The following is a 144179-nucleotide window of genomic DNA, read 5'->3' as shown; positions in this document are numbered from 1 at the left end:
AGGTTATTTTGGCTTGGCCAGTGCTTGTGAACTAATGAGAGTTGAGAGGGATTTCTTTGTGAGAGTTCTCCCAACCCTAAGTTATAAAACCTGGTTTCAGCCAAGAATCTGGTTCTTAAATGGGTTATACCTTTCCCTTCCTTCTCAGTTTTAAAGGCATGTTTGCATAGAGTTTTTAAAATGGTGATATACTGGCTTTGCCTCAGAAATATAGTCCCTCCAGGACTCAAACACAACCACGATTTGGGGGCTTAAAGGCAACCCTACCATCATGGCATCACCCACGGTCTTTGGACACTTTCTCATCACCTGAGATGTAGCCACCTGCCACCTCGGTGTAGTAAGACGAGATAAACAGGAACAGTCATGGAACTGTGGTCTCATTAAAAATATGTACATACATGACTCCCGAACACAGTAAGGCCCTCCAAGAACATAAACATCTCTCGTATCATGTTTTTTTTTTTTTTTTTTTTTAACAAATCCTCTACCTCAGGGGTTGGAACCAAGCAAGAAGCAACAACAAAAAAATAGGCACCTATAAAAGCAGCCTCGGGGTGATGAGCGATTAGTCAGTAGGTAAAACCACGGTGCAGCCAAAACCTGCACTAGTTTGAGGCTCTTTCTTTGGGGCCCGTCTGTACTGTTTTTACAGCAGTCTTGCATACTTACAGAGTGAGAGCATGCTGCTTGTTGCTACAAACAGCTCCCATAAATGTTGGAGCCAAGTGTGTCTAAACATTACAACATATTAAACACCTTTAAGCATGATCCATAACCTTGTAATTGGTACCAAAATAACAAGACTTGTGTTTTAAATGGGAATTTGACTCTGTGATGGCTGTTGTCAATCTGTGACCTAGCACGCAGCTGGGAGAGTGGGTCACGAGAAGGGAGTGGGTGTGGCTGAGGCACCTTGAACTCCTGGGCTCTAAAGGCCTTCTGGCAGATGCCTCTCTTTGCTTGGCGAGGAGACTGAGGCCCCCTGGGCACTGGGACTCATGCAGGGATTCCTGACTCCCTGTCCATGCTCTTTCCTTTAAAAAAAACCACATTTCCAAAAACAGCCGTCTCTTCTCGGTATGGGTCAGCATGGCCTTCGCGTGGACATGCCACCAGTTCGGTTGGAAGCATATCTCTGCTTGCACAGGAATAGGACCGAGGAGGCTTGGCTTTGGTTTTTGATGGGCAGCCTCCCCCACCCCACCCGCGCCCGCCCAACTTTGGTCTTTCCAAATAAGTCTTTCTGAATCTGTTGCGGGGCCCCAAATCCTCACCAACAGAGTTGTTTCTTTAGTTGTGATCTCTACAAGCCTTGACAAAGACGGAATAGGCTATCAAGGGTGAGGGCGAGGGTTAGAAAGAACTCAGCTCTTCGAACTAGACATGAGAGGTTTACCTGGATGCTTGCTGGACATAGGATTTTGAGCACGTCGCTAACCCCACCCACCGTCCACATTCACCCAAAGGTTCGTGCAGGGTCCACTGTGCACCCATTTCCTTATCTGTAAGTGAGACGGAACCCTCGCTCTTGGAACTTGCGAGGGTTCCATGAACTAATATTTAGAGATATCCACGTAGGCTTCTCCACACGGCAGACATTTAACTCTTAGGTAAATATCAAGGGATGTAGAAAGAGAAGTGTTATTGAGTCTGTAATTACCACACATAGAATTTAAATCTGCCGCCGATGGCGATGACAGCTCCGTTTCTGAATTCACCACCAAGATAAGCCCTGGGACCCTTGGCTCGCGTCTCCTCATGGCTGCTGTACGTCAGAACATATGATGGCCTGATGCTGCTCTTTATTTGAAGGAATCAGGTTCTGATTTACCAGCATCTCATGAATGAGACTTGGTTATTGAAAGCCTTGATGCTTTTGTTTTGCTGCGTCTTTTAATCTTCATCCAGCCTCGTGATTGAAAAATGCTTGCAGGACCCTTGTTTTTCTGGCCAGCAAAAACCTAAGAAAATGATTATCATGTGGGGGAACATACGAGAAAAAAAAAAAAAAAAAAGCTGTGTTTTCTTCCACACCTGTTTTCATTAAGTAAGGGGAAGGAAATGAAAGAGTTTTTAATGCTTATCCAGTAAGTGCCAGAAGCATTGCATATGCTGTCCCATTTTATCTTTGTTCTCAAAGAAGCAGATACGCTCGTCGCTGCTGGGGATGTCTGCTCCCAGATTTTACCTTTAACAAAATAAGAGCTTTCTCTTAGAATTAAACTTTGAAGGACTAAATGCAGGACTCAGGTAGGCATGTGAAAAGTCACCAGACAAAGAGAATGGGGTGTGAGCCGGGACAGCAGGCACTCGTATTAATGTTACTGACCTTCTTCCGAAAGAACAGTGACCTCGGATGAAGGGGCAGAGCGGCCAGGGCCGAGCAGAGAAAAGAGGGATGCGGAGATAAACTAGAGCCGTCAGAGGAGAAGAGGGAGCTTGGCCAACAAGTCGGAGGTGACTTGACCCTCTGCCGGGCTTCCCGCTCTGTGGGGATGTACCCGCGGCCCCGTTAGCCGGATTCTGTCAAACATCCAACCTTTCCGATTTCATGCTCAACACACAAACCCCTGGTTGTAATTTGACTTCTGAGTAGGCTTGCCTACAGGAAAAGAAAGGTGCTGATCATGCAACTGTAAGGACTCGGGTCCGAATCTTATTTATCTCGGTGACAGAATAATGTGGCTTTCTGAGTTTCTGTATTAGTCTCGTGACGAATTAGTAGAAAGAGATCCCTTCACATAATCTGGTTTCCGAATCTACCGTACTATCGTCACAGTTTTTCTGTATTCTAAAGTAAAAATGTTGGAGGTCCCTTCGTGGCTCAGTGGTTAACAAGCCCGACTAGGATCCAAGAGGATGCGGGTTTGATCCCTGGCCTCACTCAGTGGGTGAAGGATCCGGCATTGCCGTGAGCTGTGGTGCAGGTCGCAGACGCAGCTCGGATCCAGCGTGGCTGTGGCTCTGGCTGTGGCCAGCCGCTATAGCTCTGATTCAACCCCTAGCCTGGGAACCTCCATATGCTGCAGGTATGGCCTAAAATAGCAACAACAACAAAATTATAATATATTAAATAAAGCATTTATAGAATCGACTTAACAGATTAGACGTAGCAAAAAAAACTAATGAATTAATCAAGGACATGTCAAAAGAAAGTATTCAAAGTGAAAGAGAAAAGGAAATTTAAAGTATTATAGTACTGTTAGAAGTTATTATGTTTCTGAAGTGATATAATACCAACTTAAGACAGACTGGATTGGAGTTCCTGCTGTGGTTCAACAGGTTAAGAACCCTCTCTGAGGACGGGGGTTCGATCCCTGCCCTCGCTCAGTGGGTTAAGGATCTGGCATTGCCGCAAGCTGTGGCGTAGGTCACAGATCCGTCTCAGATCTGGTGTTGTCACGGCTGTGGTGTAGACCTGCAGCTACCGCTGTGATTTGACCCCTAGTCTGGGAACTTCCATATGCTGCAGGTGAGGCCATAAAAAGAAACAAGAAACAAAAAAGACAGACTAGATTAAGCTGAAGATGGATGCTATAGTCTCTAAAATAATGAGAGAAATCAAAATAAAGAAGTAGCCACAAGAGGCCCGAAAGAAAGAAAAGCAGAACAAAGACTGACTGGGACAAAGAGAAAACATAGCACAAGATGATGAGACTAAACCCAACTATAAATCTGCAAATACATTAAATATAAATGAACCGAATACGCTAACTAAAAGCCATGAGTTGTCAGACTATTTTTTTTTTTAAAAAAGAAGAAACTATATGGTCTTTCCGCAGGACGTCATTTATATGTAAAGACACAGACACAGTGAAAATGAAAGGATGGACAAATGTATACCCTGAGCACATTCATCGAAAGAACGCTATTGCAGCTGCTGCACTAATATCGAATAGCAGAGGCAAGGCCAGAAATAGCAGGGACTGGTTCATAATGAAAAGGGGGGCATCTCATCGGCAGGACCTAAGACACATGAAGTTACTATGCTCTGACATACTTACAAAATGCGTGGGTCCAGAAAACGATGCAGTAGGAAAGACAGGTTTCTAGTCATCATGGGGGTTGCAACATGCTTCTCTCTGTGCCAGACAGACGTGTGGCAGTTGGGGGGCAGAAGGGTTGGACCTTAGTGAGATTTGCAGGCCGACTCCCCCACATTTCCCCTAAATAGAGTGTCTGTTTACTCGCAAGCAACTACTTGCTGGAGATGGTTTTCTGGTTCGAAGAGGCAGCAAATAAGCACTGTTTGTTCCCATCCGTCTCTTCTGGGCATGATGACAAGACAGACGGTGGAAACTGCTCTCAGGATAATGCCCACTTTGACGGTGGCCCAGGAATCTGTGTAGATGACGCTGCATTTAGGGAGAAAAAGTGTTTCCTATTTTCTGTAGGCCGTATGTTCTATAAAAACATAGTTTGTGTTGGAAGGTGTGTGTAGAGCTTTGGTCTCATCGTTAGGAAAACCGTGGAAGAAAGGGGAAGGCTTACCTGGACCTCACGGGAGAGGAGAGGCTTTGAATAGGATGGGACTTGGAGGGTTCACGTTTGTATGTTTTGGGGACTCCTAACTGAGCGGCTGGAGGAAGCAACCTGTGATGGGAGGCCCTGCCGAGCACCCCAGCCTGTAGGGGAGCCCACCACTGAGGGTGAGCGGGACCAATGCTTTGCCCTGGAGGCGGAAGCCGAGGTGATCGAAGCGCAGGTCAGCCCCCAGGGACGGCAGGTGCAGCTTTCTGGGAGAGGAGCAGAGATTTGAAGTGAGACGAAAAGAAGGCGCCTTTATCGAAGGGAGGGAGGCTGCGGGGACAAGAGCAAGAGCAGGAGCAGAGCCCCTTCCCAAAGGCCCGGCAGAGACTTTCCCTTCACCACGCATCCATCCATCTGTCCTCTCCTCGTACGTCGTCTTATTTGGGGCTCTGGGCACAACCATATTTCACGGCCCACTTTGAGTTATTTTTCCTCTGTGGGCTAGGAATGGTCATCCCCCAGTGGAGAATAACATCTGTTGTAAACACAAAGACATGTAGGGCTGGGCTGGAGGAACTGAGAGACACAGGAGGAAGGGGCGGTGTCACTCCACGTTCCCCAGGGCCCTGCAGCCGGCACGGCGGCGGCGGCAGCAGCGCAGGTCGCCTGAAGGAGGAGCACCCGCTCGGCGTTTCAGGTGACAGCTGGCAGCCCGGGGAGTGTGGTCCAAGAGGCAGAAAGAGCCAGAACCTAGAGAAGCAGCTGCCGGGAGGAAGGAGCGAGAGACCGTCTGAAGACAAATTCCCCTTCCCCCCACATGGAGGAAGGTAAGCCTCGTACTTGGGTTACACATGGATTATGTCAGATAATATATACGCTGCACATAGTAAGCGCTGGATACATGGTAGCTATTAAAATAATAATAATAAATCTAAACGAAGTCCACCTGGAACTATTTATCTGTGGAGGAATCTGGAGAGAGGTATGGCAGATCAGGAGGCCTCTGGGAATGAAGTAATATTATTTAAAACATCAACAAATACTGAAAACATAGAAGCATTGAATGCGAGAGCTGGGAAGTCGCAGGAGTTATTTTAGGTCAGAACTCTCATCTTACAAATGTATAAACTGAGTCCCTAAGAAGTCAAGTGACTACTCAGAATCACTCAACAATTGTGGCAACAGAGCTGGACACTGGCTTCCAACTGACTGGGCTCAAAACCAAACCAAACCAAACCAAAACAAAGCAAAACAAACAAAAAAAAACGCATTCCAAGAAATCTTCCTTGTCTAATGTCCGTACATAAATTCAAGAAAATTCCAAATAATGGCTATCCTAGATTTATTTTAGTGGGGCAGTTACTGGCAGACATCGTCCCAGAAAAAGTGGAACCCCTCGGTGGGAAAGAAAGGGTGTTAGGGTGTCTGTGATAGACAGACATCCTGTCTTGAGGGAATGAACATTCTTCCCCAGGAAATACTGTCATAAAAGAAAGTCCAACTTTGTGGGTGTCCTGGAAATCCAGTTTGCTGTTTTCCAGGCTTGTACACGCCGGAGATCTTACTGAGATGGTACCGAAGCTCCCTAACCCGTCCCCCCCTGAACACAGGTGGGGCCTCCGGGAACAGGGCTGGGAAAGAGGAGCGACCGGCGCCGTGTGCCTCGGGCGGGTGGCGGCGGGGTGGGGAGGGAGCTCACCTCCACGCAGAGCAGCTGGGCCTGCAGCTTCACCAGGACCCTCCATCCTCCGCCTGGATGCTTTCAACGAGGACTTTTTGTCGTCCTGGGAAACAGCTGTCGATGAGAGCAATGCTGTCACTCTGGGGAAGCGATTGACCTCACGTTTCCGAAACAAAACTAGACCGTGTTCCTAGACCTTCCGCGGAAGATCCAGATGTTATGCCGTGATTGTCATGTCCGCGTTTGAAGGTCGCCCAAGGTCGCCGTTACGTCTGTGGTCCGGTGGCTCACTGGCTTGGCCCTCTGGGTCTGGTTCATTGAGTCAGCTCTCCGTATAAGCGGCACAGCTGGTTGAACAGGCTCTCTCGTTGATGCGAGTGCTGGTGAGCCTCTTCCTGAAGGCGCGACCAGACCAGCCTGTCTCCTCGAGCCGCTTACCCTGCCCTCCGTGGTTCCCTTAGAGGTCATGCAGGCCTGAGCTCACGCAGCCCTTTCTCCCCTGAGCCTCCCCGAGAGCCGCCAGACGCAAGGCCTGCCTCCCCCATGTCCTCGCTTTCTGTCAACCGTCTTGCCGCGTCAGGCCCTTTAACAGGGATCCCTGTTTTGGGTGCTGCCCAGAAACTACCAACTGGTGCCAAGGGTTTTCTCCTCCCTGTATGAAGGGCCCGAATCCCAGCAGTGACTGGGTCTGAAGCGGCTCGGGTGTGCAGCTGAGGGAGCAAAGGAAGACTAGAGAACAACTGGATGGACTAGAGAAGACTGTAACGCTAAAAACTTGAGACACGTAGCAATGTCAAAATGCCACTCGCATGGCTTTCAACGGCAAAGCCCTCATTCAGAAGTTCACAGGTCCCACAGCTCCTGGAGGAGGGCCCATCACGACTTGTTCTGACGGAGGCAGAAGCCCGAAGGCCCTGTGAGAAGGTGCCACGGTCCCCACATCCGTGACAGCATCGTGCCTGCGCCTCTCTTCTTCTGTGTTAGCCAGACAGAGGCATGTCCACGGGCGTCTGCTCGCGTGTTGTCGTGGCTGCGGAAGCACGGACAGGCTCGCTGGCTCCCCTCTTAGATGGTCCCTGACTCCTTCACACCCAAGATTTTCCAGAATCCAGAGAAATCCCCTCAGACTTTCTGTGTCCCTTTGCCTTCTTAAGTCACAGTCCAGGAGTGTCTCCCTCCACTGCCCAAGGGCCAGTCCCACCTTCTCCTCCCGCGACTCCCGCCAGCCAGCTGCTCTCCGTAGGGTCAGAGTTGGGATGGTATCCGTTCTGTTGACGAGGTCTCTTTTGGATCCTTGTTTCCCCAAGGTGGAAATTGCGTGTGGCGATTCGCATTGTGTTAGCAGCGGCCAGGTGGTGACACACAGGTCTCTGTCCTTCCGAAGGAAGTGACTGCTGTTCTCATGGTGCCTGAGATGCCACCAGCGCCAGCAGCATTGACAATGCTCAGTGCAAAGCAAAGTGACATGTAACAGAACCCAGTCCCACCCCAAAGCCTGTGGATATCGGTGAGCCGGCCAGCAGAGCTGTGGACAGAGTCCTGGAGCTGCAGTGGGGCTTCTGGTTCTCGCTCACACACCTTCCGTGGGCAGAGGGGGAGCCGAGGCCCAGAGGAGAGCCCCTCCCCAAGGACATAGAGTGAGTTACCAGCAGACACGGAACTAGAGGGCACATTACCCAGTTACTGGCATAGCAATGCTTCACCCACATCCCGCTCTCAGTAATCAAAATAGAGGAGTTCCCTGGTGGCTCAAGGGGTTAAGGATCTGGCTCTGTCACTACTGTGGCGTAGGTTCAATCCCTGGCCCCAGAACTCCTGCATGCCACGGATGTGGCCAAACAAAAAATCAGAATATAATGTGTCATCCTTTGGCGTGAATCTAGTGTATCTTCTACTGTAAGCAAATGTGAAATCAGTGTAAAAAGGACGTGAGGCTACAAACGAATAAACAAGAAGGGGCCAGAACGGCTCTAACCGCATGTACACATGGAGGGATGTCACTGTTTATTGTAATCTTTGGTTTATTTGTTTGTTTCTTTTTTTTTCTTTTTAAGCCCACACCCCCAGCATCTGGAAGTTCCGAGGCGAGGGGTGGAATCGGAGCCGCAGCTGCCGGCCTACACCACAGATACGGCCACACAAAATCTGAGCCGCAAATTTGAGCCGCACCTGCGACCTACGCTGCAGTGTGCAGCAACGCTGAATCCTTAACCCACTGAGCGAGGCTGGGGATTGAACCCGCATCCTCACGGGCCCTATGGCTGGTTCTTAACCCCCGAGCCACACCAGGAACTTCAGGGATGTCACTTGTAGAAGAGTCCCGGCACTGAGGGAGTTATGTGAGCTGGGGAGAGAGCCGTGAGCCACTCTCAGGCATTTTTACGGCTGTGAGAGCCATCCCGTGACAGACGTCTTAAGTTTGGATTGAGATCTGGTGCTACCAAGAAATTCCCGACCTGGCAGATTTTACTGTGGCGCCAGGTTGCCAGGATTTTGAGGGTCTGGTGTGTGGAGGGGGGTCTGGGCGATACCCTTCTTCCCTCCCTGTCTCATTTGTTTCATTCAGCAAATACACGTCGAGGCTGTATCCCGGGTGCCAGGCCTTGAAAATGAAACACGCGGTCAGAGAGTCTGGAATCCCCGCCCCCAGCACACTCATGAGAGTCTGCGAGAGGGTTTGAGGTAGGCCACAGCGCCTTCGAAAAAGTGGATTCCTCATCGAAACCCCTGTGGAATTCCAGCTGCAGCTCCTTCACCCAAGACGCACACTCGAGTGTCGGCCGAGGAGTCGAAACTTGCAGGTGTCCAGAGAAGGGCTTCCGTGACCTTGGAGTCTTCTGAAACCTGTCACTCGAAGGTTTCCCGAGGTCCCGGGTCAAGGGACGGTGACCTATGAGATGAGAGGACAGGGCGCAGGGAAGGAGGCCGGGCCGGGGCTGAGAGAGGGGCTCCTGGGAGCCGCGGGGGTCGAGAAGCCGTCGTCCCGAGTGAGTGGCTCGCGCTGGCTGGACATCAGGGGAAATTCGGGATGAGAAGGAGCTGCTGATGAGAACATTCTGAGCAGAAAGATCAGTGAGAAGCAGGGCAGAGCAATTTTGGTCGCAGGCTGAAGAAACCCTGAGTCCACTGGCCTTGGACAGACGTTGACGGCCGCCTAACTAGGCCCAAAGGCTGTTCTGGTCTTTTCTGAAAGGATCTCATTTGGGGCCACAAGATAGGGACCCTGTGTTGGGTGTGAGAGACCAGAGGTTCCGGAGATGTAAGTCCCTTGCAAAGGGCCGCATAATTGGCGACTTGTGCCTCGTGCTGTGTTCTGAACTAAGTATAAACCTGCACGCTCTGCAGTGTTTATTCACCATCGGGTTGGAGCGATCCCCTGAAGAGCCAGTTCCTTAGTGGGTGAGCCGTTTCACGTGAAAACACATTTTCAATAACCCTAAATGCATGCCTTTCCATATATCTCAGTGTATTTTTTTTGAGCCTGTTCAATTTGGCTTTAAAAGGACATTATGAATTTGATGGAAGTGGTGTGGGAATTCATTCATGCAGCAGAGGTTTAAGGGAAAAAATCTCACTGTTCATACTTTGGACAACAGCACCGTGGCTGCACGCTGGTACTTTAAAAGCTTCTCCCACTCAGATCATTTGTCACCAGAAGGTGCTCGGGACTGACCTTGGTCATGCCACCCAAGTGCATACGTTACAGTCTTAACCCCTAAAGTGCCGGGGTTTGGAGAGAGGGCCTTTTCCAAAGTAATTAAGGTTAAATAAGGTCAGAAGTGTAGGGCCCTGATCTGACAGGGTCAGTGTCTTTATTAGAAGAGGAAGCCCAGCCTGACTTCACACACACACACACACACACACACACACACACGAAGGGAAGGCCATTTGAGGACATAGCACCAAGGTGGCCGGCGCCAAGCCGAGGAGAGAATGTTCATTTGAAACTGACCTGCGTGGCCCCTCGATCCCCGACTTCCAGCCTCTAGAACTATGAGGAGATGCACCTCAGATACCTAGGCCCCCCGGCCTAAGGGACTTTGTTATGGCAGCCCGCGCTAAGACAGAAGGCGCTTAAATAAATAGGAACGTCCAGGAGTTCCCATTGTGCTTCCGCGGGTTAAGAACCCTACTAGTATCCATGAGGATGTAGGTTCGATCCCTGGCCTCGCTCGGATCTGGTGTTGCTGTGGCTGAGGTGTAGGCCGGCAGCTGCAGCTCCGATTCGACCGTTTGCCTGGGAACTTCCATATGCCGCAGGTATGGCTGTAAAAAGGAAAAAACCCCAAGAGTTTCCAGTTTAAGGATAGTCAGTAGCTGATCATGGTGATTCAAAAACCTATGCCTGCTTCATAAGGGCTTTAAGTCCAAATACGCCATGTAGTGTTGCTAACACACTTATTTCTAACATATAATAATATTAATGTGTATTTCTATTTACTTTCTTGTTATGAACAGAGCATAAGAAAACTGCCTTTTCACATGCAGCAAATACAGAACCTTTTTTAAAAAGGACTCATTTGTGTAACTAAATGATCAGCTTCCATCGGTTGATTTTGGAGTCAGGGTTCTTCTGGGGGGAATGCTTTCATTTTGTGGTTTCCGCATCACTTATCTGGACCACATCTCTTGAGCGTCATCTTAAGAGCTCCTCGTGACATAAATCACACCAGATGGGTGGTGAGACATGGCGGAAGGTAATAGGCTGATTTGAACCATTCTTCTTTCCGACAGTTCAGAGCTGATACCTGCCTGGTGACGGTTGTAACTCACAGAGCCCTGGTCTGCGTGGACCTTGTGATGCGCTAGAGGGCACATCAGGACTCGCACAGAGCAGAGAACCTAAGAGAGGGGAGCATGGCTGGGGTGCCGTGGATAAAGGAGCCTCAGCTTCTATCCCCAGGGCCCCCCACAGGGTGGCGGGAGCATCTTCAAGGCGTGGCAATAGTTTTCCACAGGGAGGGCGTTTCAGGAAGGCTGAGTTGTGGTGTCTGTTGTGACCCGTCTTGGAAATCACACCCTGCCACGGTCACCTGTGCTGCAGGTCACATGGGGTGTGTCTGAATCACAGGAGAGTCAGGAAGCAAGTGTCATTAGGGGGGCCGTGGAGCCACGTCCTGTCTGGGGCCCTGCAGGAGCTTTCCTACTCGGCCTCGCTGCTGCCCTGGAGGAGGGTCTCTTTTCAGGCTACAGCAGGTGGAGGGAAGGCTCGGTTTCCTGAGGCTTCTCACCAACACAGTTGTCTCTTGTGCCTGAATTTTTTCTCTTGCTTCCTCACAGTAGCTCTGAATTCCCCAAGGTGTAAGTTTGCAGTGCTGGCTGTTAGGCATAATTACCCGAGGAGCGAGTGCCTGTGTGTGTGTGTATTATTCCAGCAGCCAATTTGGCTCCACCTGAAATTCATGCTCCACCTGCATCCCCTTCCCACAGATTCTGATGTGATCTGGAGAAGATCCAGCCATCAGTAAAAAAAAAAAAAAAAAAAAAAAAAAAATCCTTGAATGATTCTAATGTGTGGCCTAAAAAGCCACTTCTTATGTTATGCAAACACAAAAGTCAGAGAGACTGGCCAGGTAAAGCCCACACATCTTAACTCAGTCACTTTAGACCTATGTCTACACCTGTGTATTCACCATCCAGATCACAATACAATGCATTTACAGCACAGAAGGCTCCCGTGTGCCCCGTGCGTCAGTAACCCCTCTCAAAGTCACGCCTCTTCTGACCAAAGGATAGTTCTGCTTGTTCTTTTAAAAACTTTTTTTCCAGTTTCATCGTGTTTTTTTTGGCTGTGGCATGCAGTGGCTTGATGTGGGAGCTCGGTTCCCAGACCAGGGATTGAACCTAGACGGCAGCAGTGAAAGCGCCAAATCCTATCCACTAGATCTGCAGCAGCTCCCCCAGTTTTAGTAGCTGCTAATGTTTTTCCCCCTTCCCCTGAGTTTCCCTCCCCCTTCCCTCTCCCTGGTAACCATTCATTTGTTCTCTATGTCAGTTGGTCTGCTGCTTTTTCTCTGTATTCACTTCTTCGTTGGACTCTTTAGATCCACATATCAGGGATGTCATACAATATTTGTCTTCCTCGGTTTGACTTACTGCACTTAGCATCAGGCCCTCCAAATCCATCCTTGTTGCTGCAAATGGCAAAGTTTCCTTCTTTTTTCAGCTGAGTAGTATTCTGTTGTGTGTATATACCATATCTTTTTTTATCCATTCTTCTGACAGGGACACTCAGGTTGCTTCTGTATCTTCGCTATTGTAAATAATACTGTTACGAACAGTGGGGTGCATGTCTTTTCGAATTCATGTTTTCATTTTTTTTTTTCCAGATATGTACCCAGGAGTAGAAGTGCAGGATCCTATGGTTGTTTGGTTTTGAGTTTCTTGAGGACTCTCCATACTGTTTTCCACAGTGGCTGCACCAGTTTACATCCCAGCCACAGCGCGGAGGGTTCCCTTTTCTCTGCAGCCCCACCAATACTTGTTATTTGTGGTCCTTTTGATGACAGCCCGGAGGTGGGAGGCGATCTCGCCTTGTGGTTGGGATTTGCCGTGCCGAGCATCCTTCCGCCGGCCTGTTGGCCATCTGCATTTCCTCTTTGGAAGAATGTCTGCTCAGGTCTCCTGCCCATTTTTGAGCTGGGTTGTTTGGGTTTTTTTTTTTTTTTTTTTTTTAATGTTCAGTTATGCGAGCTGTTTATGTGTGTGGATATCCACCCCTTATCAGTCATACCATTTGCCAGTGTCTTCTCCCATATTCTGCAGGTTGTCTTCTGGATCTGTCGTGGTTTCCTCTGCTTGTTCTGGAACATCACTTAAATGTAACGATGGAGTGTTGCCTCTTTTGTGCTCCTTTCTTTTCTTTTTTTATACTCCGAGGCTGTGAGAGACTCCACGCTGCGGCTTGTGCTCGTGTCAGTGGTTCTTCTTAGTGCTGTGTGCGAGCCCGCTGTTTGCATCAGCCTATACTTTGCCCATCAGGCTCTTTCCAGTTGGGAGCTAACAAGGTTAGTATGTGCGGTTTTGTCACGTCTTTGGGGACAGAGGCACTCATTTGTCACGGAGTAGAACGGTTCCTGGATGGAAGTGCAGGCATGGAAGTTCTCGAACATGAGTTAGGTCTTGCTGAGCCTCTTTCCACGGTGGCCACCCCCATTCGCACCTCGCCCACTGTGCGTGAGAGTCCTCCTTCTGCGAGTCCTCATCGGTGCTTGAGGCGCTCAGTCCTCTCAGGTTTATCCATTCAGGTGAGCGTGTGGCAAGATCCCAACGTGGTACCTGTGTGTGCTTCCCTGAGGAATGGGGTGAAGAGCACATTTTCGTATATTGATTGTTACCTGGGTACTCTCTTCTGTGAAGTGCACAGTTAAATCCTGCTCACGTTTAACTAACTGGATTTTCTTTTTAAACTAGTTGTAAGAGTTTCTCATTTATTTTGGATACAGGTCCTTAGGGGGTTAGGTGCATTGCAAATATTTTCTCCCAGTCTGTGGCTTGCCTTTTACTCTCTTAATAGTGTATTTTAATGAATGAAAGTACTTAAATTTAATCAAGTCCGATTTATCAATTCGTAAATAATTTTCATTTGCTTTTAGAACATTTTTATGGTTTAAAAAAATATCCTGTTTAAGACATCTCTGCCTTCTCCAAGAACATGAAAGTAGTTCCATATTTTTTTCTAGAATGTTCTATTGCATCCTTTGCTAGTAGCAGTGAAGGCAGAACCAGCTACTCCCTTAACTTGGAGGAAGGGGGAAAATAAAAATAAAGAAGAAAGTGTAAGAATAAGGACTAACACTCCCAAAGAGCAGCTTACTCTGATCTTATGGATCAGAGTTGAGACTCTTACTGTCTGCGTCTTACTCATCGCTGCACCCCGTCCAACGCCAAGCTGCATACCTCCTGCATACCAGACACAGAAAGAAAAAAAGTTGAGTTCAATTTCGTATTTTTTTTTTTTTGGTCTTTTTTTGCCATTTCTAGGGCCGCTCCCGCAGCATATGGAGGTTCCCAGGATAGGGGTCTAATCAGAGCTACAGCTGCTGGCCTACATCACAGCCACAGCAACGCAGGATCCGAGCCACGTCTGCAAAATACATCACAGCTTGTGGCAACGCTGGATCCTTAACCCACTGAGCAAGGCCAGGGATTGAACCTGCAACCTCCTGGTTCCTAGTCGGATTTGTTAACCACTGAGCCACGTTGAGAACTCCATTGAGGTCAATTTCTACTCAAGTTCAGCCTCTGCCCTCCATGCAGAGAAATAAAAGACAGAGCGAGTCTCACCGAAGATGCGTGGGAAATGGGAGAAGACTTGGACCTCACGGCCTGTGCCTGCGGTCTTCCCAGCACCCCAGGGGGAGCAGACCAGACTCACCTGGGTCTTACCCCTGTCAGCGGCAGGGCCAGGACCTGATCCCAGGCCTCCTGCATAGTTCACAGACCCTGCCCACGACTCACAGCCTCCAGGAAAATCTAAAGGCTACTTTTAGAGAACCCCCAAGTTTCCGCCCCGGTGACACTGCTTTACTCTTGAGTGGATGCGTAAGCACAAGAGTCACGTGGTTCTTACTCGTTTCCTCTGTTGAATTCCCAAGAACCCAGCAGCTCGAAATTAAAAGAACATCAACCTGGCAGCAGGAGGGATGGGGCCGAGAGGATGAGGAAAACTGACGAGAAGCGACACTACCTTCACCTCGGGGCTTGCGGGTCAAGGGCTGGCTTGGAAAAGGGCCTTTGATTCCTCCCAGGCAGCCCACGTTAGGTCACGCTTGCTCCGCCTGCTGCCACTTCCTCCAGGCTCACACCATGCGTATCAGTAAAGCACCTGCGCTATCTTTTCTTCAGGCAGAGGCTTGATTCAGACCAGAGGTTCCAAGTGGGAAGCCTGTGGGCAGGATGAAGCCACAAATGGGAGGAGCGTAGGGTGTCCGTGGATGGTATGTGGGTTTAACAGTTATGCCCATTAAAAAGAAAAGGTTTACACTGAACAAAACAGGAAGAAAGACACCAGCACTCCCAGGTTCTCTTGAAAACTGAACACAGACGGCAGTGGTGGGTGCTGGTTTGCTTTGTGACCTGGCAGCGACAGGCGTGAGCGGGGCCAGCCGCCTCCTCTCCTTCACCCACTCACTTCACTCCCGTCTCCTCGGTGGGCGGTGGACGTGGGGATCCTTTGCTTAAACGGTGACACTAACGCGGTGATGCTATTTTCTGCTTACGAATAGAACATGCCCTGAAATTTAAAAAGCTTTAAAATTATCTTTCTGCACTTCCATATGCAGAAATATATTTATAAGACACACACACATACCCCCTACTGCTTCGATCCTTTCGGCCCCTCTTGATCTGCCGACCGCAACCCTGATCCGGGAGCGGTTCAGCTTCCAGTCCATTGCCATTGGCAAGCTAGGCGCCACGTGCCTCGCTGACATCTTCTTGCTACTCCTTCTGATCAGTGGATGCCTCCAAGGGGTCTTAAACCATGTGGGCATCACCATGTCTCGGCTGGCGCTGGTGGCTTCATGAGGGCAGCTCTCCACCACCTCTCGCTGAATCTGGGTTTTGGCTCTGACGTCACCACCCGTTTCCCGAGGGACTCCAGAGGGACCTCGGTGGCCTCCAGGCCCCTCTCTGGGCAGCGAGCTCCACCACGAAGGAGGTACACCTTGGGTCAAACAGCTGCCACTGAAATCAAGATCAGAATCTTCTACTACAATTTAAAACAAAAACATTCCTTTACCGTAACCTCTAAAACAAAAACATTCCTTTACCATAAGATCTGAGAGGTTCCGAAATTTCACTATTTGAAAACAACCAAATGCGTTTTTCTTTTAAGGGAAAGCCACAGTGACCTAGAGTTTTATCTTCGTTCTCACCCTGGAGGGAATTGCATTATTTGAACGTTTTTACTTTTTGAGCTCATTCCAGGGTTGGGAAGAACCAGACTCGATTCTGCAGCTGTATTTCATGAAGTGTCATTATCCTTCTGCCAGGGCAGCTAATGGATGGCTGGGAGCAGAGATACAATTTGGAGGCAATTAATTCTGCTTCGAGTCCCAATTCACCGAGGCTGAAGAGCCCTTGAATCCCGCTCAAGTCTGAGAGTCCAGTGGCCTGTGGGCGTCAGCTTGGGCCACTCCTCTTTGGGGCTCTTTCTGCAAGGATCCTGCCTTCCGTTCCTCCTCCTCTTGGTCCCGTGCTTGGCGGCAGTTACGTGGGTGATGGGGCCCCCCTGGGGCTGGTCCTTGCTCCTCTCGTTTCGGCCACAGCAGGACTCATGCTGCCATCTGCTTGCGAGGCTGCAACAAAAACACAACAAGAAGCCTGGTTTTGTCCCCTCAGAGATGCTGCCTGGTCCCCTCTGCACTGGACGTGGACCCTGCGAGCTAAAGAGGCTTCACACGAGCTCTCCAGAATCATCCCAACCCGGAGGCAGAGCCGGAGGCATCGCGCAGACATCACTGTTGGTGTCGCCAAGGCTCTGCACCGGAGAAACCGAACCCACCTGCCAGCCCCAGATCCAGGGCTCTGGTTAAATCGGTCCTGTTACCGGATGTCTGTTCTCTAAGGCTCAGCTCCTCTCTGAGTTCATTGCCAGATGCTGTGCTGGAGGCATCAGGGACACACACGGGCCCCTTAGAGATGGGAAGCCTGAAACGTACCCAGTGACAGTGACCACGCGTGGCGGGTTGGGGTGGGCGGAGGTCAAGTGCAGCAAGGTGGGAATCCAGAGAAGGGTGTGGTTAAGCGGTTCGGGGAAGAGGGGTCACGTCTGTGAAGTGTTAGCACTCTGGGTAGGCGAGCGTCTTGAACCATTGAAGCACTGTCAGAGATAAACCCAGTTACTGTCACAGATGAAGCCTGAATGGCTGGAGTCACATACTCAAAAGGGAAAGAGAAGTGGGAGTCCTGGGAGTTCCTGTCATGGCGAAGCGGAAACGAATCCAACTAGGAACCAGGAGGTTGCGGGTTTGATCCCTGGCCCCCTCAGTGGGTGAAGGATCCGGTGTTGCCGTGAGCTGTGGTGTAGGTCGGAGACGTGGCTTGGATCCCATCTTGCTGTGGCTGTGGCGTAGGCCAGCGGCTGTAGCTCTGATTGGACCTCTAGCCTGGGAATCTCCATATGCTTCGGTTCGGCCCTAAAAACAAAAGACAAAAAAAAGACAAAAAAAAAAAAGTGGGAATCCGAGGTTCTATTGAAGCCATAACCCAAACTCTTGCTGCTATATCACATTTCTTCTCAGCATTTATGGAGCACCTGCTGCATACTGGGTGCTCCTCAGAGGATAGTGCACCTGTCACCTTACTTGAGCCTCAAAGCACCCTTTGGAGACAGATGCTATTAGTCCAGATTTCTAGTAAGAGGAGGCTACTCACATTACTTAAACTCGCCTGAAGTCACCTCGTAAGGAGGTCAGAGGGCAAGACTTGAACCTGACTTTGTGGTGCTCCAAAACCTTTGCCCTCTATTGCTAATTCTTCCATCTCTCTCTCTCTTTTTTTTTTTTTTTCCTTTAATTTTCAAACAGAACGTTCTCAAGCTTGATTGGTCTGATGATGCGTTGCCACCTCTGCACTTAGTGTTTTTCTCCCTGATGCACTCAGACTTTTCCTTCAAACAGCTCCTCTCTGGCCCTGCCCAGCCCCTCGGTCCCTCGCCTCCTGTGACATAAGCATTCTGGGTCAGGGAGCAGGGATGCTGTGACCTCTGCACATCAGCCCCGCGAGCACCCTGCCTCCTGTGTCCCACATCCCCCCAGGGACAGATCCCTGACTTTCAAAGGCAGCTCTTCCCGCTCCATATCCTCTCTCAAGTTCAAAAAACTCCTTCAAACTACACCTCTGGTTCCAGCCTCTTTCTGACCTTGGCGCCCAGATACAGAACTTCCTACGGAGCAGCCTCCTCATTGAAACAGGAGGACTGTATGGTGAGAGTATAAAGAATTAGCTGGTCTAATGATCCTCTGCCGAGATTACGGAAAGGTGACAAGGATACACGCACTCATCCTGAGTCCAGGAGGAAGCTTCTGAGCCTTTTCTCTAAAGCCAGAAAAGACATTTGTTGAAGGAGACTTTTTTCATACACAATCCACAGCCTCTGCACAGTGGTCATTTTCCTTTTATTATTATGTTTTGAGAATCTGCATTATCAAAACTCTCTTCTTTCTAATCTCTTTTTCTTTGTCTTGCCTGACCTAGTATGTGGTGGAGTGGCCGGGGTGGCAACAGCCAGGTCAGGGGATGTGAGTCAGTTTAGGAATAGTCAGACTGGCCCTGCTCCTCAGCCAGGGTGAGCGGCTTGTCCCAGGGACTTTCTCAGTTTTAGAACCAAAGGTCCTACATCCTGGGACACCCCCCAGTGTCAGCCAAATCAGGACGGTTGGTCACCCTATCTTACTGGGATGAGAATAAAAAAGGGTGCGGATATAAAATGAATGTGAAAAACTAAGATTGCCTCGAGTTTCTTTCTTTGGAACTAGGGAGACTTTCTAGAGGTCTGAATCCCCTGGCAGGTGGGTTAAAGACACAGATCCCTGCCTCCACCCCACCCCCACCCCCACCTTCTGGCTCAGAATGTCGGGTGGAGCAGAGTCTGGGTTCCTGGCAGGTCCCCAGGTGATGCTGGCGCTGCTGGCCAGGGACCAGCCCTTGAGAACCTCCAGGGTGTGGACCTTCCCTCCAGAAAGCGCAGGATTCCTGCCACTGTGATGCCACCGGAACCATCTTGGCACTAAGCCTGACCTTGTCCATGCCTGCTGAATGCCCACTGAAGCATTTGATTCTTGCCAAAGTCCTCATTGTTGGGAGAGAGGGAGTGAGCGCTAGCCCAGCAGCGTGGCCGCGTTGATTAACGAGCCCCCTGCAGCCTTTGCACCTTCGGGAGACCCTGGCCTGCAGCTCTGGCCCTCAGAGCCCCGCATGGGGAAGGAAATAAGGGGTCTCTTTAGAAAGCCCGAGGGTGAAGGCCGGAGGGGCCGGGCGAGGCTACAGATCACTGGAGAAAGACCAACCTGACCCTCTCCAAACCCACAACAAAACCTTTTCTTGAGTGATTAGCCCCGGAGAAAGGTGATTTGTTAAAGCCCCGGGTTCGCCGCTTTTGTGTCCCGGGCCTAGGACATCTGGCAGGAGCCAGAGCGCCCTCTGATAGCCGGGCCTGAGCCCCATTCTCCTCCACTGGACTGTGCATCATTGAAACACTGGCTGCTCATTCTCATGCTAATCCGTGAACCCGGAGAGCAGATGTGAAACATTTGGTTCTGTTCTTGCTCAGTTGTAAAGAACTAATGCAACTTGTTTTCAAGGGAAGGGCAGAGTTGGGCTGCGAGAGGGTGAAGGTGAAGGGGGGGAGAGAAGAGGAATGGATGGGGTGAATTCCAGAAAGAAAAGCTTCTTCGAACGCCGCTCCTCTCTTGGTGGGCAGAGCACCACCGTGTAGGTGAACTCCGGCCATATCGAGGTGGGACGGGAAACGTGAATTCACAGGAAAGAGAGCGACCGGTCATCGTGCACAGGGGACAGGGTTCACAGGGAGCAGCGACAGAAAGGCGAAGAAGGTGCTCTCCAGTGAGCGCCCGAGGGTCTGTCTCTCTCTGTCTTGTGTGAAAGTTTTCTGGGGTGTGGAACTTTATCCCAGCCCCTAAAACTTTGCCTGACGAACCGAGGGCGCCCTTCGTAGTTGGAATGCTGTTTGAAACTTGAGATAAGTTCAAGTGGAACTGGTGGTTGCTGAAAGAGATCCATCTATCGTACTGTATGTATTTCCTCTTTCCCCTATTGCTAGAAAAATACGTACAGATTTACAGAGAGAGGAACAGAGAAATAACTTCCAGAGCTGTCAGGCCTTTGGTACTGTTATTCCTAGGCGGTTCATTTGACTAAAGTGCCCGTATTATTGATTACATTGTAAATCCGTTAATGACAGCATTGATCCAGTGGAGTATCTAGATTTGTTTCTTACACTGTCATCAGGAAAACTCTTGAGGAGAAAGACTTATGACACATTTGCTGGTGGCGGACTGTCCCTCTCGCCCAGGATTTGTGGCCTGTTTAATGCACGCCACCAGCACGGGCTGACACCCGCACCGTGTGCCACCTCGGAATTGTTTACAGCTCCCACCCGCATCTCCTCTCTGTGCCACCAGCTAGCGTCACTCGCGCCCACAAGAGCCTCTGCATGCTAAGTGGCCGGAGTGCCACCACGCACTCCTGCACCTCCCGAGCGGTCTCTGAACTCAGAGTCCTTCAGATGTCCCTAAGGGTGACGAAAGCCTGGAATGCCGGATGCGCAGGATGTGCTGGGCCCTCCACTAGGCATCGTCCATCTGTAGGTGCAGGCGGGCAGGGGTCCTAGCACATGGGAGCAAGAGTGTCAGGCGAGGAGGTCCCGTCGTGGCTCTGCAGTTAATGACTCGCGTCCATGAGGACTCAGGTTCGATCCCTGGCCTCGCTTAGTGGGTTAAGGATCCAGCGTTGCTGTCAGCTGTGATGTAGGTCGAAGACACAGCCGGATCCTGTGTTGCTGTGGCTGCAGTGTAGGCCGGTGGTTATAGCTCCAATTGGACCCCTATCCTGGGAACCTCCATGTGCCACGGGTGTGGCCCTAAAAGGCCAAAAAAAAAAAAAAGAAAAAAGAATTTCAGGTCAGTGACCAGCAGAAAACTCTGGGGCATGTGGCCCAAACAAGTGTGTCTGTGCCAGTCTTGGGGTGCAGGGGTCTCCCGTATAACTCAAGCTGCAGGCCCTCTGCCCTCCTCTGGCGATGCTGTCTGCCTTTGCGGTTCAGGTGTTCTGGGGACCACCTTTGACTGCTGACACTGAGGCATGCCTGCTTCCACGTTGCCACTGTTACCCGGAGTTCTTGGCAGCCTGTCTCCTGGCGCCTGGTCCTCAGTTCTCTTCCTGTAGGTGCTCCATGGCAGAACAGGCTCAGGGACACTTGGTCATGAAGTGCCTTCGGATTTTGCCTCCCAGCCTTCTGGGAGGACACATCTCCAGGAGAGCAAGTTGGGATTCTGGTAACACAGTTGCTTTTAGTTTCCCCACCAGAGAAACCCCCAGAAGGAGATATGTTGACACTACTGTTGAGCCACCACCTTGTGACAGTCTTGTCGCTGGGTTGTCCCTTCTTCTCTCCTAACCTCTTTTCCAGAGCTGTGAACTAGACGCACACACAGATACACACACACCCCCCTTCCAAACTTCTTAAACGTATACGCAAATCTCTAGCCCTGCCCCTGGGTGAGGTCCAGCTATTTCTCGTAGGGCGATCAGACTCATCCGATTCAGAGGCTGTCATGACTCACCTGTTCAGGTGACCCCAAGCAGCCATATATAGAAAAGGAGGCCCCCTCCTTCCTGACCTCAAGGATGATCTCAAAAAGTGGGGTCACCACCTTTACCGGCTGGTGTAGGTGACTCAGCCAAGATTTAAGAAGCGTTGTCACTTCCTGCTGGTCTCATTTTTCACCTCTGCCCGTGTTTCTTCCCACCTCGAAGCTCTTGCCCGTGCTGTTCATTCTTTAAGGGGAAGGTCTCTCCTTTCCTTCCTCCAACCCTGGCCCTAAGTGATGGAGTCCGGGTTAAGCCCAGGTAGTTCAGTGCCAGAACTCAGCGCTATGTAGATGTTAGTTACTCTTTATAGACTTGCTCAGTTCCTCGTCTGTAACGTGGGGTATTACATTTGATGTGGTTTATCCAAGTTCATTTCTATAATGGACGTATGGTCAGAAATCCATCTAGGGATTTTTTAATAATAACTTACCGAATTAGGAGTGTCTGCACTTAGTGATTGAGTTTTAGATATGACTTTGCCATGATTGAAGAGTGTGAAGGTATAGTTTATACCCATTTTCCTTCTGTTGGCAACCCCTCATTATGTCGGTGGGGTGATGTAAATTGAATGAAGTTCAACCCCAGCAGCTCAAAACTGTATGACTAATGACCTTGCACTTCTGTTATCATCGCCACTTGGTCCAGGTGTGCTGGAGACACACCTGGCAGGCTTAGTTCTGCAGAAGGACAGGCTGGCTGGGGGCAGATGCTTGCTGCCCTAGGAAGTCATGTGTGTGTTGATCAAATTGATAGGGCGTATTTGTACAAGGGTTTTGGGGCACGCAGCTGGATCCCCAGACCACTGCAAGTGCCGGGTATAGAAAAGCCACAGCCAGATCATCCTACTGATGCCTGCTAAGCTTTCTGCGCCCAGCCCAGCGTCTAAGATCCTGTAGGAGAGCTGTAATGTTTGGCATTAATGCAGATAAAGCATCTAGCATGTAGCTGATATTTTGGACTTGCCATCCTCTGTAATTATATGAGCCAATTAGTTTAATTAAATAAATAAATCCATATCCTATATATGTGTATGTGTGTGTGTGTGTGTGTGTGTGTGTATACACATACATAAACATATCTATGCAGAGAGAGAGAGGTAGAGATACATGTATGTGTCTGTGTATTGGGTGGGGGTAAAAGATGCACTTTTTACTCTAGGTCAAGGTCAAAAATAGTTTTAAAAGCGTTGCCTTAGGTCTTATCATGACCAGTAATTGTGCCATCTCCCCAAGCCCCCATCACCTATCTCATTTTTCTAGTCACTCATCTTCAAGGCATTGGTTTTACTCTTTCTCACTGTCTGACGCCCACTCACTCCTACCCTCTCCTCCCATTCAGCTTATTCTGTGGTTTTCCTACCGCCCTTCCCTGCACGCCCATTTCTTCTTGGACTTCATAGTATTTGGCACATCCCCCCTTGGTGGGTCCCTAATCTTGATGCATTTCATCCCGCACCCAGAAAACTCTGCTGAATGTGGCTGCAGAAAATACAGCTGCGCTGGTGTGTTGCCCTTTTAAGTTGATGACCACGAGTGCCGCCTGGGCTGCTGTGCTGTGTCTCCCCATAAATGCGCCCTCCTGCTCTTGGAGGGCACACCGTCACTCCTGTGTGTTTGTGTCCTTTTCTTTTCTTGCTTTTTTCTCTCTCTCTTTCTTTCTTTCTTTCTTTCTTTCTTTCTTTCTTTCTTTCTTTCTTTCTTTCTGTCTCTCTCTCTCTCTCTCTCTCTCTGTCTCCTCTTTCTTTCTTTTTGCTTTTTAGGGCCGCACCTGCAACACTTGGGGGTTCCCAGGCTAGGGGTCAATCGGAGCTACAGCTGCCGGCCTACACCGCAGCTCATTGAGCGAGGCCAGGAATCGAACCTGCAACCTCACAGTTCTAGTTAGATTTTTTTGCCGCTGCACCACAACAGGAACTCCTATGTTTGTTTTCAATCTCAGGCAAACTCACATTGCCTCACAATGAGGCAAAGTTACCTGATTTCATTTTGTTATATAGCTAAAGATTCCATGATAAAGTGTATGTTGTATTTTTCTGGGACTTTTAGGAAAACTCTCACAAAAGACACTAATTAACTGGGTTTGGGGCATTTGGTTGTGAACCAATCGCCATGGCCAAACTCTGGCTCTTATGCCCCCTCCCCTAAATCAGGCTGGATCCATGCGTCCCATGTCATGTGAACTAAGAATGAGGGAGTCCTCACTCCCCAAGGAGATGTCGGGTCCCTTCCTCCTGTGTAAAATGAGACAGGGAGCTCCAGCCTCAGAGGTACGGTTCATAACCCAGTGCCCTCCCCCCAACAGCAAATAGGTGTCAGCTTGACATAAACTGCAGGCAGGAAAGCTTTGGGATGCAGACAAGTTCTCCTTAGATGCAAAGCTACACGTTATGTACGTGGATGGCTGATTCCCATTGCTGTATACCTGAAACTAACATGACACTGTGACCCATCTACATGCCAACACAATTCATTAAAAAAGCTATAGCCTTGAAAAGGTCCCTCACTGAACAACAGAAAAATGCATAGATAAAACACAATCTCTCTTCTTGCTCCAGGATTTAGAACAACGAAATGCATCTAAGGAAAGAAGAAAAAAGGAAAGAACTTACAAGTAAAAACCAACGAATTGGAAAATAGAAAGTGGTAGTGTTATCTCTTTCAGGTGGTTTTTTTTTTTTTTTGAACAAAATAAATAAATGCATATAACTCTGGCAAGTTTAATAGAAAAGGGGGAAGGGGGAGGACAAAACGCAGTGTACTAAATAGGAAGGAGCATTATGACAGAAACAGATACAATAATTTTAAAAATAGCATGGAATACTACACACAATTTGAATGCTTTTATGAATAGAATGATTTTAGCCCGTTTTAGTGTTTGTTAGGCAGACAGGACACAAATGAAACGGGGTGCATTGTCACAGAAAGAATTGCAACAGTTACGGGTAGCAAAGCCGAGAAGTTCCCCTTTCCCGTATCTTTTGGACTCTTCCTCAAAATGAGCACCGTCAGGCGTTGTGTGTTCTTTCCTTTCCCTCACTGGTGCGTTTCCAGATGTCTGTATTTACGTCTTTGGTGTTTTATGGGAAAATCTACATGGGACATAATACTGTCCACACCGCTCTGGAACTTACCACTTAAGCAGATGAGTTGCTGATAAATCTGGTGTTGACATGTCCATCTCTGTCATCCAGTTTTACAGCTTTAGGGTAAGGCAGCCTTTTAAATGACTTCGCCACTGCTCTCTTGATGGACGTTTAGGATATTAGCAACTTTGCCATTATAAACAGTATGGAAATTCAACATCTCTGCCTCTTTGGCCACAAGCGCAAGTATTTTTTGACATAAATTCCTGGAAGGATTTATCATTTCTATTTCGATACATGGTGGCAACTTGTCTTCCTAAAAGTCAACACCAATATACTTTTCACATAACCCTTTTAGATTTTTTTTTTAATGTTTTGCTCATTCTTGACAATGCTCCCTACCATGAGTGGTTTTACTCTGACAATTGAGTGGGGCCACCTGCTAATTCATCTTAAGCTTTCACCGCTCTCCAGTGGTAATTCTATCATTATTGATCAGAAGAGTCCACAGATAAAGCTGCCCCCTCAATTTTCATCTCCCCATACTTGGGAATACTGGTAAAATTTCTCAGGCCTATATCCCTTCACAAGAATGGTTTCCAGGGATTGAAACAGGCACAGGAGCAGAATCAAGGCTTATCCCCCAGCTCTGCTCAAATTGAATTTGTTTCCCTTTTCTTTTCCTCTTCCTTTGTCTGTCTGTCTGTCTGTCTCTTTCTTTCTTTCGCCACAGCAAGGCCAGATCCTTAACCCACTGAGCGAGGCCAGGGATCGAACCCGCAACCTCATGGTTCCTAGTCGGATTTGTTTCTGCTGTGCCATGACAGGAACTCCTTTCTCTCTGTCTATCTGTCTGTCTTTCTCCCTCTCCCCTTCTCCCTCCCTCTTTCTTCCTCCCCTCCTCCCTCCCTCTGTCTCTCTCCCCCCCTCCATCTCTCTTTCTTTCCTCTTTTTCCGTCTGATGACTTTTGGAATGGGAGAAAGGTTACTTGTTTCTTCATTTTCACCCATTTGTCAAGAATTGGGAAAGAGATTTCCTGTGAGGAAATTTCAGTTGTAAGGCAGAAGTCGCGCTGACCCTCTTCCACAAATGCAGTGCTCGCTTGGTCCTCACCAATGATGTTCGTTTTACTTGTTGGGAGGTGTTTTTGCTGTTAGTGCTCTGTTGCTATTTGACCTATGGATACTGTTTCTTCTTTTAATGCAGTTAAGTATTGATCTTTCCTGGTGGTTCACATCAGGTTAAGTGTCATGACTGATGTTTGACTCTTGTGCAACCTGCAGAAACAGCAGTTTCGCATTTGGCAGGTCTTATAAGAATCTCTGTTTTTCTGCTTATGCTTTTCTAGGTAGTTTGCTCACTGATAGGGGTTACCAGGCGGGGTGGGCTGGCCCCGTGTGAGCCAGAGCCTCTGAGGGTTTCCCACTGCTGGGCCACACAGCAAGCAGTGTGGGTGGGAGAGGCAGAAGGAGGCTGGTTGAGCGTTGCTTCCCATTTCATCACCCTGAGGAATTAGCCGTCTGATTTGCACCCACCTGTTGACTATGGCATTGGGATGACACAAGGCCCTGCTTCTCTCCGCAAGGGTGTCTCCTTCAGCATTTTGAGTAGCGCTTGGCTCCTTACATGTACTCTCTTCTTCTGTCTTGCATTCGTGCATTCTGCAGCATTTCCAGTCTCCTTGATACACGTATGACACTTCTTCCTTTTTTCCCCCATAAAGGTGTGACCATGTTCCCTTTACCGTATTGATCTGAATTCTCGTGAATGATTTTAAGGAATAATGACTGATTCATGAAAATGGTAGAAAAATCTGAATATAGCAACCATGATTTTTGAAAGCTGTCAGTGACTACCCTTCCCCCTTAGGGCTCCAGATCTGAATAACTTTATAGATCATTTCTATGTTACGTTCTCATAATGCGTAACCCATAAGTTATTTATAGTCTTGCAGAACGTGGAGAAGATAGAGAATTTTCATCATCTTAGAAAGCCAGCTTAATCATAATACAAATTTGACAAAATTGAACACAACAAAAGTTGGCCTTTTGAATAAACATAGATACAAGCATCCCAAATAAAATCTTAGCAAAACACGTACAAGAGCAAAATAAAACAATAATAACAGTACCACGTTACCAAGGAGGTGAGTACACTTTAACATTAACACAAATTGATGTAGCGTAATATTAGGTCACAGAAAACAAACCAAAAAGAACAGGTACCTCGGGGTCTGTAAAAGGCATTAAACAAAAATCTCATATAGAATTAAAGTATACTTTTTTTTTTTTTTGCCTCACCCACAGTATGTAGACATTCCCAGGCCAGGTTCAAACCTGCACCCCAGCAGTGACCGTAACAGTGATCCTTAACCTGCTCTGCCACAAGGGAACTCCCTTAAAGTGCTTTTTATATTATATATGAATGAAGCTAATTCTTTAATAATAATAAGGATCCATAGTGGAAAAAGGAACAACAAATGTCATGCTTAAAGTTCAAAATACAGAACTATTCTGTAAATAGCATAAACAGAAAAAGAACATCTGACATTTTATTATGATTTTGCATTTGTTTTTATAGTTCTAGCCAATGTGGCAAGAAAGATGAACGCGTTAGACTTTTTGGAAAGAGCATTTAAAATTTTTGTCGACTAGAAATTAAATGATTGTCTACTGAAAAATACTGCAACCAGTAGGAGGGTCCGTTAAGGGTGCCCATTATTGAATATATCTGGAAAAGTAATCACTTGCTTTTCGATCAGAGCAAAGTCATCGAGAACGATCCATTTATGAAATAATCATCTAACTCACTAAGGAATAGCCATGATAATTTTATGAAGACAAAAGTTTTTTTCCTGTGTCATACAGTATAACTCAAACAGAATAATTGTGATGCTGTAGAATAAGACATACCATGTTCATGAAAGGGAGTTATATTACATATGGAGGAGAAGACATATGTGAATTTCCTCTCAAGCAATTGGTAAATGGAAGTAAAATCCAGTAAAAACATAAACAGCGAATGGGGGGAGGAGATTGCCCTAATAAACTTAAATTTTCTAAGAAAATAAAGATGTGTGACTAGTCAAGACATTTTGAAATGGTAGTTTAGGGTTTGGAGTCTTGAAATGATAGTACATAATAAATATATGTGGATACTGTGTGGTTCTGACGAAAGTGACAGCTCAGTAGAGCAAAATAAAATGTCTCGAACAGATTCAAGTATCCTCAAGCTAAATATGAGAGAAAAGCGTCATTCCGATCAGCAAGGAAAGGAGAGTTATTAGGAGATTCGTTCATTCGCTTGCGGGCTGTGATGTTGGGTGGCTACCTTACGATAAATAGAGGTACTGATTAGGTGGGAAACTTAGACTAGCCTTTCTTGATAACTTTCCCTGGTCTTGCTCATGGTCTCCTAGGAAACTGAGTACACTAGATTGAATTTCCCTGTTTATAGAGGAAAAAAGAGAGCTAATCATATACGAAGAAGGAACTATTTTTTAAGTAACTGTCTAGCCGTGTCTAAAAATGTTAATTTTTTTCCTAGTCAACAGGTCTATAAAAATGACACCTACAAAGTCTAGGATTTGAATTATTCCAAGTCCTTGTAAAGGGTGAGACTTCTGTCAGAGGCTAGGCTGTAAAAGTCTCAGAGGTGAGCTTTGGCTTTCAGTGTTTAATTAATAAGATAAGCATTGTCTTTGCAGCCCCAGCTACTACTATGCCAGCAGGTAAAGGGCAAAATGCTGAAGAGAGGGGTGATCAGATGGATAAAGTGCATTGACTCCAGAAAAGTAACATTAGCAGAACCAGTCTCTCCCTCCCTCTCTCTCTCTCCCTCATCCTTGTTTCTTGAAAGACTGCAAGAATTTTGGAGGTGATCTAGGTTTCAGGAAAATCAGCCTCGGGTCCTTCCTAGGAAATAGCAAAGATAAGAATGACCCTGAGGTCCAAGAGAAAGACATTTACAAATATGACTGGAAAATCCTATTTTTATTGGTCCTATAGATGTGAACAAGATGCAACAAGGAACTGCAGATTGAATTGGAAACAAGTCTTTTTCCATAGTCTGAGATTGAGTTCCACTGAACTATGGTGGAAAACCTTTGAGTTATGTTGTATCATTAGGGAGATGCCCAGCCTTCATGGTGAAGAAAATTGGCTTTGGAGGCAGACAGAGGTACCTTAGAGCTGGTCTTGCAGCTTAGGAGCTGTGAAACTTAGGGCATGTTTCCTTGTCTTCTTTGAGCCTCAGTTTCCCCATCTGTCAAATGGGGGTCAGAAAACCCATTCTCAGGGAGCCATATGAGAACTAAGTGAAATTACATTCACAAGGCATTTAAACAGTAAGAGCTCATACTTGTTAGCCATTATTATTCATTGTATTGACACGTATTTGTTGTGATTGGAATTGCGCCCTCCCCCAGAGTATGTTCAAGTCCTTTCTTAGCACCTGCGAACGTGACCTTATGGGAAATAGGATATTTGCAGATATAATCAATATTTAAGTTAAAATGAAGTCATACTGATATTTTCCCAAGACATACATAAAAAGATGCTCACCATCACTAAGGAGTAGAGACATGCAATCAAAACTACAGTGAGATATCACTCACACCTGTCAAAATCATTACCATCATGGAGACCACAAATAAAAACTGTTGGCAAAGATGTGGAGAAAAAGGAACCTTCCTACACTGTCAGTGGGAATGTAAATTGGTGCAGCCACCATGGAGAACAGTACGGAGGTTCCTCGAAAAACTAAAAATAGAACCACCGTTTGATCCAGCATTTCCACTCCTGGGTATGTATCTGAAGAAAACAAAACATCAAGGTTGCCAGCAGCCACCAGAAGCTAGAAAGAGGCGAAGAATCCTTCCCCAGAGCCTTCGGAGGGAGTATGGCTTGGCTGAGCCCTTGATCTCAGACTTTCAGCCTCCAGAACTATTAGAAAATGACTTTCTGTTGTTTAAAGCCACCCAGTTTGTGGTAATTTGTATGGCAGCCCAAGACAAACAATACAATGCATGGTCATTAATCCTGCATCATTAGTTACTTAATAATATGACTGGAAAATCCATATTCTGTGTAGAAAATAATAATGAGAACTAAAAATGTGCATTTATTTTACTGTTGTGCTACTACATGTGTTTTCATTAGAAATCAAACTGATGAGATCTCTCTGTTCCAGAAGTCCCGGTACTGCTTGAAAAGAGCTAGTTGATGAGGAGAGAGGGAAGGTGGACATGAATTCCTTGGGTTGGCATCTTTTGGATCCTCATGTGGGAGAACAAAGGCCAAAGCAGAAGGTATGTTTGCAAAGAACCCTGTTAGAACCTGAGCTGGAGCAGACAACCCATGAGGGACAGAGAATAAAACATTTCCTCTTGGTAGCCACAGCCTGCTACTTCCTTTTCAGCATGTGTACCATGTTTTGGGGTGTGATTTTGCAGTTAACACAATATTTTCCATATATAACAATTTTATTGATTTTTCCACCATCTCCATGTGTTTTATGTGCTTTATGAACCAGCTTTGCTGAAGCAAAGTTTGCTTAAGAGGAATGTTGCGTGATCTGAGAAGCATCTCCAACGAGTATCCTAATTCTAGTTAGTATTCCTGCTCAGATGGAGTAGTCATAGTTTTTTTTTCCCCTAGTTTTTTAAATCAATCACTCACAGGGCCAACAAGACAAGTCCCAGGAAGACCATCAACTCAAATCTCTTGCTATAAATATGAAGTTATTTGTGTTTAAGTGTCTGTATGTTTACATACAATGGCACATGCCTCATCTAGGTGTTCCAGAGAACCACAAAAAGGAGACTCTTTGAACAAAGAGAGTGGAAGAGATCTCCTGTCTGGAATTCAAAGTACAAAATCTTAAAAGCCTTGCGAATATTTAACAACTTGATCAAATAGGAGCTCTTTAGACCAAAAGGAATCAGACCATCCCTGCTGTAGAAGTGCAGGTATGTAACTCTGACCAAGTCGACGTGCATAAGAAACATCAGCAGTCCTTCATCTTGCACTCAGCCGCTCAATACTGTCTGAAAACTCTGTGTGATCGTGTGGAAACAACAATCAGAATTAAAAGAAAAACGAAAGCTGTTTTGCTGAAAGAAGTAGCTTCCATAGGTGTGTCAAGGCATGTCTTACCGTTCTGACGAGGAACTGAGCCTCGGCACAAAATAATAATGGGCACGAAAATCTCAAGCTGGAAGTCAGGTGTGCACCACACAGCTTTCTCATGCTTTTGAAACCTGGACGGGATTTCCATTGTGAGCACCTGTTTTTTCTAAGTGGCAGGAAGGTCATGTCACAGCACTCTGAGTACCCTCAGGGTCTCCCCTGGCCTCCCCCTGCCCCCACACCCTCCTTGCTCCCTCTGCTGCCACTCAGCATCTCAGAGATGCCAAAATATCACAGGGAATCTGGGCTTCGGCCACTGTTACTCATCCACTGAGCATCTGCTGAGCTGCCCTTGGTCCCACATTGGTCGCCAGCCCATGCCTTGCACGGCTGTGTCATGCCTCGATCCCGACCCCCGGCTCCTCCAGATTCTCCATCCCTCTCCAGACCCCGCTCCCTCTCAGTCGTTTCTTCTTGCAGGACTCTGGAGTTTCCACACTAGGGAGTGGTTGCTGGTGCTTCCTGCTGAGGAATCCCCAGCCCTTCTCCGAGATGGGGGAGCCGTGGGCTTGCCCCGTTCTAGGGACCGAGACACAAGTCTCCTTTGCTCTGGTGTGCTTGGGGGGGGGGTCTATGTTCTTCCTCCAGGTCGCCTTGGGAGCGGGGCTGATGGGACACTGGCTCCTGCTCAGGAAACACCAGCAGTCAATCTCCTCCTCCCCCTCTGACTCACTCCTTCTCCTCGAGCACAAGGCGTGTTCTCATACCTCCTCCTCCAGAGGTGGGGCACCAGGGAAACTCACCCCAACTCACCCTTATTATTCAGCTCTATGATTTAGGCCCACAGCCTTCTAAAGTTCACCCGAAAGCTTATCTTCCTTTTTATTTCCGACCGTAAGAAGTAAACATCTTTACATAAAAGGACTACCAATACTATAAACAAAGAAAAAGCGGTGGACTCAGTGTCCTACTCTCAGAAAAGAAACTGAGAAGAGGGAGTTCCCGGCGTGGCTCAGTGGTTAACGAATCCGACTAGGAACCACGAGGTTGCGGGTTCGATCCCTGGCCTCACTCAGTCGTTAAGGATCCGGCATTGCTGTGAGCTGTGGTGTGGGTTGCAGATGCGCTCAGATCTGGTGTTGCTGTGGCTGTGGTGTGGCTGGACCACAGTGGTATGGCTGGACCAGCTGTCACTCCAGTTAGGCCCCTGGCCTGGGAACCTCCATATGCGTGGGTGTGGCCCTAAAAAGACAAGATAAAAAAAAAAAAAAAGAAAGAAAGAAAGAAACTGAGATGAGCACAAATGCAAAAGAACCGGTAACCCTCCCTGAACCAACTTTTAGCTCCATGTTACTTCTTTCAATATGCCCTGTTTTTCACTCAGATCTCTTATTTCTTCTGAGAGCCTGAATGGTCAGTCTCCTGAAAATGCCCCTTGAGCCTTTTGTGTGCTGGTTCACTTCTTCATCAGGAATATTTCAAAACCTACCGCTTTCTTTCATGTGTCACTGAATCCGAAAGAACTGACTCAGGACAGAAGCAAGGAGCATGAGAAAATCTCTGAGTAATTATCAACCTTTCCAATTGTTTTTGACCAAATCAATAATTCGTGAAAATTACCATTGGTCAAGGCCGTAGTCAAAACCCTATCCCTTGGGGGAGGTGGGTCCCTGGAGAAATAATAGGACACAGAAAAGCCCACATGCTTTGGTGAAATGACCCCACCTGGTCTCAAAGTAAACCAAGCCCTCACCATGTGCAGCTGAGGCCCTCTATGTTCAGAAAACATTCGTCCCCCGAGGTTCCGGACAACAGCAAAGCCTTTATAAAGCATGGGATTGCATTTCTTGAGGCATGTTCCTGAGAACAATGAATGTTAGCGGATCGCGCCAGGGCCGCGGGAGTCCGTGGTCCAAAAAGCTTGGAAAGCATTGGATGAAGCAAAATTTAACTGGTTTCTTCGCTGAAAAGTCATTTCAGAGACTATACCATGCTCATGTTTCTCAGGAATGCTCAGGAGAGGTACCATCTTTCAGATTTCTTCTCCCCTGGAATATGTTGCTATGGGACACTTCCCAGGACTCGGGCTATTGCGAGGGGAACTCTGGCCTCTTCCGGCAGCAGAAATGGCAAGAAAAGATTCGAGCCTTCACTCGGGCTAAGACCTACTAGGAGCAACCGCAGCACCCAGCACAAGGCCCGGCCTTCAGTGAACAGTCAATGAATAGAAAAATTCCTTTCTGGTCACCTCCAGGCAATGGGATTTGAAAGTTGGGAGTGCAAATTTTGTTTTATTTTCTTCTTTATACTTTACTGTATGCCAGCTGTTTGAAGTAAGCCTGAGTTACCGATTCCGTGGCAGGTAGGAGGAAGTCACTTTGTAAACCAGTCCTTTCTGGACAGTGCAGCCCTCCGCCGGTGGGTAGGAGGGACGAGAAGCAGTGTCTTGTGCAGCAGAACCAATGGGACAGGAGGGCGGAGGCAGGGCTCCCTGGAGGATGCTGGTGGAGAATGGGCAGCGGGCACCCACTGAGGAGAGAGAAGGGCCCAGAAGCTGGAAGTCACTGAACACCAACCTGGCCTGTTTCACACAAGAATGAGACCAGCTGCTATGGCAGCAAAGAGCTCTCCTGGAAGAACCAGCTCACTTTTAAGGGCGGCCGCGTGCCTTCGCCTGGAAGGACAAAGCGGGGGGAGACCAGAGGAAACTTGAGTTCGTGGTCCATTGTGCTTGTTGGCACTTGGGGGCCATTTTCCCCCTTCGAAGGGCCATAATCATGATTAGCAACCACTGGTTTCCGGATCGCTGGAAGGAAGCAGTTCTTAAAGGGCTGTGGACCATGGCCGTAGCGATGCTGTCGTGAGACAGTCCTAAGTCCTCTTTCCACATTCCAGACATAACGCCTTCTCTCTAACCCTGCTCTTCGTCGGGGCTCTCTGCCGACCGTCTCCTCGAGAGGGGGCCTTGGGTGGGCTTCGTCCCACCAGAACAGCGGGCTGGCTGCTGCTCTCCGGCCTCCTCTGGGTGACTTTACTTCTAGGTCCTGACAAGCTGTTCTTTGGTCCTTCCTTTAGACGTAGGGGTGGTCACGGCGGCCGTGCCCTCAGCCCAGGGTCATTGCCTGACTTTGGCCTCGGGGCTCCCATCCCTGCGTAAATAAACGTTCTGTAAATAAACCCTCCAAGAACCGTCCTCATTTGAAGGTGCTGTTCCCTGTGGAGATTCTGACAGGTTCACCTGTCTCACCAAGAAACGGCGGCCCCTTCCCTGCCGTCCGGTATGGGAACCATTAGCTCGCGTGGGTGTGGAGCATTTGAAATGCGGCTCGTCCCTGTAAAGCAGAGCTGAACGTGTAAAGCACACCCTGGGGTGTGAAGACTCAGCATAAAAAGGAAGAACATAAATGACCTCAGTAATTTTTATACTGACTACATGTTAAAAATCACATTTTTATGTATATTGGATATATTACTAAAATTAATTTCACCTGTTTCTTTCTACCGATTTTTAAGGTGGCTACTAGACATTTTAAGTCACCTATGAGGCTTGTATTCAGGGCTTGTATTTCATTTCTAACGTGCAGAGCTGCCCTAGAGCCAGATACGGCCTGAATGATCCAAGAACCCTTGTCTCTCACAGGTGGTGGGTGTTTAATGCCCACAGAGAGGAAATGCCTGCGCCGGGGCTGTGAAAGTCAGAAAGCCAGTATCCTGCCACGCTGGAGCCCGGAGGGAGCTCGGGGGAGCACCTTGTCCAGATGAGAAAACGCAAGTATGTTTGCGAACGTTAATGGGATCGCATGTGCTTTCAGGATAACTTTAAGACGGTCTTTTTTTGTTTGCTTGTTTTACTTCTACAAATCAGAGTGAAATACCTAGAGACAAACTTTAAAGTATATTCAAGTTCGTATTAAACCTCAACTGGATCAACCATATCCAATCCTAGGACACAAGGAGGCATGAGAGCTTTGGCAGGACTTGCTGTTCATCCTTGCAGAAGCCCATGCATTGCTTTATGGCGCCGCATCCATCCTAACGAGGTCTTCCCCAGTGTGCAGGATACGTTGGGGTGGGTTCTTCATAAGCAAAAAACCACGGCCAGAAGAGTATTCATCCAGCCTCACACATAGGCCAGTTCCACCTAGGCACAGGGTCAGCACCAACAGGTCCCCCTTGGCAGGTTCAGAAGGACGTCCCTGACCCATCCCGTGTCAAATGGGGCGAGGAAGGCAGGCGGCGAGGTCTGGACACTGGACAGCAGGAATTCCTTGTGTTTCCTGCAGCCCTGACACTGCGGCCGCTGCTGCCGGCCCTGGTCAGCACCCACAGTGCGCCCAGAAAGCCGCCTGCTCAGCTCGCAAGGGTGGGGGTGAAGAAGTCAGGCTGCCACCCACATTGCGGGGCGCCCTGCTGAGACTAGGAAGCCAAGAAATCAGCAACAAATCGGATTGGAATTAGAAACCGCCTCATGCAGGTTCCACGCGCCACCTCCCTCCATTAAACAGCAAGGCGATTTGTATCCCTTCCTGCCCTGCTCTCCCCGAGCGCAAGAAGAGGATGTTGGGTCAGAGAAGGCCGGAGAAAGAGGAAACCGCTGCTTAGGAAAGGACATTTAACTCCATCGCCGAGGCGCGCGCGCGCACGCGCGCACACACACACACACACACACACACATACACACACGTGTACACGTAGAGGCATTCAAAAATCTTCATCAAAAACTGGGCATATGGATTTGGATTCGGAACTGGGGTTTTTTTTTTTTTTTTTTTTTAATCTTAATTTCTCCCCTTATTCATTGATTGGCTCCTTTCCTAAGAGGCTGCTAGCTTTCCAGGTCTTGGGGAACTCTGATCACCCTAAACTAATAATACAAGGGGGGAACAATTAAGAGCAAAAACACCAAACACTGCTGAGGGGAGAGAGGCTTTGCTCCGGAGCCCGCAGTGGACAGCAGAGTAGGTGGGAGGCAGAGCGGCTGCAGAGGAATTCCGTCCGCCCCAGACAAATGGGGGCGTGGCGCGCGGCGCGGTCGCGGGAACAGCCGCCAACCAAACTTCCGAAGGTTTGGGGAGGTGGCGGGGGGGGGGGGGGCGGGGCGGGCGAAGGCTGTAGTGGCCCAGGCCACAGGGAAGCAGAGCGCAGGGGACCCGGAGGGGTCAGGGCTGCGAAGAGCAGAGGCGGAGAGGATGGGAGCCCCTGATGGAGCGCGGCTGGCTGGGTGGAAGTCAGGCCCCCGGGATCCGGCCGCCCAGGCTGTCAGTCAGAGGTCCCGGGAGCGCTGCAGCCCTGCTCGGCTCCAAGGGGGCCAGGCTGCGGGCTGGGGAGGGAGGCGGTGGGCGGGGTGTGGAAGGGGCGTCGCCGCGGTCGCCCCCGCCCTCTCCGATGTCATTGGGCGGCCGCCGCGGGGTCCGCGCCACCTTTTCTCCGTTGCACCCCGCCCTCCCCAACGCGCTCCTCCGGGGGCTGGTCCGGCCCAGGCCGTTGACGTCACCGCCAAGTTTGCTGCCCTCGGAACCCCACGTGTGGCGGCGACGACGGCCTGGGAGGCAGCGGGGCAGCAGCGAGCGCAGTGGCCGCGGCCGCTGACAGGTCCCGCGCAGCCCGGCTCCAGCTCGTCGCTCCCAGGTGGGGCCCGAGAGCCGCCGAGCGGCCAGGCGCGCACGGAGAGGGCGCTGGCTCCCGCCCGGGCAGAGGAACTCGGGGACCAAGCCCCAGAACCGAGAGGGACCGAGGCGGGCCGGAGACCGAGGAAGCCGCGACTGGGAGGCACTGTGCCCGCCGCGGTCTGGAGCGCACGGAGCTCATCGGCCCGGGAGCCGAGCATCCTCTCAACCGGACCGAGCGAGGGATGCACGGTCGCTGAGCCGGGACCCCTGCCGAGAGGCTGCTCTGGCCCGGGGCTGAGACGCACGCCTTGGCCCCCACCACCAAGACCCTTATTCCGTCGACTCTCGGGGAACTGGGGCGCCGAGCGCGGCCCCAGCCTCAGGACTTGGGCGAGTCTAAGACGATGGTTTCTTAAGCACAGCACCGCGTCCCCCTTCCCGCCCCCTCGACCGGTGGCTGGGATCCCGCGAGGGGCTCGGGGAGCCCCGGCCGCCGCCGCCGCCTGGGCAGCGCGCACGGCCGCAGGGGCGCAGGGCGATGTGGCCTCCGTGCAGCGCGCAGGCCCTCTCGGAGGATGTCATGGCACCTGGCGGAGCCCCAGCCTAGGATGGCCCGCTCGCTGCCCGACGTCGCCTCCGGCTAGGATGGCCCCTCCGGACCCGGCCGGCGCCCACCCCACCTTGCCCGAGCCGCTGTCCCGCCGCATCTTCCGGAAGTTCTTGCTGATGCTCTGCTCCCTGCTCACGTCCCTGTACGTCTTCTACTGCCTGGCCGAGCGCTGCCAGACCCTTTCTCGGCCCGTCGTGGGGCTGTCGGGAGGCGGCGAGGAGGCTGGGCTCCGGGTCGCAGCGTCCCGGCTGGAGGCCTGGGAGAGCTGGCGGCGTGGCCTGCGGCCGCGCGGAAAAAACGCCTCCTGCAAGTGCAGCCGTGGCGGAAGCACCGGCCGCCCGCACCGCACGGCGACGGCGAGGAGGCGGCCTGGGAAGAGGAGCCCCCGGGCCTGGCGGGGAGTCCCGGCGGCTCCGGGGCCGGGAGCAGCGTGGCCGAGCCCCCGCCGGGGACCCTAGCCCTGCTCCTGGACGAAGGCAGTAAGCAGCTGCCGCAGGCCATCATCATCGGCGTGAAGAAGGGCGGCACGCGGGCGCTGCTCGAGTTCCTGCGCGTGCACCCCGACGTGCGCGCCGTGGGCGCCGAGCCCCACTTCTTCGACCGCAGCTACGACAAGGGCCTCGCCTGGTACCGGTGAGCTGCGTAGGACCCGGCGGGGACAGCCAGGGCGCGGGGTGCGGGCCGGAGGAGCGCGTGGGACCCCCAGCCCACCTCCCTCCCTGTTTCGTGCGGAGGTCAAAGGGTCGTCCGTCATCGGCCTTAGAATGAGGGGTCTCCTCCTTCCCGGCAAGTGGGTGTTGGCGGAGGGAGGGAAAGGCTGGCCTTCGAGATTTTTTTCTTTAGTCCTTGGGATTCCCTTCTCCCCAAAGAGCCAATCTCGTCGTTTTCTCCGCTCTGGGAAAGTTATCAGCGCCGGTTAGCTTGGGGGGGCGGGAAGGAGGTCCCTCTCAAGATAGAACCCTGTTCACCAGTTACTTAGACATGTAACCTAGTGATTCCTTTGCCGGGGGAGCCTGTTTTAGTTTCTTCATCGGGCGGGCAGTTCCTGTGGTTAACGCGGGCTTTGCCACCGCACATTTTCTTATTATTTTCCTTAACTCTTTGCCATATAATTGTCCGAGGGGGTAAGTAGTGTAGGTCCTTGAACTGTCAGGAGCTAGACTCCAGGCTTTGGGGGGGTCGTTGCCAGAGCACGGTTTAAAGAAGGCTGTGTTGGTATTAACTTTGGGGGGGGCAGGCAAGGAATGACTTGTGTAAAATGCTTTCCCTGTTTGTAGGGAAGAGTACTTTGTCTCTGGCCTGGTAGAAACTTTTCTAAAGATCTTCACACAAATTCTCTTTTACCAATGAGGTAGCCAAATTTTTTTAAAAAGAAAAGTGGAAAAACTAGGGGCCCTGGTTACCTTGTGACAAACCCTCCTAATGCAGTGTAGGAAACAAGGCTGATTCCGACCTTCATCTTAAACTTGCCAGTCTTCTCAAATTCAGGCCACTTTTAATAGTAGAATAAGCCAGACTCTAATAAATCTTAGTGTCACCTGGATTTTGTTTGCCATAAAACATTGGCCTTTTTTCTTCCCTCCGAGTCCAAGGAAAAGTTGCCTGGCCAGAATTTTCTATTTTGTAAAGTTTCATCTTGTTCATTAAATATGCGTTCCCCTTGTTCCTTTAGCTGAAACCATATTACAAAAGTTACAACACCACTTAAATATATTTCAAAAGCCCCACTCAATTAACCATTCATCCCCCAAACAGAAATGGACACGATTTGACAAGTTTATTTACATGAGGATCAAGCACCGAGATGGATGTCAGGAGCCAGCTTTGCAGTAACCCAACGCATGAGAAAACATTGGGTCCTAAGCGACCAACTCAAACATGAGCCATGTTTCAAACAGTAACTTTCCATTTGTTGGAAAGAAAAACAAACAGCCTCCCCTTACTATAGAATATATATCATTTAAAATCATCAGCCACTTAAAAAAATCCCCTTGTGTTTCTGTCATTTATGTTGTATCCTCTGGGAAGTTCTTATAAAAATGACCTGTTGAATCTGGAAACAACAGGTCCTTCTTCTTAGCACAAAGGAGCTCTGTTTTTTCCATCAAGGACACAAGAAAGAAGTGATTAAAGACCCCTAAAACTCTTATCTATAGCAGTTTGCAGTGAATTCGGCCTGGTGCAGTGCTCTACATGAACACATTTCAAATCAGCTGCCAGAAAGATCTAAGACAATGTGGGACTCTGAGGTGCTGTTAAATCTGGTGAAATATTTGGTACGAAAACCCTTTATTTTCTTTTTGCCCTCGAGACTTTATTTCCACGGGGTAGGGGGGTTTCTTCCCGTTCCAGAGCTGAGTATTTGAGGGCGCCGTTTATCTGCAAGGCTGGGTCTTATTTTCCGTGGCCCTCTCGGAGCTTGTGTAAGAGAGGGACAGTTTCAAGGTAACGAGAAACACAAGTATTGAAAAACAGAAGAATAAGTCGTAAACTTTTAGGCTACTCTCTGGGTTGGAAACGGGATGCATGCTGTAAAGTAAATATCTCCTTGGCTTGTTTACTTCACTGGAGGGTTTTGTAAAGCAATTTATGGCGGTTACTAAAATAACTACACAGTAGACTTCACGGTTTGGTGAATTTAATTTTCTAAGTGTTGGAGCAACGTCTTTGTTTTACCATTTGCAATGGTCTTTTATTGGATGCATAAATTTAACTCAATTACATAGGAAACTCTTATTAAGCAGAGTCCAACCTATGGGCCCAGATTATGTGATCCTTTAATGAAATTTTGCCACAGTTCTCTTTCATCTTGGCTCTGAACTTAGAGCTTGATGTTTGGGAAAAAGACCGAGGACCTAACTACGGAAAAACATCACTATTAAAGGCATTTCAGCTGCTTGTGTTTAGTTAGCATTTTAGATAAAGAGATTCGGTTAGACCTTCTTGAGTCAGCCCAAAATTGTAACAGAATTTCTCACACACACACTTATGACCACGCCACACACACACACACACACACACACACACACACACACACGAACAGAAAGGAAATCCTCTCATTTGAACCTGAAGTGAATTATGGAGGAGGAAAAAAAAAAATCTGTGCAGTATTTATCAGATTCTTCTTGACTTGGGAGAATCCTTAATGTCTAGCCTTGTTTTTCTGCCCAGTGTCAGCCTCTCGCTTTGCCGTGATAGTTTGTTGTGGCAGTGCCCCCTACCGTCCTGACAGCAGGACAGATCTGTCGCTGTTAGGAAGTTGGAAGAAAATTCCTTGGACATTGAGAGTTAGAAGCACCCGTCGCTGGGTTGTTTCCATAAATTTCTCTGGGGGAAAAATGGCAATAAAAACACTTTATACACCACATCTCAGGAAGGGGGTACTCAGCTCTTTCTCCGTTTGAACACATGTGCCGTAAAGGCCAAGAAGACAAATGTATTCAAAATCTCTAAAACGGAAATTATTCTTCTTGATTTAAAATGTCCTACCGTTTCTTTGAAGTACGTGAAACAAAGGAAAATTTTAATTTTCAGGAAATGTATCGATGAAGATGTGGGACGCCTCGGGGGGGGGGGTCTGGCTGCGAAACTGCCCCGAGGGGTTTACAACGAAACCTTCCACACTCCTTACTGCAGCCGCCGCGCTAGCAGGACGACACCTGTCTGCAGCTTGAGTGTCATTGGTGTCAGGGGACAGCAGTCCTTCAGCAGGAACGGTCTCATGGGGGTCCCTCCCGAAACGTGGGGAGCGGTTCCATTCGCCTCTGACGTTTGAGGTCATTTCTGGACGTCAAGACCACAGGCCTCTGCCGTGGCCCCAGAGCAGGTGAGCTTGGGATTCGCTCGGGCCCCTCGCCGCCGCTGCTGTGTCTGCACCGCTGGAAGGTGTGGTTCCTTTCCTCCTAAGACAAAAGATGCCCACTGATAAAGTATCTAAAGATACGCCGTGCGCTCGTATACACTGTGTATTCGCGTACGTGTGTGTACACATGTGTATGTTCATACATGCTTGGAGCCTGTGACACCAGTTGCAGTTGAGGGGCGAGAGGATAAGCGTTCCGTGTCTAATCTGTGCCAGCAGGGCTCTTTCCTGTTTGACCTCCTTTTCTTTAGTGAGACTGGGCAATTTCCGCAGAAAGGCCTATCGCCAACCTTATCTCGCGCCGTAGCACTCACGTAGATCAAACAAAGGTGGATTCTAGGAGCTGGTTCTGTCCGTGGCTTCGTCCAAACAGCACGTCCCCTGGCCTTTGCTGACCACCGCCTTCTCCACCGCGTCCAGGGAGGGGCAGGCTGGGCAGAGGCGCGCCCGGTTCCTGTGGGGGAGGCCGGCATCCCCAGCAGCTGGGCGCAGCTGCAAGGCACCTCCGGGCCCGCTTTCCCACCCTCCTGAGCCACCAGCTCTTCTGCCTGAAGGGCTGGAAGTGAAACGTGAGCCGAGCTAGTCTGACCACCCGTGCAAGCTCCTATGGATGGACGTCCCAGGAGGTGCTGTGTCCTCCGAGGGGAGCGAAGACCTTGGCAGGGCTGCAAGGTCGGGGGAGAGCAGAGAGAGACCGCTTTGAGCTGGGGTCTCAGAGGTGTGTCTCTGTGGGAAAGAGGGCGAAACTGCTTTCATGCATGTGCTCCCAGAAGCGCTCTGTGACCGGACACCCCATCTAGCAAGAGGTGCAGAGACCCCCTTGGAGAAGCCACCTGCTGCCATTCCGTTTGCCGGAGTTCATCTGCCCAGTAGACCCCGCCCCCACGGGCAGGTCGAACAGTCTCTTTCCTGCGTGTGCACGTGCGTGTGCGCACGAGGTTCATGCATGAACCCACCCTCAAGAGCAGGCGGTGAAAATGATAGAACTGACCACAGTACAGTTATTTAGGGGTTGGGGGACTTCTGAGCAGTATCAGACACCCAGCTGGAAGAAGCATTGGGACTGCTGAGTCCAGGCATTAAAAATAACACAGCTACCCTTGGTATGGCCTGGAATTGGAACACCTCGTGTGACTGATTATTCCCTTACCGTGAGGAGCCTTCTCACGGGCTGATGGATTGTATGCGACATGCACAGCCATCTAAGAGCGAAAGTCCTCCGTGATATTGTAATCGCCGGGCCTCCCCTTAAAAAAAAAACCTCTCTGGCCAAAATATTTTGTCTCATAGAAAGAAGTCTGTCGATGGGCCAGGAGAGAGTTGGTGCCAAATCTGTATTCTGGAGGGTCCCGGGAACAAGAGAAGCCCGCGCAGTTATTACAATAGGGTTGACCTTACAGATTCCAGAGGCTCCCGTCACAGGAGACGAGGGTCGCGGAGCAAGCAGACCAGCTTGATCTAAACAGCCGAGGCCCGATCTCTACAAGGCTGCGTACGAACCATCTCACGTCTCGGTTCCCATTGGCCAGAATGCTTGCCTGGGTCTGGAGCTTTGTAGACACAGTGCTTTTCCGCAGAGGCACATCCCCCTGCGCCAGATCACGGGAGCTGGGCTGGGAGAAGCATCGTTTCTTTGTCTCCTGCCCCGTGACGTCAGACTCAACCCTCTCAGAAAGTTTGCTTCGGAGTCCCGTCGTGGCGCAGCAGAAGTGAGTCTGACCAGCATCCACGAGGATGCAGGTTCGATCCCTGGCCTCGCTCAGTGGGTTAAGGATCCGACGTTGCCGTGAGCTATGATGTAGGTCGCAGATGCAGCTCTGATCTGGCATTGCCGTGGCTGTGGTGTAAGCCGGCAGCTGTAGCTCTGATTCGACCCCTAGCCTGGGAACCTCCATGTGCTGTGGGTGCGGCCCTAAAAAAGACGGAAGGAAGGAAGGAGAAAGACAGACCGACTAAAGTTCATTTCTACTTAAGTGATGACTTATACTTTTGGAAATGAGGTTTCATATTTAACATATGCCTTTCATATGTAATCAGAAGAAGCTGCACCTAAGTACTATTTTAGCTCCCTGGTCTTGCTTTTTTAAGAATATCTTTAATATGTTGCCAGCACTTTAAGATCTTTGTTAATTTGAAACAGTTTAAAAAAATCCTCCGTGGAGAGAGGCGGGGGGGGGGATATTGATGGAGTTAATAAAATAACTTCTGTGAAATACACTTATGTGAAACCAGAGCGTAGGAACTGAGGAAACAGGAATTCAGAGAATCGAAGCATCTTCCGAGCTACTTGCCTCCAAGGATGCGACTCAATTTTTTATATCGTGTTTATGTGGTCATGACCGTTATGCCTCTAGCACTGACCTTGAATCTATGATCCCTTGAAAGCTGTATTCCAGAAGCTCAGTTGCCCTGTTTCAGAAGCTGTCAGATATCTGTAAACATAAGCAAGAAGAGGGAAATGTGTGTGAAGAAGGAAGTCTGGTACTTGCCCTTAGGCTTGAGATATTCTTGCAGAGGTTAAAAAAATCGTCTTCCCCGCTCTTGATGGCAGCCGCTCTGACTGGGACGTGTGGCGCCACCTAGTGGGAGGGAGCGTCGGCCAGAAACCCCGAGGGCTGAACCTGGAAAACCTCCTCGAGATCCGAGCGTGTTTGGTGTCACTTTTTTAAAAAAGGGAGGGAAAATCGTGTGGAGTAGCACTTACAGCGAGTGTGATCTGCTTCGCGTGGCTGAGCCCACTCTTGCAGGCAGGAAGGCTGTCCTTTGGAGAGAAATAAAAAAGACTTGCCTTGACAATAAACCTGAAAAACAAGATAGAAGCGATTAGGGGATTTATGTTAGAGATGTGCATGGCTGGAAGGAATGCCACATGCCCCAGATGAGTTTTGTTAGTGTGTCTTGCCTCTGTTTCTGAAAGCCAGCTTCACATGAAAATACTTCCAGATGATTCCGTTGCAGCGCCGGTTCACGCAGCCCTGTTTCTTGCCCGTGTTACAGACCGTCTGGAGGAGGCCCAGGGTCTTCACAGGCAGCACACGCAGAAGCCTGTTTCACCCTCAGCGCCCTGCGATGCACTTTGGAAGACCCGTCCATGTCTTACAGGTTCACAGGAAGCCGCTTTCAGATTTCAGGGGGCGACGGCCTTCTGTGACTACTGCCACACTCGAGTGTGGGCAGTGCATCACCAACAAGGACCTACTGTCGGGCACGGCAAATCTCAAGAGCTTGGAGTAACCTCTAAGGGAAAAGGACCTGAAAAAATATGTATGTCTAACTGAATCACTTTGCTGTACACCTGAAACGAACACAGCGCTGTCAATCAAGTCCAGTTTTTTTTTTTTTTTAAATAAAAAAGGAAGTCGGGGGAAAATAGGAACATTACAGTGGAGGAAGCTGGCAGACCCCACCCGAAGGAAGGTCCCTCTTTGTGGTGTTGAAATCATGTCCCCCCCACCCCCGCCCGGGGCTTCATGGTGGGGGACCCCCCCCCACATCCTTGCCCCCAGTCTAATCACATTAGACCAGCGAGATGGATGGGCACCCACCAAACACCTGACCGGCCTTCTCCACAAATGTCAAGGTTATGAATCACGAAGGAAGGCTGATAAACTGTCACCGCTGGCAGGCGACAGAAACGACTAATTACTGATGAGTAAACACAGCCTGGTCCCCGCGGCTGGGTCCTGGAGTAGAAAAGGGGCGTCCGTGGAGAACCGAGGAAATGTTCCTACTGTGAGTGGCTTAGTCGAGGCGTCGTACCAGGCTTCATTTCTTGGTTTTGATCCCTGCTCCTGGGTTATGGAAGATGAAGACCTGGGGGCAGCTGTCCGGGTGAAGGAGCCTCTGAGAATTTTTTGCACTATTTTGCTTACAGTTCTGTCTCCGCCAATGCTTCAAAACCAGGGGGAAAAGAGCAACATTAACAAAGAAGGCTGAGGCCTCCAGGGAAAATCTGAAACACTCCCCCGGCCAGCCCTGCCCCCGCTTCCCTCCCAGGGCCCTGCCCCGGCCTGCCAGCTCCCCTCCACGCCAGCACCTGCTGCTGCAGACGTGCTCATCTCTCCCTTGGCTTCTGTCGTAGTAAAATTGACTCAGGGCTTCCCTCCTCCTCTCTTGTCCCTGAAGCACGGACAGAGACCGGTTTGTCTCCCTTTCTGCTCTTTATGGCTGGCAAGTGTCAAGAAGATATCAAAACACACCCAGCCCTGACCCCAGCCTTCTTGAACCGGAGCACAGAAACTCTGCTGTCAGGGACAGGCTTGGGAGAACCCAGAGAACTTAAGTAGGGGTCAGAGGAAGATCCCCTGTGGGCGTGTGGCTTTGTTGCCTCAAACCCAGGAGGAGCAGTTGTCGGGGTGATGGGACCGAGGTGGGGCTGTGCCTGCGCACGCGCCTGGCTGCCACGATGCCGGCACAGTGCAGACTTCCCACTCTGCTCCAACATTCTAGCTGCTTGCTTGACCTTGAGCTTCACCTTTGGTTTAGACTTCCGAGACCAGCCTTGGGAGCCAGGCACACTTGGAGCCATGCCAGGGTTGAAGGATGAGGGAGGGAGGGAGGAAGCACAGCCTCCAGAGCCTGGCGGGCAGGACCTTGGTGCCCCGTGCCTCTTCTGCTGGAACCATAAGCCCGGGATGCCGCCTTGTCAGACTCCAAGTTCCTGAGCGGGCGGCACGCTGGCATTTTCTGCTTCTGCTTTTAAACACACGCTGTTGTGCACCTGCGGCTCTGGTTTAATAGAGGAATGAAAATCTGCCTCGAAGCATTTCCTTGGATATTTTGAACCATTGTAAAAATAAAAATTACATTTTTCCCCGAGCAATACAAACCCAAGAAGTTAACAGTATTTCCTCTTAATCTTCGCTTCACTTACTTTTATTGGGCCTGTTTTATAAACCTGTGTGGTCCACAGGACGGAATCCTAAATGCTTATGTAGATATAAATAAGCTTTGTGATTTAATGCCATTCTGGGCTTGTGTGTCATTTTTCTATCTTAGTTGGGATACACTTTCCTTTCTTCATGCACGTTGAACCTTTTTAAAAATAGCGAGATGTCTGAACCCTGCCATGTACATTGGTGAAATCTGCCCTTTTGATCTCTATTTCATTGATTTCCACCCCAATTTTTTAATTTCCTTCCTTCTACAAACTCTGGGCTTCGACTGTTCTTTCTCTGATTCCCCTGATCAGGAGTCGGGGTACCTTGTTGGTTTGCGGTTTTCTTTTTTCCGTGACGTAGGCATTTGTCACTGTGAGCCTGCCTCCCAGAGCTGCTTTGGCTGCATCGCATCCGTTGGGTGGGTTCTGTTTCTGTTTTCATTGTCTCAAGCTATTTTTGGATCTCCCTTTTGATTTCTTCTCTGATGCGATGCTTGTTCATAGCATGTTGTTCCATCTCCACATATCCGTGAATTTTCCAGTGGTCCTCTTGTTACTGCTTTCTAGCTTCATACCATGTGGTCAGACAAGAGTCTCAATACAGCTTCTTCCATGTGTTAAGACTTGATTTGTGGCCCAGCATGTGATCGGCCCTGGAGAATGTTCCATGGGGATCCCACTGATTTGGATGGAATGTTCTGTGTGTGTCTTTTAGGTCCATCTGGTCCAACCTATAGACCTTATTTCCTATTGATTTTCTATCTCATGGATCCCTCTGGCATTTTATTTTATTTTTTATTTTTTTATTTTTTTTAATTTTCCCACTGTATAGCAAGGGGGTCAGTTATCCTTACATGTATACATTACAATTACATTTTTCTCCCACCCTTTGTTCTGTTGCAACATGAGTATCTAGACTAAGTTCTCAATGCTATTCAGCAGGATCTCCTTGTAAATCTATTCTAAGTTGTGTCTGATAAGCCCAAGCTCCCGATCCCTCCCACTCCCTCCCCTCCCATCAGGCAGCCACAAGTCTTTTCTCCAAGTCCATGATTTTCTTTTCTGAGGAGATGTTCATTTGTGCTGGATATTAGATTCCAGTTATAAGTGATGTCATACGGTATTTGTCTTTGTCTTTCTGGCTCATTTCCCTCAGGATGAGATTCTCTAGTTCCATCCATGTTGCTGCAAATGGCATCATGTCATTCTTTTTTATGGCTGAGTAGTATTCCATTGTGTATATATACCACCTCTTCCGAATCCAATCATCTGTCGATGGACATTTGGGTTGTTTCCATGTCCTGGCTATTGTGAATAGTGCTGCAATGAACATGCGGGTGCACGTGTCTCTTTTAAGTAGAGTTTTGTCTGGATAGATGCCCAAGAGTGGGATTGCGGAGTCATATGGAAGTTCTATGTATAGATTTCTAAGGTATCTCCAAACTGTTGTCCATAGTGGCTGTACCCTCTGGCGTTTTAGAGGTAAGGTAGTGACAGCTACGTTTGTTGAGCTCTCTCTGGATGATGCTTGATGCTGCTGCATGATCTGTTGCATGCAGTCTGGATATTTTATTAATAGGAGTATATGGTTAAGTAGGTCCTATCCTTAGCACCTTTTATAGATGGAGAAACTTGGCATTCTCTCCATGGCACAGTGGGTTAAGAATCCAACGTCAGCAGCTGGGGTTGCTGCAGAGGCTTGGGTTCGATTCCCCACCTGGTACAGTGGGTTACAGGATCTGGTTTTGCCATAATTGTGGCTCAGATTCAAACCCTGGCCTGGGAACTTCCATGTGCTGAGGGTGGGGCCCTTAAAAAAAAAAAAAACCTAAGGCTCAAAAAAAATGAAGTAACTTGGTCAAGGTCACACAGCCAAGGAAAGAGTAGAACTGGGGCTGCAGCAGGGTCTGCCCACCTCATGCCAGCTTCACCATGGGTTCTGTCACATCCTCAGACAGAACCGCCTGTGCGCACATCCTGCCCGGACCACAGGCCGCTGGGAGTTCAGTGACGGTAGGATTGAAAGGCTGTCCCAAGTGGTAGGCGGACTCGGACTCGGACGTGTTTGACTCTGGGTCTTAGACCTTTCGTGAAAAACGAGGCAGCAGATCCACATAGCTGACAAAATGAATTTTTAAGTCTTTAAATATCTTTGTGAGTCTGTTGGCCTACGTGGAATAACGAAAGTCACCTCTACTTTTTGTGTAATTCTTTTTTTTTAAGAAATAATCTAGGAGTTCCTACCCTAGTAAGGAACCCGACTAGTATCCATGAGGATGCAGGTTCCATCCCTGGCCTCACTTAGTGGGTCGGGCATCCCGCGTTGCCGGGCACTGTGGTGTAGGTTGTAGACTCGTCTCAGATCCCTCGTTGCTGCAGCTGTGGAGGAGACCGGCAGTTACAGCTCTGATTCGACCCTGGCCTGGAAACTTCCATAGGCCTCATGTGCAGCCCTCAAAAGAAAAAAAAAAGAAAGAAAGAAAGAATCTGATCACAAAGCTCATCTTTTAGAGCATATGAGGAATCCTGAGCCGTCAATTATTTCACCCATCCATTAAAAAATAGCAATCACCATGAACCCCCCCCCCTCTTTGTTCAGTGGTCCCAATAAGCACGTCTCCCCTTCTGCTCGAGGAAGCTGAGATACTGTCAGGAATGTACCCCGGAGGCGGCTGGCTGCTCCCGGACCCGGGCAGGTGAGCGGTGGTTGGACCCGACTCCCTGGTGTCGCGACCCCCTGCTCCCCACGCCCGGCACTGCTGCGGCGTCACTGCCAGCCTCCCTCTTTCTCCCTCTGCTCTGCGCTTGCGCTTTTTGATTGGCATTTATGTTGTACTCTTCAGAAACGTTAAGACTCCCACTCAGGCCATGGCCCAGGTTTTGTCCCCAAGTGCCCCTCCATCGCTGTGATTGTTGTTATTCATGATTTTTATCCAAGTATCCCAGTCATTGTTAATGCCGTGGTCAGGTCATTGCCAGCTAAGCCAGGGCTGCTGGTGTGCGTTTCTTCGGCTCTCGCCAGACAGGATCCTGAACCGCAAAGGATGTTGGCCTTAGAAGGTGTCTAGAGACGATCTTCTGCCCACAAAGAAACGGGGGTGCTTTGCCCAGCGTTCAGCCACACAGGGAAGAGATCTGGAGCCTGGAACTGGGGAGCCACTGCGTGGTCCGAATCACACAAATTTGGTTGTGGAGGATTGGCAGCGATGGCAGAGCGGGTCCAGAGGGTGGGAGGACTGAGAGCAGGACGCTTCCTTCCCCAGAACCGGTGACGTAAAGCCCTAGAGCGAATGCAGTCAGTGGTCAGTTCATCTCTGCAGTTCTGGTTTTCATCTCAGCTCTTTCGCCAGTACGCTGATGCTTATGGATTTTGGAACCCCACGAACGTGATGAGCCTCTGCGTCCTCCGAAGTCATTTGTGTTCGGTGCTGATGACCTGCTCGTAACAGATTAGTGGGAGAAATCCAAGTACAGATAGAAAAAAGTTTCCCTTTTCTCCCCGGAGTGTTTAGAGTAGGAAGTAATCAATCACATTATGGGAATAAAATGCCTGTCCCCCTTTGCAGAGTTCTTACTTGGATTAGAGCTGTCCTTTCAATAGGAAGTATCAAAGCTGCCAGGCTGGTTTGAATGACAGAGTCAAAAACGGTGTGTTTGTTACGGTCATAAATCTTTGCAGAATCTCATTAAGCTCAGGTATTTAAAAAGGGAACTAGATTAAGCTGCAACTAAAGTTACATTTCCAGAGCTAACCGCTTCCCTCGTCACCTTCCTTCACTGAAGCCAAGGTTACCCGCAATCAATGTTTTCTGAAAAGTCCTGGCGATTAGAAAAGTCTGCAGTGGTGAAGCGATTTCATTTTACAAACAAAGCTCGTGAGTAAACAAAAACTGGCATCTGGTTGTGTTTTTTTTTTTTTTTTTTTTTTAATTTTCTGGTGGACCTTAATTATTCATGTAGTTTCTTTCATCACATGTTGTGCTTCTTTTTTTTTTTTAAAGAAAGAAATGCCGTTTGTTTTTCTTTCTAATGAGGCCTTTCTGTTTCTTCCTGGTGTCGGAGAACTTGAGGTTGCAAGAGTATCTGTTCAAAAGGCTTCCCCCCCCCAATCAAAGGGTCTACCAGAGGCCCCTGCTAGGGTTTAAGGATGCAAAGAAAACACATTGGATCTGGTTTATATTTACATGGGGGAGGTCATGGGAGCTAATGCTTGTGATGAAATTCTTGGGATTTTCAGGTGCATTCGCCCTGTGGCAGATGGTGGCAAGTTGGAAGCAAACACTGGACAACCCACTTCTCAGTTTTGCTGATGTTTCCCAAGAAAGAACGTGGAGTCGTGTTTGCCATGCCCTCGGATTTTTTTTTTTTTTTTAAATCTTGGGATACTGATTTTTTCAAAAATCTATGGAGAAACAACTAACATATGAAAAACTAAAACAAACCCAAATTCTGCCAAGCTGGCGTTAAGATGATTTCATCTGGATGAGAATGGCTGCTAGTTTATAACCTTTGGCTGATGGCGAAGCCCAGGGTTAGCAATAAAAGCTGGTGTGTATGAAGGGTTTTTCAGATTGTGACCCCTAAGACATTAGTGTGTAATAATGCCGATTTTTTTTAATAGGAGGGGCTGTACCAGGATTTAAAAAGGAGAGAGAATCCCGTGCAGTCCGCCAGGCAGCTCTTGTCTCGAGACCCTCAGTTTGGGTCCGTGCACACCGGAGTCGGTCCGTGTGTGTGCACAGAAAGGCCGGATGTAAGATGTCGCCAGGCCGAGGGGGGACAGTGGGGAGCAGGGCCCCCAGGGGCCGAGAAGGGCAGGGACAGGAAAACACGTTGGTATTCTCGCCCCAAGAAGGGCAGCTTCTGCAGGTTATGCTGCGTGTAGACATGTTTAGTGGCGACCGTACTGCTGTCCAGAGCTGCCTTTGAAACACGTTCACCAGGATGCGATGAGCTGACGGAGAGAGGGATGGATAGATGTTTGATGGTCAAAGTACAGCAAATATATATTGAGAATTTAGGTGGCGGGTAGTTGGGCTTTTGTTACCGTTTTTCCAATTTTTGTTGCATGACGTTTTTCGTAAGAGAAGGTTGGCAGCAGCGGGGAGGCGCTGGTTTTTGCTGGGGTCCTCGTCCTTGTTTTATGGCCATTGTGGCGAGTTACCCATGTAAGTAGAACTGCCCCATGTGCAGGAGGCTCGACCGGGTATTGCTGTGTCTCTGCCCCTCCGCCTCTGCCTCCCTGGGCAGGCGACTTGCTGGGGCCACAGTTTCCACCAACGGTCCTCAGAATCTACCCACGGGATCTCTTCCAGAAAGAACCGTTTCCCCACTTTTGTGGAGACAGAAGGGCTGCCCTGTCTTTACGGGAACCCAGATCCTCTTCGGCTGCAAAATGGACAGGTCTGAACTGCACGAGCTGTGTGGTCAGCCGACACGGCCCCCGAGTCCTGCTGGGGCCATTCTCGATGACAACGCAGTCCCAAAGCGGGTTCGGGAAGATGCGACAGTAGTTCAGATGTGGTTTCTTGTAATAGATGACTGATTTCCCAGGGAGAGGAAGCAGGAAAATCATGAGTCGAGTGAGGTCATATATGACTGGTGATAATTTGAAATACTTTGAAATCCGTTGGACATGAAATGCCCAGTTCCCTGCCCAACCCCGAATCTTTAGTGACCACGTCAATGGGTAGATGATACTTTGACTCTTCTTGCGAGTGTATTTCCCCTTCACTTAGAAAAGAGCAAATAAGGACTAGTTCATTTATACCGCTCTGCGAAGATACTGGCTTGAACCTGTGACTTAGACATACCTGTATCATATGCCCTAGCACAGTTTTACAGGTTTGGGTGAAATCGGTGCCCTTAAAACAGGGAATTCTTAAAAATGGAGGAATCCTTAGCTACGCAGGCGGTTTCCATACACTGATTTGGACGCGTGCCTTACGAGTGCTCCTTGGAAGAACGTGGTAGAATATGCCAGCTCCGTTCTGAAAGCTGGGGCCAAATCACTTTCCTTCAGTAAAGAAAGTTCTCTCGCTTCCTCCCTGAGGCCTTCAACAACTGCACTGTTGAACTCGGATTGAGTAATGATGCGAGGCTTTGCCAAATGAGTCGTTTCCCCCTTTTATAACATCCGTCAGAAAGAGGACGGGTCGGCTGGACACGCCCTTTCCCAGGAGAGGCTCCTGTGTGTTTGCTTACGTCAAGGTAAGTTTACAGTCCGAGGAAAGCTTCACGTTGGCCTCAGGTGATGTGTCTGAAACACAGAGGTTGGGCTCCGTGGGCTTGTGCCTCTGCACAGAAATGCTGAGACGCTGGTTGAGGCGGGCCTCCCACAGGCACAGGAAAGCCACTTGGACTGTTCGACGGCGTGTATCCACATACAAGTGACAGAACCGAGACATAGCTGCATGGTTTTTTTAGACACAACCACAACAAAATACAAAATGTGTCTTAAACTTTTTTTTTTTTTTTTTTTTTGGTAAAATGTGAACAATTTAGGCTCAGAATGGTATGACTGAATTTACTTTTATTATATTCAACCCTGTTTGAATTTCTCAGACTTCGTACTATATCTCAACTCTCTAGGATCCGAACTTGTTTGTTCTTAGCCAAAAATAAGTGATCTTATTAAGAAGTTAAGTGCGTGCTTCTAAAATCTCATTACTGGCGTTGGAAATGACCTCCGGCCGTCTAGCCCAGTATTTATCCGACAGACCAGAGTTCATTAAAACAGTTCCATAGCTACTCGAATCAACAAAGAATGCTTCTGATACGTCTTCAAAACACGGATACGACCTAACTTATTTGAAGGGGAAACGACGTAGTCTGTTCTTGGCTCCTTTTGCCTAGTGGTTGCCAAGCAGATTCTTTTATTTATTTATCTATTTATTCTTTATCCATGTGACTAGGTGTTTGAGACAGTGCAGAGTACATAGGCAACTTTAGAAACAGGGTTTTAGTAGCTTATGTTCAAGTTCGTTTATTTCTTAGAAAGATAATATAGCCGTCCTGCTGGCAGGCCTGTCTTGAAAATGTGAGTCTGTTCCAGTGGAATTCATAGATGGGAAACCGTTTGAGTATCATGCCAGTTTCACGTTTATTGGCTCATGTACATTTGTATCCGTAGGAAATACTAGATGAATGCAGAAAACTGCGCTCAGCTGAAGCGGGACACCCCCCACCCCACCCCACTCCCCCCACTTATCCACCAGCCAGCCAGCTCGGTACCAGTTCTGAGCACACTCATCTGCATCTGACAAACAGCTCAATGTCTCTCTCTCTCTCTCTCTTTTTTTTTTTTTTTTTTTTTGGTCTTTGTGTCTTTTTAGGGCCACACTCGCAGAATATGGAGGTTCCCAGCTTAGGGGTCTAATCAGAGCTACAGCTGCTGGCCACAGCCACAGCCACGCCAGATCCAAGCCGTATCTGTGACCTACACCATAGCTCACAGCAACGCCGGATCCCTAACCCAGTGATTGAGGCCAGGGATCGAACCTGCAACCTCATGGTTCCTGGTCGGATTCGTTAACCACTGCGCCACAACGGGAGCTCCCTTACGTCTCATTTTTGATGGCCTTCCACCGATTCCCAGGGACCCCCAGACTGCCCCTTTCCCAATGCCCACTTCCAGGGGAGAGAGCTCAAGGGCTTTTTCAAGGTCAGGGGTCCTATTTGTTGTCATATTTATGAATTTCTTAACCACTGAATGGGTGAAAACTGTGCTACCATTAGTATTTGGTTCCTACCTTTCAAAAAAATGTGTCACTGATCAAGTTGGAGAGTGTTAGGCCCTAACCTCATTGTCCCTAAGCCCTGTGGCTTTTATTGTGGGATTTTAAATAGTGGGGAGACGTTAGGAGTGCCTATTTGGGATCACAGCACAGCTGACTCTACATACTCACCATACAGAAAATACTACAAATGCAGCACAGACTAAGCACCTTGCAACCAGTGTCATGGTCTCCCTCTCAGGCGCGTGACAGTGTCACATGTATTTTTAAACACTATTAATCCACTTAGGCTCAGGGCGTAGAGACAGTTTGTGAGGAATTTTACCATTTAGGGTGTCACAGAAACATGTTCTGACTCTAGTGTTAGACCTTTTATAAACATTGTTGTGACTTCTAAATCCCCTTTTAAGAATGTCTCATAAGTTACCATTTAGCCTTCAGGCACTTTTAAATTGGCGGCTTGTATACAGAGCCCTTGGACAGATCTCTTGTGATGCTTTTTGTGATTTCGAATACACGTTGTTTCCAGTGGACTCTCAGACACAGAATCCTAAGCCAGAGGCTGTGACGTTTGATCCATCTTGCTGAGCCGACTTCCGAGATGGCTGTGTTAATGTCCCTCCCCGCAGCACCTTGCAGGCGGAAGTGTGATAACGTTTCTGGGTTTCCACGGTGCTAAGACGACGGAGAAAATTCCCTTCGCCAGGGAAATTGTGAGTCCTGCTTTATCTGCAGAAGCAGATCTCCTGCTGTTGTTCTGTCGTGCTTCTGTTGACGTGCATTGTCCTTGGCCTCCCCCTGGCTTTATTTAAACCCCCTTCTAAAATGTCCAGATGGGAGTTCCCTGCTGCCGCTCGTAGGTTAAGGATCCGCAATGCCACAGCTGTGCCATAGGTCACAGCTTCTGCTTGGATTCGATCCCTGGCTGGGGAACTTCCATATGTCGCACATGCAACCAAAAATAATAAGTAAAATAAAACGGAATGTCCAAAGGTATTGGTATTCTGGTCCTTCCCAGTAATGTCCACGAGACAGAGGTCCATCTGCTCGTCCCGTAGGGAAGAAAGCATCACTGTGTGATGGAAAGAGGGGACCTGCCCTCTGCTCCTGAGCCTGCCAGGGGATGACTTGACAGGGGCAAGTCCGTTCCCCTGTTAGGACCTCAGCTGCGTTTTCTCAAAAATGGGCTTGACTCAGCGTTTTCTGAAACTATTCGAGCATCTCTAAAGACACGGTCTCAAGGAGCTCCCAGAGTAGAAGACGTGGTGAGAGGGTGAGGGGAAGAGAGGTGGAGGCAGGTGAAAAAAACGCCGGGGAGCAGCATTTTGTTATTTAAGAGAACATTGTTTTGTTGTTGTTGTTGGGTTGGTTTGTTTGTGGTTTTTAACTGAAGTATTGTTGATTTGCAATATCGTGTTAGTTTCTGCTGTGCAGCCAAGTGATTCACGGTCACACACACACACACACACACTCACTCTTTTTAAAAAATGCTCTTTTCCATTATGGTTTATCCCAGGACACTGGAAAGAGTTCCCTGTGCTCTGCAGTAGGATCTTGTTGTTTATCCATTCTATATGTAATTGTTTACATCTGCTCATCTCAGCCTCCCGCTCCACCCCCCTCCCCGCCCCCCGGCAACCACAAGTCTGTTCTCTATGTCCGTGAGTCTGTTTCTGTTTTGTAGATAGGTTCGTTTGTATCATATTTTAGGTTCCGCATATAAGTGATATCATATGGTATTTGTCTTTGTCTTATTTCACTTGATATAATCATCTCTGGGTCCACCCCTGTTTCTGCAAACGGCATTATTTCCTTCTTTTTTATCGTCTTCCACTGTGTGTCTGTGCCACACCTTCTTCATCCGCTCCTCGGTCGACAGACACTTAGGTTGCATCCGTGTCTTGGCTGTTATAAAGTGAGCTGCTATGAACATAGGAGTGTATCTTTTCAAATTATGGCTTTCTCTGGATTGATGCCCAGGAGCGGTATTGCTGGACCCCGGGGTATTTAGCTTTCTGAGCTTCCTCTGGACTGTTTCACACGGCGGCTGCACCAACTTACATTGCCAGCAACGGTATAGGAGGCTCCATTTAGGAGAACGTTATTTTTTAAAGCAGTATTTTATTATGAAATGTCTCATTAGATAGTAAAGTGAGAATTTTACAGTAAACACCCAGCTCCTCCTTGCCCAGGATTTATTCTTAACAGTTTCCTGTGCTTGTGTTATCATAGATTTTTCCAGCAATTTCTCCTCTAGGCAGAGTGGATTTGCTTCCGTTTCCATGGCCCCTCAGGGTGCGGTGACTCTCTCAGACACCCCAGGGCCCTGGGGAGCTCAGGCTGAGTGAGTCATGGAGACAGTTGGGCCCGGGCAGTTGGTAACCAGGCCGTCCTGGCTGCCCTGCTGAGCTGCTCTTCCTGCAGCTTCAGAGAGAAAAGCTTTGGCGAACATCGTGCACCAGCTGCGCTGCACAGTGTGAAATATAAAAAAAGAAGGAAACCGGATTAGAAGACAGAGCGCTGTTGATCCAAATGAGCAGAGTCCATCCAAGCCGTGTCCCGCAGCGGCGGCTCTAGGTGGCCTCGGTGCTGCCGTCACAGTAGGCGCTTGTTGGAACTTCCCTCGGGCCCGTTCCGCCCAAGACCCCGGGCTTCGTGGCTCAGCACAGACACGTACCAGCTGGATGAGTGGTGCTGTTCCTGCCCCTCCAAGCCCCCTCCCTCCCCCTTTCTCCCTTTAATTCCTGCTCTGGCTCCCGTCTCACGACCCACGAGCTCATGCGGGTGCAACATCAGAACCCTGTCTTCCCAGGATTTGCAGGTGTCTTGGGAGAGAGCCTGGCTGACGGTGCGTGGCTCTTGTCCCGCCGTGATCCCCAACTTCTCACCCGCACGTGCCGCGGGCGCGTTTCCTTCTCTGTAGAACGTGGCCAGGAATCTCCCCTTCTTGAGTGAGAAGGTTGTTGTGATGGAGGAAAACAAAATGAGATACTTAGGAATCCCAAACTCTCGTAAATGCATGAGTAATACATGGGGTAAAATGATCTGAAATGTTATTTTATCACACAGTCAGTCAAGTCGTAAGGCAAAAAGAAAGAAAAGAAAAGAAACAGCTGAAAGGAGAGGTGTTAAAGTGCTAGCATGCTAGAACTATGGACAGTGATCCCTTCCTCTTTCCGTTTCCAAAACTGTTGACACGGCGACACGGCCTTCATCGTGAAAAAGAACATTAAGACTAAGCAGCTGTTGCTCTCATCATTTCAGGACAAAAAAGCAAGAAACACTTTTTATAACAGATATTGAAGGGGGACGTCATCAGTCATTTGGGGGAGAAACTAAAGTACAGAAAGGAACCTTGTTTGCCTCCTCGTAGCAGGGACTGCAGATGGTGCCTTCCAGAGCTAGGAACGTGTGTTGACTGTGCGTGCCCGGGTCAGAGCCCGAGCCCCACAGCCGTGCTGAGGGCCCGGGACCGTCACTCAGGCTAGGAGGCTTTGTCACGTTCAGCTGCTAGAAGACTTGGGACGTTAGAGTCACTGCGGGTTAGTTAACCTGCTGACTCCTGTCGCCCGCACTTTCCAGGCTGGATTGCTGGCATCTCCCAGAACGGAATCCCCATGGCCCTGCTCCTGTGAGTGGGAGGGTGGGAGGAGTGTGAAAGCCAGAGACCCATCCGAGGTGTTCAGAGCCGAGAGTGTGAAAGCCAGAGACCGGTGGGGCAGGCGTCATTGACATTCTGGAGTGTGCTCTTCAGAAGTTCTGTGTTGCCTCCCTCCCCCCAGTATCTTTCCCAAGGGATTGGATTTACATCAGAATTTTGCTTCCAGTCTAGTTTCCTGCATTAAAGTTTCAGAAGTTGCTAGTTGTGAAAAATGAGCCTCTTAAAGGTCATGGCTGGTGTGATGGAGAGAGGGAGAGAGTCGCAGGAAGAGCTGGCAGGGCACAGCCCCGGAAGAGGGCAGTGACTCGCCTGATCCGCCTCGTGTCACCTGTGGACATCAGGCTCTGGGCCTTGGTGGCATCTCTGGGCTGTCTGCTCTGGAGGGCTCTGGGGCTGTGAGCCTCAGCTGTGCGTGGGGAGGCTGGATGCTTGGTCTCTCCACTCAGAAATGGGACCAGCATAACCTCATAATGAAAACCATTCATTATCTCATGTCTCTGAGATAATGAGATGGATTGAGCTGGGGAAAGATGTGATTCCCTTCCCACCTCCGTCCACCCACTGACGACAAACCCACAGGAACGTTGCATAAAATATAACAAGCCCCACAACAAAAACAAGTGTGCCCAGCCAGAGTCCAAAGAAAGGAGTTCTGTCTGCTGGAGCAGGAAGTGGTACCCACAGGAGGGAGGATTGCAGGCGCAAGGCTGGGCTTCCGGGATGCAGCCGGTGTTGGCCGGGAGAGGCAGAACTACGGCCCTGACGTCTTCCAGCTGCCTTGACAAACCCATGCTCTTTGGCCCCCTGGCTCACCTTCCGGGCTCAGGAAAAGGTGGTGAGGAAGATGGATTTTGGACAAAAGAAAAAAAACTACCCCCCCCAAAAAATTAAAACTGCAGCTCTGAGCTGTATGTTTTTTGCTTTGGGCCACTCCTGAGGCATTCGGAAGTTCCCAGGCCAGGGACAGACCCTGAGCCACAGCAGCTACCTAGCCGCTGCAGTGACAACGCTGGATCCTTGACCCACTGCACCACAAGAGGACTCTTCTGAGCTGTTGCACGTGGTCTGAGCTTATATTTCCTGTGGAGTGTGAGAGCCACACACTGAGAAATCAACAGAAGAACTATCTCAGGACTGCTGAAACCCCTGGTATCGAAGGCAGGAAGAAAAAACAACAAACTAAAACTGCTCTGGATGATTTTGTATAACTTGGTTCCCAGCAGACGTCCCCAGAATGAGCAGGCAGCGCTGAGGGCCAGGGCCGCATTAGCGATTTCAATGACTTGAGAAAAGGAATCAGCCACCAATGAGGAACAGGAGGCCCACGCAGCCCTGCCAGACCTCAAAGCGAAAACACCCTGAGAGAGGCTCACACGCTGGTGGGAAATCATTAAAGAAATTTAAAAATAGGTAAAAATCATAAAAAGTATGACAGCATAAAAAAAAAAAGAGATTTGAAAAGGCACTAGAGAGACTGTGAAGGGAGCAGTGGCGGTGAAATGAAAAACTCTGTGAATAGGCTGAGCTGCAGGTGAAAAGAGCAGCAAGAACGTTGTCGTCGCTGAGAGCGGTCTGCCAAGGGTGCCCAGCAGCAGAGCCCACCAGCTGGGAAAGAGGCGTCACTAAAAGACTGGATGAAAAATCACCAGGGAGCTGAAGCGACGGGAGACGAGAAGCCGTGGTTTATAGGTCCCGTGAATGGACAAACTGGGTCCAAAGTCCATTTAATAGGACTTCTAGAGGGCAGAACGCGGAGAACGTTCAGATAAGCAGAGGCCACCACACACAAACTCTCACGGAAACAACTCCTAAGTGACAGACGTTAGCAAGAAAGACCGACTCTGTCGGGAAAGCACGAGGCCATCGAGGCCGTGTGGAGCCAAGAGTGGGGTAAACGTGCCAGTGTGACGGCTCAACCAGCAATGGCCTAAGATCAATAAAAGGGACACATTTGTTGGGTTATTAATGAGAATAAGAGGTGACGTGGGGGCAGTGTGGACGGAGTGAGGATAAGGGTGTCAACTTGAGATTTTCTTGAGTCAATCGTCACGCAAATCATTTACATGGAACCCCCCCCCCCGCAAAAAAAACCTTCCCCCAGAGAGATGGTAAAACAAAATATACATAAACTTGGTCAACACAATCGAAGTCAAAAAAGGAGCAAGAAACCGCAGCACGGAATAGGAAGAAAGGAACCTAGGAAAAGACGGAGACTCTCGAAGGCATCAGATGAGATGGTGGAAACCAAGGCCAGGGGTGTGAGTGACCAAACGGCAGCAACTGCGAACTCGGACACGGAAGGAGCCTCCGAGTGGCTGCTCTGTCAGAGACACTTAGGTCTCCCGTCAGAAAGAACCTGGACCTTTGCAGAAAATTCCTGCTCCTTTCAGCCCTCGATACACTGCCCTTGTGGTGTCTTCCACACCAGGGCATTAAAAAATATGTTTGTGCAAGGATAGGATAAAGATTAGTGTGTAGAAAAAATATCATTAACACATGTTCTGAGGTGCTGCTGATGGAAGAATTGCTTTTCTTGGATTAACATGAAAAGCTTCCTAAAACCAACCCGAGACTCTTTCGTTTCCTGCAGAGCAAGGGGAATGCAGCTTTCTGGTCAGAGGCACCATCCAGACTCCGTGTGGCACAGCAGATGGGGCCCTGCCTTCAACGATCACTAATCATGACGCTGTGCCTGGCGCTGGTGCCACAGCTGCCATTCGGTGGCTTTACATCGCCCTCTCACAGGTGGTGAGAAGCACCTTCAGAATTCAGAGACACACATTCAGGAAAGGAAGGCGCTCAGCCCTGCTTGTCAGGGACACATTTCCACGGTCAGAAAGAGAGAGGACAGAGCTTCCGTCCAGCTGGGCACCTGTGTCTTACGGAAATCATGTCCTATGACGCGGGGCTGCAAGCTCTGTGTTAGTGATTCCTACCGGCAGAGCTCGAAAGAGGCTTCGGAATTTCCAACCCATCCAGCTGCCACAGACAAGAAAACAATGCCCCCTGCACTGTCCCCGCAGGCCACCCCACCCCGGGATCAGCAGAAGAGCTGGACCTCTGTGACGCGTACATAGTCTGCCTAGATTCTGACTCCGCTGTTACCTCCACAGACCCTCCTCCTGCTACCCTGGGTCCAGCTGCTGGAAAGGCCTCAGGATGGGAGCATAGCCTTGGTGCCCACCAGAACACTCCAAGAGCAGCGAAGTCGCCATCCTCTTTCTGGAGTATAAGGGGTGCCCCCCTCGCCCCTCCTCTCCCCCAGGCTCCCACTCTAGTTTCTTTCAGTAGGGCTGCCCCCCTGAGCAGATGACATGTGACCTGACCCTCCCCAGGGTGCTGGCGGCCGTCTGAAAGCGTCCTCACTTCGCCCCCACCTTGCCAAATGGGATCCCTGCCTCCGCAGGGCCTGGGAGGTGCAGGAAACAGGCTCCCTTCGTCAGGGTGCGTCTTTTCCCCACGTTGGGTGCAGCCCTGAGAATGGCCGGGACCTTGCCCAGCGCCCCTGCAGGGCTGCTTGGACTCTTCCTTGACCCCAGCAAAGTGAGCGAACAACAGCTGCCCGACTAAGCTTTTCAGGCTCTGTATCCACTCCTGACACACAATCCCCTTGTAAAAGAAGCGAGGCCTGGGCAGGCAACCCAAGTTCGACAAAAATCACCCTTTTTTATGAACTCAAATACCGTCCCGTATAGTAAATATCAGATGGTTTATGGTCGCAGGGCACCGAGGACTGGCTTCATAAACCCTGAGCCCGGCAGCTCTGCTGGGTGCCTTGATATTTGACTCTCTGGATGGAGTTTGGCCCAGTGGAAATGTTTGCCAGCGATTTCCATCAGTGTAGAAAAACAGGACTTACAGCCCATAAATTCTCTGCCCCGCCGGCCGGGGTGGGGGTGGGGTAGGCCCGGCGGGGGCGGGGGCGGGTGTTAAAGGACCTCGTCGGGATAAAGTTTCTCCAGTTTTTGAGTCTTTGACGCTGGGCATGTTTATAGGGCCATTCAATCCCCGGATGTGAGGGGCAGCGGCGGGGGCGGGCGGGGCTGCTGGTCAGGAACCGGTGGGCGCACTGTGCCCGCCCGCTGCCTGTCCTGAGTGCTGGCGGCGGGATGGGAAGGGCTCGCAGGAGGGTCTGGAGTGGGCGTCCGTCTTGGCAGGCAGAGGGTCTGTGCCCCGCTTCTGCGGAAGAAGCTCCAGAGTCTCCTCCAGGCGGCACGCGGTGGGCCTGCGGGCTGCGGGGGTCCCGCTCCCGGAGAGGAGCCGAGGTCACCGCGGGCGTCCTGGGCGCCGGGCGGCGAGGCCGGGCTGGAGGGGGAAGGGGCGGCTTCCCGCTTTTAGATGCTGGGACACAGCTCGCAGGTGGACGGGCCTCCAGCCTGGCACCAGCTCGGAGAGAGCACGAGGGGGAGAGTCAGCAGCGCGGGGAGAGTGCGCGCCCGCCTGCCCCGGGACTGGGGACCGGGCAAAAGCCGCCAGGCGCCCGCTGCCCGGCTGCCGGCCTCCCGGGACCGCTCTCCGAGCCGCCTGGGAGCTGCTGCAAACCCGGGTCCCGCGTCTCCCTCTGCGCCTCCCCCTCGCTGGTCCCAGGGGGCCCTGTAAATGGCCGAGGTGGTCCCGGCGTGCAGGAGCCAGGGGGGCTCTGCCTCGATGTGTCGCAGACAAAAAGGAGGGAGACAGAAGCATCCGTTTCCGATTTTTTTTGGGGGGGGTGGGGGGTTACGTCCTCGTCCCCCCAGGCTAAGCATGGTAAGGCGTTGTGCTTATGATACCGATGGATTCTGATTTTGCCAACCTTTCCCAGCCCAGAAACTTGAGCAATGCCACTTGAATTTCCCAAACTCTGGTGTCTTTATCACTGAAAAGAAGAAAACACTGGAAAGGGTTTTCCTGAAGTACTGGGTATTTCGGTTCAAAATCGGTTTCTCTTTTCGATTCCACTACTGCGGTTATACTTTGAGTGAAATAGAATTATAATCGTGAATTATTTAGAGAGATTTTCCAAGGTAGTGAGTAATGGAGCTGTAAGGTTTTGCCCAGGAAGAGGTCAGATCACTTTAGCATAAGCAAAATCAACAAAGGTATCCAGACTAATGGATATCCTATATTCTTTTTTTTTTTTTTTTTTTGTCTTTTCTAGGGCCACACCGGTGGCATATGGAGGTTCCCAGGCTAGGGGTCTAACCGGAGCTGTAGCTGCCTGCCTACACCACAGCCACAGCAACAAGGGATCTGAGCCGTGTCTACGACCCACACCAAGGCTCACGGTGATGCCAGATCCTCAACCCACTGAGCAAGGCCAGGAGGGATCGAACCCACAACCTCATGGTTCCTAGTCGGATTCGTGAACCAATGACCCACAATGGTAACTCCAGATGTCCTCTATTCTAAACCCTCAATGCAGACATGTGTTATGACAAAAAAAAAAAAAAAAAAAAAAAAAAAAAAAAAAAAAGGGAAGTCTCAGTGTTAAATATCCTGACTGTGATAATTAATATTATGATTATTTAGGCTTTTTTTATAATTTAAAATTTTTTGACTCAGTGAATTTTATTACATTTTTAGTTGTGCAACGATCATCACAACCCAATTTTAGAGCATTTTCATCCCAAACCCCCAGCCCATCCCCCCACCGCCAACCTGATTCTTTTGGAAGCCATAAGTTTTTCAATGTCTGTGAATCGTATCTGTTCTGCAAAGAAGTTCATTGTGTCCTTTTTTTAGATTCCACACGGAAGTGAGTGCACATGATGTTGGTGTCTCCCTGTCTGACTTCACTTAGCATGATAATTTCTAGGTCCATCCATGTGGCTGCAAATGCTGTCATTTCTTTCCTTTTAATGGCGGAGTAATATTCCATTGTGTATATGTACCACATCTTCTTGACCCACTCCTCTGTCCATGGGCATTTAGGTTGTGTCCATGTCTTGGCTATTGTATATAGTGCTGCAATGAACATCGGAGTACATGTGTCTTTGCGAGTCATGGTTTTCTCTGGATAGATGCCCAGGCATGGGATTGCTGGATCAAATGGTAGTTTTTATGTTGTCTTCTGAGGAATCTCCATACTGTTTCCCACAATGATTGCACCACTTTACAATCCCACCAACAGTGTAATAGGGTTCCCTTTTCTGCACACCCTCTCCAGCCCTTATTGTTTGTAGACTTTTGGATGATGGCCATTCTGGCTGGTGTAAGGTGGTGCCTCATAGTGGTTTTGATTTGCTTTTCTCTAATAATGAGTGAGGTTGAACATCTTTTCACGTGTTTTTTGGCCATCTGTATGTATGTCTTCTTTGCTGAATTGTCTGTTTAGGTCTTCTGCCCATTTTTTGATGGGGTCGTTTGTGTTTTTGATATTGAGCTTCAGGAGGTGTTTATAAATTTTGGAGATTAATCCCTTGTCAGTCATTTCCTTTGCAAAGATTTTCTCCCATTCCGTGGGGTATTGTTTTGTTTAGGGTTTCCTTTGCTGTGCAGAAACTTCTAAGTTTAAATAGGTTCCACTTGTATATTTTTGTTTTTATTGTCATTACTCTCGGTGGTGGATCTGATATTGTTGTGGTTTATGTTGGGCGACTGCTTTTTTTTTCCCTTAGGAGGTATATTCAAAAGCCTTTAGAGGTGAGATGCAACTTAACCGTGTTACATTTCAGCAAAGAATATATACTTTTACTCACACAGAAGCAAATGTGGCCCAGAAAACCCTAAAACAGTTGGTGTTTTTAGGTGAAGAATATAATGGACTTTTTACTCTTACTGTTGTAACTCTGCTAGGACTTTGATATTTTTCAAAATAAAACTTGATGGAATCAAAGAATTGATAAGAAAAAGTCGGCGGCCCTACTGTAACCTAACTCTTTGAAAAACGAACTTGGCTAACTGCACAACCTAAACAACAACAACAAAAAAATCTGTTTGTGTGTTGTTTATCCGTCTCCCTGGTTACTTTAAGGATAGTGTGTGCTAACACTCTGTGCCCAGGGAGACCGAGAAGATGCTAATCTCTGTCCCTTACTCCCCGACGCCGTCTGCGAACAAGGTGTTCACTTCTAGAATTTTGTAAGGGGGAGGATACCATAGACATTAAAATACTTAAAACCTTTATGTATATACTCCATATATACACATATCTGTATTGTATGATGTATACGCATGTATGTGTAATATACAGGTTAATTCACTTGAGTCGTGAGTGCCCACTCAAGTTGGACACACAGAAGTGTGGTTCCTAGTTTTGGGGAGGAACCGTACACTCATGTGAAAAGAACTTCCTAGCTCCCCTCGGTGCTAGTGCCCAGGGGCTGAAACAAAGATGTTCACTGCCCTCCCTGCACCCTCCACCCCCGGCCTCCTACCCCTCAGCACCCTCCACGCCTGCACCCTCCACCCCCAGGCCACGCTCCACCCCCAGGCCACAGCACCCAGGGACAGGGCACTTTTCAACCCCGCATTAAGTTTGCCCCCAGAGGGGCAACAAAGAGGTTTGGACTCTTAACATTATTTTGTGCATTTGCCCTTAATCTCCAATTTTTTTTTTTGATGTTACTCTCCTAGTTTAACTGTGAATTAATTTTGCTCATTCGAGTTCTTTGCCTTTACTTCTAAAAACCCATTGGATGCTGCTTTGTCTTAGGTTCACCTCTTCAGAACAGTCTGCTGCTGGGCTTTTTGAACACATGCAGGCCGGTCTGATAGGTTCATTCCCCTTTTGTTCATTGATGACACTCTAAGTGGGATGTTTGGAAAAACAGTCCGCCCATTTCATGGGTTTTTGTTGTCTTCGTTATTTGTTTTAAAACTTTTTTCCTTTTCTTTTTCTACGCAGACAGACTACATTTGTTAAATTAACTCTTTAAAAATATTTTGGCTCATATTCATCACATTCTTAATTCTGCTAATTTTATCTGTAATTTTTTAAAAATTGAAAATATTTCCCTTATCAGGATGCAAAGAGAAAACATGATGATTTACTGTCTGTAAGATGAACTCATATTCCTGCTTTTACTTCCTGCAATGGTTTATCCATCCTGTCCTTTTTTTTTTTTTTTTTTTTTTTTTTTTGCTTTTTAGGGCCACACCTGCGGCATATGGAGGTTCCCAGGCTAGGGGTTGAACCGGAGCTATAGCTACCAGCATACACCACAGCCACAGAAATGCGGGATCCTTAACCCACAGAGCAAGGCCAAGGATCGAGCCCACAACCTCATGGATCCTAGTCCGGTTCGTTAACCACTGAGCCACGAAAGGAACTCCCCCATTTTTTGTTTTAATGATAAAGTAATAGCTAGTATCATTTCAGAATCCATATGTTCCAGGCTCCAAGGTGAGAGATTTGTAGCTGTTGTTTCACGTAATTGTTACAGTTCTCCCAGGAGGCAGGTGTGCTTATGAACCTTGTAAGACAAAGGGGAAAACTGCTGTGACTCAGAGAGGTGCTGCCATTTCCCCCAAGTCACACAGCCTTTAGGAGCAAGAGTCAGGCTCCGAGCTCTGATCAGTGTTATCCTGAAACTTTGACCTTAAACTACTATCATTATATCCCCTGGCATTTTCAGTATTGCTTTTCAATAACCTTGTCACTTTTAAGAGCTGTTTTTGACACGAGCATTTTGGAAACATTTTTATGATAATTGTTCAGGCTTCTGCATTTGGCTTGTTTGATGGGGAAGCCTTTCATTCTTGTATCTGTCCCTGATTCCGTTATTTTTAAAGAACATATACAGTATGTCAAGCATGCAAACAACACAGACCACCTGCCTGTACCAGACCTGACTTCTTGCCACATTTGCCTCAGACCCAGGTACACATGGATAGAGATGTTTTTCAAAGACATAGGCTGGTGTAGGTTCGTGTGTCTCCTGAGTCCCTGTCGGATTCCATCCCTTGAGGTAACCATCATCCTGAATTTGTTTTCTTTTTAATCCGTCACTTGCCCGTCTTTATTTTTATTACTTACCTATACCATCAGTAACTATTGTTTTTTGTTGTAAAAATTTGTGCTTTTGAAATGTTTCCATTTATCCATATATTCATTGTAGTACTTTAATATTTTCGGCATCTCATTATGATTCTTTGGATGTCCCAATTTTTACAAAGAATCTCTTAAATGAAATATTGGTAGATGATAGCTTTCCTGAGTCAGAGTTTTTTCCCTCCAAATTCTGCACAAGCTGATTCCTGGTCTTGTGCGATTTAATGCTGGGAGCGAGATGCCTTAGACAACTCTGTCTTGCTTTTAGGTGCCTTAAGGGATTCTGCCTTTATTCTCAAAATTCAAATTATTCACCAGGATTCATCACATGTTTGTCCCTTGTCAGTAACTGTCCTCGTTCACGGTAAACCTTTTCCGTCTGAAGATTCCAGCTCAGGAGAGCGCTTCTGGAGCGGCCGGTCTGCACATGGGGAAGCCCTGTTTGCCCTCTGTCTCCCGTCTCCCGCCCCGGCCGCTTCTCGCCACAGCTTTTCCCTGCAGCCTAAGAGGAGACAGCATCACGCTTGGCCTCCACGGTAATAATGAACTTCGCTATGCTTGTGTTTTTAGTGTCTTTTAATCATTGCATCTGTCCCCTTTCCATTCTCTCTCAACTCACTCCTTTTTTCAGTGGTTTTTTAAGTTGAAGTAGAGTTGATTTACAGTGTCGTGTCAATTTCTGCTGTTCAGCAAAGCGATTCTGTTACATAGAATACGTACATTCTTTCTCATTACCGTGGATCACACGTATTGAACATAGTTCCCTGTGCTGTACAGAAGGATCTGGCTGTTTATCCATTTGATATATAAATAGTTTGCATCTGCTAATCCCAAACACTTGATCCATCCCTCCCCCGATTTCCCCCCCCCCATAACTACAAGACTGTTGTCTATGTCTGTGAGGCTGTGGCTGTTTCATGGAGAAGGCTATTTGTGTCATGTTTTAGATTCCACCTATAAATGATATCATATGACATTTGTCTTTCTCTTTCTGACTTATTGCTTAGTATAATTATTTCTAGGTTCATCCATGGTTCCACAAATGGCATTATTTTATTCTTTTTTATGGCTGAGTAGTATTCCACTGTACATGTATACCATATCTCCTTTACCATTCATCTGTTGATGGACATTTAGGTTGCTTCCATGTCTTGGCTGTTGTAAGTAGTTCTGTTGTGAACACAGGGGTGCATGTAGCTTTTCGAATAAGGGTTTTGTCCAGATATGTGCCCACGAACGGGATTGTTGCCTCATATGGCAATTGTTTGTCAACTTCTTCTTTATCTTAGTATTTCACAATTTATCTCAGTTTCTGTAAAGTCTGTATTTAAGTTTTGTGAGCACAGGGCAGAAATCACTTAAAACTTACTTTTGGGTTTTATTTGTTGTAAATCTCTTTTTCTTTTCTCTTAAATGTACCTTTGCTGCCACTTTCTATTTAGGGCTTTGTTCCTTTCATTTTGTGGCTACTCTTTCTGTAGCTGATGTCAGTTGTTATCTGTTGACTCATACTTGAATGCTCAAGGTTTTATCCAGGCCTTTAATTTGCTCAAAATATAAGGTTAGTGATTCACCTCAGATAAACAGGAAGCCCAGTTAATGAAAAATCCAGTCTAATTAAGTGATTCAGCAACTGCGAGGCAGGGTTGCAGGGGGGGGAGGGGGAGGGGGGAGGGCCAAGGATGGGGCGCGGGGGGCAGGGGGCGGTGGTGGACGAGGTTGCATCCCAGAAGCGTTTCCAGAAGTCCGTTCATGTCTCTGAATCTGCTGGGCTACATGGCCGCTTTCTACACGGGCCTTGGCTTCTGGGGTGTTAGTTGGTTTGTCGGTTTAATTTGGTTTGGCCGAGCTCTGTCTGAGTAGGTGACATGGCTGTGTGTGTTCCCTGCTTTCTCAGGGACACATCCGCCGAGCCGAGGGCTTTCTGCGGGTTCAACACCGTTACCGCCGGGTGTCCGAGGGGCCTCTGCCTAGTCTCTGACTTCCCCCTGCTGTCTGACCCTCCCTCCAGGGCGGCCTGACTCACTGTTTGTCCCCATACTAGTTTTAGGAAAGGTGCCCAGGACCATGGCCCCTGGTGCCCCCGCCCCCACCCTCCCCCGGCATGTGCCAACGCGGTGCCGTCTGTGTCTTGGCTGCGGAAGCCTCTGGAAGCTAAAGGAGGAGGTCACCCCTCACTGTTTTTCCTGCTGGAGGAAGTTGCCCACATTTGTATCGTCCTCCGGGCATTTCGTCCAGGTCTGGGTGGAGGCTGGGAGAGAGGGGTTCAAGCAAGTATCGTCTGCCTTCGGGACTTCTTCCTGTCTTCTACGCTTAGAAAACCCGTCTCCAGGAGTTCCCGTCGTGGCGCAGTGGTTAACGAATCCGACTAGGAATCATGGGGTTGCGGGTTCGGTCCCTGCCCTTGCTCAGTGGGTTAACGATCCTGCGTTGCTGTGAGCTGTGGTGTAGGTTGCAGACGCGGCTCGGATCCTGCGTTGCTGTGGCTCTGGCGTAGGCCAGTGGCTGCGGCACCGATTCGACCCCTAGCCTGGGAATCTCCATAGCCGCGGAGCGGCCCAAAGAAATAGCAAAAAGACAAAAAAAAAAAAAAAAAAAAAAAAAAAAAAAAAAAGAAAACCCGTCTCCGGGAATGACCGTGAGTGCTTTTCTGTTTTCAGGTTCTTACCAAAAATAGAGTTTTGTCACTTACACACGTACCCTTGATGCACCTGAAACTCACTTTGGTGTGTGGCTTGAGGTACAGGTGGCACTTCCGTTCTTTCCTTTTTTTCTCTTAGGGCCGCACCTGCAGCATATGGAGGTTCCCAGGCCGGGGTGGAATCTGAACTGTAGACACCGGCCTGCGCCAGAGCCACAGCAGCGCAGGATCCGATCGGAGCCTTGTCTGTGACGTACACCACAGCTCATGGCAACGCCAGATCCTTCACCCACTGAGTGAGGCCAGGGATGGAACTGACATCCTCACGGATACTAGTTGGGTTCTTAACCTGCTGAATCGCAACGGGAACTCCTTTTATTTCTTATCTCAAATGTTGAATGATTATCTCAGCACCTTTTTTTGCTGAATATAAGCGTCTTTCTAATTTTCATGATTTCATAAAAATGGGCCACATTTATTTCAAGGAGGAAGCTGTCCTGTTTGGATTTAGTTCTTAAACTCCACATGTAAGATAAGGTCTTCGTGTGTCAAGTATTCGCCTAGGAAGCCTTCGATCAGGCCTGGTTCCCTGTGGGGGATGTGCTTCCACCCCGAGGGCTGGAGAAGGGCCCCCCAGGCTGCAGAGTCGGGTGGGTACCCCCTTCCTGACGTTGTGGGGCTTTCCCCCCAGGAAGTCCGGCTGAATCCCCCGCGCTGGTCCAGGTGTCTTTCTCTCTGTTGCCGAGCTGACTGTGTGTGTGTGAAATGGGTTTTTAATGCGACAGCCCTTTAAACAAGGGTGAGGCTCGCTTTTCCAGCTGCTTGTTCTCGTTCCCGTGCTGCGCGTGCCTGGTTCCTAAGGGCAGGGGCTGGGGGGAGGCTTCCTGGACGGGAGTGGCCAGGGATGAGCTCCAGTCTGTGCCCGGGAGCCGAGAGTTTCAGATGAGCAGGAAGGCGGGTGGGCCCCTGGAAGGAGGGGGTGACAAGGAGAGGTGGCAGTCTGGGACTCCCCTGGGGACAACTGTCAGTTCCAGGCTGAGATGTTTGTTCCTTATTTGCTGATAAGCGAGGTGCCACTGAATGATTTTAAGTCACAGCATCCTCGGGGGACTAGGGGTTTGGCAGCAGGACGGGGCAGGCAGGGATCGGCTGGTGGGCGGTCTGCCTGCGCGGAGGTTGCGAGGACACCATGAGTTTGGTTTCCGGGAAGCAGAGGGAGCCGAGGGTGGGCACATGTGGAGGAGGTGGCGTCTGTTCCAGCCTCAGGGACGCGTCTGCCCGCATCTGGCACGTCCGGGGGCCCGGCACGAGCTCTTCCTCCTCCCGCTTGGGATGCAAAACCTTTGCCTTCTCTCTCTTTGGAAGGCAGGCCAGGCAGGCACCAGACTAGACGCCCTCAAAGGTGTGGGACGTAGCAGGTCCCACGTCAGCGGCCCTCAGCGTGGAAGGCGTTCGTCGGCTGGGCCGGGGACACCCGGGCCACGGGGGGGAGGGGGTGGGGGGGCGCGGGGGCTGAGCCCTCAGATGGCCGCTCCGGTCACGGCTGTGGCTGTGGGACACCTTCCTGCACTTGCCGTTGCCCTTGGAGCCCTTTAGTTCTCAATTTGGGTTTTAATAGACTGGGTACATGATTCATTTGCTCGTTTGCTACTGAAATTGGAGCCAGCGGAGCAGTCACTGCAGTCACCTCTCAGCGCCGCGGGGTTCCCTGCTGCTGGTCTGCAGGGCTGCTCAGACCGTCGGGCTTGGGCTCTGGGCTTTGCAGCTGGACTCAGAAGCTCTGAGCCACAACCGGCCTGGACACAGGGCTCCCGGGAACAAAGCAAAACAAAGGAAACAAACAAGAGAACCCAAAAGGTTCAACCTGCCATATGTCCAGCGGATAAGATGTCTTGTTATGAGGCAGGAAGTTCCCTACTCCGGTTAATTTACCAAGAAGGTTCTTTTTCTTTTGATTCTCTGACTTTCCTTGGGGTCTCCAGCCTCCACGCTCGCTGGCGATCGTATCAGTGGCTCCCTTCTCTTATCTCGGTGTCTCATTTCCCTTGCAGATTCCCTTGTAGGAAAATTATTAGATCATCAGTTGCTCTCAAGTCTGTAAGGGTTTCCCAAGGAATAAGATTCCTCCTGGGCATCCTTTTAAGGGACATTTGATAAAAAGGTGGGTGGTTAGGCTGAGATAGTCACCGTTGTAAAAGGAAGCACGTGAAAGGGTGAGGGAAGGAGGCTAGGGTGGTGAAGTTAAAAAATACATTTTGAAAACTCAACACTATTTCCTGCGCCTAGAGGAAATCTAGACCATTCTAGAGAGGAGTTTAATCAGCTGGCCCAGGGTACCGCCGATGAAAAAAATCTTCTCCCCCCCCAACCGTGTCACTGTATGAAGTTCCCAGGCTGGGAACTGAACTTGAGCCACAGCAGTGACAATGCCGAATCCTTAGCTGCTAGGCTACCTGGGAAGGCCGGAAAATCTTTTTGTTTTTATGTTTTTTCAACTAAGCGAGAGAGCACAGTATCCTCAGTACAGAGAGCCTTCTAGACACCCTGAGAACCTGCAGTGATGCCTTCTGATGCTCCTGCACTAGCAGGGTAGAGTGGAGAGCAGAGCGGCAGCTGCTCCAGCAGGGGGCAGGGATGAGGGTGGGGGTGGGGGTCACTCTCCTGGGTGGTCCCCTCCCTCGCTGGCCCCACCAACCTGGGAGCCCACCACACCCCTGCTCACTCCTGTCTGTTAGGGGAACGTGCTGCTGGAGCAAAGACATGGTGAGCCTGTCTTTATTTAAAACGTTGTTCGTTGCTTCATGATTGACAACTTTTGCAGTGATTCTGATTTCTTAAAATATTTCATTAATGTCTTGATAACTGAATTTTTTGGTGCCCCCTTAAATTTTTTAAAAGAATTTTTCTTGGTGTATAGTTGATTTACAGAATACAGCAAAGAGAATCAGTTCTTCATCTACATCTGGCCGTTCTTTTTCCCCATATATGTTATGACAAACTATTGAGCAGATTTCCCTGTGCTGTACAGTAGGTCCTTGTTAATTATCTATTTTATACAATAGTATGTACGTCATTCCCATCGTCCTAATTTATCCATAACCCCGCCCCAGTTTCCCCTATGGTAACCCTACGTTTGATTTTGCAATCTGTGAGTTTGTTCCTATTTCATAAATAAGTTCTTTTGTATCATTTTTATTTAGATTCCACATATATGTGATAGGCAGTATTTGTCTTCCTCTGACTTGTTCACTTAGTATGATCATCTCCAGGTCCATCCATGTTGCTGCAAATGGCATTCGTTCATTCTTTTGATGGCTGAGTAATATTCCTCTGTGTATATGTAGCATATCTTCCTCAGCCAGTCCTCCGCTGATGGACATTTAGGTGGCTGCCACGTCTTGGTGCCTCGTTAAACTTTACACCTGAGGAAACATCTCACTCATCTCACCCACGTCCTGGCTCTGAACAAACCCCCAAATTTGAGTTTCTGTGTAAATGAAAGCCACGTTTGTGCTCAGCTAGCTGACCATGGGGGTGGTTTTTTGGTTGGAGACTCTGCTCCAGGTAGTGATACAGGGACCCAGGTTTCTAATGCCTGCCTCAGGCCCTGGGCTCCTCTCTGGTCTGCAGCCAGAAGTGGGAAAGGGCACAGGTGCAGGCGTGGAGGAATGTGGAGCATGCGTGTCACCTGCTCTCACTCCACTGGCTGGAACTCAGTCAGGCTGAAGGGGGGCTGTCAAGCAACGTGAGGCTGTGTTCTTGGGAAGAAAAAAAAACAGCTAACAGACCCCTCTTCACAAGTCCTGAAAAAACAAAAACTTCACTGGAAAAAAATAGTGTATTTCAATAGAAAAAAAAGAAAAGAAAATTTAGCTAATGCTATTTGAAATTTGGTCTAAGTGCTCTAAATGTTTTTTTTTTAAGTACTACTGCTAATCATAAATAGATTCTGTTATCAAATAAATTTGTAAATGTTTCATGCCACTGCACCCTCTAGCAAATTTATGATGCATGTTAGCATTTGAAGGCTGTGCAGCTAAATGAAACAAGCTTATTTTAATTTAACTGCACATTCCCAGAATATATATGACCGTGGAACTTTCTTTTCACAGAGTGTCTGTCAGTATCCTCTGGGCATTGTGGGAAATGGTTTGTGAACAGGAAAAGGTGGTTTTGAGATAATCAGTAAGAAATGAATAAAAGGTCCTCTGAGGACTCTGAACCCTTGGCAGTGGAGTTATATTAGTGGGTGAGAGTTTACGGTGAACGACGCTAGGCTGGTTTTGTGACTTTTCTTTAGAACTTCCCTAGAGGCTAGAGTGGAAACCAAGCACGTGACTAAGGCCTTCCAAGTGTGAGCAGCACGCTGTTAACTCCGCATGACGGGGTTGGGGGGCTTGTGTAATAAGGTCGTGTCTGGAGGCTCCAACTCCGGAGCCCCGGAGAGAGCGGAACAGCTGCTGTCAGAAAAGGCCGGAAGGCTGTGCTCACTGCGAGGGACAGGGGTCAGGGGTGCTCCCACGTCCGAAGATGGTTGAAGAGCAGGGAGCCAAAGGGAGGCGGCAGGGGACCACGTCACCAGAAAAGGCGGAGTGTTTGCGCTCAGAGCCGCGTGCTGCTGGGCCGAAACTCGAGCTGGTGTCTTTGAGGGCGGAGGACCAGTGTGGGGTGGAGGCTAACGCTGATGTCTTTGAAGATGGTGGACTGAAGGTCAAGGGTATAGATGAGTCAGTAACTTGACATCATTCAGGCTGGGGAATCTATGCTGGGGGTTGAATGCCGGCTCCCCCCACTCTCCACCCCCCCAGCTCTAAATTCGATTCATACGTGATGAGTTGACATTTGGAAGAGGGGTCTTTGGGAGGTGATTAGGTTTCGATGAAGTCATAAGGGTGGAGCCCTGATGATGTGATTAGTGCCCTAATAAGTCCAGGGAGCCCAGAGCCCTCTCTCCTTCTGCCTGTAAGGACGCACGTGGTGAGGACATCCAAAAGCCAGGGAAAAATCCTCACCAGACCCCACAACTGCTGGCAGCTGGATTTTAGACCTCCCAGCTCCAGAACTGTGAGAAAAAACGTAGTTGTTGTTAAAGCCACACACTCTATGTGGTTTTGTTATAGCAGCCGAATGGAAGAAGACAATCCATACATGCAGTACCGTGACAGAGTCGGTGAAGACCTAAAGACCGTGGGACTTGGACTCAGTGTCCTTAGATGATGGGACTTTAAGAGGTGAGGGGCCTTGTTAGATGCTGAGGAAAAGGACTGGGGTGAAAGCACCTTCCTTCCCTGAGATGGATGGGAGTGGAGGGCGGCTCTCTGGGAAGAAGACATGGCCATGTCACGTGGCAGGTCACAGAAGAGCAGAAGAGACAGTCTGGTCAGCCTTTAGTGTGTCCCGCAGGGGTTCCGAGGCAGCCTGCAGAACACTGCACAGTTCAGCATTCGCTACTGGTGGATACCCTGTGATTCTGGAGTGTCACAGTGCTTTTTAGGCCATTACAGGGTCTGAAAAGTCCTCAAGATGAAACACATGTATCTCAACTCTCCCCAAACTTATCTGCCTGCAAAAATCCATTTTTTCGCAGCCCATGTATTTCCATTCATTCGACACGTATGTGCTCCACATCCGTGCCTGGCCCTGTGCTAGGAAAGCGAGCGTTCCAGAGCAGGCAGGTTGGGAAGGACGGTCTGGTCCAAAGTCTTTGTTTTTTGGATGAAGAAATCAGGTCTGTGAATAGTCAGAAGAAGGCGTTAAAAGAGAGAGACTGAAGAGGCCCCGTTTCTGCAGGGAAGTCGGTGGGGACGTTGGCTTCCGAGGACGGAAGCTGAGAAGAGTGACATGGAACCAGAGAAGGAAGCTGGGGAGGTGGGTCTTTGTTTGATGGTGACAAAAGAATGAGGCAGGATGGAAGCGCATACATCCCAGTTTCCGGGAGGGCCTACCAAGGACACAGGCCGTGTCTGACACTGAAGCGGACGGACGGATGGACGGACGGAGGGAGATGAAGCAGAGAAACACACAGGATCCCATGTGAAAGCAATGGCTGACCCTGGCAGGAAGCTGGCGATTTAGATTTAGCTGATCGTTCCTGTTATCTGAATGCTGTGGGTGCTGGGGAGGGAGCAGGAGGTGGTCCCTTCCCTGACCTCACGGAAAAGGTGATGCGTGGGAGTTCCCTGGTGGCTCAGTGGGTTAAGAGTCCCTCGCTGTTACTGCAGCAGCTCGGGTTGCTGCTTTTGCATGTGTTCAGTTCCTGAGCAGGAACTTACTGCATGCCACACCACAGGGTGCAGCCAAAAAGAAAGGAAGGAAGAAGGAAAGAAGGGAGAAAGAGAAAGAAAAAAAGGAAAGTAAGAAAGAAAGAAAACAAAACAGTGGTGCGGCTCCATATTCCGGATCCACATTCACCCGCATCCTGGGTACAGTCGGCTTGTTTCAGAGCCCACGTGACCACGGAAATGGGGCCCAGCAGAGTAAGACGGAAAATATGAGGAAATCTTCGTAGTGCAGAGAGATGCTTAGCTCCCAAGTCTAGACGAGGAAGCTGAGCTTTCTCAGAGGGTGATGGCAAACCACGGGGAGCGAAAGATCCAGAATGAAAGCCCCGCCCTGATGATGAGCAAGCCCTGGGAGTGGCTGTTGGGGGAAGTGCCCTCGGAGCGAGCAGAGCACCGAGTCCCCCGCCACGCCGCTCTCATTACCTGGAGGCTCTCTGGTCTCATTAAGATATCAGCCGTACTTAGCATATCTGCGCCGGCAGTTTAATGATGTCTGGGGAAGGCCCGGTGTTTATTCAGGGGTGATCTTGGCCCGTCGTCAGACTCCAGCCTAGAGATAAAGACAGAGGCCTGAGGAATGCTAATCCTCCCGGCTGGCACTTGACAGCCGCGCCAGGCGGCTATCGCCAGACTGCTTGCTTCCATCATTAGCGACGCATCCGTCAGCCCCTTCACCCGAGATGGCCACAGGCATCCATCTCGCCATAAGCAATGATCTGACAAGGGCACCCGTTGGGGGGAATTGCCCAACCTGGTCGGTCCACCAGGAGATGCAGCGAGCTGACCCCCTGTCGGCACCATCATCTCGTTCATGAGATTAGGACAACAAGCCACAGAGGGAGCTCCGTGTTCCACAGCAGTGCCTAATCAGGGCGCCTTTGTGCTTCCAGCCTCTGTGTCTGCATTTCTTTTCAGGAGGATGGGGCTTTGCAGGTCCCCTCGGAAAACCTGCATCTTTGCTCCTCCAATCACCCGCCCGTTTATAATAATTACCCGTGTTCCAAGGAGCTGGTGGAGGTGCCATCTGCTCCTTATGCTCACCTGAGCCAGTCTACTGACAGCTCTTCTCCACAGCATCACGAGCCACACGGAGCCCGTAAAGAGGCTGGAGCTGTGCCAGGCTGTGTCCAGGCCCCAGGAGTGATGGATGAAAGCCCTTTGTGCAAAGGGTGACTCACAAGAAAGGCACTCTTGCCCGAGTTCCCAGGGTCGTCCCAGACCCCCATCACCAGGACCAACATTTGTTTCTCTGTATCTACGGCTTATGCAGATCTCGCTGCAGCTGTTTTGGAAACGAGAACCCTCTGCCCAAGTTCACCCCTGCCTTTCTTCTTCTGACGTCATACCGAGTTCCAGAGTTCGGCTTGTAAAGGAGTCTGAGTGTTTGCCTTTCCAATAAACACATATTTCTATCTTTTAAAGCAAGCTCAGCAAGGGAAAAAAAAAGAAACCTGTCCATTGGTACCCAAAGGGGATTAGCCCAGGATCCGCCGTGGGTACCAAAATCCACGGCTGCTCAAGTCCCATAACCAGCCCTCCGTATCTGCACTTCCACATCTGTGGATTCAACCAACCAAGGATTGTGTAGTGCTGTAGCGTTTATTGAAAAAAAATCTGTGGACCCAGGCTGTTCAACTCGTATTGTTCAAGGGCTATTGGTATAGAGATGCTGGCAATAAAAATGCACCTGATACTTCCTAAGTCTTTGTGCTAGATGCTCTGCGTGACGCCAAAAGAGCACACTTCCGAGATACCATGGATCTGGTTCTAGACCACTGTGATAAATCGAGTATTGAGATAAAGCAATTCACGTGAATTTTTTTGGCACATAGAAGTTATGTTTACACCACACTGTGGCCTATGAAGTGTTCAGTAGCATTATGCCTAAGAAACAATGTACATACCTTCATGAAAAAATACTTTATTGCTAAAAATGCCACAACCAGCACCTGATCCTTCAGCAAATTATCATTTTTTTTGCAGCAGTAAATGTCAAAGATCACTGATCACCATCAAAATATGATAATAATGAAAAAGTCTGAAATATTGTGGGAATTACCAGTATGTGACACAGAGACACCAAGTGAGCAGATGCTGATGGTAAAATGGCACCACTAAACCTGCCCAATGCGGGGTGGTCACAAATCTTCAGTTTGTAAAAAAGGCAGCATCTTTACAAATGCAAAAGCTTTATTGTGCCCCACAGATGGGATCAAATGGGACATGCCTATGTGTGTCCAGCTCTCCTTAGGATGGATTCTTTGGACGGCGCAGAAGACACGAGGATGCTGCTTTCCACTCATGGAATGCCCCACGAAAAGTCTTCTTTGATTTTTCACCAAAAAGCATCTTGGAAATGAAGAGATGTAATGCAGCTTGCCGAGATCAGGAGCTGGCTCATGGTGACATCTGCCACTCACGGTGATGGAGACTTTTATGACTTAAGCTCACCCTACAGTCGTAGCAGTTCGGCGCTGTACCTGTAATGCTTCCAAATCCTGACAATTGGTTATTTTGGTGATGGGGTCTCATTTCCCCTTGTACATAGCTTGTTCTTCTTTTGAAGAGCTTTCATCGTTAAACTGTCTTTTTTTATAGGTAAGCCCACATCTTTATAATTTCTAGCAGATGCTACATGTCCTCCCAGGTACATACACAGAGGGAAAGAAATTAGATCCTGCATGTAGGTGCCCCTCGGATGGTTAAAAACAGTCTTAACATCTGGAAACGCATCTCCTTTACAGAGTCCAGGTATTACTAGTCTTCTAGGGCTGCCAGGTGGCCTAAAAAAACAGAAATTTATTTCCTTACCGTCCTGGAGGCTGTAAGTCCAAGATCGGGGCATCGACAGGGCTGGTTCCACGTGAGGCCTCTCTCCTTGGCTCGCAGGCGGCTGCCCTCTTGCTGTGTCCTTGCCTGGCCTTTCCTCTGTGCATGTGTGTCCCTGGTGCATCTGCCTTGTCTTGGACCCCAGCCCTATTAGGTTAAGGCTTACCCTTATGGCTTTATTCAATTGCCTCCTTAAAGGGCCTGCCTCTGAACAGAGTCACATTGGGGGTTAAAGCTTCATCACACACATATTAAGGGGACGTACTGGGTCTGTAACATGTACAGTTAAGTTAAGGCCTTCATTTCTGCAGCAGACTTTATTGTATGCACCAAAAATAGAGAACCCAGCACCAGTTCCAGATGGGAGAAAACTTGACCTGCGTCCCCCTGTATCTGAACAGCCTTCAGACTTCGTGTCCACTGAGTCCAACAGATAGCCGTCGGGCCATGATGCTTCAAGACTCAACCTCAGTCCACACTGAGAAGCGTCAGGCTTATGAGTCCACTAAGGGAGGAGAGCTCTCAAAGAGCGTGGGTGTCTTGCCACGGGCTCTTCTGTGGCACAGGATGTAAAAATGGGAAGAATGGACCTCTCAGTTCTCCAAGAAACTGTCCCCGGGATTTGATTTCTTGCCAGATGCTTGGGAAGGTAGAGAGGGTAGTGATACAAACGGGCCTTTCCATTCCCAAGCTGTATACCGAGGGTAAGGGAGACGGTGATGCATGACCCAGAAGGAGGTTAGAATAATTTCATAAAAAGAGGTGGAAATGTGGCCTTTAATGCCTTACCTTTTGAGCTGTGGCTAAAATCCATTAACAGAACGTGGATTAAGATGTCCGAGTAGGATTACTCAGCATCACCCACCAGTGAATCACTCTGGCACGTGGGTCAGAATTAGCATCTGAAAATTCTTTAAAACTTTCTGGCGGCACCTTTTTTAGCCTTGGCTTGATTCCTTATGTAGTCTTTAGCCGGAGATAGGAAATGTTTGGCATCCACTCAAAACCTGCTGAAACCACAGGGGAGAATTATAAAGGAGGCCTTTGGGGATATGCGGGGTCTCCATCTAAAGAGTTCATATCATAGGTTTCAGTAAAAAAAATAATAATAATAGAGTCTTTTACAGCGTCAGGAGGGAGAATTCTATCACAACATATACGTAGACTTAGGAAGATTTACAAATCCACATGTGTTTCTTTAAGCAGTAGTTTTCAAATATTTGGTGACCTTAGAATGCTTGGTTCATGTGAAATTTTATACTGAAGTCAAATGGAACAAAACCGGTAAAAAGGAAAGCTGCTCTGCTCAAAGAAGGATGTGAGGGCTCCGAGACGGCCAACTCTCCACTTCCCTCTTTAGGGCAGCCCCCAACGGAAACAGATGCCGAGATCTTCCAAGAAGATAGATCGAATGCATTTTCTCTAGGAGGTTCTCATTCTACAGTGAATTTCTCCCGACGAACCACAGAACACGTGTGAGTGAAAGCTGATTATTAAGTAGTAAATCACAGCTCTCCTTAAGTTTTCAAAAATAGTTTGAAAATGAGATGTGGCCTTCCAACATAAATGTAAGAGATGAAAGGAATCAGATTTTCCCCACAGCAGGAACTTTGAAAACTCAAGGACTGTTTAAAGCCAACTACTTAAAAAAAAAAAAAGGTCTATTTTATCAATGGTCCGTGCATTTGTTAATTCATCCAATCATACTGTCCTACTGTGCTGAAGATGGCAGAGCCCCTAGAAACTGAAATCCAGTGAGATAATGACGTAAAAATGCTTCGTCACCAGTAAAACGTTTTGCAGAGTGTTGATGATGATGTGTTGGAAGCCAGGGTCTCTTTTGAACCAAGCAGAGCGGCACCGGTACCTTCTGCGTTTCATTCACTTTGGGCTGGATTAACTGAACACATGGAGGAAATACACAGCCCGGGTCCCACTGCATGAGTTTCCTATTTTACCTGCAGGTTGACTCATGGTGAGAGAGCTGATGTGTAACTCAAACACATTTTGAGTGAGGATGCAGTTACGAATAGGCAGGGCTGTTTAGGTGAAAAGGTGGGCTTTGGCAACGTCTCTAACTAGGACGTGAACTTATGGAGAAAGGCCACACATCCTCCCAGCTGGCTTCCAGTCGCCTCCTCTGAGCTAGGACCCAGAACACTGGGGGTTGATGTGGGTCATCTCCAGCGATGGCCACTGAGAGCTCCTCCCATCCATTTCTGTGTATCCGCTTCTTCCATCAAGAGAGGGACTTTATATCTTCTCCCCCTGGAGCTAAGCTGTCTGTGTGACTTACAGGGACCAAGAGGGAGAAGGCGAAGTGATGCCAGGCCAGCTCCAGGGACCTGACAGCTTCAGCTTCTGCTGCCTTGGAGCCCTGAGCCCCCAGGCAAGGAGGCCAACCCCTCTGGAGGGAGAGGCCAGCCAGCCCCCAGCTCCTCAGCCTCCCGAGCTGAGGACCCAGGCATGCGAGTGAAGTTGGCCGTTCTGGCCCCAGCTGAGCTGCAGGATGAATACATCCAAATGAGCCAGTTGCCATCACATGGAGCAGAAGAACCGCTTAGCCGAGCCCTTCCAAAAACAGACTCACGAGCAAGGAGAAGCCTTGCGTTGCTTTAAGCATGACGTGTTGAGAGCTTTGTTAAACAGCAGCGAGTGACAGAGGCAGCTGGGCAGGACACATCTGACGGACTTTGTCTGTTGCTTTTCCTTCTTCCTGATAGATGCTTCTGCTTTTGTGCCTTCTGCTGATGCCCAGGTTCTTGGTGAAGAAAAGCAAAACAAATCAGGGATTTCTCAGCAGTTGGTTCCGCAGAACTTCCCTTCCGCGCACACGGAGCTGGCGGATGGGGCTGCAGGACCCAGCTCCCGCGTCTTGATGTGACTCTCAGCTTTGGAGGAGTGGTCACCAGTGCGGGTCGTGGTTTCGTGAATTTCGCATTCCTTATCACTCTCCTGGTGCTTGGCTTTCAATTCTCATGGTGAAGAAAGACAGTGACAGGTGACACACACTCTCCTAAGGATTCAGAACCTCCGGGAGAAAGGGGGCAGTGATAAGGACCGGAAATAGGAATTGATCCTTATACGGTGAGGCGGGGGAAGGAATTTCTAGGAAAAGACAGTGCTACCACCAAAACACCAAGTGATGTGGAGTTCCTTGGTGGTTCAGTGGGTTAAGGACCTGGCCTTGTCACTGCTTTGGCACGCTCGCTTCTGTGTCATGAGTTCGATCCCTGGTCTGGGAACTTGTATATGCTGTGGGCGCCGGCCAAAAAAAGAAAAGAAAAATACCAAGATACAAGCTCGGTGACTTGACAGATGGTGAATCCTTCTCTCCAGGTCTCCTCAGTGGCCAGTCGAGATGGCTGGGAGTGAATCATGGAGCATTTCAGGGAACAGTTAAAAAGAAAGATGGACTCACCACCTGTAAAGCAGAGAGTGGCTTCGCTGTGCAGTGGCCTTGTTTTCATGCAATACAGTTGTGGGATGCCTGACAATTATGTGGTAATAAGACACAGCACGTCTGTCAGAGAGAAAAACACTATAAAATGGATGTGTCACTTAACATACACAAAGGGAGCACTCACAGCCCAAAGAGATATTTCCGGAAAGAAAACACTTTTTAAAACCCCGGCAGGGCAAAGCAATCCGCTCGAGAATGTTTATCATGTTTGTTGAAAATGCAGTTAAATTCATCGATGTCACCTGAGAAGCCACCGAAGCCCAGGTTTCACGTTGCTGAAACATGGGCGGCAAGGAGCAGCGGCCGGCAAAGTGAGGGACCCTTGTGGCTTTTGGGGCCCTGGAAGGGCCTTTTTACTGTGAACCTCAGGGCAGCGCCTCCCGCTGTCTCCTCTCCCTCCCCCAACCCAGTCCTGCCCAGGAGGCAGCTCTGCCCTCAGTTGACAGGTGCCTGGTGGAAGTTTTATAAGATTTTCCAGCGAGGCATCTGCTGTCTTTAATACCTGAAAAAAAGTTGCAGGGAAGGATTCAATTCCTCATGTGAAAGATGAACCTTCTACCCAAGGTTTGGTCACCGTTGTGATGCTTGTTTTAAAGCTGAATTATAGGTGCAATCTGTTTGCCAGAGACACAGGCATTAATTTTTCTCAAACCACTCAGGATTGGGAGGACAGAACAGGAGAGGAGCAGAGAGAAAAGAAAATAATGAGTTGCACGTCGATTGATTCAGGCCAAGGGAGGGGAGGAGAGGGGCCGGCTCTGGGAGCCTGAGGAGGGCTGGAGGGGACGGCAGGGCAGCCCGCCCCGCCGAGAGTCCGTCTGTGTTCCGAGGTGACAGAAGGCCGCCTTATTTCTCTAGCTGCTTTGTAAAAATACATATGCATAAAACATGCCACCTGATGCGGCCACGGGAGCCCAGGCCACGCTGTTTCTCCAGGAAGTGACGCTGTTCCAGCCTGCCTGTCTGCGAGCTCATTCCTTTAGTAAAGATAAACCAGGCATGGGAGTTCCTATTGTGGCACAGCAGAAATGAATCCGACTAGGAACCATGAGGTTGCAGGTTTGATCCCTAGCCTCGCTCAGTGGGTGAAGGATCCGCATTGCCATGAGCTGTGGTGTAGGTCGTAGACAAAGCTCGGTTCCCATGTTGCTGTGGCTGTGGCTGTGGCGCAGACTGGCAGCTGTGGCTCCGATTTGATCCCTAGCCTGGGAACCTCCATGTGTAGCTGGTGCGGCCCTAAGAGAGAAAATAAATAAATAAACGTGCAGCAGAGTTGAGCTGAGATTCCAGTCCGCAAGGAAGGGCTCACGGCCTGCCTGTCCTGGGTGGATGGGTGGATGGGTGGGTTCTTGGGATGCAAAGTCCCGCAGCCCTTGGGTCCTTCGTCATTTAGTAATGAGCTCCACGCAGGACCAGCCTCCTCGTTTGTGGGGTGCAATGAAACGCGACAATGGTGGGGTCCTTCTTAAAAACTGTTGAGAACGTTTGGGTGCCACAGGAGAGCACTGGATGGAGGCGGAGCCCTTCTGAGCACAGACCCTGTGAGCTGGCAGGTCTGATGCCCACAAAGCCCACCCTGACTCTGTGACTTTGAGACAAGAAGCTTCTCATCTGGAGGGTTCGCCTTCCAGCCTTAAACCTATTGGGTGTGATCTGTGAGTGGTGGCTTTCACCTTAGCAGGGGGGAGGGACATTGGTGGGGTCAGTGATAACTTCTTAATCAGGTAGGATCTTCTCTCTATTATGAAGTTCAAACCTTAAGTCCAAAGGCTCTTTCCTCATCCCGTTCTTCAAACCATGCATCTGTGCAGAGAGGCCTCTGGGCCCTTTTGGGAGCTCAGTTAAAAAAGGAAGCACATATTTTCTTGTATCTATAAACCAAACCCAAGTCCATTCAGTGGCATCACAGCTTAGTCTTTGCCCCTCTTTTTGGCCATGCCTGCAGCATATGGAAGTTCCCGGGCCAGGGATCGAGCCTGTGCCACAGCAGAGACCCCAGCTGCTGCAGTGACATTGCCGGTCCCTGAACCCACTGTGCCCCAAGGGAAGTCTGTCACTCCCCAGTTCTTACTCGCAGTGCTTTCGGGCTCACTCTCGGACACGCACAGAGCACAAAAACCTTGAGTCACCCCGTGATCCCACCGGCGACCACGAAAAGCCACCTCTGCCCTCCTGTTTGAGCTCATGCCGGGACAGGCGTTCTTGGGGGTCCACGGCTTTTCGAGTTTTTGTGCTCTTCGTCGGTGAGCAGGCTGTTTAAAGTGGCTCCTGGGCGTGGTGCTCAAGGGCTGCCTCGCGTCCCAAGTACAGGAAGGCAGCGAAGTGCTGTGTGGAGAAGATTCGCATGTGGGTGAGCTTTGTTCAGACTGGAGTGGCAGGGTGGTTGGCTCAATGTTAATGAACCATTAGGATATTTTGAATGAGGTGACTTTAAACAGAAACACACGTGGAGTTGTGGCGCAGTGGGAACGAATCTGACTAGTATCCACGAGGATATGGGTTCCATCCCTGGCCTCGCTCTGTGGGTTAAGGATCCGGTGTTGCCGTGAGCTATGGTGTAGGTCGCAGACAGGCTCAGATCCTGCATTGCAGGCCAGCGGCTACAGCTCTGACTGGACCCTAGCCTGGGAACCTCCATATACTATGGGTGCGGCCCTAAAAAGCAAAATAAATAAATAAAAATAAACAGAAACACGCATAAAACAAGGTGATTGGTGAAAACGTTGTGGCCAGAGACTCACAGAAACCTAACCCTGCATTTTCCCTAAGAGCACGTTTCCATATTTGCTAATTCAGTGTTGGGACTTTGTAGCACCCAAACACCTGGAATGCCCAGAATAGACTGTGTGTTGAGAGCCCACCTGTTCAGGTGAGCGATGCAAAGCACAACAGAATGTTGCCCACGCTCAAGGAGGGTTTACTGACAGCAGTGAGCGTGGCTCTTGCTCGTTCCAAGTACCTTAAACACATCGTCATTAAATTCTCTCTCAGCAGCGGGCCATCAAGCCATTTATAGACACAAAGACTCAAGTTGGCACAGCTACGAAGACACCCTGAAAATACCCTGTTACATCGCCTCCATTTTCATCATGGGTCAAAGCAGCATGTCACCCCATGGCTTACTAGATGCACATATTTCTTGGAAATACTCAAAGCCGCCAGAACCTGACTCCGGCGGGCTGCTTGGTGACAGTTCCCTGCTGCGCGCACATCCCAGATTCCACACGTGCACCGGAGGGTGATGCGAGAGGACGGCCATCCCCGTCTTGAGCATCCTGTCAGCAGAGAGCCAAGCTTTCCTTAAGTCTCTGGATCTTCAGATGCCCTTCTGGAAAAAAACCCCTCCGTCTCTGCTTTGTTCCACTTCCCTTCTGACCCCTCAGGCTCCGGGTTCTCCTGGAAGGCTCCCGTCCCCACCCTCTTGCCTCTGTCTCCTCAGTGTCAAGTGCTCAGTTCGCTCCTGGAGTCCAGCCGTCACGTCTTGACCTTGGGAATTGTGCTGCTTCTTCTTCTGGAACTTCCTTCAGAGCCCTGATACCTCAGGAGCATGCATCGGCCAATGGAAGCCTGAGCTTCCCAGGGGTCCCCCCGGGTCTCATCTCCCTCCTTTGGAAACCAGGAGAGTCCCAGATACGGGTACCTCCCCCACAGCCCCTTCCAGGACAACCAGGTCGCTTGCGACAGCGAGTGTGAGAGAACACGGGGGTGGGGAGACCACCTTCAGCGGCCCCCATGCCAGCCTTGAGAGCCACTGCCAGAGAAGTCACGCCTGGTCACCTGGGGCTCCTCGGCCGGCCACAGACTGGGCTGTTTCAACTCATCAGGCGGCTTGTGTTTGCAAAGAGGCTTGATTTTCAACTCTAATTACAGCCGCTAATTCAAGCCTGGCCTTCAGATCATTCATCTTTTAAGTGTTCAGCTTCTGAATCCCATTTGGTTCCCTGCCCTCCCCCCCTCCCTTGATGCGGCCAGAATGGTGAAGTGGGACAATTAGGAAATGCTGAATCATTGAGTCGGTGAATGAAGCGAGTGTCTGTGGGAGGCATACAACTTCCTGAGTGGGTTTAATGGGAGCCTAAAGAGATTTTTCACAGATTCATGGGTTTTCAAAGGAGAAATTTGCATATTAATAAGAAGCTGTTCAGACGGATTCGCTTAATGTGTTTGGAGTAAGTATAATTAAATGTCAAGGGAGATATATCATGAAGTAATGAAGCTGAAGCCAATTTATCAAAAATAAGGTCTAGGGGGAGACATTTCCAATAATAAACAGTTCTCTAACCTTCCTTTTTAAGGTGATTTGCTTAGTCTGGGCCAAGATTTACATGTTTTTGAGACTCGTTCAAACAAAGGTGCTTGGAAGGGAGTGGGGGTGGGGGCGGAGGATGGACACTTTTCCTGTCCAAGTTTATAACATTCAAGGCGGTCTCTCGCCTGAAGCACTTTAAAGGGGACAAAACCCGCTTCATTTTTCTCTCTCAGATGTCGGGGTGCGGGTGGGATCAGCACCCTCGCCCCGCCCCCAGGCATGGAGCCGCCATGTGCCAGCTCCTGTCCTGATGAGAGGGAAAGTCACGCTCCAGGCCAGCTGATGGCTGAGTAGTGCCCCTGTGACCAAAATTGGTTGGAAAGTGAAAATGCAACCCTGGATTCTGGATCTCGCCCACGAGCACGTCTACGGCGTCGGCCACTCTGAACAAAGTCCATCCACGCTTCGCGCCTTCGCCTTGAATTCGTTAGGGAGGGAAGCCGGGATCACGTCCCACAGCCGTCTTTTTACGCTTCCCTCTCTTAAGTGGCTGCCTGAATTTGTCAAGACATCCAGGCTTGGGCACAAATGGCTTCTCATGGGTGACATGCAGGTGACCTGAGAGCAGCTGCTGGACCAGACCAAATGGAAACAGGCCCTGATGTGGTTCCTCAGGACGGGGCGTCGGGGGGTCCATTCCTGGGTGGAGTGAGCACAGGCTCCTGGCCCTCCTCTGAGGGTGGGTGTGGGGGGAGAAGAGCTCCAGTTAATTCTGTAAGAGCACCGGGCAGGAGAGAGGAAATGCCTGCCTCGTCCCAGCGGGGGACACAAACAAAAGGAAGCGTCACATTTACAAAACCGAGATGTTAAAGCCGTTTCCGCTCGCCTGGGACCGCCTGTGGCCCTCGGGAGGGTGAAGCTGAGAAAGCCGTGTTTTAGGGGTGTGAGCTTTTTGAAGCAGCATTTAAGGTTTGGTTGGTAGCAGTTTCCCTCAAGTTCCATCGAGAATGATCTATTTTCTCTGAACAGATTAGGTTACGTTGTGGTTTTTTAAAGTGAGGTAATTGGACCCAGTGTCGTCATAACAGCACTGCCCGTCTTGGGTTCAAGTCCTGACACTCCTTATCTCCGCGTGACCATGGCTGGTTGTTTCATCTCTCTGCGCTGAGTTGTGCCGTCTGGAAATGTGCAGATGGCAGAGACAGTGTATGTGAACTGTCCTGTTATCAGTCCTGACTCTTGAAACCATCCTTTTTGGACCCATCATTCGGGACCATCCGTTACACTTAGAGTGACGGGAGACATCAGAGCTGGCCGCTTCCGCTTATTTTCGAAGCTGAAAAGAGAACTGCATTTTAGGTGCATTTGCGTGTCTCTTGGGAATTTATGTTGCATCTATTCAGAGCCATGAGAAGGAGGGCATTTCTTTCCCGGCCACCAAGCCCCTGGTTACGCCCCTTTTCCTGATGACAGATTTACCTTCCGATGGGCGTGTAGCTGGATGGATAGATTCCAGTTTAGGTTTCAGACGTTTGTACTCCTAGGATTCATGTTTCATAAAACCCCCAAACCTCTTGCCAACTCTTACTATATAATAACTTCTGTACTGATGAGGAATGGGGGAGGGTGGGTGTCCAGAGCCCACCTGTTAGACCCCCCCCCCCACTCAGTAGGGTTTCCCTACCATATTTCCAAGGAGTCTCTCAGGTTGCATTCAGCCTTGTTTGAATGCATAGCTCCTCGGCCTGAGTTTTCCCTTGCTGAGTGGGACAGATTTGCATCATCGTTTTAATAATGTGCAGTTTCTGTCACATCACTTGCAACTTCAGACGAAAACATAGGAATATTGCACTTAGTGGCAAACACGAAGACGGCTCTATACAAAATTCCTTAATTTTGTAGACTAGGAAGTTCGTTCCATAAACGGCTATCTTGGCAACTCGGCAGACTGCAGGCCCCGCACTTCTCCTTTATATTTTCAATGCGTGCTTCCAGCTGGGAGCTTTTCGTTCTGCCGCAGAAGCAGTGAATGTACTGTTCCTTGGCCTGCCGTGCACGGGCCTCTCTGCAGCACGACCCTTTGGAAGGACCATCCACGTACCACCCCGGGAACCGAACCCTTTAACTTTGCCCTTGAGTCCAGAGGACCGAGGTCAAGACTGAAAGACGGAATTTGGTGAAAGCGATTTTGTTGATGGCTGCTGTCACATGTGGCTGTGAAATGCTTTTGAAATCCTCGAGTCAGCCTGCAAAACGTAGTCCCTGTCACATGCTGTCTTTAGTATCTGCGGTGTCGTGAAGGTCGGAGGATTTTGTGGTCAAATTTGAATGGAACATGGTTTTTCTTAGTGCAGACTTTTAAGACTTGTGTCTCTAAGGGTCACTGCGACAAGTACTGAAGATTTGTCATGTACGGCATCTCTCACGTGACAGTGTATGCCTTGTCACCCAGTCCGGGAGATGCTGTTTTTTTTTTGGGGGGGGAGTTGCTTGGGTTTTTTTGGATTAAAGCGAATTGTGAATTGTAAAATGACAAGTTTGTTAGCATATCCAACAGCTTCCTTGTTAGAAGTCAATGTCGGCCTCAAAGAGGTAATTTTGGGACCTGGTGGGCAGGCCCCCTTTTTTTTGTTCTCTCCTGAAGAAGTAGATGGGGTAGGCATATTAACTGCCAATTTTTTTCCCTGAAAATGTAGGCCTTGAGACTGAATTGCACATGATCAATCGGCATTATGCTGTGACTGATTTTGCTGTAACATGGAACAAGCCATTCATTTTCTCCCTAACAAAGAGCAGGTGCTTTTCATTCAAGGAAACCACCTACCTAGAAGTAAAATATCTTTTTTGAGAGCTGTCAAAAGCACTGTGCTATGGAATGTTCCATATTTTCCTGCTTTGGGGAGCTAATATTCTCTCAGGGCTACCCTTTCCCTAAAGCCAAGCCTACATGCTGAGAAGACTATATACAGGGCAGCTGTGACCGCTGTGTATCTTGGATCCGTATTTTCCGGCTTTGTCTTTCCAGCCCACCCTCCTGCCCTCCCAGCTGCATATGCGAGTTCTCCATCCCACACGCCGCCGCCGCCGCCGGGCTCCCCCATCCTGCATCTTTGCGTGGTTGTGCCTCTGTGCATGGCTCTGCCCCTCTGCTCCAAGTGCTTGCTTTCTTCTTTTCTGCCTTGTAACCCCCATCTCCTTCTTGAAAGGGGACATCCCATGTCACTTCCCTCATGCCTTTGCTTTCTCCCTGAGTTATATGCCATTTTGGTTACAGCTATGTCCCTGTCACCCCCTGGGGCCTCCAGGAAGCAGATCCTGAGTATAAAAGATGTCTCAAGGGTGGAGGGAAAAGGAAGGAAGCTGTGTTGGGCAGACCCAGTGCAGACCTGAGTCTCTGCCAGCCCCACAGGAGACGCAGCGCAAAGGTCCCTCCTCAGAGGAGTCCAACCTGGGCAGGTGGGGCTAAGCCTCTGTGTCACCCCCTGGTCCTCTGCCACCAGGGGCAGAGTCTGTGCTTGACTCTGTGAGATGGCCCCCAAGGGCTCTAGCAGCTGGCACCTGTCAGCCAGCCACACATCACGCAGCCAGGCTGCAAGCCCTTCCGGGAAGGGGACCACAGAGCTCACCTCTATGTCTTCCATCTCTTCTTGCCAGTTAGAGTTTCTCCTCTTGCCCATACACTCAGAGCTGGAAGGCACTTCACACATCACACACTGGAGACAATACATTCTATCAGCAAAGAGACGGAGGTGCCGACTTCAGACCTCCTTCATTGTGGGGCCCCTACCGAGTTGAACCCCAAGTCAGACCCTACCCGATCACTCCAACCATCCCCACTTCGACCCCGTCATTCCCATGGCAGGCGAGTGTCCATGTCTCCGGCCACCCTGGGAGCCACTGCCTTTTTCTGGGGGCCAAGGGCGCCGCTGTGGGTGGAAAGAAAATGGGGGCATTATGAGTGATAGCTGCACTCGGTCCGGTGGCTCAATTACACACAGAAAAGCTGTATTGACACTTTAAGTATTAGGCTTTGTGATGGGAAGTCCCCAAACAATTACGGATAATGAAGGGGAGCTGAACCCACCAAGACAGATCAGCTGTGGCCATAGTTGGGCATCTGCGAGCCAATGTCTGTTTGTAGGAGGGGAAATCAATGGCAGAGCGGGAGTCAGTGGCATCAGAGCGTCTGTTTGCTTTCCTGTTTATCTGTCACTCTTCCTAGAAGCCGGGCAGGGGGCGGGGGTGGGGCTCTGCGTGGGCACACGGTGGGCAGGGCTCTGCACTCCCCTCCTGCAGCCCTGCCCCCCGAGGGCACCCATCAGGCCCCAATTACCAAGCCCAAAGCAGGTGCTGTCTGTCTCCTTGGTCCTGGGGGCTCTTGATTACTCAGCTCCCTAAAAGGAAACACTTTCCACATCAATAATTAAACAGAGCAATTAGGGGAATTTAAAAAGTATAATTAGGCGAATCAACTCCGTCTCCCTCGAGCTTTCTCTTTTTTGTGCCCTATTCCCTCCCTCCTCTTACCTAACAGTGTCGTTTTGGGGAGCACAGAAGGCCTCTGTTTCATGTTTTTAAAGCCCAGGGAGAAGGGGAACAAACCGGTGGGAAAGGATGGATGGGGGTGGCGGCAGATGAGCGCGGACCCAGGCTGCCGGGTCTCCCCTCTTGGATGTGCTGGGATCGCCTTACAGCTGCTGGGGTTTGAGGGGTGAAGCAGGGCAGGTGGTTTGGGGTGGGCACTTGCAGTGGGCAGGAAAGCCCTGGGGCTGCGGCCAGGGCCCGGGACACCGAAGCGTCCAGCAGGAAGCACATGTGCGTGTGTGAGGGGGCGTCACAAAGGGCCCGCGAGGAAACGCCGTCTGCCCGTCATCTTTCAGGCCATCTCCCTCCGGCCCATCTGGTGAAGAGAGCCCATGATTTTTCTTACCTTGAGGAAATGAAAAACGATCCCAGGCCAACTAGATACCATGAAAAGTGGGAACGTTAAAGATGGGTCCTGGTGTGTGCGGTCGGTGAATGCAAGGCTTCCTTCCTCCCGGACCCTCCCGGATCCCCGCTGAGACAATAGCAGAAACAGGAGCCCAGAGGAGAAGCAGCATCAGGAACAGAACAAGAACACGTCGCCGTTCACGTACCAAAAAATCCGCCCCTTCTCTAAGACACAATGCGGGAGAATCTTCACGGACGAAAGGGCCGTCAGGTCAGGAGCCAGTGAAGCCAAGTTTGGCCTGGGAAGGACGCAGAGGGACCATCTGGACACCGGCGGCTCAGCCGCCAGGATCCGAGCGAGGGTGTGTGCCCCGCGGTGACCGAGGGCACATCCTGAGTCCCCATCCTGCCCCAGCGCTGGAGCAGCGGCCTTCACAGGTGCCGAGGGCGCGGTCAGGGTCGGTCCCGGCCTGGAGCGCCGCTGACCCCCTCCAGCGGCAGGTGCAGGCCCGCACGGTTACTTCAGGTCTCAGCCACTTCTGCGTCCAGTCCTCACCTCCTCCCAGTGGACGAGCCATCCGGCTTTTCATTTGACAAACCAAATCCCAGAGAACAGATGACATTTCTTTTCTCCCTTCCTTTGGCCCTGACAGCGTTCACCAGGGACTCAGAGGCCATTTCAGCCCTAAATATGGACAAATGTGGCTTCACCTCTGTTGCCCTGAAGGTCAGTGGACAGAAGCAGGACCAAACACGAGCCTGGGCCCTTTAAAAGAACATAACTAGTTGGAGGAGTCAGGGCAAATAGCCCTCCTCTTCTTCCTGTGTCTCCATGGGGAGAGTTCCAGCATGAACCAGGAGAGAACCTGTGAAAAATGCCCCATTTGTTTTCTCAACAAGATTTTAGTCTTCAGTGGGAAAGGTTAACTGAATACCCTGCAAAAGTAGTGAAAATGGCCCCAGTGCAGCCTGGCTGCAAAGAGAAACGTTTCATCAGAGGACGAAGGGGAAAAACAAACCCAAACAACATCCTGCATCATCAAGGACAAAAACCGCTTCCCTCAAAAGAAGAAAAAGGAAGGTAGCTTACATGTCTCCCCCAAAATATACCTCAGAAAGCGTTGGCCTACTAATATTACAGCGCTTCGAGGGAGAAAGCGTCTGTGACTTTGTAATTCTTAACCAACCAAATGAAATAGGCGAGCTAAAGAAAGGCAAGACATCACAGTAAAAATGAACGGACTGAAACGGGGAATTAATAGCCTGTGACAGTTAGTCACTGTGTACAAGAGGCACGAAAAGCAATATTAAATAATGTTTACAAATGTAAGACTGGTCAAAGACAACTTATCAGGTGTGTGAGCGTGCACAGATGCTCGCACTCGAGAAGGAAAAAGGGGGGAAAAGTGAGCACGTTGGGGTGACCACGTCCACCTCAGACAGACAGTGTAAAATTGAAGGTAAAAGACTTTCAGTGAAGCAAAAAGATCCCTTTTTTAATAACCAAGCATACAACCCATAGATTAATTTCCATGACCCTTTATGTGCTGGGCGATGTGACCACATAGCATCGCAATAGATGACAGCAAAGTGGGTGGAAAGACGCACAGAGATTCGTTGATGTTTTCTTTTTTGTTTTCCTTTGACTCTCTGTTTTGAAATAATTACGGGTTTACAGGATTGCAGATAAGTAGACAGAAAGTTCCTGTGTACCGTTTGCCCCGGTATTAATAATTTTATAACGAGACTATGATACCCAAAGCAGGAAACTGGCAATGAAGGAGCTCATAGAACGAGCACACTTTGTTTAAAATACCGCAGCACCCGTGGAACTGTCTAATGCATCCATCTGCATCTTTCCCAGAGCAGCTGGAAATATATGAATCAATGTATGGAACTCTCAAAATTGTAGTTAATTTTGATTTAATAAATAGCTATCAGAAGGCTACCCATCCTACAAAAAAAATAGGCAGCTTTTTTTCAAGAACCTGTGGAACATTATAGATATGTTTATGTACTTGGCCACAAAAAGCCTAAGTTTCCTGAGAGTTTAATGTTAAGCTCATACTTTGACCCCCAAGTGAAAGTCATAAGAGAAAAAATGCAGTGAATAAAACCACTATGAGATTAAAAACGGTTTTCTTTAGACTCCCTGAATAAGGGAAGAAATCAAATCTGTAGGAAAGGATCACTCAGCTAAGAGCCAAATGATAAGTACCTGCCACACGGGTATATTCAGTGCGGCAGGCAGAGAAGAGTGAATTCAAGTCCTTACATATTTTAAGGTCAAATTAGAAAAGAATGAAATCAGTTAAAGTCAGTATTCAAATGCAAAATCTAAAAAAGCAGCAAAACATAAATAAAACAATAAGACTAGATAGGGCCAAAAATATCCTCTGGAGTTTCTGCTGTGGGGCAGTGCATTAAGAATCTGACTGCTGTGGCTTGGGTTGCTGTGTAGGTGGGGGTTCGATCCCCGGCGAAAGGATCCAGCTCAGATTCAATTAATTCCTGGCCCGGGAATTTCCATATGCCATGGTGCAGCCATAATTTATATATATATATATGTCTCAAAGGCAACAGAAAACATACACTGTATAGCTCTATGATACTGAATTCTTGAGTTACGATGGGGTTTCATCCCGAAGAACCCATCCTAGGTTGAAAAGACCATCCGTTGAAAATGGATGGGATACTTCTAACCCACTGAACCTCATGGCTGAGCCCTGCCTACTTTACACGGGCTCTGAACATTTACATGAGCCTGCAGTTGGGCAGCACTACCTAACACAAAGTATTGGATAGGAACGTGGATGTCTCATGTAATGCATTGACTGGGGTACGAAAATGAAAAGCAGAGCAGTTGTCTGAGTCCAGGGTGGCTGCCCGTGTGGGAGCTTCACCCCTTTAGTGGCTGGGCCGCCCTGCCCAGCACCACTTGCCACTCACCAGGAGAAAGATCCAAATTCAAAATCCCAGGTATGGGCATTCCCATTGTGGCTCAGCAGAAAGAAATCTGACTGGGAACCATGAGGTTGCAGGTTTGAGCCCTGGCCTCGCTCAGTGGGTTAAGGATCTGGCATGGCCGGAAGCTGTGGTGTAGGTCGCAGATGTGGCTTGGACCTGGCATTGCTGTGGCTCTGGTGTAGGCAGCAGCTGCAGCTCAGATGCAACTCTTAGCCTGAGAACCTCCTTATGCCACAAGTGCGGCCCTAAAAAGCAAAAAAAAAAAAAAAAAATCCCAGGTATGGTTTCCACTAAACATGTATCACGTTTGCAGGTTCTGAAGTGGAAAAATCTTAAGTTGAACCATCCTAAATCACAGATTGTCTGTATACCTGACATAAATGACCTGCTCAAAGACTCAGTCACCAAAACTGTCTGCAGGAAACACGGAGGACATCAATTCTTGAAAGCGAATCCAAATTAAGTGTAAAAGAACCAAACAAAAGCAGATAAAATCTAAACGCAGATAAAAACCATTAGGGATTTCTCTATGTGAAACTCTCATCTGTCACCACTATGCGAAGCGCTGAAAAACCGGCCTCACCGCGGGGGTGGGGGGTCTTTCCTTGGGCAACAACTGGCCACCACGTGGCCTAAGGCACCAGCCCGCGTCGCCCTTACTCAGGTCTTGGTAGCATTTGATTTTTGACACGGTTGGTCAGAGCCACTTTTTAAAAGGTTTTCCTCCATCCTCTGGGTTGCTTTTCACCGCACTACCCTCTCTTTCGCTGCTTTGTCAGGTCCGTTGTTACATCCTTTGTCTCAATCACCTGATCCTGTTTCCTTCTCAAGAAACTAACGAGATTCTTTGTCTTTTCCTTATTTCACCCATTTCCTGCACAACTCCCTGCACGGATCTTGACATCACTTTTTCTCTAGAAAGGAACTGGTGTCAGAGGAAAATGGGCAGAACTTCTCTGGATCCTGTGCTTGATTCCAGCATCTCAGATGATTCTGGAATCTTAGATGCTGACCCTTGAGAGCCAGCCCCTCCTCTCTTGAGGAACTTCCTGGCTTGTATAACTTCTCACTTTTGACCATACCTTTGGCCACTGGATCCCATCGTAACCCATTTCAGATTCATTTCCAAACACTCAGCATTTCTAGCTCACTCCGGATGCCTCTTTCATCTTGAGAACTTGCTGTCCCGCTGCCTGCAATGCTTCATTTCTGTGTCCTCTGGTGATAGGGCCAAAGCTAAGAGCATCGTTTCTTCCAGGCTGACTTTTTTTGGTTGGTTGTTTGTTTTTGTTTTGGTGGTTTCCGAAGCCTGACTTGCAACAGCTTTGGCATTATTAAATATTGTTTGACCATTGTACATTCGTTTCAGTTTTTATGTGTTCCTCTCATATAGTCTTTTTAAAAATGATTTTTATTTTTTCCATTATAGTTGGTTTACGGTGTTCTCTCAACTTCTACTGTATATACAGCAAAGTGACCCAGTGACACACATACATGTACATTCTTTTTCTCACATTATCCTCCTCCGTGTTCCATCATAAGTGATGAGGTATAATTCCCTGTGCTGTACAGCAGGATCTCATTGCTTATCCACTCCACATGCAACAGGTTTCATCTATTAACCCCAGACTCTCAGTCCATCCCACTCCCTCTCCCTCCCCTTTGACAACCACAAGTCTGTTCTCCAGATCCATGAATTTTTGTGTGTGTGTGTGGAAAGTTCATTTGTGCTGCATATTAGATTCCAGATATAAGTGATATCATATGGTGTTCGTCTTTCTTTCTGACTTCAAGTTAGTACGAGAGTCTCTAGTTCCATCCATGTTGCTGCAAATGGCATTATTTTGTTCTTTTCTATGGCTGAGTATATTCCATTGTGTATACGTACAACACCTACTTAATCCATTCATCTGTCAGTGGACATTTAGGTTGTTTCCATGCCTTGGCTACTGTGAATAGTGCTGCAGTGAACATAGGGGAGCATGCTTCTTTTTCAAGGAAAGTTTTATCCAGATATATGCCCAAGAGTGGGATTGCTGGGTCATATGGTAGTTCTATATTTAGTGTTTGGAGGTACCTCCACACTGTTTTCCACAGTGGTTGTACCAATTTACATTCCCACGAACAGTGTAGGAGGGTTCCCTTTTCTCCACACCCTCTCCAGCATTTGTTATTTGTTGACTTGTTAATGATGGCCATTCTGAAGGTGTGAGGTGGTACCTCATAGCAGTTTTGATTTGCATTTTGCTAATAATTAGTGATGTTGAGCATTGTTTCATGTGCCTGTTGGCCATCTGTTTATCTTCTTTGGAGAAATGTCTATTCAGGTCTTCTGCCTATTTTTCAATTGGATTGTTGGTTTATTTGCTCTTGAGTTGTATAAATTGTTGGTATATTTTAGAGATTAAACCCTTGTCCGTTGCATCATTTGAAATTATTTTCTTCCATTCTGTAGGTTGTCTTTTTGTTTTTTGGGTTTTTTCCCCATAGTTTTCTTTTCATTTATTTATTTTTTAATGAATTTTACTACACTTATAGTTGTATGATGATCATCACAACCCAGTTTTATAGTATTTCCATCCCAAACTCCCAGCCCGTCCCCCCACCCTCCAACTTGTCTCATTGGAAACTCTAAGTTTTTCAAAGTCTGTGAGTCAGGATCTGTTCTGCAAAGAAGTTCATTGTGTCCTTTTTTTAGATTCCACATGGAAGTGAGAGCACATGATGTTGGTGTTTCACTGTTTGGCTAACTTCACTTCGCATGATAATTTCTAGGTCCATCCAAGTGGCTGCAAATGCTGTCATTTCTTTCCTTTTAATGGCTGAGTAATATTCCATTGTGTATATGTACCACATCTTCTTGATCCACTCCTCTGTCCATGGGCATTTAGGTTGTTTCCATGTCTTAGCTGTTGTATATAGTACTGCAATGAACATTGGAGTACATGTGTCTTTTTAAGTCATGGTTTTCTCTGGATAGATGCAGGCATGGGATTGCTGGATCATATGGTAATTCTATTTTTAGTTTTCTGAGGAAATGCCATACTGTTTTGCACAGTGATTGCACCAATTTACATTCCCACCAACAGTGTAATAGGGTTCCCTTTTCTCCACACCCTCTCCAGCCCTTATTGTTTGTAGACTTTTTGATGATGGCCATTCTGGCCAGTGAAATGTGGTACCTCATAGTGGTTTTGATTTGCATTTATCTAGTAATTACTTATGTTGAACATCCTTTCATGTGTTTTTTTGGCCATCTGTATGTTTTCTTTGCTGAATTATCTGTTTAGGTCTTCTGCCCATTTTTTGATGGGGTTGTTTTTTTGGTATTGAGCTACAGGAGGTGTTTATAAATTTTGGAGATTATAAATCCTTTGTCAGTCACTTCATTTGCAAAAATTTTCTCCCATTCTGTAGGGTTTTTTTTCTTTTTAATTACCTTAGCTGTGCAAAAGCTTCTCAGTTTGATTAGGTCCCATTGGTTTATTTTTGTTTTTATTTCTGTTGCCTTGGGAGTCTGACCTAAGAAAACATTTGTAAAGTTGATGTCAGAGAATGTTTTGCCTATGTTCTCTTCTAGGAGCTTGATAGTGTCTTAAGTCCTTAAGCCATTTTGAGTTTATTTTTGTGCATGGTGTGAGGGTGTGTTCTACTTTCACTGATTTACATGCAGCTGTCCAGTTTTCCCAGCACCATTTGTTGAAAAGACTGTCTTCTTCCCATTTTATATTCTTGCCTCCTTTGTCGAAAATTAATTGATTGTAGGTGTCTGGGTTTATTTCTGGGTTCTCTGTTCTGTTCCATTGGTCTGTATGTCTGTTTTGGTACCAGTACCACACTGTCTTGATGACCATGGCTTTATAATATTGCCTGAAGTCTGGGAGAGTTATGCCTCCTGCTTGGTTTTTGTTCCTCAGGATTGCTTTGGCAATTCTGGGTCTTTTATGGTTCCATATAAATTTTTGGATTGTTCTAGTTCTGTGAAAAATGTCATGGGTAATTTGATAGGGATTGCATTGAATCTGCAGATTGCTTTGGGTAGTAGAGCCATTTTTATGATATTAATTCTTCCAATCCAGGAGCATGGACTATCTTTCCATTTCTTTGAATCCTCTTTAATGGCCTTGATTAATGTTTTATAGTTCTCAGCATATGTCTTTCACCTCCTTGGTCAGGTTTATTCCTAGGTGTTTAATTCTGGGGGGTACAATTTTAAAAGGTATTATATTTTTTATATTCCTATTCTAATATTTCATTGTTAGTATACAGAAATGCAACCAACTTCTGAATGTTAATCTTGTATCCAGCTTCTTTGCTGAATTCCTTGATATGTTCAAGTAGTTTTGTGTGGAGTCCTTAGGGTTTTCTATGTATAGCATCATGTCATCTGCATACAATGACAATTTTACCTCTTCTCTTCCAATTTGGATACCTTTTATTCCTTTTGTTTGTCAAATTGCTGTGGCTAGGACTTCCAAAACTATGTTGAATGAAAGTGGTGAGAATGGGCATCCTTGTCTTGTTCCAGATTTTAGCAGGAAGGGTCTTAGCTTTTCTCCAGTGAGTATTACATTTGCTGTGGGTTTGTCATAAATGGCTTTTATTATGTTAAGGCATGTTCCCTCTATACCCACTTTGGTAAGAGTTTTTATCATGAATGGATATTGGACTTAGTCAAATGCTTTCTCTGCATCTATTGAGATGATCATGTAGTTTTTGACTTTTCTTTTGTTAATGTAGTGTATGATTTGCATATGTTGAACCATCCTTGTGAACCTGGGATGAATCCCACTGGGTCGTGGTGTATGATCTTTTTTGTATGTTGTGGGATTTGGTTGGCTAAAATTTTGTTCAGAACTTTTGTGTCTATGTTCATCAAAGATATTGGCCTATAATTTTCTTTTTTGGTGGTATTTTTGTCTGGTTTTGGTATTAGGGTGGTGGTGGCATCATAGAATATCTTTGGGAGTGTTCCTTCTTCAACCTTTTGAAAAAGTTTAAGGAAGATGGGTATAAGTTCTTCTTGTAGTGTTTGGTATAATTTGCCTATGAAGCCATCTGGCCCTGGACTTTTGTTTATAGGGAGTGTTTTTATTACATATTCAATTTCATTTCTGGTGATTGGTCTGTTCAATTGATCTATTTCTTCTTGATTCAGTTTTGGCAGGATTCAGTCTCTAGCAAGTTGCCCATTTCTTCTAGGTTGTCAAATTTGTTGGCATATAATTGTTCATAGTATTCTCCCGTGGTTTTTTTTTATTTCTGCAGTATCTGTTGAGATTTCTCCTTTTTCCTTTCTTATTTTGTTTTTTCCTCTCTTCTGCTTGGTGAGTCTGGCCAGAGGTTTGTCAATTTTGTTTACCTTTTCAAAGAACCAGCTCTTGGTTTTATTGATTTTTTCTATTGTTTTTTAATCTCTATTTTATTGATTTCCTCTCTGATCTTTATGCTTTCCTTCTGTTGACTTAGGTTTTCTTAGTTCTTTTTCTAATTCATTTTTTGTTAAGTTGTCAATTTAAGATTTTTCTTCTTTTTTAAGGAAAGCCTGTATTGCTATGAATTTCCCTCTAAGCACTGCTTTTGTGGCATCCCACAGATTTTGAATGTTTGTGTCTTCATTATCACTTGCCTCCAGGTATTTTTAAATTTACATTTTGATTTTCTTGTTGACCCATTGGTTTTTTTAGTAGCATGTTGTCTAGTCTCTATGTAGTCAGTTTTTTTTTTTTTTTTTTCTTTTTCTGTGGTTGATTTCTAGTTTCCTGCCATTGTAGTCAGGGAAGATACTTGAAATAATTTCTATACTCTTAAATTTGTTGAGGTTAGTTTTGTGCCTCAGAATGTGGTCAATCCTTGAGAATGTTTCATGTGCACTTGAAAAGGATGTGTATCCTGGAGTTCCCATCAATGGCTCAGCAGAAGTGAATCTAACTAGCATCCATGAGGATGCAGGTTTGATCCCTGGCCTCAATCAGTAGGTTAAGGATCCAGTGTTGCCATGAGCTGTGGTGTAGGTCACAAATGCAGCTCAATCTGACATTATGTGGCTGTGGCGTAGGCCAGTGGCTACAGCTCTGATTCGACCCTTAGCCTAGGAACCTCCATATGCCGCAAGTGCAGCCCTAAAAAGTAAAAGAGAGAAAAAGTATGTATATTCTGATTTTTTTGGATGTAATGTCCTGAAAATGTCAATGAAGTTTAACTTTTCTACTGTGTCATTTAGGATCTCTTTTGCCTTATTGATTTTCTGTCTAGAGGATCTGTCCATTGATGTGAGTGGGGTGTTAAAGTCTCCTACTATTATTGTATTCCTATCAATTCTCCTTTTATGTCTGTTAGTATTTGTTGTATGTATCTGGGTGCTCCTATATTAGGGGCATATATTGATGATTATAATATCCTCTTCTTGAATGGATCCTTTTATCATTAAATAGTGGCCCTCTTTGTCTTTCTTTATGGCCTTCATTTTTAAGTCTATTTTTTTTCTGATATGAGTATTGCAACTCCTGCTTTCCAGTCTTTTCCATTGGCATGAAATATCTTCTCCCAGCCCCTCACTTTCAATCTATTTGTGTCCTTCGCCTTAAGGTGACTCTCTTGTAGACAGCATATCATAGGCTTTTGCTTTTTTATCCAGTTTTCTACTCTGTGTCTTTTGATTGGAGCATTTAGTCCATTGACATTTAAGGTAATGACTGATAAATATGTATTTACTGCCATTTTAAACCTTGTTTTCCAGTTCATTTGATGTTTCTCCTTTCTTCCTTTCTTTTTTTGGTTGGATGATTCCCTTTTATTTTATGCTTGTGTCCTTTTTAGTTTTTGTGAATGTAATGTTTGGTTTTGATTTGTGGTTGCCCTGTTTTTCAAGTATGTTAACCCTTTCCCCTCTCTCTCTCTCTTTCCATCCAGTCTTGGGGAGGGTTTCTTGCCTTTTTTGGAGGTTTAAGTTCTTCTGCCAGCATTCAGTAGGTGTTCTGTGCAAATCGGTCTACATGCAGTTGTGGTTTTTTGGTGGGTTTGTGGGAGAAGGTGAGCACGACGTCTTACTTCTCTGCCATGTTGGTCCTTCTCCCCTCTCATATATTCTTAATGAGCAGGTATCATTTCTTGTAGGACTTGATATTCAACTAACTCTGTGTGATCTGCCTACAAGTTAGACGTAAATAGTCATTGTTTAGTAGATCACCTCCCAAAATAGATGATCAACCCTGAGGGGTGGCGGTATTTGGCTTCACACATTTTCTTTCAGCCCATAGTAAAGACGCACTGATCTGCTGGATGACCACGATATTTTGTTTTGATAATTTTGTAAATCTAAAGCAGAGTTTTTTTAGGTCAGCATTTTATTTTTTTCATTTTTAAAATGTTATTGGAGCATAGTTGATTACCAAAGTTGTGGTAATTTCTGCAGTACAACAAAGTGTACAGGTACTCACGTCCATTCTCTTCCCGATTCTTTTCCCATATGGAGGATCACAGAATGGTGGGCAGAGTTCTCTGTGCTGTAGAGCAGGTCCCCGTTGGCCAGTCATTTCATATCCCTCAGTGTACGTGTCAGTCTCAAACCCCCGGTCCAGATAAGTCCCCACGACTGTCTTAATAGGGTAGAAGACAAAGTGCTTGATAGTGGCTGAAAGAAAACCATAGTAAGTTAAAAAACAACGCAATAAAAGCATGCAATGAATTTTTGAGAAAACATTAGAGATTTTTAAAGTGAGAGACTAATTCGTATCTCTCAGCAGAAACACAGATAAATAATGGTTTCTGTGAAGGTCAAGATACTCTACCAGTAGTTTTCATTTTTTATTTTCCCAGGATCCACATTATTTATGAGCATATACATACAAAGTATGAAGTACATGTTTGAGAAAGAATACTTTCTCTTGTCTTATGTGACGCTGTCTGATCATTTCTCCCTGGTCCTCTTTTACTGCATTCTAGGCTTTTTAATGCAGGCGACGATCTTCTAAAGCAGCGGTTCTCAACAAGGAGGAGATTTTGCTCCCCCAGAGGACAATTTGGCAGAGTTGGTTGTTGCCATGCTCCAGGGGTTGGGTGGAGAATGCTCCTGGCATCTCAGGGTCAGAGATGTTTCTCAAATCCTACAATACACAGGACAGCCCCCCCACAAAGAACTTCTATCCTGAAAGGTCAATTGGGCTGCAGCTGAGAGACTCTGATCTAAAGGGTTGTGCCCACAGATCTGAAAACGCTTGTAGGCTAGGGTTACCGAGAAGGGGAGGGACCCTGCCCCTAATAACATGGCAAGATTCTTCCAAGAGGAATAATATGGACAATTTCAGTCTTTGTGGGGAGCCCACAAAGTAGATTCATTTTTCCTTATTGTTGTGCCTGGTGAACTCTTTCTTCCAGTTTATGTCAACTAGTGAGACCCAGGTCTTCCAGGCCACTTTGAGGTTAAAACACTAATGAATGTCTGTCTCAGTGTCCATGGGAGCTGGTTCAGCCCTTGGGGCAATGAGTGGGGTTGGGTAGGACTAATGAGCTTTGGGTGCCAGCAGCGGTATTTGAGCTCAGTCGGGCATTAAGACCCAACAGCACTCTGGTTCTTTCTGACCTGCTTGGGTCTCTGTAACTTCAAAACCCAGGAGCGAGAAAACCGCTGAGGTGGCAGTTTATTCCCCATCAGGCTAATTACTGCTTTTCCCAAGACCGAGTCTATGTTTTGGAAGGGCTGAGCCATCTGAAAGCAGAGAACATCCTGCCTACTGGGGCAAGGCAGCTGGGTCAGTTTTTGTGCCCCTCAAAAGAAATCAGCGATTAGCAGCAACTCTGAAAGCAGAACTCAGCATGGGGAGACTTGGAACGTGGTCTGTAGACCAGCCCGGCCAGGAAGCGGGGCGGGACTGCAACAGAAGCCTGGGCTTGGGAGGTGGGCCACTGCGGACAGCTGCTCCTGCGTAGGAAGGAAAGATGCCAGAGGGACCGGCAGAGTTCAGCAGAAAGTGTGTAAATGATGGAGAATTTGGTGAAGTCGCTTTGGGGTGGCAGGTGTAAGACCGTCTCACCAAGCTCGCATGAAACTCCACATACAGGGAAGTTCCTCTAGCTTTTCCATGAGGAAGCCGTGCATCGTACTTCTCTAAAGGGGAAGGCGTTGCCTATTCTCCAGCCTCCTTGCTATAATCACTGTGGATTGGTTCTATAGACACATACGGCTTGGGAAATATTTCATTGACTTTTTAAATTATTTTTAAAATGGTATGGCAGTGTCGTTGATCTGCAGCGTTGTTTCAGCTGCAGAGCAAAGTGATTCAGTTATACATGCATATGTATCTGTTCTTTTCAGATTCTTTTCCCTTATAGCTTGTTACAGAATACTGAATAATGGTTCCCCATGCTCTACAGTTGGTCTCTTTCGTATACAGTCATGTGCGTATGTTAATCTCAAACTCCTAATTCATCCTTCCCCCCTTTTCCATTTGGAGACCATAATTTTTTTTTCTATGTCTGTGGGTCTATTTCTGTTTTGTAAACAAGTTCATTTGTGTCATTTTTTTTAGATTCCATATATATATGATATCATATAATAGTTGCCTTTCAGTGACTGATTTCACTTAGTATGATAATCTCTAGGTCCATCTATGTTGCTGCATTATTTCATTCTTTTTATGGCTGAGTAATATTCCACTGTATGTACAGACCACATCTTCTGTATCCAGTCCTCTGTCCATGGACATTTAAGTTGCTTCCATGTCTTGGCTTTTGTAAGTAGTGCTGCAGTGAACACTGGGAGGCATGTTATCTTTTTAAATCTTCTCCGGACATATGTTAGGGTTAGGGATTGCAGGATCATAGGGTAGCTCTATTTTTGGTTTTTCATGGGAACTATATGAGAGGTTGTTCTGGCCCAGAGGGGAGGGTCCTAGACGTTTTCTCCTATCTGATTAGTGGACCATTTTGGGTAAACTGTCTTGAGTCTCCTAGCCAGGCTCCGGAAATATTTAAATGCATAGACTGGGGTCATGTATAAAGGTTGGTTCCCCTTGTGCTTGCTATGGATTCAGGAGGATCGAGTGAAAATGGAACTGTCCTAGTACAGCACATTCTTCACATCTCCGCCCAGGCAGACATAAGAAAATAACAACTTACCAGGGAGAAGGGAGTTGGCAACGAGTAAGAACTCTTCTATTCTGAGAACTGTGGAGACTGTCAGTAGCGCCTTTATGTCGATCAGTTCTTCCTGGATGCTTTGCTAGGCTTCTTACGATTTTCAAAGCAGAGGTGGGAAATGACTTTGATTATTTTCATCCTATGGAGGAAAAAAATGAGACAGAAATTAACACACCTATGGGTCACATAACTATGAGGACCTGGAGCCAGATGCTTCTAGTCCCCGGAAGTGACCCATTTTCAGGCTCTTTCCCCATCCTGCTACCTCTCTGCAGTAGATGTTCTATGCTGAATTCACATCATGGAATCATCTGCTGATATTCTGGCTTTTACACTTACCTTAAGTACCTTGCAGGCAGTTTTGTTGAAGCTTAATGTGGGGAAGAACAAGCCAACCAAATCAAGGCAGACATTAGAAAATAAAAGAACTTTTTTCTAGACTTGGTAAAGGTTAGACAGGAACCATGACCTTCTCCCACCAGCTGCCGTGAATGAATGAATAACTGTACACATCAGTATCCTGGCACTTATAAAATGCGTCGTTTATTTTAATCACCTGAAAATCCCAACTAGGTCCGCCTCGCGTTTAAGAGGCCGTGCAGCACTTGGTCACTGCTGAGGCTGAGGCCATCCTCATGGTCGCATGGCCACGCGGAGCACGTTTGGCTCATGCGTGCTTGTGGGCAGCATCCGCGGCAGCGCCAAGGGTGTCTCACCCTGGCTTTTCTCATTCCTGGCAGACATGGTCATTATCTCAATGATACCCCCCCCGCCCCCGTCAGGAGCCACCTGCATCTTTACTGAAGAAAAATGGGCTAAAATAGAGGTCACGTTCAGGCTCTGATGTTCAGACCATCAGTGTCGCAGACAAGAACCAAAGCCACAACCACTAGAAAACTCTTGCAAACGAAGCCAGTGCTGCAACCATTTGGACTTCATTCTAGGCCTTCCAGGACTAGGGCCTGTTTTCTTATCTCCTCTGCTTTGGGCATTTTAAGAATAAGTTAGAGAATGCAAATGAATCAAATCAGGAGGAGCAATTCTGTTTTTAGAGGGTACAGCAGGACTTTGAGTGTTGGGAAGTACACCCCAGTCAACAACTGCATATCCTAGAGGTCACCTTGGTTAACAGTTTGGGGTGCATCTGTCCAGATTTTTGGTAAAAGCCAATATTATATACAAATACATCATTTTAGTTATTTGTGGCTAAAACCATGCTTCATACAATTACCATAAAGCCTCAGAGACATACATTGGTTTCTTGACAAGGCTGCAGGGTTCCTCTGATCCAGGCGGGCCTGAGATCTCAGCTGGCTCTGCATACATGTGTGGTCGGCTGTGAGTCAACCAGATGGCTGTCCTGATGGTGTCTGGGTCAGCTTGCGTGCCTGGGGAATCAGCTGGCCGAGGGCTGACCTCGGGTAGTCTTTGCTGGGATAAAGGGGTGACTCAGCTTTATTCCATTTGTCTTCCATCCCCCAAAGCCTAGCCCAGACATATCTGCACAGCGATGGCCAGGCACGAGAGTGAAGGAACAGGGGATAAAGCCTCCTCTTGAAATAACTCTCCACTTGCTGATGCTCACTGGCCAAAGCAAGCCGCACGGCTGAACTCAGTGTCGAGGCATGAGAAAACAGATTCCACTTTCAGGATGAAAAGCTGCAAAGTTCACGCCAGAGGGCAAGGAGAGAGAGGAGGAGGAAGAATTGAGGCTAGGGAGTTCCCTGTGGTGCAGCAGGTTAAGGATCTGGCGATGGGCATGGCCAAAAAAAGAATTGGGGCTATTAACACATCGGTCTAATAGTCACTGAAACATGTTGACGCACAGGCATGTTTTGCCTGTTTTTCCAAATTGGAGATCATATCATATCATTTTATGGCTCATTCTGTATGAGACCTTTGTTAGTTTGAACCATATTATTCAATCTTTTTGACATTGCAAAATGTTCCTTTGTATGTATTTACGAGAAGTTTTTATCCAGTCCCCTAAGGATGGACATATAAATTCTTTCCTTTTTTAGGAACTCTTTTTAAAGTTGTTTTGTCCAATTTTTTATTTTATTTTATTTATGAATTAATTTATTTAATTTTTTTTTTTTTTTTTTTGCGGGAAGGGCTGCACCCCTGGCATGAGGAAGTTCCCAAGCCAGGGACTGAACCTGTGCCGCAGCTATGGCAACGCCAGATCCTTAACCCGCTGTGCCACAAGCGAACTTACTATTTAGGCAACTTTTGACCAGTGCTGCCGTGGACACTCGTTTGCATAAAGGTTTGTGTGCTGACACTACTCTGTCAATAAATTAAACCTGCGGGATCTGGGATCCGTCCGACTTGATCCTCCAGTGAGGCGGAGCCACTTGTAATTCCCGGAATAAGCCACCGTCTTCCACGCCTCCGTGTTTTCAAACACTCTCTCTCCTAAAATCCTCCTCTGTCTACCACTTGTCTGATAAACTGTAGTGAAACTCATGAGAAAGTGAATCTGCACAGAACATACCAATGCTTGGCTCCCAGCCTCCACATCAGACTCACCCTGCCATATCTCAAGTTCAAGTGTGTGCAATTGACCTTTTTGAGAGGCCCCTTCTACAGACTGTCACCGTCACTCTCGTCTGCGCTCAGGCACTGCTGCTTTTGCGAAGCCTCCTCTGAATGCCTTAGGCAGACAGGTACTTCTTCTCTGAACATCTAAACACTCTCTCTCATGCTCACAGGCATTGTCCCATCTTTGCCGTCCCGTCTTTCTGTCACGAAGGTGAGCACTTTGAGAGCAGGAATGTTGGCCTTTTAGTGCTTGGCCAAAGCAGGCACTCAACAAGGATTTGCTAAATAAAAACCTTACACCTGGCGTCAAAACCATCCCATCCCATAGTATGTCCATAGATACTTGTTCACCCACTGGGTGAATACCTGTTGCGTAAGTGCAGTGATTCGCGTAGGTCTGAGTGGGGAGATGTGGAGAATGTAGATGCAGCTTCTTGATTGACATCAGATGGTGTCCTGAGAGAGGTGATGAAACGTCAGACTTCTCCCAAAGCAAAATGGGTATACAGTAGTGTTCCCATTTTTACGTACACTTGCCGCGAGTTCTCTGCTTATTGTTCCGCATTCTTGGGACCTCAGTGAAGAACGTCTGCCTCTAGGTGATAAGAACATGACCCTCTGTCAGACGTGGCTCCACGAAGTCACTAAGACTTGAGATGAGGCCACCTGTCAGGACCCGCTCATCAGAGTCCTTCACTCTGACTTCACGACAGGTGTGCCAATGGCCAGAATATGGATTCGGCACATGTACATCTTTGTCTGTACTTTAGATATCTTACCTACCCCTCACATATTTTTGAGACTCACATATTGTTTTAGGCAATCAATCATGAGATATATCACAATGGAAATGTCTACTACAAATAAGTCTCAGGACTCACTTGACATTTCTTAGCCATAATTCTGTGCAAATGCATAGGTATGTTCTATCTATTGGAAGAAAGTGAGTTTATAAAATTTCCCTGGATAGGAACTATGATTTCTGCCTCTTAAAAAGCATTTTAAAGCTATTTAGATTAAAGGAAACATCCATATCCTATTCAAAATGTAGGCAAAATAGAAATTAGTCAAGATTGATATCAAGAAGAAGTGTGTGCAACTTGCCTGTGATACCCTTGCTAAGGACACATGGCTAAGGACACATGGCATCATCTTAGACATGACGTTAAAGTCACAACCCATGACGTAAATACATAAACTGAACTTTGTCAATACTGGAAATTTTGGCTCAGCCAAAAACCTTGCTGGAAAGACAGTTACTTCATGGTATCACTTGTCTGTACAACCTTTAAAAAAAAAAAGTCAAACTCATGAAACAGAGAGTAGAAGAATGCTTACCAGGGGCTGGAGTAATTGGAAAAATAGGGAAAGATTGCTAAAAGGGTACCAGTTTTTGCTTATAAGATGAATAAAGTCTGAGGATCTAATATATGATTAGAGTCATACACAGTGACTTAGTTGATGACACCATATTGCATATTGGAAATTTGCTAAGAGAACAGAATTTAAATGTTCTCACCAAATAGAAAAAAGAAAAAAAAAGGGAATAAATTCTTTAAATTTAATCATGATTTAGTCTAGTAATCACGAAAATTAAAAAAAGACAATTCTACAGACTTGGAAAATAAGTCCAAATACGATATCCAACAAAGCAGTTCTAGTTAGAACGTATAAAGAACTTGTAAAATTTAAAGGTAAGAACATAAACAACCACTCAATTTAAAAATGAGTAAAAGGCTTTAACAGGAGGACATTAAGCAAATGAACAGATGTTCAAAAAGTTTTTCAGTATCAGCAACTTTTAGGGAAATGTAAATTAAAACCACTATGAGATACCACCACATAACTATCAGGAAGACTAACATAAAAGAGTAAAAAACTGACGATACCAAGTGCTGGCAAGGACTGGAACAAACAGAACCCTCATACATTGCGTTGGGAATGGAAATGGTATGTCTCGACTTCCAAATGGCTTGGCAGCTTCTTCTGAAGTGAAGCATCTACTTATCAAATGATGCAGCAATTTACCCAAGAGAAAAACATATTCTCGTAAAAACCTGTGCCAGAGTCCCTGGCAGTTCTGTTCATAATGGATGAAAATTGCAACCAACCCAACGCTCCTGCAGCGCGTGGTGGGATGAAGAAGCTGCGGTACATCCACGCCTTGGAATCCGCCTCAGCAGTGAGATGAGACAGACCTCGTCGTGCGTGGATCTCAGAGGCATCGCGCCGAGTGAAAGAAGCCAATCTCCAAAGCCCCACAGCACGCGAGTCCCTTGACAGGAGAATCTCAGCAAGACAAAACCATCGTGACAGAAAGCAGACCAATGTTTGCCAGGAGTTGGGGGTGAGGAGAGCATAAACTTACTCAGTGACAGCCCAGTAGTGAGGTGACGACCCTCTAACTGTCACCAGGGTTATGCGAATCTAGTTATAACCGAATTTCATCGAATTGTTCTCCAAAGAAGTCAATCTTACCGTTAATTTAAATGCAAAATAAAAGCACCGATGAGGAATACAAAAGAAAATTTGTATAAACGAAAGCCATCTCATCTTCCTAGATCATCAGACGCAATACAGAGCAAGGCGTTGCCTCCTACATTAGTTCTTACAGTTTATGAAATCCCAATCCCCACGGGAGTGAGAAAAAGAACTTGATGAAAATAGTTTTTAATACTTTAGTGTCCATTTGGAAGAAAACACACGTGATAAAAATACTCAAGCATAGAATAGGCAGCTTCTTGTTAGATTTAAGACATAGCATAACATTACAATAATCAAGAGTGCTCTACTCGTGGAGTTCCCATCGTGGCTCAGTGGTTAATGAATCCGACTAGGAACCATGAGGTTGTGGGTTCGATCCCTGGCCTTGCTCAGTGGGTTAAGGATCCTGCATTGCCGTGAACTGTGGTGTAGGTTGCAGATGCGGCTTGGATCCCGCATTGCTGTGGCTCTGGCGTAGGCCAGTGGCTACAGCTCCGATTGGACCCCTAGCCTGGGAACCTCCATATGCCAAGGGAGCGGCCCAAGAAATGGCAAAAAGGCAAAAAAAAAGAGTGCTCTACTCATGCCAAAATAAACACAGAAAAGAATATAAAAGTGCAGAAAATGACAGTTACATAGGAATTTAGAATATGAAGTAGGTGGCATATCAGTACTAGATAAAAAGACAGTTATCTATCATTTTTAAAAAGAAAAATACTTATAACTCAACCTCAAAAATAAAGTAAATTTTAAAATCAAAGATGGATATTTACTTAATACTTATTAAAGTAAGAACAGCCTTAGACAACGTCATAAGGTCATAAAGACAAAGATGGATAGATTTTAAAGCATTTAAAAAACCAGCAACACTCTGCACAAAAAGGACATGATAAACAATAAACCAGAACATTTGCTACACAAAATAAGAGGTATAAATAAACTACTCTAAAGGAAATAACTAAAAATCTAAAAAAAGGCATCTCAGTGGAAAGTAATAGACAAAAATACATAACCAGGAAATATCTTGAAAAAAATTGCATTTCTAATTATGCAATGTCTGGAAAAATGTTCCCTTGCTTAAAACTAAAAGTATTAGAATATTTCAGTAAATATTTTACTAAAAGTATTAGAATATTTAAAATCACTTCCATAAGTTTATTGGCATTATTATGCAATATTATTATGCATTATTATTATGCAACATCATAATGCATAGTATAAATGAATGCATTAGAAAATTTATACTTTAATATACTAAATGGAACTGAGATATTTACAATATATATTAAAATTCAAAGATAAGATTTAAATACCTTTGTGGAAGGCAAGTTTGCAATATGACTCAAAAACTTTTAAAATAGATACGCCTTCTTTTCCACTTCAAGGAAGTAATTACACATGAATGAAAATGTTTAAGTTTGGAAACAACCTAAATATCCAACAATAAGGGATTTAGAAGGGGACACCACACAGTCATTTCAAAGGAAATCAATGTGGCTTTAAGGTCAGGAATTTCCCAAGTGCAAAAAAGCGGTTCAGAAGGGTTTTCACACAAAACGATCTCATTCCATAAATGTCGTAAAGAATTGCATAGTGTTACCTGGATGGATATTCTTTAAGACACTACATCTGAGTATGGAAGAATTTTGGGCTTCTCTGAATATTCTAATTTTTCTACAATGAACCTTTTTCACATGTTCAATTCTTAAATTTTTTCAAAATTTAATTTAAACAAAAGCCCTTTTGGAAAGCAGCTCTTTTCTCTGTGACCTCCCCCTGCAGCCCGTGGAGCTCTGTTGCCCTGTGTGGCGGGGAGAGCGCGTCCTCTCTGCTCCGTCACTCACATGCAGTGATGGCCCGTCCGCCACATCTCTGGAGGAGGAACCACCTGGTCCACGTGAATCGCCGGGTTTCGGAAGCCCAGTTCTAAGAGCTCGGGCTTGTTTGGAGCCAAAGCCTGGCCTGTCTGCCTTCTTTGTCTGTGTGACGACTTCTCCAAGCCCTGATATATTGTTAATGCGGACAGGTCCTCGGACAGAGCTACCCAGGGAAGCTCCACATCCCAGCCATCTGAACATTTCAAAAGTGATAAACCAAGCCTGTAAACAGTAAAGGAACTATAATCTCCTCTCCTACTTTGACAACCATTCCTTCATAACAACAAAACAGAGAAAAACCTGCTCCCACCTCTTGTTTTTATATGGCTGAAAGTTTTGGCAAAATACCAAAGGGAGCTAGACTTAATTGTTATTGCTCAGCTGGCTATTCTGTGGATGGCCCAGCAGTGATGTGGGTGAGGAATGAAATGGAAACACACACACACACACACACACACACACACACACACCGTGAGTTACTGTCTACCTCTGCGGGACAATTCATTTCTCACGCTTAATTTCAGCAAAATACTAATTATGTTGCCATCAAGATTGTTATAACAATTTTGTCCTATTGCCAATAATGATCTAAAGCAGAGGTCGGCAAACATTTTCTGAAAAGATCAAGATAATAAATATTTCAGACTTTGGAGGCCATCTGGTCTCCGCCACAACTGCTTGACCCTCTGTGAATGTTCAGAAACAGCCAGAGACGGTACATAAGCAAACACGTATGGCTGTGTGTCCATAAAACATTACTTATAAAAATAGTTGGATTTGACCCGTGGGCCATAGTTTAGCAACCCCTGATCCAAGGGAATTTTAAAGGACACATGTACAAATTTGGGTATATCTTGAGCCAAACTGTGAGGTAAAGTAAGTGTAAAAATTAAAATTATTCTCCAATAGCTTCATGTTATTTTTCTTCTAAAGTATTCTGGGTTATCTATCAAAAGCTAAAGACAAATTATAAAGTACAATGATTAATACCAAAATTTGAAATTAAAGTTTCCCTAGCCTTAATTTTTAAAAATTGTAAGTCAGGAAGAGAAAGACAAATGCCACCTGATGTCACTCCTATGTCGAATCTGAAATATGACACAAATGATCTAATCTACAAAACCGACTCACAGACATGGAGAACAGACTTGTGGTTGCCAAGGGGGATGGACTGGGAGTTTGGAGTTAGCAGATGCAGACTATTCGCTGCAGGATGGACAAACGACAAGGCCCTACTGCATGCTCAGGGAACTGAATGCGACATCCTATGAGAAACCAGAAGGGACAAGGATATGAAACATAACATGTTCATGAATAACTGAATCAAACCGCTGCATCGCAGACACTAACACAACACCTTAGGTCAACTACACCTCAGTAAAGTCAACTTTAAAAAGAAATCTAAAAATTGGAACTACATCCTATTGCACGTTTTCACAAAATCAGAGCTATTCTCAGTTCTAGCTTTCCCTGTCCACCTAGTGGACAATGGAAAGAACTCAGCGCCAGGCCCCACCTGTTTCACCCAGAGCCACACATTTACAGGTTCTCAAGGGCATCATTGGCCTGGCGGGTACAGTGTCCCTTCACCTCCACGTGTCATCGGCATGGTCACCCGGCTGACGTGGTCATCTCCAGGGCCGGGAATCGGAATAGGGAGCAAAAGAGCGAGTGCTCAGTGCGAACTGCTGATAACACTCTTCTTTCTTTGTCTTTTTATGGCCGCACCTGCAGCATTTGGAGGTTCCCAGGCTAGGGCTGCAATCGGAGCTCTAGCTGTGGTCTACACCACAGCCACAGCAACGCTGGATCCGAGGCTCATCTGCCACCCATGCCAGATCCTTAACCCACTGAGCGAGAGGCCAGGGATCGAACCCGCATCCTCATGGGCATGATGTTGTGTTTTTAACCCACTGAGCCACCACGGGAGCCCTGCAAGTGATACTTTTCTATCCGGAAGCCATTCCATGCTGGCTGGTGGGAGGCACCGGATGAGTGACTTGTCTTTCTTCTCAGCCGACTGCCCCCCGACTGGGCCACATCCATCCCCGGTGTCCGCAGCAACACAAACGCTGAGCACCTCAGCCTTCAGACCTTGCATTTCAAAGACACAGGGCAGGAGGGCTGAAGAAGCCGTTTCCTGGGCCCCCACTGGTGTGAGTCCCGAGGGAGGCTGTTGGGTTAGGGGTTGCGCTGGGTGTGTCGCTGCTCCGTGGGTCCCTGTGTGGGGCGCTTCTGGTCTGGGAGCCCTGCAGGTACCCCCTACCGGACCCCGTTGGAGCCACTGTTCTCCCCTCCTACGCGATGGGATGGCCTGTGTTGAAGTGACACCTTGAGGGCCCTCTTGACCTTGGTGGTGCCTGCCCGCCGCACTTCACCTTGAGGCCCGTATTTCAAAGGCTGGTTTTACGTCACCAGAGTGGGGTTGTGGCGCAAGTCCCGCTAGTGAGACAGGATGCAGGCACCTTCCTACTGCTGGACGTTCAGACCCAGGGACGGTGCTGGGGCAGGGTGATGGCAAATTCAGAAAGAACATCCAGGCAGTCCGGGGCCCCTGACCCGGCGCAATCGCAGCTTCACGTCGCTTTTCCTGTTTTAAAGACGGATCAATGAGCCTCTCTTCTGTGTCCAGAAGCAAACAGGAAAACAAAACAACCCAAAACGCGCCCTTGTCACCGAGAGCCTTTCTGAAACCTGTTTTCCTCCTCGTGCTGGGCCTGTCTCAGCTCCCGTCCCCGCCCCCGGGCTGTGATTTCCAGGCCAGGAAAGCGCGCTGCGCCCCTGATCTGCAGCGGCCCACGTGCACAGGCCTGATAATTCGGGGCTGATGCGAGGCTCAGTCCCCCGTCCCAGGAAAGCTGACAGCGCGGCTCAGACGGGTCGTTTATGACGCGCCCGTCGGAAGCCAAGGGGAGGGGGCTGGGGGCGGCCTCGGCCTCAGGGCTGCGGGAGCTGAGCTGCTCGGCCCGGCCCGGCCCGCCCCCGGTCCTCGATCCTGCAACCTGGTGAGACGTCTCCGCGAGGATGAAGAGCAGTCGGTGCCCCGCTTGGCGGGATTAATGCGCCCCCCCCCCGCCCCCCGGCTTCAGACGTGCGGGACTTGCCCCTCCGGGCCCCAAGGTGGTCAAACCCGAGCCCGCCGCATCTCTGGGATTCAAGACGGATGCTGTATTGTGAAGAGAACCGCGAACCAGGGCCCGGGAGGCCAGAGTCTAAGCCGGGCTTCGTGCCCACCCGGCTGTGTCTTCTTGGGACGTCCCTACTCTGAAACCAGGGTCTGGGGAGGGGGGCTTCTGAGACCCTCCCAGGTCTCAGTCAGGGGCGCTGCCCTCACTAGAGCCCAGGCCTCCTGTCTTCCTTTCTCCAGATCATTAACTCTCTCTCTCTCTCTTTTTTTTTTGGCCATGCCTGAGGCATGCGGAGGTTCCTGGGCCGGGGATCAAACCCGCACCCCAGCAGTGACGACACTATCCTTAACCCCCTGTGCCACCCGGGAACCCTCTCCAGATCTTCTTTGATCTCCTCTCTGCGCCTCTCTGTGAACAGCCTCTCCCTCCTTCTCACTCACACAGGGCGCTTCTAAGAATTTGTAACTATTTTTCAGGCGCTAGATCCTGACTAATTTAATCATAGTTTATCTCTGTTTTCTATGGTTTTTTTCCCCCTGGTTGGAAAATGATGTGTTTATTTTGCAATTTTTTGTTACATTTATTTTTTTTTTAAGTTAGAGTTGATTTCCAATGTTGTGCCAGTTTCTGCCGTGCAGCCAAGTGGTCACTTTTTATAACTAGACTTAGAACCAGTCTTTCAGGCATTTCTCCTCTAACTGAACTGAGAGGCCCCCACCGTTTCCGGGACACCGACTTCAGTTTGGAGCTCGTAATTTTGCTCTGTCTGTTCTTCAACCGAAATGACGTCTCAAGGTTGCCTTTTTCCCAAGGTGGCCTAGATGCCAAGTTTTTTAGTCACCGCATATCCAAAAATGTTATTTGGACACTACGCTCAATGAAAGAAAACCGAGTTCGGGGCACAGGCCCTTCCGTCGTTCGTTTTTTACAAGCCTCGGGCCCTTTCTACTGAAGTTTCATGCCAGACCCCTCCCCCCCTTCGTTTATCAGGAGCCTAATGATTGTGCTATTTTGTTTGCCTTTCCAGATACATGCTTATGAAATACTTGATGCTCACATTCTAAAATTAAAAACTGCCAATGTTTTCCAAAGCGTGGCTCTCTCCCAGAGCCAGAGATGGGTTGCAGGGGCTGCAGGAGTGGAGGCGAGGCTTTCTCTGGGGGTCGTGCAAGGGTTGAGCCCGTACCTGGGGACAGACGAATCGCGGTCACTAAGCTGCTGCACAGAGAGTGTCTGAGGTCTGGAGACAGGCCCGCCGCGGACGGGGGCAAGTTCCCGTCTTCCTGCAGGGGTTGTGAAGGCCCTGCTTGTCTTAGAGCTCCCGACACTATCACTCGTTGTCGCAAAGGTTCAGTTAGTTGCTCGTGTTGTCAGGGCTTTTCTTTCTGGATCTTTGTTGGTATTTTCATAGGCTTTGGGAGAAACGCCTCAGTTCCCAAGAGCCAGACATCACTTTAGAACAGCATCGGGGACACCGTCCACAGGGTCAGAAATGGCCTTTTAAACGGTACGAAAATACATGCGTTTCCCAAGGCAGTCAACTTAGAAGGAGAAAATCTGAGGGGGCAGCAAGGAGCCTGGCGAGACACGGGCCTGTTCTGTATTTCCTTAGAGGCGAGGAATGAGATGGGCGGTGGGACTGCTGGGAAGCCCTGCAGTCCTGCCCAAGCATAAAGGTTATTGCTTGAATTTATGATCCCAGATAACGCTGGCCTTTCAGGCCGGTTCTTCTCTCTGACCGGGACACCGATGTCTTTGCAGCCCCTCCCTGAGCCCCCCACCCCCGCCCCCGATTATCAGCCGAGGGTCCTTGACCTCCCTCTCCCCCTCTCAGAGCTGAGCGACGCGGTGTTGCTCTCTTGGAATCATCCTGCTTCTTTTGTCACAAAATCTGGCAAGAGTGTGTGGTATGCTAATCCCAACCTCGCAGTTCCTCCTCTCCCAGCGTCTCCTCCTGGGTGACCGCAGAGGTTTCGGTTTTGAAATTTTTGAGTCTCTTTCTGTTGGGTGAAGAAGTTCCTTTGTATCATTTTATTAGATTCCACGTATTAGCGATCTCGTCGGATGTGTGTCTTTGACTGACTTCACTTAGTATGAGACTCTCTTGGTCCGTCCATGTTGCTGCAAATGGTGTGAGTTCATTTTTTTTTATTGCATGTATGTGCCACATCGTCACACTACGATGTACAAAACAGTAAGTAACAAGGACCTGCTGTGTAGCACAGGGAAATCTACTCAATATTCTGTGATACCTTATATGGGAAAAGAATCGTATCTATATATATATATATTCTTTCATTCTTTATTATTTTATTCATTATATATATATATATATATACGCATATGATTCATTTTGCTGTATACCTGAAAATAACACAACACTGTAAGTCAACTATAGTCCAATAAAAATCTTAAAACTCAAAATCCGGGAGAGTGAGAACCACCCCTTTCTTTCTCTTTATTGATCACTCAGAAGTTTAGAAGGCATTTACCATCGAGGGCACTAGGAAATGGACCAGCTAAGTCTGATGCTTGGGTATCTTTTTTTTTTCTGTAGAGTTTGTATTTATTCTCTTTTCTTTTTTTAAATTAAAGTACACTTGATTTACAGTGTTGTGCCGGTTTCTGCTGTAAAGCGACCTAGTCACACATATGTAGACAGTCTTTTTCTCATGCTATCTTCCATCCTGTTCTATCCCAGGAGACTGGGTACAGTTCCCTGTGCTGCATGGAAGAACCTTGTTGCTCATCCATTCTGAATGGAAGCGCTTGTGATGCTTGCGTTTCTTGACGACAGGTGGGCTCATGACATTTGCACATGGAGAGCGCGTCAGTGTGGGAGCCGGTTCAAAACCCTAAGTCTTCCTCTCCCCCAGACGCCAACTCAAACAACAACTAAGGAGAGGTTTCCTTCCAGCCTCACAAGGCACATTTGGAGAGGGGTCCCCCATCAAAACAGCAGGAGAAGAACCTTTGGCACGGCTGGGCCTTGGCCCAAGGGACGCGGGCCAGCGGCCCTGGAGTTGGGGGCGGCTTCCTCTGCTCTGGGCTCTTACCATCAGGGCCCAGGAACCACCTTCGTGCCATGGCCATGAAAAGAGCATGTTTTCCCTTGAATTTTCTGCTGCCAGAGGCTTCCAAAAACAGACACACGGTTCTGTTTGGTTGCAGAGACTGAAAAAAAAAAATGTATGCATGCACGGGCCAGATTTATTTATTTCTCAAGGGAAATTAGCTTTGCCTCACAACGCTGGACTTCCCCTTACAGAAGAAAGCCTTTAAAAAACAGACTGTGTCCTTTTACCTGTTTGCAAGATTCCAGGCAGAATGACTCACACCCTGAGATGAAGGGGGAAGGGGTGTTTGACAGAATGTCAAAGCCGGCCACGCCATCAACAAAAGATTCCCGCCGACGTTGCCTGGGTGTCTGGGGAGGCGGACAGAACACGTGCCCTGGAGCAGAATGGATGTGGATTTTCATTCTGTCCCTTTCCCTTGTTCCTGTGTGTCTTTGGACAACTCACGAGACCTCTCTGAGCTTATTTCCTCATCTGAGAAATTTTGCCAATCCTTTCTGCTTTTCGCTGTTGTGAGACGCAGGAAATGATACCTCTAATCTCGGTCTGTGGTTAAGTGCTTAGTAAGTGTCCTTTTGCCTCCGTCTTCATTGTCTTCTTCCTAAGGCACGTGGACTTGAATTCTGGCTGCCTGTGTCTGTTATGGGAACAGAGTCCCATCCTTGAACTTCACCGTCCGGCAGTGACATCTAGTTTTGATGTTTCGGGCACGAAACGTGGGACAGAGATGACCTCCTTGGTCCCTGTCTTCTCGAATGCAGGGGACCGCTCAGCTGGGGGACGCGTCTGTCTTCCTGCTGCCTCCAGGCTCAAGGGCGACGCTGAGACAGCCAGCATCTGAACTAACCTCAGCACTTTCCCTGGGCGTCTGTTGCTGGCGCGGCTTTCTTCCTGACCTTGCGGATTTGAAATCCGTTCTGTGGATGCAGACGTGCCCTGCGTCGTGAGTCATACGCCTCTTTTGGTGTAATGTGTGGAATCACACTTGAGAACAGAGCGGCAAGAGTGAGGCTGTGCAGCACCTCAACTCTGACAAGCTGCTGATGAGTCAAGGCCCCAGCCCCACCTGGAACCTCAGCGACGTAGACAAGAGTGGTCTTATTTTGCTCGTGAAGAATCCAGGGCCCAGAGAACTTAAGCAACCTGCTCAGGATCACACAGCTTCTTAACAACAGAATCGAGACCGAATCCACATTTTTGTTCCCAGTTTCCTAAAAAACTGTATTTTCTTCATGGAGATAACCATCCATGAGCCATATTTTAGGATAAAACCAGTAAGGAGTTGCTTTCATCTTCATTAGAATTCTTAGGCAGAAATCTTCACTTGTAAATGTTAGCCTCAACCCTGCTGGAAGAGAAACCTCCATTTTTTTTCTCTCTTTTTTTTAAGAGAAGGGGGCTACTTTTTTCTTCAAAATAAGTTTTTTGGTTTTTTTTTTTTGTTTTGTCTTTAGGTAAAATTTCTATTATTTTCCACCTGTAAAACTTTAGACTCTCATTTGAAAATGTCTCCCTGGTTCCCTCCGTAAACTGTTCTCCCATCGAACTTCTGGTTCTGAGCACCTGCCTCCTTCCCACGCTCAGCCCCATAACCAGGTTCCAGCCCCTCAAGCCTGGAGTATCCTGGACACGCCTCCCCGCGTGGTTACCCGGCCGGGTCCTGCCCTGCGCCCTGACTCGGACCTTCCCGAGCGCTGATATTAATCCCACCGTCACCGTTTCAGTCTGATTCCACTCAGTTCCCCTGTTTCAAACGGACCCGCTCCTCCGACTGCGTTCAGTTCAGAGCTTGGGTCTTGCAGGCTCTTCACAGCCACCTCTGGGTCACGTTCTCATGTCGGGTTCTCCCACCATCGAACTGGCTGCATCCAGGTCACCTTCTGCCTGTCCTCGTCCTGCCCTCTTGTCTGCTGACTTCCTCTCATCCGATGCAATGGGAAGAACCTTGACCTCGGCACCGGGAGGACCATCCGTCACCTCCCGTGTGCTGACCGTGGGAACCTGGACATCCTGTTTCCCTCCCTGAATCTCGGCGCCTTCATCAGAAAACCGCGCTTATCTTTCCTACGATGGTGTAAAGCTTGGACAAGAAAGCCGTTGCTAACATGTGCAGACACAGCACATTATTCAGAGAGCTTCCTGCACCCTAAGACACATCCCCCGTGGCGCTGTGCACCCCGCGGTGCTCGGGGCATGGGCAGAATGAGCAGGAGGCCAGGCAGCTCCTGCTCCGAGGCTTACCTGGGCCCGGGGACAGGGGTCCTGTGGGGGGGGCTCACCTCCTTTTCTCTCGGTATCCAAACTTCCGCAAGGTGGAGATGGAGGTGGCCGTGGCCCTTTGTTGAACGCATGCATCCCGTGGAGAAGTATGTATTTTTCACACACGCTGTCAACGTCTCACTGACGTGTAACCGCGTTCCGAAAAGGACGCACCTCCTGGGGTGGGAGCCAGTGACTGTTCACCCGGCGGACACCCTGTGTCGCCAGCACCCGCATCATGGGCTGGGACAGTCCCAACTTTCTCAGCGTCCCCGTGCCCCTTTCTGTCATTAACCCCCCCCCCCTGGGTGCAACTGCTGTCCTGACATCTAACCTTGGGTGGGTTTGGCCAGTGCTTGAACTGTTTATAAGAGGAATCACACGTGTGTTTGTGGTCGGCTGGACACAGGTCTCTGAGGGATGGTCTTCTGGGGTCCCTCCAGGAGTGGCCATGTCACCCTTCGTGTGTCCACAAGGCGCTTGGCATGGACTCGGTTGTGTGATGAGAGGCCAAGATTTGTTTGGCTGTAGGAAGGACTAATTGACCCAACACCATTTATGACACACACGGCGGCAGGGGGGGTGACGGGTTTGGGTGTGGGAAGAAGTGCCTCCAGGGAGGGCTGCGGGCATGTGCGGCAGGCGGTGGGAGCAGGACGACAGTGTGAAGGCAGTGGGAATTCAGGGGAATGGCCCAAACGGATGGGTAAGAGAAAGCAAAAGAGATGGGTTCCATTTTCATACTTTCTCGAGTGTGTCATAAGCACCATGAATATGGGCTATTATGCCATCGAGGGCGCCCTCTGCATGGTGGCCCTGACAGTGCCGGGCAGTGGCATCTTGTCCCAAGGCAGGTCTTTCTCTGGAATTGTCGGAGGGGCACAACCCTGGGGTGGGTCTTCCCTTGTCCATGGTGGGAACCCTCTGGGCTGGTGGGCAACTTCAGCCACTAACTACTCATTTGATTTGGGGCGGGAGGAGAAACGAAGAAGCTATTTAGTAGGTCTGTCCTGCTCCCCGTCGGCCCTAATGTTTCCCCAGGCCCAGACAGACAGCTGCTCAGACACCTCTAGGCTACTGACACCAAGCCCAGCATGACTCATCAGATCCAAAAAGAAGTCCCCGGGACACCAGGGTGGCACAATGTCATCAATCAGATGGAAGTGTGGAAGTGTTGCCGGACAGGGTCCCTCTCTTGGCACAACTGCATCTCTCTCTCTCTCACACACACACACACACACACACACACACACACACACGGGAGGAAACTGATGCCCCTGAGAAACTGAGCTCATCTCCTCCCCAGCCCCCAGAACAAGCCAGCCCATCCTTACAGAGAACTTAGCTTTGCCAACGAACGTATGGCTCTCCCATCAGGCCTCCTCGCTGTCTGAATGTCCTACACAGGAGGCCTCAAAGCAGTGGGTGTGTGCACATCCCAGCAACATTCAAGGGGGTCCCTTGACCTCCTCTGGACCCTCATTATCTGCATAGAATGGGGTTCTCCTGGCTGCTGGGAATTCTGTACACAGGTGTCACTTTCTCGAGAGCAGTGCTTGGGGTATCCTAGATGTGGTCCTGCCCACACTCCGTGTACAATCCAGATTCCCCAGCGCCTTGGCTTGATTCTTCTGGCAAGGTGAATCAGCTGAGATTTGAGAGGTCAAGAGAGTAGCTGTGGTCACCCAAGTGGCCGTGGGCAGACACGGACCACAGAGCTCCTCTCATCTCGGGCAGCTTCACGGACTCTCTGTTATTATATTCCCTGTGGTCTGGCAAGCAGAAGTGGGACCCGTCTCCTCCAGCTCTTTGTCTCGTGTCTAAGTGCTGGTAAAGCCAAAAAGACTCATTTACCTAATTCGGTTCTATCCATGCAATTTAACTCTGTCCTCTGGGTGCGTTCTTTGCTTTAAAAATAAATCAAGGTGGGGTTCCCATTGTGGCTCAGTGGTAATGAACCCAACTGGTATCCATGAATTGCAGGTTTGATCACTGGCCTTGCTCAGTGGGTTAAGGATCAGGCGTTGAGACGGGATTAAAATGGCGGAGCAGAAGCACTGGATCCCACCTTCTCTCGTAAAACAACAAAATCACAACCAACTTCTGAACAACCTTCAACCAAAAAGACTGCAACTATCAAAAAAGATATCCTACTCCAGAAGACAAAGAGGAAGCCACATAGAGACGGTAGGAGGGGCGATTACATGATATAAGCAACCCCATACGCAGCAGGTGGGCAGCCCACAGACTGGAAAGTAACTGTATCACAGACTCACCTAATGGAGTGAGAGTGCTGAGCCCCACATCAGGTCCCCACGCCTAGGGATCTGGCCCTGGGAGAAGGAGCCCCCAGAACATTTGGCATTGAAGGCCAGTGGGGCTTGTGCGCAGAAGCGCCACAGGACTGGGGGAACAGAGACCCCATTCTTGAAAGGCGCACACAGGCTTTCATGTGCACTGGTTCCCAGGGCAAAGCAGAGACTCCCTAGGAATCTGGATCAGACCTGACTGCAGTTCTTGGAGGATCTCCTGGGGAAACAAGGGGGTGACTGTGCCTCGTTGTTGGGGAAAGATATTGGAGACAAAGATCTCAGGAATGTTCTTCAGCATGTGCTCCTCTAGAGGGGCCATTTTGGAGAAGTGTGGCCCCATGATCAGGGCTGAGACGCCCCAGGCCAAACAATAATCTGGTGGGATCACAGCCCCACCCATCAGTAAACAGGCTGCCGAAAGACTCCCCAGGCACACAGCCCTCTAATCTCACCCAGATACAAAGCCCCTCCCACCAGAGGAATAAGAATCCGCTCCACCTACCAGCAGGCGGGCACCAGTCCCTTCATGAGGAAGCCTACAGGAAGCCCCCTACCAACCTCAGCCACAGGGGGCAGGGGAGCAGACATCAGAAGCAAGAGAGTCTACAACCCTACTGCCTGCAGAAAGGAGACCACACCAAAAATCTATACAAAATGAAAAGGCAGAGAACTATAACTCAGATAACGGAGCAAGAAAAAACCCAGAAAAACAGCTAAGTGATCTGGAGATTATCAGACCCCATGAAAAAGACTATAGACTGATGACAGTGAAGATGATTCAAGACACTGGAAATAAACTGGAAGCAAAGATTAATTACAGGAAACAATGAGCAAAGAAACACAAGATTTAAGTATTAAGCAAGTAGAGATGCAAAAACAATAACAAATAAAAGATTAATTAGAAACCACCACCAGCAGAATACAGGATGCAGAAGAACGAATAAGCGAGGTGGAGGACTAGTGGAAATCACTGATGAGGACAGAAAAGAGAAAAAAGAAATGACAGTCTAAAGGAACTCTAGGACAGTGTTAAACGCACCAACATCCATATTGCAGGGGTGCCAGAAGGAGGAGAGAGAGAGAGAAAGGGCCAGAAAAAAATATTTGAGAGATAATAGCCAAAAACTTCCCTAACATGGGAAAGGAATCACTCACTCAAATCCAAGAAGCACAATGAGTACCACATAGAATAAACCCAAGGAGGAACATCCCAAGACACATATTAATCAAACTGACCAAAATTAAAGACAAAGAGAAAACATTGACAGCAGCTAGGGAAAGAAAACAAATAATATACAAGGAAACTCCAATATGGTTATCAGCAGATTTTTCAGCAGAAACTCTGCAGGCCAAAAGGGAGTGGCATGACATACTTAAAGTGATGAAAGGAAAAAACCTCCAAATGAGATTCCCAGCAAGGCTCTCATTCAGATTTGAAGGAGAAATCAAGAGTTTTACAGACAAGCAAAAGCTAAGAGAATTCAGCACCACTAAACCAGCTTTACAACAAATACTAAAGGAACTTCTCTAGGTGGAAAAGAAAAGCCCACAACTAGAAACAAAAATACTAAAAAATGACAAGGCTCACCATAAATGCATGTATACAGTAAAGGTAGGAAATCATCCACACACAAATATGCTACCAAAATCAGAAACTGTGAGAAGAGGAGGGTACAAACGCAGGACATTGGAGAGGCACTTGCAATTAAGAGACCAGCAACTTAAAACAATCTCATATATATATAGACTCCTATATCAAAACTTCAGGGTTACTTTTGGGAGTTCCCATCATGGCACAGTGGAAACAAATCCAACTAGGAAACATGAGGTTGGAGGTTCGATCCCTGGCCTCACTCAGTGGATTCAGGATCCAGCGTTGCTGTGAGCTGTGGTGTAGGTCACAGATGTGGCTCGGATCTGGCATTGCTGTGGCTCTGGCTGATTAGTGGCTACAGCTCCAATTAGACCCCTAGCCTGGGAACCTCCATATGCTGCGAGTGCAGCCCTAAAAGGACAAAAAGACCAAAAAACAAAAACTTCAGGGTAACTTTCAACCAAAAATCTACAATAGATACACACACAAATAAGAAAAAGCAACTCAGATACACACCAAAGATAGTCATCAAACCACAAGAGGTGAGAAGAAGGGAAGAAAAAAGAACAACAAAAGCTAATCAAAAATAGTTAATAAAATGGCAGTAAGAACATACATATCAATAATTACCTTAAATGTAAATAGACTAAATGCCCCAACCAAAAGACACAGACTGGCTGAATGGATACAAAAACAAGACCCATCTATATACTGCTTCAAGAGACCCACTTCACTTCTAGGGACACATAAAAATTGAAAGTGAGAGAATGGAAGAAAATATTCCATGCAAATGGTAATCAAAAGACTGCTGGAGTAGCAATTACTCATATCAGACAAAATAGATCTTAAAGATTATAAGAGACAAAGGAGGAAATCACATAATGATCAAAGGATCAATCCAAGAAGATATAACAATTGTAAATATATATGCACCCAACATAGGATCACCTCAATATATATGGCAACTGTTAACAACCTTAAAAGGAGAAATTGACAATAACACAATAGTAGCAGGGGACTTTAACACCCCACTTATAGCAATAGACAGATCATCCAGACAGAAAATCATTAAGGAAACACAGTCCCTAAATGAAGCATTAGACCAGATGAACTTAATAGATATTTATAGGACATTCCATCCACAAGCAGCAGAATACATGTTCTTCTCAAGTACACATGGAACATTCTCTAGGATTGATCACATTCTGGGCCACAAATCTGGGTAACTTTAAGAAAACTGGAATAATATCAAGCATCTTTTCTGACAACAACACTATATGATTGGAAATCAACAACAAGAAAAAAACTGCAAAAAACACAAACACGTGGAGACCAAACAACATGCTTCTAAACAACGAATGGACTACTGAGGAAATCAAAGAGGAAATTTAAAAACACCTAGAAGCAAATGACAACAAAGACACAACACTCTAAAACCTATGGGATGCAGCAAAAGCAGCTCTAAGAGTGAAGTTTACATCAATACAAGCCTACCTCAGGAAACAAGAAAAAGCTCAAATAAACAACCTAACTTTACATCTAAAACAGCTAGAGAGAAGAACAAACAATTCCTAAAGTTAGCAGAAGGAAAGAAATCATAAAGATCAGAGCAGAAATCAATGAAATAGAAATGAAGAAAAGATCAATGAAATTAAAAGCTGGTTCTTTGAAAAGATCAACCAAATTGATAAGCACTTAGCCAGACTTATCAAGAAAACAAGAAAGAGGACTCAAAATCAATAGAATTAGAAATTAAAAAGGAGAAGTTACAACAGACATCACAGAAGTACAAAGGATCGTAAGAGACTACTCATGCAACTATATGCTAATAAAATGGACAGCCTAGAAGAAATGGACAAATTCTTAGAAAAGTACAATCCTCCAAGACTAAGCCAAGAAGAAATAAAAAAGATGAATGGACCCATCACAAGTCCTGAAATTGAAACCATGATTAAAAAACTTCCAACAAACAAAAGTCCAGGACCAGATGGCTTCACGGCAAATTCTATCAACATTTAGAGAAGAGCTGACACCTCTCCTTCTGAAACTATTCCAAAAGACCGCAAAGGAAGGGACACTCCAAACTGATTCTAAGGAGGCCATTATCACCCTTACACCAAAACCAGACAAAGATGCCCCCCAAAAGAAAATTACAGTCCAATATCACTGATGAACATAGATGCAGAAATCCTCAACAAAATACTAGCAAACCACATCCAACTATACATTAAAGGGTTGTACATCATGATCAAGTGGGATTTAACCCACGGATGCAAGGATTCTTCAATATCCGCAAATTGATCAGTGTGATACACCACATTAAACTGAGGAATAAAAACCATATGATCCTCTCAATAGATGTAGAAAAAGTCTGTGACAAGATAACACCCATTTCTGATAAAAACCCTTTAGAAAGTAGGCATAGAGGGAACCTATCTCAACATAATACAGACCATATATGACAAACTCAGAGCTAACATCATCCCCAATGGTGAAAAGCTGAAAGAATTCCCACTGAGACAGGAACAAGACAAGGATGTCTGCTCTTGCCACTGCTATTCAACATAGTTTTGGAAGTCCTATCCATGGCAGTCAGAGAAGAAAAAGAAACAAAAGAAATACAAATTGAAAAGGAAGAAGTAAAACTATCACTATTTGCAGATGGTGTGATACTACACCTAGAAAATCCTAAAGACGCTACCAGAAAACTGTTAGAGCTCATCAATGAATTTGGCAAAGTCACAGGATACACAATTAATACACAGAAATTGACTGCGTTTCCACATGCTATAATGAAAGATCAGAAAGGGAAATTAGGGAAACAATCCCATTTACCATCACCTCAAAAAGAATAAAATACTTAGGAATAAACCTATCTAAAGAGACAAAAGACCTGTACTCTGAAAACAATAAGACACTGATAAAAGAAATCAAAGATAACACAAACGTGGATGGAAAGACATACATGCTCTTGGATTGGAAGAATCAGTATCATCCAAATGACTATCATACCCAAAGTAATTCAATCTGTACCAAAGTACCAAGGACATTTTTTTTCCAAAGAAGATGTACAAGGCTTTTATGGAGAAAATTATAAAAAATCATCAAAGTTATGAAAGACCTAAATGAATGAATGGAGAAATATTTCTATGATCAAGAATACAAAGATACATTATATAAATTATCAATTGATTATAACACACTCAAACACACTCCTGAAAATTGCCAAGGACATTTTTCACAGAACTAGAATGAAGTACTTTAAAGTTTGTCTGGAAGCATCTAGACCCAGAAATAGCCTAAGCCATCCTGAGAAAGAAAAATGGAACTGGAGGAATCAGGCTCCCTGACTTCAGACTATACTACAGAGCTACAGTCATCAAAACCATATGATACTGGGACAAAGACAGAAATATAGATCAGTGAAACAGGATAGAAAGCTCAGAATTAAACTCATGCACCTACAGTCAACTAATCTATGACAAAGGAGGCAAGAATATACAATGGAGAAAATACAGTCCCTTCAATAAGTGGTGCTGAGAAAACTGGACAGGTACATGTAAAAGAATGAAATTAGAACACTTCCTAACACCATACAAAAAAATCAACTCCAAATGCATTAAAGACTTAAATATAAGACCGGATACGGTAAAACTCTTAGAGGAAAACATAGGCAAAACACACTCCAAGATAAACACAGCAATATCTTCTCAGATCCACCACATAGAGTAATGACAGTAAAAACACAAATAAATGGGACCTAGTTAAACTTAAAAGGTTCTGCACAGCAAAGGAAACCCTAAACAAAACGAAAAGACAACCCACAGAATGGGAGAAAATGTTTGCAAATGAAGCGACTGACAAGGGATTTATCTCCAAAATTTATAAACACCTCCTGAAGCTCAATACCAAAAAAAAAACCCAAACAACCCCAACAATAAATGGGCAGAAGATCTAAACAGACAGTTCTCCAAAGAAGACATATGGATAGCCAAAAACACGTGAAAACATGTTCAACATCACTCATTATTAGAGAAATGCAAATCAAAACCACTATGAGGTACCACCTTACACCAGCCGGAATGGCCATCATCAAAAAGTCTACAAACAATAGGGGCTGGAGAGGGTGTGCAGAAAAGGGAACCCTATTACACTGTTGGTGGGATTGTAAATTGGTGCAACCACTGTGCAAAACAGTATGGCGATGCCTCAGAAAACTAAAAATAGAACTACCATTTGATCCAGCAATCCCATGCCTGGGCATCTATCCAGAGAAAACCACGACTCGCAAAGACACATGTACTCCGACGTTCATTGCAGCACTGTTTACAATAGCCAAGACATGGAAACAACCTAAATGCCCATGGACAGAGGAGTGGGTCAAGAAGATGTGGTACATATACACAATGGAATATTACTCAGACATTAAAAGGAAAGAAATGACAGCATTTGCAACCACATGGATGGACCTAGAAATTATCATGCGAAGTGAAGTCAGTCAGACAGGGAGACACCAACATCATGTGCTCTCACTTCCATGTGGAATCTAAAAAAAGGACACAATGAACTTCTTTGCAGGACAGATCCTGACTCATAGACGTTGAAAAACTCATGGTCTCCAAAGGAGACAGGTTGGTGGGTGGGGTATCGGCTGGGGGTTTGGGATGGAAATGCTCTAAAATTGGGTTGTGATGATCCTTGTACAACTATAAATTAATAAAAATTCATTGAGTAATTTTAAAAAAAAGGATCTGGCACTGCTGTGAGCTGTGGTATGGGTCACAGACATGGCTCATCGCCAGCGTTGCTGTGGCTGTGGTGGAGGCTGGAAGCTGCAGCTCCAATTGGACCCCTAGCCTGGGAATTTCCATATGCCACAGGTTCAGCCCTAAAAAAAATTTTAATTTTTTTAAATTGTAAAAAAATAAAAATAAATGAGGGTAAAACAGGCATAGCATAATATTTACCATCTTCCCCATTTTTCAGTGTACGGTCAGTGTGGGAGTGCGTTTACACTGTTGAGCGATTGCTCTTCAGAACCCTTTTCATCTCAGAAAACTTAAAGCTCTGTCCCCATGAAACACTCAGGCCTCAGTCCACCTCCCCCAGGCCCTGCAGTCACTGCCCTACTTTCTGTCTCTGTCCCCTTCAGGGACCTCGTACAAGTGGCATCACACCCTGCATGTCCTCCTGAGACTGGGTGATTCACCCAGCAAAGCCTCAAGGTCATCCCTGTTGCAACAGGTGTCAGAATGCCCTTCTTTTACTCAATACTTGGTAACAACCTGTATGGGAAAAGAATCTGGAAAGAATATATCTATATAAACCGAATCACTTTGCTGTATGCCTGAAACTAACACAGCATTCCATGGCCTTGTTCAGTGGGTTAAGGATCTGGCGTTGCTGTGAGCTGGGGTGTAGGTTGCGGATGCGGCTCGGATCCCCAGCTGCTGTGACTGTGGCGTCTGCCAGTGGCTACAGCTCTAATTTGACCCCTAACCTGGGAGCCTCCATATGCTGCGTGTACGGCCCTAAATTAAAAAAACAAAACAGAAACTAACACAGCATTGTAAATCAACTATACCCCAATATAAAATTTAAATAAATGAAAGTTTAAAAATGTACACATCCTACTATAATATAAAATAGACAACCAACAGAGAGCAACTGCAGAGCACAGGGAACCATACTCAGTATCTTGTAGTAACCTAAAGTGGAAAGAATTTTAAAAAGAAATATATATATATATTTAAAAACCTTAATAACTTAATCACTTTTGCTGTACTCCTGAAATTAACACATTGTAAATCAACTATGTTTCAATAATTTTTTTAAAGAATGCCTCTCTTTTTTAACGCAGAATAATATTCCCTTATGTGGACAGATCACATTGTGTCTGTCCATTTACCCTCTGTGGAGACTGGTCTTGCTTCCACTTTTTGGCTATTATAAGAGAATATAATAATTCTCCTTTTTTCTTTGGGACAAAGAACAAATGTGTATGACCTGCTTTTTTTTAAAAAAGCTCATTACTGAATAACTTTTTGAAATAGAATTCATATACCATAAAAGTGACTCCTTTAAATAATACAATCCAGCATTTTCTATATATTCACACAGAAATTCAACTGCCGCCACGGTCTAACTTAGGACATTTGCATCACACCCAAAAGAACCCTGCAGCCACTGGCCGTCATTCCCATTCCACCCGCTCCCGTGAGCCCCAGGCAACCACCACACTGCTTTCTGAATGAAGGTTCTCGCTTCTTCGGTTCTGTGTTAACGCTTCTATTTGGCCGACGTGTGGCGTGTGAGGTGCTGTCTCACTGGGGTCTGATGCGCAGGTCCTTCAGGACAATGATGCTAAGTGTCTTTTCATGGGTTTGTCGGCCACTTGTACATCTTGTTTGGATACATGTCTGTTCAGATCTTTTGCTCGTTTAAAAAAAGATTGAGAAATTTATCTTGTAATTTTTGATATTTAAGAGTTATTTATATATTCCTGTACAAGCCCCTTGATTTCAGACCATAAAAACTGGCAAAATCATCCAGGTCTTTCTCTCTGCACTGTGCCTTCTCATGGGTCATGCTGAGTTTCTCAAGATTGAGGGCCTGTGGGCCACTGCAGAGCACGCCGGCTGAGGGAGACTAGCCTGGAGAGTTGGACATCTCTCCCGTCAGCAGCACCCTTCCAACTCTTTGACCCACCTTGTAAACTCCTGCTTTGCCTGCGAAATCCCTTCTTCTCCTTGACTTCTTGGGGAGAAAACAAATAAGCCTCTCTAATGTTCCCTTATAATTCTAGTTTCTACCCATTGCTCTTTCCCCAGTACCACTGTAAAGGTCTCCAGAATTCTTTTCATTACGCAGAGGCGAGTGGAATGGCCTATACTGTTTGCCTGGAAATTCAGGCACCCTAAGACTTTCCCTTCCCACCCCTCCGTGCAAGGGCTCCCCCATCCCTGGCTTGATCTGTCTTTAGGCGGACCTCCGATGTCTTCTCATGCCTCTCTGCTCCCCTGGCCCGCCGGGTGTTTCTGCAAAGCTCTCATGGCCCTGGGATGGCTCCTCCGTTGCCCAGCCCAGGCCAAGTCCATCCCGGAGTCACAGAAGAGTCACTCAGGCAGGGAAGGACGAGTTCTGCGTTCTCCTAAACACTCTGAAGTCTGACATTCCAAAGTCCAGGTGCATTTCGTTTTCTGTGACAGAGGATCTTTTTGAACATCCAAATTGCAGTGACAGTTTTAAAATGAATACAGAATTAAGGGGGGGGGTTGCCAGTTGAGACTCACATTGCCCCTTACACAGCGTCGTCCTCGCAGTGTGAGCTTCAGGACGTGTTTACACTTGCATTTCTCTTTTCACTTTTATTTTGATTGGAGTGTAGTTCATTTACGGTGTTGTGTCAATTTCTGCTGTACAGCAAAGTGACCCAGCCACGTATATATACACATACTCCTTTTCTCATATTATCGTCCATCAGGGTCAATCCCAAGAGACTGGATAGAGTTCCCTGTGCTGCACAGCAGGACCTCACTGCTTATCCATTCTAAATGCAATAGTTGGCATCCACCAGCTCCGAACGCCCCGTCCACCCCAAGATGTGGGCTAAAGAATGGAGACACAGATCGAGACGTTACAAGAGGTGTTTGGTGCTTGCACTTCTTTCCGAAGAGACCGGCTCGCAAGCAGCTCAGAGCTCCCCCCGACACCCCACCCCGGCCTCGTGCTAACCCGGCAGCTTTCCTCATCCTGCAGAGGTGACAGTAATTAATGTGTTTGTTTCCTGAAATCCAATTTTAGCCATTTCCTCTTCCAAATCCTCCTATTTTGGGTAGCTCTTTGCCCTGCCCTACCGAGATAATTTAAAATATGGTTTCTTTTTTCGGAGATATTAGGAGTATGTCCTCTGGCCGAGCACATTCTGTGGCTTGAACCTCTGCTGAAAGGCCGCTGGGGGTCTGTGCTTCTCCCCGAGCCCGAGGGAGGAGGCTGGTGGCCAACCAGTAGCCCCGAGCAAAGCCTGTTATCTCTGTTTCTCGGCTAAAAATACAAGGTCGAGTAGTTCAAAGTCAGAGACTGAAAGGAGGCAAGAACACTGACTTTTTTTTTTTTAATCGCCAAAAAGGCCTTCTTATCTCTCAGTGATATTGGAGGTTTGCTTTTACAGAGCAAACTTTTTTCACAGCCTCGGTCCAGTTCCTTCACGGAGATAGTCCAGCCGTTTCTGGATAGACGGGGCTCATCTCACACAGCAGCTAAGCGTCCAAAGTGGGTTGGTCGAGCCAGTGTCTCAGAGCCACGAAGGAAGTCAACGTCACAGACTGGCAGCAGCGTTGCACAGGCTGTAATGACAATCTGTGTGTCCCTTGGATCAGCACTGACCCCTCTGGTCTTGGCTTTATCGTACCTGGGCCTTAAGGTATACTTAAGAAATGGGGAATGGCGAGACATTAAAAGTTCTTTTGAAGAAGGAACTGCAGATTTTTTTTTTTTTTAATCGCCGCATCTGCGGCATCTGGCAGTCCCAGCCAGGGACTGAATCTGAGCCACAGCGTCGACCTACACCGCAGCTGCGGCAACGCCAGATCCTTCAACCCACTGCGCTGGGCTGGAGACTGAACCTGCACCTCTGCAGCGGCCTGAGCTGCTGTCCTCAGATTCTTAACCCGCTGTGCCACAGTGGGAACTCTGCGGATTTCTTTAAACAGTAACAAAAAAGCAGCAGAAATCAGATATCTAAGTATCACTTCCCCCTCCCCCCCCCCAAAAAGGCAAAGATAACCTGACTGAAAAATCAAAGAAGAAAAAGTGTGAGAAAACCTGGATCTTTAAGCCAACCCAGCATCAGTGGCTTATGGGCACACATGTTGAGGAGTTTGTGCAGTGCAGATGGGAACCGGATTGTTTATGAAGCAGTTGATATGACGTCTGACCCGTGTAGGTGATGAGGGGTAGAAATGGGGGGCTAGGGATGAAGCGAGCTTGGCAGTCAGCATCCCTGAAGCTGGATGTACAGCCCATGAGATTTAGGTTACAGTTCTCTCCACTTTGGGTTACGTTTGAAATTTTTCATAAAATACACACAGAGAACAGCATGGGAAGAAAAAAAGTATAGAGGGAGGATCCAACAAAGGTACACTCGGGTAGCACAGACGCATCCTTTCATTACAAAGACGAAACAGATGTCAACAACACAGTTAGGAACAAACCAACCACCATAATTTAATCAAAACCAAACACCAGCTAATGCCCAAAGCAAAAACAGAAACAAAAAATACCAAATGCAATTACTTCCTATTTGTGAAGTTACGTAAATGACAACAGAACATGTCAAAAGCTGTGGAATTTGACCAGGTCTGCACTTAGAGGGAAAAACAGAAGCCTCAAAATGCTTTTATTACTTGAGAAGAGAGATTAATAATAAATGAACTAAATGAGAAGAACAAAACATAAATAGAAAAGAATAAAGGAGTCATTAAGAAACTAAAATGCAAATAAGTGCAATTTAAAAAGTCCTCTAGAGCAAACTCTGACGTTTAGAATGGACAGACCATACGGTCCTACTGTCCAGCACAGGGAACTGGATCCGGTCTCTGGGATAGGGTATGATAGAAAGCAGTATTTTTTTTAAAAAAAGAATGTCTGTACATGTATGACTGAGTCACTTTGCTGTACAGCAGAAATTGGCACCACAGGGCAAAGCAACTATGATAATTTTTTTTAAAAGATGGAAAAAATTAAAAAGTCATCTCGAAAGCAGAAAGAAAGGCAGAAAAAAGCACAAAATTACAGTTGAGACTGGGCATATAACTTCAGCTACTCAAATGGTCATTTTTAGAAAACTATTCATTGCCAACATTGACACAACAAGGCAGAGGATTATTGTAAAAAACCAATAGCCACAGAAAAAACTGGAAAGATATTTGAAGATTCTAGTTCCTCTCTTACCCTCAGCCCCCAAAGTACCAGTATCAGATGGCTTTGTAGGTGACTCCCATCAAATTTTGAAGGAATAGAAAATTATTCTGCTACTTAAACTTCTCTGGGATATAGAGAAATATGGAACATTTCTCAACTCATTTTATTTGTGGAATAATTCATGTTGTCACCATTGATTAAGCTATTGATCAAAAGAAAAACTACAGGAACATCTCATTAATGAATATGGATGAAAACTCCAAAGCAAAATAATGATAAATCAAGTCCAGGGTGATATTACAAGAATGATGTACCATATGATCAAATGGAGTTTATTCCAGGAATAAAAGTGAATCTAATATTAGGATATTTATAAGATTGGATCAGGGGATCAAAGGGCAAAATATATTTAGTCCTTGCAATAAATTCCCAAAATACATGTATTTTAACATTGATTTGAGCAAAACCTATTTCTTATAAAAACTTAGTGCCTCAAAATTAGAATATTCATATATGTATTTCAAAAACATAATAAATAGTGGATTTAATGGCAGTACACTTAAATTAGAAGAATAAATAGGTTTTCTCTCTCCTGCTCATACTTTCTGACTGGCTCTGAGATCCATCAGTTCTCAGTAGGAACTTATGCTTGACCTAGGCAGCAGTACCCGCTCCATCGAGACTCCAGAGGGTGAGTTCCCACTGTGGCTCAGCGGTAAAGAACCTGAGTGGTATCCATGAGGACAAGGGTTTGATCCCTGGCCTCGCTCGTGGGTTAAGGATCCAGCATTGCTGTGGCGTAGGCCGGCAGCTACAGCTGTGATTGGACCCCTAGCCTGGGAACTTCCACGTTCTACAGGTGCAGCCCTATAAAGACAAAAAAAAAAAAAAAAAAAAAAAAAAAAAGGGAAGAAAAAAAGAGACCCCAGTGGAATTTTTTTTTTCAACATGAAAAAGTGATTCTAACATTCCTCAGGAAGAATAAACAGACAAGGATCATCAAGAGTGTTTTGAACAATAGAAAGTGAGAACCTAATTTGATGTACATGAAAGTAAAACCACAACATCAGAGTAACACCGATATCGGGGCCAAAGGAGAGAGGAAACAAGATGTTTAGACTGCTATGAGGATGGCCTTGCAAGTGATTAGCTGAAAGATAGATTGTTTAATAAGTCTTGCTTGTTCCAGGAAAATTCGGGAATTAAAAAGAAGTATTTTGTGAATTATGCAGTGGTATTATGTTGACTATAATTGCTTTGTTTATAAGAAAACTACAGACAGGGCTCGGGGTACTTTAAAACCATCTCGTGGCCGCATAATTGTGTTTATTACAATATTCTAATTCACCTAAAGAATTTGATCCGAGTTATTTTCTTACAGCATTGCGGGCTGATCGTTATCGAAACTAAAAAGGACGCAGCACCTGTTCCCTGCCAGGCGCTTTCCTCAGCTGTTCAGGTGTATCAACACGTTTAATCATTAACCCAACTCGGGAGATCGGTATTATTATTCTGTCCCATTCAGTGCACACACAGGGAAGCAAGGGCGCCGAGCGTCTGTGCGACTTCTCCGCGGTCACACCTCCCGGCAGCGGGGCAGTTGGCACCGCAGCCCTGGCAGGCGGGCCCCGGGTTGTAGGTGACCCTCTTGCTCCTCGGGAGGGGCTGCTGTGGACCTCGGGGGACCCCCTCGTTGTTCTGGCCCTAACGTGCTCCTCTGCTCCGCGCAGGGACCTGATGCCGCGGACCCTGGACGGGCAGATCACCATGGAGAAGACGCCCAGCTACTTCGTGACGCGCGAGGCGCCCGCGCGCATCTCGGCCATGTCCAAGGCCACCAAGCTCATCGTGGTGGTGCGGGACCCGGTGACCAGGGCCGTCTCGGACTACACGCAGACGCTCTCCAAGCGGCCCGACATCCCCACCTTCGAGAGCCTGACCTTCCGGAACCGGAGCGCCGGCCTCATCGACACGTCCTGGAGCGCCATCCAGATCGGCCTCTACGCCAAGCACCTGGAGCACTGGCTGCGCCACTTCCCGCTCCGCCAGATGCTCTTCGTCAGCGGCGAGCGCCTCATCCGCGACCCGGCCGGCGAGCTGGGCCGCGTGCAGGACTTCCTGGGCCTCAAGCGCATCATCAGCGACAAGCACTTCTACTTCAACCAGACCAAGGGCTTCCCCTGCCTCAAGAAGGCCGAGGGCAGCGGCCGCCCGCACTGCCTGGGCAAGACCAAGGGCAGGCCGCACCCCGAGATCGAGCGCGAGGTGCTGCGGCGGCTGCGCGACTTCTACCGGCCCTTCAACCGCAAGTTCTACCAGATGACCGGCCAGGACTTCGGCTGGGACGGCTGACAGTTTAATTTAAAAAGAAAGAGAGTATCAGAATATAATATATTTTTTTACCGGTCGGGTAGAGAAAAGGCAGTCTACTATTTGTGCTGCAGGTAATGTGTTTCCGTAGTTTTTTCAATGAATGTGAAAGAGATTCTTCTTCTCCCCGCCACCGCCGTCTTCCCGAACCGCCGACGGCCAGCATTTGGATCAACGAGAACGGAAACCTTCAGGCGTCTCGATTCTCTCCATTTTCCATTTCTATTTTATGTTTTATATACATAATGATGAAGTATGAGCCTAAGTTGCATTAAAACTTTTAAGAAAATCCTGCGGGTACAGCTCTCTCGCCTTCTCTCTCTCTTTTTAAACGAAGCCCAGATAAAATTGCTATCTGTCCGTATGCTTTCTTCCCTTTATTTTTTTTCCTGTGCCCCCCCCCTTTTAAAACCACTTCCCAAAGAATAATACAGTATGTCTGCACACCGCTTGCCAGTTAACCGCAGTGCTTTCAAAGACAACACCCGTTTACATCCTTGTCCTAAGATGTGGTGATACAAGAACACAGGACAGAGCAATTATGATGCCCACTGTGCAGATAAGGAAACTGAGTCTCAGGGAGGTGAAATGATGTCTCCAGATGGTGGACCCCTGTTTCCACGCATTCCCTATCTAGTACCCCTCTTTCCAGGGAGAACGGGAAAGGCACAGGCATCTGAAGCTGTAGAAATGAGTAGCTAGTTTGGGGGCCCCGTGAGACAGCACAGAGAGGTTTCCTGTTGCTTTCTAAGTCCCGGGCTAGCCTTAGGGCGCTCAGACACCTGACACAGTTGCGCTCAAGGAAACCACTCCGTCCTGGACACAAAATCTTGTTTGTCTTTTTAAAAAACTATTGCGTGGGTTCCCGGTGTACAGCAAAGTGAAAGGGTCGTACACACACCCGGACACAACATCCTTTCAGAGCCAGTCCTGGCTCTGAAAACACCCCAGACGGGGAAATCTTGACTCCCCTGAAGCCGAGAGAAGCTCCTGGGTTCTAGTGTCAAGACGGCCAGTCCACCAGGAGCCGGATACGGTGTATAGAACACTTCACCTATCCTTGTCTTGACTTTTTTTTTTTTTTTTCCTTAAAAACTCACTGCAGTCAGAACTTGACAGGTCTAAATTTCATTTTTTTACCTCATTGTTCACAAAGAAAATCTGCTCTCTTTGCAATCTTCTATCTAACCTTGGAGCGAGTACTAAAAAAAAAAAAAAAAAAAAAAAAAAATCCATAAACGTCGCATTTTACAAGGCCCCGATTTTTCCTGGGCGGAGAGGAGACGGTCACTTTGTCACTTTACTTTTTTACCCACTTCCTATTTGTGCCGAGTATAACCCACTCTTCGTTAGTATTTGGAAAACACTCTAAGACGTGTCGACGTGGGTTAGACGGCGGCGCTTCCTCTTCTCCCATCTGTTCCTGCCCGTCCTCCATTTAAATAGCGCGAATAAATCAAGAGTTTATGAGGGGTATTTCTTTGCTCTCTCAGTGGGCATTAACGAGCTCAGCATTAATCGGAATTAAATTGGTTTACAGAGGAGCACATATGCGCAAACTATATAAAACATTTATAATTAGTCTGTCAGCAACATCTTATTACAGGGTTAAACCCAAGAGGACAATATCTGCGATCGCATGGAAGTTTCCCGTATCTGCCTCTGGTATTTATTCTCAGCTAGTGGCCTTTTCCTTCTCCAGTGTCGTCCATCAAAAGAAACTACAGCTGTTTTAAAACATGCAGCCCTACTGTGCAAAGAGCATCAAGTGAGGTGTGTATTTCTTGAGACGCCAAACACAGGATTGAAGTGAAGGGAAAAAATTACTTAAGTTTCTAGATAGCCTAGCATTGCTCCAAATCTCTGGATGTATTTATTAGTCCTCATTTATGGGGGTCAAAGAACCCCACATCCAGGTCCCCTCTCCAGCCGCCATTCTTCACGTCTGTGTCTTCAGTTTCCCAATGCTCCAGCCTGTTTTTTGTTCACTTGCATTGTCCCTACCAGCAACAAGAAACTCATTGGAAACTCTTTCCATCTTTTCTCTTAACTCTTGTTTGTGCTTGGCCGGTGTGTGAAGGTGGCACAAGGACACAAACGCACCTAACACCTGTGTTCAGCAACCTTCATCTTTTTGTGCTCAGAAACAATAAAAGAACAGAATTGCGTGTAGATTTTTTTGTTTGTTCATCTGAGTTTGAAAATGAGCGACTATAGAAGATTTCACCAGAGTGTTGGGAGGGGTTACACAGGGTCCGTGTAGCCAGAACGGGAATTTTCCATTTCTGTCTCTATAGGGTACTGCCTCTCACTATGCATGAACTCGGCCTCCGCTTTCTTTGGTCCATTTCATTACACCAAAGACTCGGCTTTGCTCACGATCCGCACATCTTGGTCATCCTTGCTCCAAGCTGTCTGCTCCAAGAAATACCTACCGACCCCCTTGGCTCTTCTGAGAGGTGGGGAACAACCAGATAGCTACAGCTTCATTCTGAATCATTTGCTTTTGAAGCCATGGCTACAGTGTATAAATTCTTGGGACAACTAAGACATTTTAAGGGAAATGAATTTTATTCTGTTATCTAGAGACTAAGAAGCCTCTTGAGAATGGAGATTTATTATTCAGGAGTATTAATCCTGTTCTAACTTTGTTCTTTTCAAAGACCCTCAAAGTTGGAGCAGCCCTTAATGGTAATCCGGATGAAATCCCCATTTGGCACTTGAATCCTTCCTTTGGCAGGTTGTGCAGGGGGTTAAAACACTGAAGTGTCTGCACGTTAACTCTCGACTCTGCAGGTGTAAAGAGGATAAATTTCGCCTAAACACCCTCATCCCTGTTCTGTCAGCTAATACCTGCCAAATCGGTTTCCAGGAAGATAACCACCATTCAGTGTGTGAATAAATAAATGTGTCTATAAAATGCTGACACTTTATATTCATGCAGCAACTTTCACATGCATCTTTCACCTTAAACCAACAGCAACTCCCCACTCGCACTTCCCCGTACAGATGATAAAACTCACACTTAAGACATTGGTTCCCAACCAAAAAAACAATTCTGCCTCCCGAGGCAATGGCTGGAGATAGTTTTGGGTCCCGAGCACAGTGGAGAATAGCATTCCTCTAGTGGGTGGATGCCCGGCATCAAATAATGCACACAAAAGCCTTCACGACAAGGAACTATTCACCCAAAGTGTTCACTAGTGCTGAGGTTCCCGCTGAGGAAGTAAACCAGTTACAGCTCGTGTGTGTCCAAACCAGGCCTAAAAGCCAGATTCTAATTAATGTTGATGGGTCGTTCTTTCATTCACCACTTGTTTCTTTCTCTAACTCTCTAAGTGACTCCATCAGAGCAAGCAAAGCAGTGTTTAGGGCCGTGCTATGTCAAGAGGAATATTGAAGAGAAGCATCACGGAGCTGGGTTTTCACACCCGAGATACAAGAGCCGCAGGTAACAAATGGATAGTTGCATTTCTGTGAAGTGAAATCGGTCCTTTCAGGTGGGAAAATTTCATTCCGATAAAACCGTTCTAAAAGTCTTTTTCAATTCAAGCCTCGCACCTTCAATTCGTCTCCACGACAGTGCCATGACCATTTCTTGCCACCTGACACAACGAAGTGTCAAGAAACAGAAGTACGTGGCTCCACTTCTGTTAAACAGGTGGATTCAGATGGCGGTGCCACGGTTTCCAGTTGGCCCCAAGTGGCTGAGTAATGGCCAAGGGAGACAAATTCTTACTGCCACTGTTTCTAGAAACCCCAGCTCTTTGGATGGGATCACCATAGAATCGGGGAAGAGAAGAGCATATGACTTCCCCATGTTAGGAAAATACGGCTCAGATTCAGTCCAACGAAAGCCTTAGTATGGAAATAAAACGCCCTCCTCTTCCCTGCTGTGTCCTGGAGTCGGGGGAAGAATGGGACCTTAAAGACCCGAACGCCAAGCCCCACTGGGAAAACATCGGGTGTTACTACAGAACCTGTGGTCCCTGAAATATCTTCCTTAGCATGAAAACAGGTTTGCGTTCAGAGTCTCGAGTATACGGAGGAAAAGCATGGGTGCGGGAAGCAGAAAGCTGTTGGTCCCATCAGGAGGTTCTGCAGGGGCAGACCCTTCCCTTAAAGCTTCAAAAGCGAATGTGGAAAATGACAAGGCACAGCAACCTCAACCACCGAGTAATAAAGTAATGGATTTTTTATAAAAATTGAAAGAGGTGAGGGCGCTGAAAGTAGAAATTGCTTCTAATAGATGAATCCACTGCGGAGCATTTAGGATATTTAGTTAGTATGTTTCAGGCTCCAACTAACTTTCCGGTTACATTTCCTACTGCCAGGTGTCTTTGAATAGCTACATACTCCAACAGCCTAATGCTCCTCCAGTTTCACTGTCAAGATAAAAAGTAACAATAAAGAGGGAGCCTATTCTGTGGCAAGTCCTTTTCATCCCCAAATTCCTGGGCCTGATACTTTACGTGCATCTAAAGGCTCAGATGAGAAAGAGCATCCTTTGTTAGCTTCTCCTGGCGGGTATGCGCTTAGGCTAGATTTCTGCTTGGGGCTGGCTGGTCAGTCCTAACTCCTCTGAGGCTCTAAGGTTGGTGTCTGGTGCACCCATCATCAAAGCGTGGTCCACGTGCTTCCAAAGTGACGCTATAGTAAACACGGAGTGTCTGCCATCCTTGAGAGCTTGTTCTCACTGCAAAGGGGAGCGAAGCTCCTTTTCGCTCCACCCCCTCTCTCCAGGCTGCCCTCACTTCCCAAGTGGCTTCTCCCCCTTCGTCCTGCCTGTGTCCACTGACCCCTGGTGGACTTAACCCCCTACGGGCTTAACCCCACTGCTCTAAGTCCTCCCCTCCTTCCAAAGCACCCAACTCAAGGGTGTCCATGTCCCACTTCGGATTCCTGGGGAGAACCCTGCCATCCCCTGGGCCACGGCGCTCAGCTGCGGCTCAGGGAAGGTAATCTATTTATCTGATGTAGACGCCAGACAGATGAAGGTCAGGTGGTGTAACCTGCCCCGAGAGTATTTACGCTAGGCAAACAGGGCCCGAAGAAAGATGGAGGAAGCGGAGGGAAGGTCCAGGGCACATGTGGGCGCTGGAGATGGAGGTGTGACTGCAAGGACACATCCCAGGGTACCAGTGCCCCACCCTTCACCCCTGACCTGAAGAACCGGGTCAGCAACTTGGCATTCAGCTCCTGAAAGGTTGTCTGCCTCTGGTCTGGGCAGTGGCACTTTTCTCCCACCTGTTTTCCCAGAAAGCCTTATCTGAGCTCAGATTTCTTTATTTCAAGCCTGCAACAGCTGGTCAACCGGGGAACAGTGAGAAGCAAGAAAATGCTACAGTCAGTTCCCTGCAGTTTCTCAGAGGGAACAAGAGCTTTTGATGAGCAACCATCAACGGATACCTTTACAGCCAAACTGGTTCTTATTTCAGATCACTTGATCTTACTCTCTAAAGCCCAGATCAGTTTCTTTGTCAGGAAAAGTTCAAGTAAATACTCTAGAATGATAAGAACTTCTCTTTATAGAGTTGTTATAATCTTTATATAATGATTCAAAGCGCGCTTTTACCATATTTGGGCTCGAATCGTTTTTTTTCCTAAATTAAAAAAAAAATGTTTCTATAGACTGTAACAGCATTTCTAACAAAGCACATTTCTCCTCCACTGAATTGCTGTCAAATATCGTTTTGGTCTCTTTCTTTTCACCGCTCTCACGTCACTGTCCTCTCTCTTCGAGGGGAACTGTTACCCGTCAGTGTTTTCTTGTATCCGCTTTGGGGTTGGTAGATGCCAACTCCAGTGGATAAGCAAAGAGGTCCAGCTGTACAGCACAGGGAAGTACATCCAGCCTCTTGGGGTAGAACACGGTGGAAGACAGAATGAAAAAAAAATGTCCATATATGCGTGGCTGGGTCACTCTGCTGTACAGCAGAAACTAGCCTAACGCTGTAAATTGACTATACTTTAATTTTTTTTTTTTTTTTTTGTCTTTTTGCTATTTCTTGGGCAGCTCCCGCGGCATATGGAGGTTCCCAGGCTAGGGGTCGAATCGGAACTGTAGCCGCTGGCCTACACCAGAGCCGCAGCAACGTGGGATCCGAGCCGCGTCTGCAACCTACACCACAGCTCACAGCAACGCCGGATCGTTAACCCACTGAGCAAGGGCAGGGACCGAACCCGCAACCTCATGGTTCCTAATCGGATTCGTTAACCCTGTGCCACGACGGGAACTCCTAATTTTTTAAAAAATCCTTACGCCGAAAGTCTTCTTGCATCTTTGTTTTCTGGGTATTCCTTCCTGTCTTTTCAATGAGACTCGTAAGTGTCCTGTCTCCCTTTACAACCATCCGACCCCAGAATTAACGAGACCTTATTTTCTATTTCGAAACGTGGCCTTGATTCAACCTGCTTTGACCCTCTTCAGCTTTGCTTAGGCTGTGCCTTTTCATTTTGGGAAAAGTCCTCTTGAGAGAAAAACCCCCTTCCTACCAGCCCCCAAGCTTCTGGCCTTAAACAGCCTTAAAAACCTTCTTGGGGACATACTTTTCTCCCCCCTTTCTGCTCACTGAAATGCAAAAGCGCCAACCGGCCTCAGCGTCCGAGTGTAAGATGATTCCGTATTGAACACGTCTAGCTCTTCTTCCATCTACCCGTAAATAACAAGCTCTTTTTCAGACTCTTTGGCCCCGGCTATTTGATGAGGCCATTAATAAGACTTCCGTATCCACAGAGTGATAAACTCTACTGGCCTGCGCCGTATATAATGAATACACTGACAAATTGGAAGCAGATCTGCTCTGACCAGCCTCATCCTGTCTCCTCAGCTGCAAATCTCCCACGTGACACCCGTGCCCGGACCCTGCTTCCCTCGTCCATCCTGCCCGGCGCGGCCCTGGCCGTCTCCCCGTCTCTCCCCGGCTGGTCCACACCCACTCCTACGAAATTTCCATTGTTTAACGGACGCCAGTTCTCCAGACCGATCGGCATCATTTTAACTCTCACCTCCCTTCTTCCCGCTACTGCCACTCTGATGTCTGCTCAGCGTCGAAATCGGTGCTGTCTGATGTCTGACCCCGTGTCACCTTCATGACCAACCCTCCTCCCTTCCTAAATGATTGACAGTTTCCCCCCACTCACGGTTCGGGGCCGGGGCGACAGCCATACGCAGAAGGATACGGATACGAGTATATGTTCATTAGATTTCCCTGACATTTCAGACGTAAATAGACCTCGAAAGGAAACCATGGCTTGTCCACTCCATCCATTCTCTTAACCCTACCTTCTTCTTTAAGGGAAAAAAAAAAAAAGGGTATTTCAACGAAGCAGCTCTTTCTGTGCCGTAATGATGAAACCCTATTCCTGTGGATAATTTGATGAGGAGCCCCGATCTGACCAGAAATGGTGAAGTTTTGCGTGAATCATTCAGGACCACGGAAGCTGACTTTCTCATTTGCTTTTTAACAAAACGCCCAGGATAAACTGTGCCGTCCGAGCTCTTCCCGACAGAAATGTCTGGAAACATTTTGCGGTTGGGGCTGTCACGAACAATTATTTTTCTTCTGTCTCCTCAAATGATTACCATTAAATCAGCCACTCTCCCCATTTGCTTTTATTAATAGGAATCAGTGCTAGCTGGACACCGACCCATCGCTCCGCTATAACTTGGTCGCTTGGTCACACGTGCCGATCTCGGAGAAGTGGTGACCGCCCTTGAATGGGGAGGTTTCTGCCTAGTTTCTCCCCCATCTGGCACTAACACTCCTCTTTGAGGCCGTATCTTTTCTGGATTGTGACAAAAAAATAAAAAATCTGTTTTAAAAAAGGCCTCAGTAACAGTGTCTAAGTTGGGGCTATACCTTCACCCCTCCGTGTTTGGCCCTTTAATGCAAGACTGCTCCCCCACTTGATCAGTGACATGGAGCCAGAGAGAGACCCGGCCGTGCTGCTGCCCTCGTCCCTGGATCCGGTCCGGACAGGCCACGTTTCCCTCTGACACATGCTCTGCTCTGTGGTTGTTACAGTCTGGCTTCTGCCACCTCTAGCAGCACTCATTCCTCGCTTGCAGAAGAAGGAGCTGGAAAATCACTCTTTGAATCCTTTACTACTGGAAATTTGGACAGTGCTTCTTCTTTGTCTTTTTAGGGCCGCTCCTGTGGCAGATGGAGGTTCCCAGGCTAGGGGTTGAATCAGAGCTGTAGCTGCTGGCCTACCCCACAGCCACAGCAACGCGGGATCCGAGCCGCGTCTGCAACCTACACCACAGCTCACGGCAACGCCGGATCCTCAACCCCCTGAGCGAGGCCAGGAATCGAACCTGAGTCCTCATGGATGCTGGTCAGGTGGACCCTTGGGTTGTTCCCACTTTTTGGCTGTTGTGAACCTGTGTGCATATTTCTGCTGGAGCCCCTGCTTTCATTCTTCCCAGCACGCACACCTCAGGGTGCCTTCCCGGACCAGGTGGTGGTTCTGAGCCGACGTCTCCAAGGAACTGCAGGGCGTTTCCACAGCGGCTACGGCGGCTACAGTCCCACCAGCAAAGCATGAGGTTTCTAATTTGTCCACACCCCCTCCAACACCTGTTATTTTGTTTTGTTTTGATTCGATTTGATTTCGGGGGGGGGGATAATAGCCCTCCCACTAGATGCAAAGAAAAAGCATGTTTCTCTTCTGGTCTCATTCCTTTCCGGCCCTTCCTTCCTTGCAATTCTTCGAAAGGGCTTTTTATTTTATTCTTTTAGTTGTACAGCCACACCTGTGGCATGTGGGAGTTCCCAGGCTGAGACCTACACCACCGCCACCGCCACAGCAGATCGGAGCCACGTCTGTGACCTGTGCCACTGCGTGTGGCAACACCAGATCTTTAACCCACTGAAGGAGGCCAGGGATCAAACCTGCATCCTCAGGGACACTAGGCCGGGGTCTTAACCCCATGAGCCACAGGGGAGCTCCATTATCGTCTTTGCATATGCAGAGTCTTTGCCATTCTCCTGACCCTTTCCTGACCTGCCCCTTTCTCTGTGGAATGGGCTGCCCTCGTTCCTCTCCACAACAGGAACCAACTAATCCTCTCTTTCCTTCC

General features: G+C 47.6%; 1 protein-coding gene across 1 annotated transcript; it reads left to right on the top strand.

Moving 5' to 3' along the window:
• HS3ST3A1 (heparan sulfate-glucosamine 3-sulfotransferase 3A1) lies at positions 35845–137266 on the top strand. Its single transcript, XM_003483116.4, is given in 3 exon segments — positions 35845–37145; positions 37148–37553; positions 134455–137266. Coding segments are annotated over 3 exon segments (2283 nt in total). The 5' UTR covers positions 35845–35890; the 3' UTR covers positions 135077–137266.

This window comes from Sus scrofa, chromosome 12 (assembly GCF_000003025.6).
Source record: "Sus scrofa isolate TJ Tabasco breed Duroc chromosome 12, Sscrofa11.1, whole genome shotgun sequence".
Taxonomy (NCBI): Eukaryota; Metazoa; Chordata; class Mammalia; order Artiodactyla; family Suidae; genus Sus; species Sus scrofa.
This window is presented reverse-complemented; position numbering and strand designations above follow the sequence as displayed.